General features: G+C 34.2%; 11 protein-coding genes, 1 long non-coding RNA gene and 1 other non-coding gene across 18 annotated transcripts; 6 read left to right on the top strand and 7 right to left on the bottom strand.

Annotated features, from left to right (window-relative positions):
- The first annotated feature begins 4382 nt into the window (after nt 1-4382).
- On the top strand, nt 4383-8337 carry LOC115718746 (protein GRAVITROPIC IN THE LIGHT 1). The gene is made up of 4 exons (XM_030647570.2): nt 4383-4820; nt 5900-6064; nt 6237-7000; nt 7250-8337. The coding sequence occupies exons 1-4, from the start codon at nt 4780-4782 to the stop codon at nt 8026-8028; spliced, it is 1749 nt and encodes a 582-aa protein (XP_030503430.2). The 5' UTR covers nt 4383-4779; the 3' UTR covers nt 8029-8337.
- A 34-nt stretch (nt 8338-8371) lies between these two features.
- LOC115718747 (mitochondrial uncoupling protein 2) lies at nt 8372-12398 on the bottom strand. 2 transcript variants are annotated; one of them, XM_030647572.2, is made up of 9 exons: nt 12060-12398; nt 11291-11533; nt 11123-11201; nt 10815-10948; nt 10609-10707; nt 10382-10486; nt 9440-9514; nt 8756-8842; nt 8372-8622 (listed from the first exon to the last, which is right to left on the bottom strand). In XM_030647572.2, exons 1-9 carry the CDS (start codon nt 12138-12140, stop codon nt 8593-8595), a joined length of 933 nt encoding a protein of 310 aa, XP_030503432.1. In that variant the 5' UTR covers nt 12141-12398; the 3' UTR covers nt 8372-8592. The 2 variants fall into 2 exon arrangements, with proteins under 2 accessions (XP_030503432.1, XP_060966673.1); XM_061110690.1 differs by lacking the exons at nt 8372-8622; nt 8756-8842 and adding an exon at nt 8849-9315.
- Nucleotides 12399-13674: 1276 nt separating this feature from the next.
- On the bottom strand, nt 13675-15884 carry LOC133035044 (protein disulfide isomerase-like 1-1). Its single transcript, XM_061110683.1, has 2 exons — nt 15622-15884; nt 13675-14395 (listed from the first exon to the last, which is right to left on the bottom strand). The coding sequence occupies exons 1-2, from the start codon at nt 15763-15765 to the stop codon at nt 14285-14287; spliced, it is 255 nt and encodes an 84-aa protein (XP_060966666.1). The 5' UTR covers nt 15766-15884; the 3' UTR covers nt 13675-14284.
- A 391-nt stretch (nt 15885-16275) lies between these two features.
- On the bottom strand, nt 16276-34082 carry LOC133028997 (exocyst complex component SEC6-like). Its single transcript, XM_061110682.1, has 3 exons — nt 32959-34082; nt 32720-32805; nt 16276-16524 (listed from the first exon to the last, which is right to left on the bottom strand). The coding sequence occupies exons 1-3, from the start codon at nt 33082-33084 to the stop codon at nt 16326-16328; spliced, it is 411 nt and encodes a 136-aa protein (XP_060966665.1). The 5' UTR covers nt 33085-34082; the 3' UTR covers nt 16276-16325.
- LOC133035229 (small nucleolar RNA R71) lies at nt 29606-29712 on the top strand. Its single transcript, XR_009686507.1, has one exon. It is a non-coding gene; the product is annotated as a small nucleolar RNA R71 (small nucleolar RNA).
- A 6125-nt stretch (nt 34083-40207) lies between the features above and the next one.
- LOC115719066 (proliferating cell nuclear antigen) lies at nt 40208-41939 on the top strand. The gene is made up of 4 exons (XM_030647968.2): nt 40208-40675; nt 41014-41166; nt 41306-41403; nt 41514-41939. Exons 1-4 carry the CDS (start codon nt 40357-40359, stop codon nt 41736-41738), a joined length of 795 nt encoding a protein of 264 aa, XP_030503828.1. The 5' UTR covers nt 40208-40356; the 3' UTR covers nt 41739-41939.
- Nucleotides 41940-42375: 436 nt separating this feature from the next.
- On the bottom strand, nt 42376-47810 carry LOC115719065 (cytosolic enolase 3). Its single transcript, XM_030647967.2, has 13 exons — nt 47480-47810; nt 47139-47293; nt 46663-46837; nt 46178-46249; nt 45924-46040; nt 45567-45647; nt 45060-45136; nt 44667-44770; nt 44424-44522; nt 44253-44338; nt 43794-43880; nt 43290-43487; nt 42376-42649 (listed from the first exon to the last, which is right to left on the bottom strand). Exons 1-13 carry the CDS (start codon nt 47582-47584, stop codon nt 42584-42586), a joined length of 1422 nt encoding a protein of 473 aa, XP_030503827.2. The 5' UTR covers nt 47585-47810; the 3' UTR covers nt 42376-42583.
- A 1859-nt stretch (nt 47811-49669) lies between these two features.
- Nucleotides 49670-54777, bottom strand: LOC115719287 (neutral ceramidase 1). The gene is made up of 10 exons (XM_030648266.2): nt 54554-54777; nt 53847-54237; nt 53355-53563; nt 52936-53265; nt 52480-52744; nt 52120-52387; nt 51888-52013; nt 51208-51271; nt 50831-50988; nt 49670-50533 (listed from the first exon to the last, which is right to left on the bottom strand). The coding sequence occupies exons 2-10, from the start codon at nt 54182-54184 to the stop codon at nt 49985-49987; spliced, it is 2307 nt and encodes a 768-aa protein (XP_030504126.2). The 5' UTR covers nt 54185-54237; nt 54554-54777; the 3' UTR covers nt 49670-49984.
- An 808-nt stretch (nt 54778-55585) lies between these two features.
- LOC133034409 (uncharacterized) lies at nt 55586-57874 on the bottom strand. Its single transcript, XM_061109491.1, has one exon. It carries the CDS (start codon nt 57872-57874, stop codon nt 55586-55588), a length of 2289 nt encoding a protein of 762 aa, XP_060965474.1.
- A 13985-nt stretch (nt 57875-71859) lies between these two features.
- Nucleotides 71860-73555, top strand: LOC133035045 (uncharacterized). The gene is made up of 2 exons (XR_009686325.1): nt 71860-72634; nt 73358-73555. It is a non-coding gene; the product is annotated as an uncharacterized LOC133035045 (long non-coding RNA).
- Nucleotides 73556-74315: 760 nt separating this feature from the next.
- Nucleotides 74316-80500, top strand: LOC133035046 (uncharacterized). Of its 2 annotated transcripts, none has more exons than XM_061110684.1 (2): nt 74316-75250; nt 80303-80500. In XM_061110684.1, the coding sequence occupies exons 1-2, from the start codon at nt 74362-74364 to the stop codon at nt 80326-80328; spliced, it is 915 nt and encodes a 304-aa protein (XP_060966667.1). In that variant the 5' UTR covers nt 74316-74361; the 3' UTR covers nt 80329-80500. The 2 variants fall into 2 exon arrangements, 1 of the variants encoding a protein (XP_060966667.1); XR_009686326.1 differs by lacking the exon at nt 74316-75250 and adding an exon at nt 79563-79579.
- A 274-nt stretch (nt 80501-80774) lies between these two features.
- LOC115719563 (protein FAR1-RELATED SEQUENCE 7) lies at nt 80775-99906 on the top strand. 4 transcript variants are annotated; one of them, XM_061110688.1, is made up of 5 exons: nt 83784-83901; nt 84793-84849; nt 84980-86182; nt 98479-99239; nt 99444-99906. In XM_061110688.1, exons 3-4 carry the CDS (start codon nt 86001-86003, stop codon nt 99218-99220), a joined length of 924 nt encoding a protein of 307 aa, XP_060966671.1. In that variant the 5' UTR covers nt 83784-83901; nt 84793-84849; nt 84980-86000; the 3' UTR covers nt 99221-99239; nt 99444-99906. The 4 variants fall into 4 exon arrangements, with proteins under 4 accessions (XP_060966669.1, XP_060966671.1, XP_060966668.1 ...); XM_061110686.1 differs by lacking the exon at nt 83784-83901 and adding an exon at nt 80775-80814 and having other exon boundaries at nt 84793-86182; XM_061110685.1 differs by having other exon boundaries at nt 84793-86182.
- LOC133034410 (cysteine protease XCP1-like) lies at nt 81042-81410 on the bottom strand. The gene has a single exon (XM_061109492.1). It carries the CDS (start codon nt 81408-81410, stop codon nt 81042-81044), a length of 369 nt encoding a protein of 122 aa, XP_060965475.1.
- Nucleotides 99907-144179: the final 44273 nt, after the last annotated feature.

Here is a 144179-nt window from a genome sequence, read left to right on the forward strand (position 1 = left end):
TGTGATGAGTTTTCTTCGAACATTGTTTTTGTAGATACATGATGATTGTGTAGTACGCCATCTCCTCCATTTCTACTTTTTCCTCTGGTTTCTTCTCGGCCAAAAATTTCTCATCTCCAAGAACCTTTGAAACCTTCTAGTGCACTAGGATTCCTTTCAAACTTTCTCTCCACATCGTAAAGTCTCTTGTTCCATCGAATTTCTCCAATTTGAATCTCACCATTGATGACATTTAAAGTTTCTTTGAGAATTACAGCAGAATGAATCTTGATTCTGCGTTCTTGGTCGATTACTGAGCTATTTTGCGTTCTTGATCGATTACCGAGCTATTTTGTGTTCTTGATCGATTACCGAGCTCTGATTTATGAGAAAATTATAACTAAAGGTGCATAATCAAATCAACTAAACTTTAAACAATCAAATAATTAATAATGACAAAATTTACAAATCACGAACAAGAATTAGAGAAAATAGGGATGAACAGAGTAAGGGAAAACCAGAAAACAAATAAGGTAGAAAATAAAGAAATCAACACCGAGATATACAATAGTTCAAGTCTGATAGATCGATGTGATCTATGGCTCTACTCCAGTTTTTTGGAACACCACTAAATTTTCTTTATTGATTGAGCAAGAATAGGTACAATACAGTCAAGATCGATTCTCTGATGAGTTCTATCGAAGTGTTTTAACTTTCACACTCTTTGTTGGGTTTTATGCCCTAAATAAAACTCATTTCAATATAATCAGATTTACTAATTACTAAAAGTTAAACAATCATTTTATGTTGCATGGTTCACATGATTTATCTCATGATTATATGTTTTAATGTATAAATTCTATTAAATCCAGATCATATAGTTATTCATGATTATAGTGTTGTCAACACAGTGGAATATAGTCATGATTATATGTTCAAAAGTTTAAGTCCCATGATTTGTCAGTACACTAGATTTAGACTAACATGATAATTAGCGATAAGGTATACTTACACCTTGGATAAGTGTTATGTCCTTTCTAGGACATTGGCAAAGTATGCCAGTATCGGATGTATGGAGTATATATCGAATTGGACCGATATTGAACTTAGATAAGATATCATAAACTTACCGTTATATCTTTCTAAGTCAATATCACTGGTTGATCTCTATAGATCTTAATCCTGAGATGGTTAGGTTCGATCTCAATTGTATTATTTATGCTCTTAGAGTTGTTCGTTAGAGTATAGTCGGTTGAACACATACATCTTGGGAACATGATAGTATGATTGAGTGGGAGCGTTAATCATAGATATGGAATCTATAGCTTCTATAAGTATTTAGAAGTGAAACAATAATTTTTTTCGAGCTTGGCTTAATAGAGATAAATGATTGAGATCTCATTTCAGTAATAATATTAGTTTACTGAAATATCATTTATAGGTAGCTAAGTGTTTTAAGGATAAAATACATTGAAGGGTAGAACGGTAAATTTATCCCTATTCGATGTAGATCATCTATAGATGATCTTTGACTATTTGGATTGTAACAATGGATAATTCATAATGTATCTATATCTTGGTATACATATAGAGTGTTCTATATAATTAAGAGTGCAATTTCAAATCTATAGCGGCGCAAGGAGGAATTAATAAGTTAGAGAATTTACTTTGTAAATTCTAGATCTACTTATTGGAAGCTTGATTATATAAGCTCATGGTCCCCACACTAGTTGAGATAATACTGCTTGCAGACTTCGTTAATTGGTTTTAATTAATCAATTATAATTCTAAAATTAGACTATGTCTTATTTATGAATTTTCACTAAGCAATGACTTAATTTGTGAAGAAAAGAAGTTTTGGATTTTATTTATTAATTAAGAGACTTTATATGGTCTAATTAATAAATAATATAAATATGGTAATTTTATTTAATAATTATTAAATATATAGTGTTGACATTTATAGGATTGAAATTGAAAAATATGGTATTATTGAAAGAAGAGTAAATAGTTAAAATAAAGTAGCAAAATTGTAACTTGTAAAGCCCATTAAGTGGTCGGCCACTATGTGTAATTTTTGCCCATTATTTTATTCTTTTTTAATCCATATAATTCAATCCTAAACCCTAGTTGAAATACTATAAAAGGAACACGATGCTCTTATTCTCAGACAATACTTTAAACTTACCAAATCTAGTTTCTAACTCTGCCAGACAACTAGTAGATGAGAGACTCCTTCTATAGTGATTTCGGCCCTCATTCATTTTTCTTCATACTCGAGTCATAGTGATAGAGTGTCATGCCCACACATAGCAAGTCAAGTACTCAATCATAGTGCAAAAGATGGTGGTAACCAACCCGAAGGAGAGAATGTGATCTAGGCTCAGATCTTGTCATTATTCTTCTACAGAAAGGAACAAGAGTTAGAGATCTGAGCAGAAGGAGTCATATTATTCCGCTGCCATCAATGTAAGGTTTTCTAAACTCTTATGTGTTTAATTTTATTATTTTAGAGAATTCGTATTTAGAGTGTTAATAAAACATACATGTTAGTAAATCTAGATCCTGGTAAAATAAATCTGAACACTCTTACCCAAGAATCTTCTTCATTTACAGAAGATTCTTCTTACAAAACCCAAACCCAATCTCTCTCTTTTCTCTGTACCTCTCAATCTTTTCTCTCTTTATTTCCCAATCTCAAACTGAACGACGCACCCCTGAAATGACTAGTGTAGGCAGTATTTATAGGCCTTAGGATCAATATCCTAAAGGAGTGCATCCGGGAGTGAGTATGAGGGCTTCCGGAGTCACGGTTCAAGGCACTTCTTGAAGAACCTTCCCGGATAGAAAAGAGCCAATTAGAGTTGGCTATCCGGGACTGCCTTCTAGGAGGAACAGGTAGCCATCCAGAACTCTTTTCCGGAGGAGGACTAACATTCCTGAAGACCCTTCCCAGAAGAACAAGAAAGCCTTCCAAATCCAACTTCTGCGAGTCAATTGCTTTCTAAGAATGATAAAAGCTCCAAGAAACTTTTTTATTTAGAGAAACTATACCACAAGCACATAAAGTAAGGTACTCATTAAACCTAGAAAATTAATGGTCAAACGTCCAAATCGACACTTTAAATTACACGTATGTACTTATGTAGTAGTATAGTACTAGCACACAGAGATACATGTCGGCCAAATTCAAATGAACCTTGGGCATGCACGTTACGCTACTTGTCTAATTCTCCATCGTTACACAATTTTGATAGCGGCATATCATAATTAATAATTCACGCCCAGATAGAGAACGTACTTAATCATTATATATATTCCATCCTTTTGCAGTTTTGCTAGGTAGCTAACCTTTTCAATAATGAACATAGATAAATAATTTGATCTGCTATATATATAAAGTTAATGACGCAATGAAAGATATTTCGATTCATCATATCTATCGCTGACATATTAGCTCTATCTTTCTTCTACGTACATTACGTACATATATAATCACGCATTATTATGTTACATATTATTATATAATATATATGTATGATATTATCAACTAGCCAGTCTCATATATATATAGTTACTCTATGGAAAATATCTACACTACACATATACATATACATAATACATATATTGTGGTTGTGGTAAGGACGAATGGGCAGTATATATAACTATATGGTGATGGTGATTGCTGTGGCTGTGGGAATTATATAGCACTAACAAGGGCTGTAAATAAGCCACTATACTATAAATATAATATAATCTCTTCTACTTCTTCCATTTGTACTCATATACCTTCCCACGTGATCCATGTCGGAAAAAGATCACACCCTCCAAACGCCACCGCCAAAATTTTGAAATAAAACCCCCCCTATATAATAACCCTACAAATTAGTTACTAAAAATTTTTTATAATTTATTTCGACTTTATTGATATTATTATTCTATGTGCAGTTAATATACGGTATAAATATAAATACGTATACATATATCCAAAACATTGTTAGAACGTAGTCTACAGACTCAAGAGTTGCCCATAATTTCATATATATGAGCTTAATCCGACCTGTCTTTTTCATTGAACAAATTCAAAGTATAATAAAAATCCAATAATATTAATAGTATTAGTATTTCTTTGTTACTATTATTCTGTTTTATTCTAAACAAAACGATAGATTAGCCGAATGGTAGTACTAGTATTACTAATTGGGTTACGAAATTGTACAAAATTCTTTCCCTTATACACATAAAAGCGTCAATATGTTAGGCTTGTGAGCCCGATAATTACTATTATTTTCTTGCTGGCTTGCTAAGCTATAATTATATAATTACAAGAGAAAAAGAACAAGTCAGGCTACCTTTTACAATTTTCATTGTTTATATATTTTGGCTGAGCCTAATTCGATATTAGCTAGTATTAGTACGTACAAGAGCTCTGTGTATTAATTTCCACTGCACTGATCCCACGTGACAAACCATGGATTTCCTCAGGGTCAGGGGGGCCTGGGGCCCATGGCTTTCTTTACATTTCTTCTTATTTGATCCTGAATCTCTATATTTTTTCAACCTGTAATTGGTGGAATATTTGTGAAATTAAGGACAGCGTGATCTCTTTTTGCTACAGTACTTGTCAAAAGTGATCTCTATAAATAATAGTAGTATTTGCACTTCCTTCTTCAAACAAGTTCTTTCTCATTCAGCAATAAAAACAAAGGAAAAACAAATTCTCTCTCTCTTTCCCTCTGTGTCTCTTTCTTTTTCCTTTTCTCTTTATCAATTGGCCTAGCTAGAAGAAAAGCCCAAAATATGTTTACTAATATCTTCTTTTGTTCTTCGAATGTTGAAAGGTATTAATTCTCAACTAAACCAATTCTCTATAGCTACTTATATCAGCACCTATATATGCTATTATTTTTGTGAGTTTCTTTCGCTTTCGTACCAATTGAAATATAAGTAGTGAAAATCATGAAAACATTCTTTACCTCATTACTTTATATTTTATATATGATACATATACCACACCTAATTGGTTACGTCAATATGATCAGCTGCTTGTGATGTACTAATTATAATTAGGTATGGTATATATAATATAGAGATGTCATACTATCATATATATAAAATGCAATTTATATGTATATTTTGATTTTGCCAAAAGCATCATGTGCATTATTACAAGTGGCAATGAAATTAATTAAAGAAACATCTTAACTGAAAAGAGAGTTACTCTGTAACACTACTAGCTGCATGTGTACCAGTACATCATCAAGTATCAGGATATTGTACAATTACTTTCTGCTAGATTTTTTAGTTTAGATTTAGACCCCACGTGATGTAAAACTCAACTTGTCATTAATTTAAACAAAACTCAATCTCACTAAACAAATTAAAAAAACTAGAGGTCGCAACATGCTGATGCAAAATCAATCTTACTTATGTTTTAACTAACAATTTATTTATTTTTTCCTTAAACAACTAACAAATACATCCAATTTATATACAAATTATATATAATCTTTCTTAACTAAAAGGTTTTTCGTAAGGTCCAGTGTAGTGGACCAGATTGATGAGTGAGACAAAAACGGTAGAGAAATTATTGTTTTATATTGTTTTTTGAATTGGATTATATCAGTTGTTATTTGGGTAATTTAATATTAAATCTCAATATTAAAAAAGCTGAGGACCCTTAATAATAATAATAATAATTCGTATATTATCATTTTATGTAGAAAATCATCTAGCTAGTTTATCGTACTTACACGTGTACGGTCGAGATGACATATGCGCTGTCATCCAAAACGTACCACACTTTCCGATGATCTAATTAATAAAATACATTATTATTCAGAAAAAAAATTAATAAAATACATTATAGTAGAGACTACTGGGAGAGAATACCTTATTAACAATTTTTCCCGGTGCCCAGGCAAAAGAAGAAGAAGAAAAACGCCAGCTGGAGCGTGAGGGACCAGTTGGAAACGGTACCCGACGACTCAGTACAGTACTTGCCCCAAACGGTTCCATTCTACGGGCTACCATTGGAAACCCGACCCAGATTATCACTCCGATCCGACTACAATAACACAAAAAGGTATGCTACTTAAGTAACATTATTCTCGATTTGTTTTTTTTTTTAATTTAATAAATAGAGTAATAAAAACATTACGGCCTCTACTTGAGAGATAGCAACTCAGTCTCATATTCTACTTGTCTTAACTTGGCTCGGCTGAATCTGATCTTATTCTCTTTTTCTTATCGCTCAGTGGTGGTGGAATCGTCAAGGCGAATAAGAAATTTGGGGGGAAAATGAGCAAGGTTGGGAACCTGTCGGATCTGATTCAACGAGTTACGGCGTCTTGCTTGCTTCATCCGCTCACCGGCATCGAACGCCGTGAAAATTCAAGCGACGGGGAAGGAAAAGACGATGCGGAGGAAGTGTACGAGTACGAGACGGATGAGCATGAAAAGGAGGAAGAAACCGATGAAGATGATGATCAACAAATTGAAGGAGTGTTGGAAAGGAGAAGCGGCGGTAGCAGTAGTAGTAGCGGAAGGAAGCAGAAGCAGGTTTGGCAGCCAAGAACGAGGGAGGTCGTGGTGGAGATGGAGATGACGATGGGGCAAGTGTTTGATGCGGTTTCGGCAATGAAGAAAGCGTACCTGAAATTACAGGAGGCGCATTGTCCGTGGGACCCGGAGAAGATGAGGGTGGCTGATGCGGCCGTGTTGGCAGAGATTAGGAGGCTGAGTGTGCTTAGAGAGAGGTTCAGAAGGAATGTTGTTGTCGGCGGTAACGGAGGAGGGAGATCTGGCTCCGGGAGGATGTTAATGGCTGCTACGACGATTAAAGAGGTGGTGGCGCCGTATGAAGCGGCGGTCGATGAGCTGAAAAGAGAGGTTAAGGCTAGAGAAGTTGAAGTTGAGAACCTGAAGGAGAAGCTCAAGAGCTTCACCGTCAATGGCGGTGGGAACGGGAAGAAAGGAAGGTCTTTCTCTAGGAAGAAGGTCAGCTGTAGTCTTGCTCAAGGTACTTGCCCTGTTCCTCACAGTAATCTTTGTCTTTTACCGATGAAATGATTTTTATACCCTTTGAATTTTGATTTGTTGACTTTTGTATCTGATGTGGCACGTAATCATTGGTTTAGAATCATTGACCTAAAAAGAAAAAAGTCTATTGTCTTTTGTACGAAAAGAATGATCTTTTTATTTCTGATCAGCCAAACAGACTTTTTAGCTCTGAACAAGGATTTTAATTATGTTCTTTTCCGACTTACAGTGCCGCTATCTACATCACCGGAATTATTCGAGGTGACAACGAGTAGAGTAACCGATGCATTAAGGACATTTACGTCTCTACTCCTCTCATTGATGCGCTCCGCCCATTGGGACATAGCAGCCGCAGTTCGTTCCATAGAATTGGCCTCCGCCGCTGAAAGCGCCACCGGAGACGCATCCACTATATCCTCCTCCGTCACAACCCAACACGCCAAGTACGCTCTAGAATCCTACGTAGCCCACAAGATGTTCCAAGGGTTTGATCACGAGACGTTTTACATGGACGGAAGCCTCGCGTCGCTCATCAACCCGGACCAGTTCCGCCGAGACTGCTTTACTCAGTACCGTGACATGAAGGCTATGGACCCCACGGAGCTTCTTGGAGTACTGCCCACTTGTCACTTCGGCAAGTTCTGCTTCAAGAAGTACCTTGCCATTGTTCACCCCAAAATGGAGGAGTCTTTGTTTGGAGATTTGGAGCAGCACCGCCAGGTCGTGGCTGGGAACCACCCCCGCAGTCAGTTTTACAGCGAGTTCTTGGAACTTGCCAAGACTGTGTGGCTTCTTCACTTGTTGGCTTTCTCGCTTGACCCGGTTCCTAGTCAGTTCGAGGCTAGCAGAGGAGCCGAGTTTCATCCTCAGTACATGGAGAGCGTCGTTAAGTTTCCCGGTGGGAGGGTTACGCCGGGTCAGGTTGTGGCTTTGCCTGTTAGTCCCGGGTTTAAGCTCTGGAACGGGTCAGTTATCAAAGCCAGGGTGTACTTGGTACCAAGGAGTTGAAGATGAAGACTACAGTGTTTGGATTTTGTTGTAAGTGTTGTAAGTGATATAATTAGGGTTAAGCTAATGGATTGTCCTACGACATAGTATGTCTTGTAATTTTCAAGTACTGTTTTTTTTTTATGTAATAGGTGTAGTGTTCATGGGTATTGAAAGCCAAAGGAATGTTGCGTGTTATTAAAAGTTTCTAGCAAAGTGCTTGATTAGGTGAGAATCGTTATTGCAGGGATATCAATTGTGACAATATGTGTAATCATGGCTCATCCAAATAAAGTAATTAAAATACAAATCAATGCCTGCTGTTCAAAAGGGTGTTAAGCAACATGTGACGTGCTCCTCTATATATAGTCGGGTATTAAATAGTGTTATAATGACTAATGAGTTTTGACAAATCTACATTTTGGAACTATCATCAATTCAACCAATGATACAAAGTAATAAAGAGTTGGCATGTTATAAATATGATTCACCAAGTTGAAAAGAAAGAAGGTAAGGTTCAATATAACAAAGCCCAGAAGGGAAAAAAAAAATGGGAAGTTAATCTGCGGATCCCATTACCAGTCCTTATGGAGCCCCAGTCAAAAATCTCTTCGTCTGTCATGTAAAGTAATAAATAAAAAATTAGATATTAATTTAAGTAGTTCAAGCAAAGCAAATAGTTAAGCATATAAAAAAAAAAAAAAAAGACATAATAATTACAGAGCAAACTATAAATTGCTTATCTTACTTGCTCAAGGGTGAGAAACATAATAACATTCCAAGATCCAAACCGACTTAAGTTTGGAAGGAAACCTTTGTAAAAGGCCAAAATTCCCTGCAGTACAATTGCAACAGACAAAAATTACAGGATGGTAACTTATGAAACACGATGAATTACAGTAATAAAAAAAAACACCAGTACAAAACAAGAAGACTCAGCTGCAAAGGCATGGTACATTCTCAGTTTTCAATCTTCCATCTCTTACTCTTACAGCTGATAGGGTTTGTCATTGAGTTAAATCCAATAGCTAATAGGGTTTCTTTTAGATTACCTTGCAAGATCATCATGCGGGCATACCAAAATATATTCTTTTATACTTATAGTACATATTTGAGTTTTTAAGTTAACAGATAGTATGATAGTAAAATTCCAAGTTTCTTTTAATTAATCTGTATTAACTAGGATAGTGAGTAGCCACAATGTGACGAAATTTCTTCAGTCACAGAGGTCGAAAGAAAGCAAACTTATATATATTCATTCGAACGAAGGTCAAATATGATGGTCCAATTCCCCGTTATGAATCCCATCTGTGTCATTGTTTACAGATTGATTCACACAAAATGCATATGTATATATACTTATATATTATAAAATAGTGTGCAATCACATTGACAACGCAAATTTAGATTAACGTTAAATTAATTCACATACCTCACTTTTCAAAGTCTTAAAGAAGCAATCAAGGGTGTTTTTATAATTTGAATCTCCCATCATCCTAGACTTCACCTGAAAACATATACAGCGTTAAACCAATATTGCAAGACTAGCTCATTCCTCAAAGAGTATAGAAGATTGCTTCACATAAACAAAACCAGACATCACTACTGTCGACAAAGTCTATCAACTATCATTAATGGCTAGCAATTGTACCAATGTTGCAAGTTGCAACACCAGCATATCTAATTTCTATAAAAATTAAGCATATCAACTCTCAGTATTTCTTGCTTTCAGTTTAGTATACAACATGCCTGAGAGACAGGAAGCTGAAGTCTGATCATTTCATTATTCACTCCAATAATCCAATATAGGTTATTACTATAGTTAATAGTCTATATGACAACGGTGTGGCCTATCTTTGCCAATTTATCATTTAAATGCTTCATGTTAATCCTTTATACTTTCTTGTAGTTCTGAGTGTAGCAAATGTCCCATACAGTTTTAGCAAAACCTTGATTGGCCAAGGTCAACGCAAAAACAAAAGAAAAAGCATCTATATAAAATCATGATTATACATGAGTATGACAAAAGAATCATCCATTCATTGTTTATATAAAGTTTAGAATTTTGTTCTATTTTGATTTTTATTTTTATATGATATATTTACAATAACTTGAACCAGGACTACACCCACCCAACCACTTGAGCTAGCTTTAACGGACTGAAGTTTTAGTAGATTTCAGATATGAGCAGTATTAAAAAGATGTATAACAGTTTCCTTATTTTTCTAAGGGAAAAACTTACTACTTCAGTTTTAATTTAAAGTGAATGCACATTAACAGTTTTGAGTCAGAATCCATATTTATGGGTATTTGTGGTTTTATTTTACGAAAACAAAATCTTAAATCTACAGATGAATAGTAAAAGAATACGTACCACATCAATGGGAGAACCAATACATATGGCAAACAAACCTGCACCTAAACCAGCTAGGATATGAGTGAAAATATTGTCCATGAACCCTGGAATTTTTAAAATTGTCTGCATAAGTATAACAAATCAGGATACCACAGAAGTAACGCCCTAGATATAGCATGTTAGCAATAAGTTAAATATTGAAAAAATAGAACTTCAAAATAAGAGATAAAACACTACACTATTACCTGCTTGATGTGGTCATAACTAGCCAGCTCAGCAGCATTTATTGTCGCATTCCGGGCTACATTTGGTCCTAGTCCAGTCCATAGAGCCCCTAATCCTTCCTACAAATGTACAAAATGAATAAAAAAATATTGAAAAAATTATGTTCATGGGTTGAGAAAACAAAATGATGAGAGCAAAAGTAAAGTACTATATAAATAAAACCAACCTGTCTAACTATAGTATAATATGCATCAAGAGCTCCAGAATAGCGTCTGGGAACCCCGGGAGGTAACTTCCCTTCAGCTTGAAGTCTAACTTTCACAAGGTCAGTTGGGTTTGCCAATGCAATAGCCAGAGCTCCTGTTATCCATTAAAAAAATGCCTTATTGTTAAAAACATCTAAAACTTTCAATTCCAAAGGTCAAGGAACATATGAAAAAAGGTCAGGGTCAGGGACCTATATAGGCGTAATATGAGATTGTAGTGCAAGTTGTGTGATACCCAAAGAAGTGGTAACGCCACCAGTATACTAACCAGTTATCAGAGCAGCAAGTATTTTATAATACAAAGGAACATCTCCAACAAAAGCACTGCCAACAAAGAAAGTCTTGACCTGCTCAAATAAAATTTACAATTGCATACATATTGTTAAACAAAAACTCTCTTAGCTACTATCAAGGAAGGAAAGTAAATTTAACTCACAGGATCATATAACCCAATCCTTAATCCACCATAAAGGCATTGGCGTTGTAATCCTGGAACAATGCCTTTCCAAAGTGAAGCTAAACCTTCTTCCCTGGCAATGGTGGCAATAGTGTCCAACAAGCCCCTGTATTTTGGTGAAGCTCCTCCATTCACTGACTCTGATTTCTCTCCATCCACTGTAGCTGCTTTCCTTTGGAGTTGTAACCTTACTTTAGCAGTATCCAAAGGAATGGTACAGAACTGCAAAATAACAATGCTAGAATGATCATTCTAGAACAAAGAATGCAGCTATTTTCAACATGAATTATCATTCATAATTTTTTTCATTATTTAAGAAAAGAAAAAAAAAAAAGAACCCAAATGAATTTAAAATTATATCCTGACTCGGAATGAGTCCAAAATGCACCCAAGTTGATAGCTCAGACCCATTAAAGGCTGTTAGAACTCAGTTTGCATATCAGAAAATGAAATCTGACCAAACTTCCCATATTCCAATCGAAAGAAGTATCTGTATAAATTATGAACGAGCTACAACCAAATTTGCAAATTACGCACGATTTGTTTAACATTTCCATAATCCAAATACATAAGCTAGACTCCAAGAAAACTGGAATCAATTCTACACATTAACACTCTTGAAAATTATCTAACTCAAATTAAAAAAGTAAGGCTGCCAACAACTATTCAACTCAATTTTCACCAAACCGAGCAAAGAGCCTAACTGCGAAACGCAATGAACAACATCAGCAAGAAACCATACACGTACCTCAGCAAAACAGGCAGCGAAAGCACTGCAGATAAAAGTTTGAGCGAATGAAATCTCAGAGCTGGGGCCGAGATCCGCCATGGTGAAAACGCGAAAGGAGAAGTGAGACTCAGAAGAAGCAGTGGTTGAGAAAAATGGGTAGAAGAAAAAGAAGGTAGTTAAATATAGAGGTTGTGAAGTAAAAGAGTGATTAAGAAGGAAAGGTACATGAATTAAAAGTGAGCATTGATCACCATTGAAGAAAACAGAAGATGCTCATTAAGGTCGGGTAATCGGGTAATCGGGTAATTTACACACCTTATAGCTGTCGTCTTTGTCTCCCAGTTTTTTTTGTTGTTTTTTTTATAGGGTAGTTGTGTATATAATTTATTGGCTAATTATTATTTTTCACCTCAATTTTGACTTTTTTTTTCAATTTTAGAAAAAAAAAATTAATATAAATGAAAATTTAAGGGATAATTTAGTACATGTCAAAATTTAAGAAATATGATTTGGTAGATATAGGGATTATGTTTAGAGATGGAAATTGGGTGGTTAATGTACGGGAAATGCAATCCCCGCCCCCATCCCCACTACCTATTTATACCCCCATCCCCGCCCCATCCCCGTCTAATAACCAACAGATTCGGGATAGGGGAATACCCATCAGTTATGGGGAACCTATCGCCTATCCATTAAGGTAAAATGAAAAAAAAAAATAATAATTTAAAATAATTGAAAAAATAAATTAAACCGATATTCTCACAAATATTTATTATGCATTCATAATTCATAGAAGATAAAAGATAAACCTACCTAAAAAAAGCATAACCTAGTAGAAAATAAAAATTAAATATGTCTCAAAGTTTGAAAAAAAAAAAACAAAAAATGAAAAAATCATAACCCAAGCATAGGATCATAGTCTCATACCTCTCAAGCCTCCCAACAAATTAAAAAGTAAACAAAGATGAAATTAAGAATCGAGAAGAAAATATCTTTACACATGTAATCCACAATGATCATCAGTTAACTATCGTCATTAAATCTTCATAATTTAAGCATATGATATATAATTTTGATTATGGATGATAATCAAAATATAATTTTGATTATCAATCATATATATATACTATACTAGTTGAATGTTACGTGCCGAGGCACGTATTGTTAGTTTTATTTGGGGTTTTGGTCTTGTTTTTTTTTAGATTTTGTCTATATTTTTTGTTTAATGAATATATCTCGTTTGAAAAAAAAAATATTTATACTCTAAATGTTATTTTAATGTAACTAATATTGAAATGTTAGATTGTTCTATTTAATTTTTTTTTTTAGCATAGTATTGTAATGTAAATTTAAATTTATAAAAACTGTGTAAAATGATATTATCATATGAACGATTGTACTTGTAAAGACAAACCGAGTATTTAATAAGTAAAACATAATGTTTTATAAAAGAAATGTTAAGTATATATTTATTAATAAATAAACAGGACATTAATCTCAATATGCATACTCCTAATATACACAACCTCTAACTCATTCTAACACCAATTTAAGCTTGATTGTTGTCCAAAATCAATGCTTGCAATTGTCCATATATATAGGCTATAGGAGAATTACTCTGAGGAAAAGATCACACCATAGAGAATGAACACAATAATTGATGTTCTTCCAAACTACAAAAATCAACCACACTCCTGAGAGGTCTATAGCTACATAGAGAATTTATAGTACAAAAAAATAAGATGAATCAAATGTGTGGATATAATTATATATATATATAAATACATATCGAATTAGAGAAAGAAACACCACAATAAGAAATAGGGAACCTCTTGAGGAGAAAAAAACTTCACAAGAATAATGAAAATGCCATAACAAATGTTGTTGAACTTGCTACCTATAGAAATTAGGACTTGGTTAACTTAGAATCAAAAGTAGTGGTCTTTGTTCTTAGGGGCTAGGTAGGCCGCCTAAGTAGTTAAAATTACAGGCCAAAATGATTTAACACGTGTAATATAAAGTTTATGTACTAAAATGAGAGTTGTGTAATAGATTAGTTTAGTGACAAAGTAGTACATGTGAAATGACGTCAATCTCGAGAAGAACTGGATTATGAAATGAGCCCGACTCGAAGTCCACCAATAGTACCTAGTAAGAGGCAACAAAGAGCATAAAATGCAAGATGAGGTGCACTTCATTCATGGAAGCCTCACAGATTCTCTTCCTGTATTCTTTGTATAATTTCAGTGCTTCATATCCAAACGGTGATAGTTATCATCTCTGTGTGTGTGGTTGTTACCTATAATGTAACAATAAAAGTACCCAATACCATGTTCTGTAGACTTCAAATCATTCTGCAATCAACAAGATTGTGATATAATAAGAATTGTTAGAGAGAATTATGAGTAGTTTGAGTATTGATTTTATCCTAAATTGATAGGACTCATCTAGATGCAATAAATTATGTTTGTCTCTTGTTCACCTAATCAAACATATAACTGCTCTAATAATAATAATAATAATAATAATAATAATAATAATAATAATAATAATAATAATAATAATACAATTTATTAAAAAAACATTGTTCAACAATTTTATTAAAGCATGGAAGAAGACACAGAGAATCCTGAGTCCGTGCTTGTGCCCAATGGTAATGATCTTTATGCATAAGTAATCCCAACCCCAAGTATATTTTGCTTTCTTTTCTTCTACTAAGAGTGTCTAAGTATTTTTCAAGAGTCCACAAAGAAAGCAGAGACATCATAAAAAGTACAATACAATAAATTCTGAAAGACAATAGATCTAAAAACAACAACGGATGAAATATTTGAGAAATGAACTAAAACGACAACAATGGATGCTAAAAGTATTTTTACTCTTTGATGAAATATAGAGTTTAATACTTCATCCAAAAGAACAGAACTACGTGTAAAAATATTACCATCTAGTGGGAATGTGTAAATTAATAAAATGAACTCTATAATTGCTCCCTTAGGTTATCACTCACAAGTAAACATAGTAATCCTATATTATATAAATTTCCTTATTCAACCGGGAAAGCTACATTAGCAACACTCAATAAATGATTTCAAAAACAAAAGGCTAACAATCCGTTTAAAACCCAGTATATTGAATGAATAGCTTGGCACGTTGTATTGAGTCTTAACAATAGCTAGGATGACATATACTGTACATAAGCTCTACCAACAACTAAGCAGTACTTTAACTTGAAACAGAGAGTGCAAGAGGGAAGACCAGATATTGCTAAGTGGAACAGTTCAGTATTCAAATATTATTCTACAAATCTAAAACGATGTTTTAATAAATATACTAAATGTATATTTATTTAATATGAAATAAATCCTAATTCAAATTCAAATTTAAACAAAAAAACAGATTGATCTAAGTGGAACAGTTTAATATTCAAATAATATTCTACAAATCTAAAACGATGTTTAAATATTTAGCATGAGATCCTCCATAGATGATGTAATTGGTAGTCGAGATCGGTCCAACAATACTTGTTTATGGAAACAAAAAATGATTGAACTTTTTCAAAATTTGTAATAAAAAGTACCTTAGAATCAACAAAAAGTTTGTCAAATGGCTTCAAAAGTCTAACCAAAGCCCCAGTGACTAATGATTCACCACGTGGGACAAGCTTGGCGTCTGTAGTATGAGCAAAGTCATAGTCTGCACGCAATTTGTCGGCAACAGCCATGAAATTCTCAAACTCCTCACCGGAAAATTTGGGGAACACTCAAACCTGCAAATGCAAAGACAATTAGTCAAATTCCATGCCATGTAAGGATGATGAGGCAAAAATATAAGGGTATAACATAAGCAGCGAGCACTTACAATGACTATCTTCCTGTCTTCAATGATACCACTGGAATCTTCAACAGTCTTAATTTCAGCAGAAGCGGGGCCACTCTGTTTCTTCAAATATTTAACAATACCAACCTTCACGTGGTCCCTTGTATTCCTGAACATTCTTACCACCATTCCTAAAATTCTTAAGTGTGGGGAAACCCTTGATGTGATCATGTTCTGAAATTTAATGAAAAAATAGACTGTTTTACCAAATTAAGTTAAAATCAACACATAGATTAGTAGGCTTCTAGTTCAAAAGTATCTCATTCCTTTCCTACCATAAGTAAAAAAGTTTCTTGTGCAGGCATCATTGTAGTGACCAGTACTGCACACTTTAAAGAGAACTGTGTACAAAAAAATGAGCATGAAAAAGAAAAATGCGACCTCATCTTAGCAATTAAATTTAATTCACATACAGCTCAAACAAGAAAATATAACATGCTTACAAGCACATGCGCATAAAATTAGATGCGTTATGCATTTACTTAAAACTTCGGCAAGGTCAAGCTCACCTACCTTAAGAGTTGTATTTAAGTTATTCCTTGCATTGCTAAGGAGCTTTATCTGGTCATGATTGTCTATTAAATTCTGACATTCTTGACACAGACTGATACAAATAAATTAATTAAGTCAAAAATAAATATATTACGGAGTGATTTGTATGGGATTTGGGTTTGATTTGCATGGCTGTCAATATATTCTATTTAAGGCATAGCTCTTTAAGACATAATTAATTTCTGGTTTTCTCTTTTTCCATGTATCGTGTATATATGCATATCTTCTATGAAGAAGATACAATGAATAATAACAATTGCCCAAAGTTTGTCATGGTATCAAGAGCCACCACCTAAAAATATCACAATAATGACCACCAAGGATGGACCACCATCCTTTTCGATTACACAAACAGAGGCAAAGATTGATGCTAGTTCGCCGTTTTATTTAGGACCACAGGATCGTCCGGGAGACTTCATCACACCGGTGCGGCTCCGACTTGATAACTTTGATGATTGGTCACATGCTATTCGTGTGGCTTTGTCCTCTCGACGCAAGTACGGTTTTCTCGACGGCACTATCACGGAAATGAAGCCACCTTGCACGAAGGAGGGTTGGGTTTGTATACAGTGTATGCTTGTTTCATGGCTAATGAATACTATTGATCCAGAGGTACGATCTATGCTTTCGAATTACGACAATGCCAAACTATTATGGGATGATTTAACAGAACGGTTTGCGGTTGTCAATGGTCCAAGAATTCAACAATCAAAAACCGATATTGCTCGCTGCGAACAGTCCCAATCGATGTCGGTTGCAATGTATTACAGTAAGTTGAAGATCCTTTGGGATGAACTGAGTAATTATGAGCCTATTTTACGTTGTCATTGTGGTCAGTGCATATGTAATCTCGGCAAGGCTCACGAGAAAAGGCGAGAGGAAGAACAACTTCATCAATTCTTGATGGGATTGAACTCCGAATATTACAGCCAGATTCGGTCGACTTTGCTTTCTCAAGATCCTTTGCCTAGTCTTAATCGTGCATGTCAACAAGTTGTTCAAGATGAAAGGGTGCGTGGAATGACTCGTATCAAGAATGAAAAACAAGATATTGTGGGGTTCGCAGTTCGTACAAATGGTCGGGGACGTGGTCGTGGTAATGAGAAGGTAGACAAGTCAGGCTTGGTTTGTTCTCACTGCCAACGCTCCGGACATGATGTTGATAATTGTTTTTTGGTTATCGGTTACCCAGATTGGTGGGAGGAGCGGTATGGTCCGCCGCCAAAATTAGAAACTAAGAGCGCAATTGGAAAGTTTCCAGCTTCCCGTTCTTCATTTTCTGCTAGTAGGGGTCGAGGGGGGGCTCGCGCACATGCTACGGTTGCACCAACCACTGATGGTCCAATCAATGCATCACCTTCCTCTGCTACAAATGAGGCTCTTCCTGGTTTTAGTGCCGCACAATGGCAAGCGTTGGTTGCGGCTTTTGGTAATTCTCAAACTTCAATAAATTGGCTGAATGGTGAGTTTGATAATACATCTTGGATAATTGATACCGGTGCATCTAATCATGTCACGGGAAATATTTCTTTTTTGACTAGTATACAAGATGTGAGTGCTTGTCCCGTGGGCCTTCCAGATGGACAAAGTGTTTTAGCCACTAAGCAAGGCAATGTGAAATTGACGAACAAAATGTATCTTAATAATGTTCTTTATGTTCCCAAACTACATTGCAATTTAATTTCGGTTTCGCAACTCAATGATGACATGAAATGCTTCCAATTTTCATCTCATATGTGTGCTATGCAGGACCTACATTCGAGGGAGCTGATTGGAACGGGTGAAAGAAGGGATGGACTTTATTATCTTCAACGGGTGTCAAGCGTTCAAGCGGCATTGGTTTCGGGATCATCTTCGATAAATCTATGGCATAAGCGTTTGGGACATCCTTCTGAGAAAATCGTAAAATTACTACCCTTTATTAGTAATTGTAAGGAACATTTGAATAAAGCATGTGAAATTTGTCATCGTGCTAAGCAGTCTAGAGAGTCTTTTTCTTTAAGTACCAACAAAGCATCAAGAATTTTTGAATTAATACATTGTGATTTATGGGGTCCTTATAACACTTCATCATCCTGTGGAGCACACTATTTTTTGACTTTAGTTGATGATTTTTCTCGGGCTGTATGGGTCTATTTATTGGTTGATAAAACAGAAGTTTTTAGATGTTTTATGTCCTATATGTCTATGATTGAGCGCCAATTTTCACAAAATATCAAGATAGTGCGGAGTGATAATGGTACTGAATTTAATTGTATGAAGGACTATTTTTTGGCTAATGGTATTTTATTCCACACATCTTGTGTTGGCACACCTCAACAAAATGGGCGAGTAGAGAGAAAACATCAACATATTTTAAATGTTGCTCGTGCTTTGCGTTTTCAAGGGAATTTACCAATTTCATTTTGGGGGGAGTGTGTCTTAGCTGCAGCGCATCTTATTAATAGAACCCCCTCTAGTGTGCTTCGTAATAAAACTCCCTATGATATTTTGTTTGGTTCTCCACCCTCGTATGATGACTTGCGTGTATTTGGTTGTTTGTGCTTTGCTCATAATCAAAAGGCAAAAGGTGATAAGTTTGCGAGTCGCAGTAGAAAGTGTGTTTTTGTTGGTTATCCTTTTGGGAAAAAGGGTTGGTTGTTATATGATTTGGACAACAAGAGTTTTTTTGCCTCTAGGGATGTTCGTTTTTATGAAGACACTTTCCCATATTTGGATGATGAACCTCCTATGTCTGTCTCTCTTGAAACTTTGAATACCGAACCCTTTCTACCTGATTTTCATTTTGTCGATGAGGGTGGGGTACCGGGAAAAATAACCGATGCTTCTAGTGAGCCCAATTCATCATCGCCATTGCCAACACAGTCACCTTTTATCTCCGTGGATGAAGCTATCCCCTCTACTAATGCTTTGCACGACTCTCCTTCTGCTTCTGCTGACTCTCATGTTTCAACTATGGGTAGAGGTATGAGAACTAAAATTCTTTCCTCCAAATTGAAGGATTTTGTGACACATACAGTGATTAAGAAAGGTCCATCTCCCTCCTCACCTGCTTCCTCTCCTCCCTCAGGTACGCCTTTTCTTATAGCACATTATGTAAATTGTGACAACTTTTCTGCAAAACACCCAAATTTTCTTGCAGCTGTTACTGCCGGGGTGGAACCACAGTCTTTCAAGGAGGCTGTGAAAGATGCAGGCTGGCGTCATGCTATGCAAATGGAGATCCGCGCTTTGGAAGATAACGGTACATGGACTATGACTTCTCTTCCTCCTGGAAAAAAGGCTCTTGGCAGTAAATGGGTTTACAAAATCAAGTACCACTCTGATGGTACCATTGAGAGATTGAAGGCAAGGTTAGTTGTCTTTGGCAATCATCAGATTGAAGGAATTGATTACAATGAAACTTTTGCTCCTGTAGCAAAGATGGTAACTGTCCGAGCTTTCTTGTCCATTGCTGCCTCAAAAAATTGGGAACTGCATCAAATAGATGTTCACAATGCCTTTTTGCATGGTGACCTTCACGAGGAGGTGTATATGAAACTTCCTCCTGGTTTTGAAACTTCTGATCCAGGCACAGTGTGTAGGCTTCAGAAATCTTTGTATGGTTTGCGGCAGGCTCCACGTTGTTGGTTTTCAAAGCTGGTTTCAGCTTTGAAAAGCTATGGTTTTCTCCAATCTTATTCTGATTATTCACTCTTCACTTATACTAAGGGTGTTGTGCAAATTAATGTGCTTGTTTATGTTGATGATTTGATCATCTCTGGTAACGATTTCGCAGCATTTCATGTCTTTAAGGCCTATCTTAGTAATTGTTTTCATATGAAGGATCTCGACATATTGAAATATTTTTTGGGTATTGAGGTTGCTCGCAGTCCTTGTTACGAAAATTCTGTTTATTACGCAAGTGTACGTATCAAGTAGTATCTCACGCAAGTGAGGTCGAACCACAGAGAATTGGATTGAGTACTACTAAATTATAATTATGATTCTATTTGGTAAAATAATAAGTTGCAATTTTAAAAGTAAATAACTCAGAAATTAAAGAGAAAATAAACGAAGATTAATCAAGATGAGAGATTAGGGAGGTGAATCCTGTTGATAAGTTACCTAAGTTATTACCTAATTGCTATCCTTATCTCAATGTGAAAGACAGATTATAAATTAACCTAACTCTTTTCAGATCTTTTAGGTTCTAAATAATATGTTCTCTAATTAACTTCTTAATTAGATCAACACAAAATCAGCATTAAGCAATAATCTATTAGTCACTAGGCTATGTAAATACTGTCGTTTTACATCAAAACCTAGACTATCCAAATTTTAGCATTCCTAATTCTCACTTTTCAGATTTCGAATTAGGATCATAGAGCATGTAAAAGGTGATCAAGCTTACACATGAAATTAAACACAAATAAAGATAGTATTCACACATAAGATGAAGGAATGGCAATTATTTATTAACTAGGCATAAACTTAAACAACATTCATCATCCTCCCTTATGGGAAATTTAGTTCATAATAACTCTAAAAACATCCATGATTAATTCAGAATTAAAAACAAACATAAAGATGAATAAAAAGGGTAAAAGAAGGAAACTAGAAGGTGGTATCGCTCCGGATCTTCAAGATAGCTTCCTCTCCACTTTGCCTCCACTATTAGGTCTGTTTTTGCTTGCCTTTGACCTTCAATGTCGTATTCCTTATATAGGGATAAGTGGTGAGCCTCCAATTGAGTGAAAAATCAAAATTAGGTCAAATCTGCGATTTCCGTACATAGTCGCGACTAGCATTTAAGCTGGTCGCGACTACAGGCAAAACTCGAAAAACCGAGTTTCTGCCAATCTTACGAAGTCGCGACCTGGGTCGCGACCAGGAAAAAGGGTCGCGACCAGGCTCATCAGAGGTCGCGACTACTGATGCTTCAGGAACCAAATTTTCCAATTTTTCCAAGTTTGTCCCAGTTTTTCGCCATTTGACTGAATTCGAACTTTAACACCCCGGAACTCCGAAATAATGAAAATCAAGCGTAAAACTGCTCCAAAAGACACCAATAGACGAAATAATGCTAACTTTAAAGACCCGAAATATAGGTTAATTATAACCTAACAAATTCCCCCAAACTAGATTCTTACTCGCCCCCGAGTAAGATAAAAAAAACTAACTACTCTTTCAGATAATCACTACACTGCTGACTCATGCTCTGTTTCCTTCCTTGCATAAACTAGAATTTTGTTCTTACTAACTCTAACAATTAACTCGGATGCTCAATTAATAACACTATGTACAACTGCAACAATCTACTCAAGTATGAAACATTGTTATAAAAGTTTTACTCTTACCAGTAGTTCCACAACCCGATAACTCATAAGCTTGCATGCTTACCTTTCTCCACTAATGTTGACAGTATTCTTTGGAATCATTAGGTCTTTTCAAGGTCTAGGTAGTATGGCTTAGATATTCAGGGATAGGCAAAAGATAATTTTGGCTCAAGATATCATAAGCACACAAACAGAACCCACAAGCTTCTTACTTTTTTTTTCAATCCCCCATAGCGTTCCCACATCTACCAAGATTGAGAGAAGATATCTCTATTATTTTTCCCAACATCACTGAATTTTTTTTTTTAAACACATTCTTACTTTTTATTGTGTTTTTTTTTCATCATTCATATTTCATCATCATCTCTATTTTTTTCAGTGACATTGAATTACACATTTTTTCTTTTCTCAATCTTACAAGTTCTTCTCCCTCAAACTAATTATTTAGCTTATGATATCATGCATATAATGGTGAAGAAAAATCAATAGTATGATTAAAATTTTTTCGGATCAATGGGTGAAAAACATAACAGGTTTAGGCTCAATAGGGTTAACTAGGGATAAACATTATTATGGTAGGCTTGAAAGGCTCAAACTATCCAACAACTGCCTAAATCATATTCCAATTGAACACTACCAAGGATTTCGCCTCAAAAGAATAAACATGCAAGTTCTAAGCTATCCTGTCAATCTTACCACAAACCATAGTAAAACAGTTATAACAGTTTTCACAACTTGAGTATTTGCAGAAAGACACAGATTCCTAAGCATCCAAACTAATCCAAAGAGTTAACAAAATCAAGCACACAGTTATTTTGCAGTTTCAGATCACATCACACTAATCAGCAGCATACAACTATCATCAAGCTTATTGCCATTCCTTAACTAAAACAAAAAAACTAAAACAGAAAATTAAAATGCAGAATTTAAAGTGCAGAAATTTTAAAATTTTTTTCTTAAGCCTCTCCCCCCAAACTAAATATTACATTGTCCCCAATGTATACAGTAAAATGCAGAGAGAAGAAACTTACCTGAGACCCTTTCAGAAAGGGTTGGGTGGTGGCGGCTGGTCATAGGGATAGAACCGAGGAGGTTGTGCCAAGTAGTTCGGGTCATCAATCCCAATGTTCATTCTGTTGATGAGAGAGTTGAGTTGCTGAACTTGTCCCTCATCATAGATACTCCTTTGCACCATGTATTGTTGCATGTGGTTGTTTTGTTGAATTATGTAACTCAGCTGTGCATGAGTGTATTGTGTTGTAGGATCGATGGGCCCAGGCAATTGAAGTGTATGCTCCTCTTCTTCTTCTTCAACACTAGGCTCACGTTGCCGCCTACGCCCTTGCGGTGCATCAGGTGGTGGCTGCCCATAGGGGTGTGGCTCTTTCAGCCTGTTGACAAAGGCGATGTCCATCTTACGAAGTGGCAACACCGTGTTGTCAAACTCTAACTGGGGAACTTCATATGCCCCGCAGAGTTCTGTGATAACCCCTGCCAAACCGAAACCACCTCCCGTGGCTCCTTGCACGATTTGGTCAATGCTTTGCCGTATGACTTGTCCAATGTTAATGTTGTACCCTTTCATTATGGCGTACACATATTTAAGGCGATCCATTTGGACATCGGAAAAATGCTTGTTGGGCACTAACCGAGCACTCACAAAGTACAGCCATGTTTTTGCCACCGGGTTAATCTCACACCGGTACAGAATATTGGGCGACCCCTCGGTACCATCATTGTCATGGAACCTCAACCCAGGAAATCCCACTGTCTCCGCGACATCCACCATGTCAAATTGCTCTTCTTCCTCAATAATTCGGAGGCGTTGTTCCTCCCTAGTGTAATCTGGGACAGAGAACATCACATTGAATGCGTCAGCAGTGGCGGGAACCTTCTTTCCACGAACCTTCACTTCCCCATTTCGACGGTCGGGCCAATTTGCAAGGAATTCACAAGCCATAGTAACATTAGCCCGACCCCCGAGTATCCACAAAACTTCCCCACTTCATTCTTTCAATTTGCGCTCTGATTGTCTCAAACCGAGGTTGGCGCCTCAATGGATTTTCAGGGAATTCAATACCCCTATCTTCAATATAGGCTCTATTCTTCAACCTTACGAAGCGATTGTGAGCCTCGATACTACCAAAGCGGGTTCTATCAAAACCCGTTGGTGGTGGGTTCGAAGATGAACCTTCTTCAACATTCCTTGTCCTCTTTGGTGCCATTTTTTTCTTCTTTTTTTTCTTTTTTTTCTTTTTTTCTTTTTTTTTCTTTTTTTTCTTTTCTTTTTTCTGAAACTTTTTTTTTTTTTTTCTAAGAAAAATTGGGCAGTACCTCCCCTTAAATTTCCTCTATCCCAAAAATACAAAATTCACTCAATCAATGTTCCTAACCACTTAATACCACAATACAATAATAATAAACCCAATATATCAATTTTTACCCCACACACAATTATATCACTCAAAACTTAAAATAATTAATCAAATTCTTAAAAGCATGAAGAAAGTGATACTTACAACCCGAAAACGCTTAACTCCACCTCCATTGTTGAATGTCTTGAAAGCTTGAGTTTGAGGGTGACAACAATGGTGATTTTTTTGGTTTTGGGTATTCTTTGGTGTAGGTTTTGATGATATGTGTAGATTATTGAGTGAAATTGGGTTTTTGATTGGATTGGGTTTAAGAAATTTGAGAAAAGATGAAAAGATTGAAGTTTGAAGATGAAAAATTGAATTTTTGAGAGGAAAAGAGTGTAGAGTCGGCTGAGAGGATTTGAAATTTGAATTTGGTGTGTGTAGGGTTGAATGAGGGGGAAAGTGTGAATTTATAGAATTTTTCGTCAGCAAGTCGCGACCTGGCCACAGGCTAGTCGCGACTTGCTAATCGAGGAAAATTTGGCGTTTCTGGAAAATCAGCAAGTCGCGACTGAGGTCGCGACTTGAGAAATAGGTCGCGACTAGGCTTAATGCTAGTCGCGACCTCTGGGCTTCAGGTCGAAAAAAATAAATTTTTTTTTTTTTTCACGCTTTTCACGATTCAATTAAAAAGAAATAATGTCTGGTACTAAACTAAAAATTGAAAATACTAACAAAACAATCAAAACAAAATAAAACTTGGGCTGCCTCCCAGAAGCGCTGTGTTTATCGTCATGCAGCTAGACGCTGAGCCTTGGATTTCAAAGTGGCGCCAGGATCATGGCGGACTTGGCTTGGTCAAACTGACCTCCCAAGTAGAGCTTTAACCTTTGTCCATTGACTTTGAAAGTTGTTGGACTTTCACCTTTTAACTCCACCGCTCCATAAGGAAACACCTTGACCACCGTAAATGGTCCCGACCATCTTGATTTCAGCTTTCCAGGAAACAGTTTCAGCCTTGAATTGAAGAGTAGCACTTGCTGTCCTGGTTGAAACTCTTTCCGTATTAGACCTTTATCGTGCCACTTTTTAGTTCTCTCTTTGTATATCTTGGCGTTTTCATAGGCTTCGTTCCGAAACTCATCTAACTCATTCAGCTGTAACAGTTTTTCTTTTCTCGCAGCTTTTAGTTCCATGTTGAGAGTCTTCATGGCCCAAAAAGCTCTATGCTCTAACTCCACCGGTAAATGACAAGCCTTTCCAAACACCAACCGATATGGGGACATGCCAATTGGTGTTTTGAAAGCTGTTCTGTACGCCCACAGTGCGTCATTCAACTTCCTTGACCAATCTTTCCTTGATCTTTGCACTGTTTTCTCCAGAATCACCTTAATCTCTCGGTTAGAGATTTCAGCTTGGTCATTACTTTGGGGATGGTATGGTAAAGCAGTTCGATGTCGAACACCATATCTTGAGAGGAGTGCTTCAAACTGCTTGTTACAGAAATGGCTCCCTTCATCGCTTACTATTGCTCGAGGAGTACCAAACCGAGTAAAAATGTTCTTTTGTAAGAAGCGGAGAACTGTCTTTCCATCATTTTGAGGTGTAGCTGAAGCTTCGACCCATTTAGACACATAATCAACAGCCAAAAGAATGTACTGATTGCTAAAGGATGAAGGAAAAGGACCCATAAAGTCTATTCCCCATACATCAAACAATTCAACTTCTAAAATTCCTGTTAAAGGCATCTCGTTTCTTCTTGAGATATTACCTGTTCGTTGACAACGATCACATGCCTTTACAAAAGTGGTAGCATCCTTGAATAGCGTTGGCCAAAAGAATCCACTTTGCAACACTTTTGCAGCTGTTCTATTCCCACTAAAATGTCCCCCACATGGTAAAGCATGACAGTGATTTAGGATAGAATACATCTCCTCTTCAGGAACACATCTCCTTATGATCTGATCGGCGCAGTGCTTGTAGAGGATTGGTTCTTCCCAATAGTAATGTTTCACCTCAGAAAAGAATTTCTTCAATTGTTGACGCGAAAGCTCGGGTGGAGTTATTTTAGCAGCCAAGAAATTAACATAGTCAGCGTACCAAGGTACCATCAGGTTTTCCCTCACACTAAAGAGTTGTTCATCAGGAAATTGCTCATTTATTTGTACCTCCTTTGTATTCTGACTCTCTTGCAGCTCTAATCTTGACAAATGGTCTGCTACCAGGTTCTCGGTGCCCTTTTTATCTTTTATCTCTAAGTCGAACTCTTGAAGTAAAAGTACCCACCGAATCAGTCTTGGTTTTGCATCCTTCTTGGTCATAAGGTATTTGATTGCTGAATGATCTGTGTAAACAATTACCTTATTTCCAATTAGGTAGGGTCGAAATTTGTCACAAGCAAACACTATTGCCAGCATTTCTTTCTCTGTAGTGGCGTAGTTTAATTGAGCGTCATTCAGAGTTCTACTAGCATAGTAGATTGTGTGGAATACTCTGTCAACTCTTTGACCCAGAACCGCTCCAATGGCATAGTCACTAGCATCACACATCAACTCAAACGGCAGTTCCCAATTTGGTGAAGTTACTATCGGTGCTGTAATCAATTTCTCCTTTAAAATCTTGAAAGCTTTTAAACAATCTTCTCCGAACTCAAATGGAACTCCATTTACAAGTAAGCTCGATAAAGGTTTTGAGATTTTAGAGAAGTCCTTGATAAATCTGCGGTAGAAGCCAGCATGTCCCAGGAAACTCCTCACTCCTTTTACAGAAACTGGAGGTGGCAAATTTTCTATTGTTGAGACCTTTGCCTTATCCACCTCAATTCCTGCTTTTGAAATTTTGTGCCCAAGAACAATTCCTTCTGTTATCATAAAGTGACACTTCTCCCAGTTTAACACCAAGTTAGACTTCTCGCACCTTGTTAGTACTTTTTCCAGATTTTCCAAACAATGATCAAAGGAAGAACCAAACACTGAGAAATCATCCATAAAAATTTCAATACAAGATTCAATCAAATCTGAAAAGATAGCCATCATACACCTTTGAAAAGTGGCAGGGGCGTTGCACAAGCCGAAGGGCATTCTTCTGAAGGCAAAGGTACCATAAGGACATGTGAAAGTAGTCTTCTCCTGATCTTCAGGCGCTATAGCTATCTGGTGGTACCCAGAATATCCATCAAGAAAACAGTAATACTCTTGCCCCGCTAATCTGTCTAGCATTTGATCGATGAAGGGCAAAGGGAAGTGATCTTTTCTTGTTGCCTTGTTGAGTTTCCTATAATCGATTGAGATCCTCCAACCGGTGACTGTTCTTGTAGGAATCAACTCATTCTTTTCATTCTTTATCACTGTCATTCCACCTTTCGTCGGGACCACTTGCACCGGGCTAACCCACTTACTATCTGAAATAGGATAAGCAACTCCAGCATCCAACCACTTAACTACTTCTTTTCTGACTACTTCTTTCATGGGTGGATTGAGTCTTCTTTGAGCATCAATAGTTGGTTTGGCGTTGTCTTCCATGAGAATTCGATGCATCACTGTTGAAGGACTGATTCCTTTAACATCTCCTAGTGTCCAAGCGATTGCCTTGTTGTGAGCCCGAAGTACCCTCAAAAGTCTATCAGTTTCCACATCAGAGAGAGAAGCTGAAACAATAACTGGCAGCTTTTTATCTTGACCCAAAAACTCATACCTCAAGTGACTAGGAAGCACCTTCAATTCAAGTTCTGGGGGCTTTTCAGTAGATGGCTTCAGCTCTTTTGGAACCGCTCCCAATTCCTCAAAGTATCTTCTGTTCAAAGGCCCATAGGAGTCGAGCCACTTCACATACCCCATGACCTCTTGTCCTTCTTGCTCCGTCAATTCATCTTCAGTTAGACTTAGTTCAAGAGGATCATCTAGCAGCTTTTTCTCACTCACCATTTCATCAATCAAATCAATAAAGAAGCAGTTATCACTTGCCTTTGGGTACGTCATAGCCTTTAGCACATTAAAGACCACTTCTTCTCCTTGGACTCTCAGCTTTAATTCACCTTTCTGAACATCGATTAAGGCTTGGCCAGTTGCCAAGAATGGTCTCCCAAGAATAATTGGGACATTGCTATCTTCTTCCATATCCAAGACGATGAAATCAGCTGGAAAGATGAACTTATCAACCTTAACTAACACATCCTCAATGACTCCTCTAGGATGGGCTAGTGATCGGTCCGCCAATTGGAGAGTTACTGTTGTTGGCTTTGCTTCACCCAACTGCAGTCTTTTAAACACCGATAGAGGCATCAAGTTAATGCTAGCTCCCAAGTCACAAAGTGCATTTATTCCCTCAATTTTTCCTATAGTACAAGGAATAGTGAAACTCCCTGGATCTCTGAGTTTAGGAGGGAGTTTCTTCTGTAGGATGGCACTGCACTCTTCAGTTAGAGCCACTGTCTCATAGTCCTCCATCTTTCTCTTCTTTGACAGGATTTCCTTCATAAACTTCACATAACTTGGCATCTGCTCTAAAGCTTCAGCAAAGGGAATGTTAATGTGAAGTCTTTTGAACACTTCCAGGAATTTGGTGAACTGCTTGTCCAGACTTGACTTTCTGAGCCTCTGAGGATAGGGTATTTTCACATGGTGATCTATATTAATTGGTGGAGACTGCTGTGGCTGTGGTTGACTATCAGTAGCCTTCGTTGGAGTGGGTGTTGGGGTCGACATCGGTTGCTCTTTATTCTCCTTTTCTCCATTCACTAGTTGTGGCAATTCAGGACCATCATAATTTTTACCGCTTCTCAGGGTAATTGCCTTGCAGTTTTCCTTGGGGTTTACTTCAGTTGTGCTAGGCAAATTCCCTTGAGGACGGGTTGCTACTTGAGTTGCTAGTTGGCCCATCTGTGTCTGCAGGTCTTTGATTGAAGATCTAGTTTCAGTCATGAATTGAAGCAGTAAATCTGTCTGCAAACTAGAATTTCCACCAGAGGTTTGTTGCTGATTAAACTGTTGATTCGATTACGGTTCGATTTCGTTGCTGATAGAACCCACTGTTTCTTCGGTTGTTACCCTGGTTGAACCCATAATTGTTGTTGTTGTTCTGTGAATAGTTTCCAATGGCTTTAGCTTCATCCATTGGCAAATCATCCACATCAGCTTGGCATTCTGAAAAGTGATGGCTTCCCCCACATAATTCACACACAACTTGGGCTTGTTTAGCTTGCCCTGCAATTATCTTTGTCAATGCCTCAACCTGTGCTGTCAACTTGGTGATGGCATCGACCTCTAACACACCAGCTACTTTCTTTGATTGACTCCTCTCAGTTGGCCACTGTTGATTGTTTAGAGCCATCTCCTCTAATAGATCATATGCCTCATTAGCACTCTTCCTCATAAAGGCTCCTCCAGCTGCAGCATCTATTAAAGTTCTTGTATTTCCTACCAACCCATTGTAGAAGTTGTGGACCAGCATCCACTTCTCTATACCATGGTGAGGGCACTTTCTGATCAGATCTTTAAACCTCTCCCAAGCCTCATGGAGAGATTCATTATCTTGTTGGCAGAAGTTATTAATTTCTCCTCTCAGCTTTGCAGACTTGGCTGGAGGAAAGAACTTTGACAAGAATTTCGTTGCCAGATCATTCCAGGTGGCAATAGAGTTGGGTGGCAAGGAGTTTAGCCAACTCTTGGCTCGCTCTCTAAGAGAGAATGGGAACAGTCTCAGTCGAATAGCATCATCACTAACTCCATTAACTTTAAAGGTTTCACAAAGTTCCATGAAATTAGAGAGATGCAGATTAGGATCTTCAGAAGGGAGGCCACCAAACTGAACTGAAGATTGCACCATCTGCAGTATGGCAGGTTTGATCTCAAAGTTGTTTGCTTCCACTGCCGGTGGCCTGATACATGACTGCACTCCCGTCAGAGTAGGGAGAATGTAATCTCTCAAGCTGCGGCCATTAGCTTGATCTTCTACTGCGCCACCATTGTTACCGTTATTGCCTCCATTGTTTGCAGCATTGGCAGCCATGATGTCTGAAGTTTCGGCGATTCTTTGAAACTCCCTCTTGCCTCTTGTTCTTTCGGTTTCTCCTACAAGTTTTCTCGATTTCGGGATCAACTGGCAATATCACTGCTTGTCCTTGACGGCGCATACACTTATGATTCCTGAAATAAATCAAGAAAATATTGCAAGAAAAAGGTTAGAAAAATCAGCAAGAGAAAATATACCAAAGTAGAAGTTAGTATAATTTTGTGTAATATCAATCTTTAAACAATTCCCCGGCAACGGCGCCAAAAACTTGTTACGAAAATTCTGTTTATTACGCAAGTGTACGTATCAAGTAGTATCTCACGCAAGTGAGGTCGAACCACAGAGAATTGGATTGAGTACTACTAAATTATAATTATGATTCTATTTGGTAAAATAATAAGTTGCAATTTTAAAAGTAAATAACTCAGAAATTAAAGAGAAAATAAACGAAGATTAATCAAGATGAGAGATTAGGGAGGTGAATCCTGTTGATAAGTTACCTAAGTTATTACCTAATTGCTATCCTTATCTCAATGTGAAAGACAGATTATAAATTAACCTAACTCTTTTCAGATCTTTTAGGTTCTAAATAATATGTTCTCTAATTAACTTCTTAATTAGATCAACACAAAATCAGCATTAAGCAATAATCTATTAGTCACTAGGCTATGTAAATACTGTCGTTTTACATCAAAACCTAGACTATCCAAATTTTAGCATTCCTAATTCTCACTTTTCAGATTTCGAATTAGGATCATAGAGCATGTAAAAGGTGATCAAGCTTACACATGAAATTAAACACAAATAAAGATAGTATTCACACATAAGATGAAGGAATGGCAATTATTTATTAACTAGGCATAAACTTAAACAAATTCATCATCCTCCCTTATGGGAAATTTAGTTCATAATAACTCTAAAAACATCCATGATTAATTCAGAATTAAAAACAAACATAAAGATGAATAAAAAGGGTAAAAGAAGGAAACTAGAAGGTGGTATCGCTCCAGGTCTTCAAGATAGCTTCCTCTCCACTTTGCCTCCACTATTAGGTCTGTTTTTGCTTGCCTTTGACCTTCAATGTCGTATTCCTTATATAGGGATAAGTGGTGAGCCTCCAATTGAGTGAAAAATCAAAATTAGGTCAAATCTGCGATTTCCGTACATAGTCGCGACTAGCATTTAAGCTGGTCGCGACTACAGGCAAAACTCGAAAAACCGAGTTTCTGCCAATCTTACGAAGTCGCGACCAGGAAAAAGGGTCGCGACCAGGCTCATCAGAGGTCGCGACTACTGATGCTTCAGGAACCAAATTTTCCAATTTTTCCAAGTTTGTCCCAGTTTTTCGCCATTTGACTGAATTCGAACTTTAACACCCCGGGAACCTGAAATAATGAAAATCAAGCGTAAAACTGCTCCAAAAGACACCAATAGACGAAATAATGCTAACTTTAAAGACCCGAAATATAGGTTAATTATAACCTAACAGTCCTCACGGTTTGTTCTTATGTCAACGCAAGTATGCTCTTGACATTATATCTGAGGTCGGCTTACTGGGAGCCAAGCCAGTTGGTTTTGCAATCGAACAAAATCATAGACTTGCGCATGCTAAGGGAGACTTGCTTATGGAGCCTGAATCCTACAGGCGATTGATGGGTCGTCTCATTTATTTGGTTGTCACGCGTCCAGACTTATCTTACTCTATTCATGTTTTGTCACAATTTATGCAACATCCAAAGCAGGAGCATTGGGACGCAGCCATTCGAGTTGTTCGTTATTTGAAAAGTGCCCCAGGCCAGGATATTTTACTTCGTTCAGATAGTGACTTGTCTTTACAAGGTTGGTGTGATTCTGATTGGGCGGCATGTCCTCTTACTCGCCGATCTCTCACTGGTTGGATAGTCTTTCTTGGTCAATCTCCTATTTCTTGGAAAACTAAGAAGCAACCCACCGTTTCTCGCTCCTCCACCGAAGTTGAGTATCGTTCTATGGCCTCTATTACTTGTGAGTTGAAATGGTTAAAAGGTTTGTTGTTGAGTTTAGGGGTGCATCATCCAAAAGCCATTCCTGTGTTTTGTGATAGCCAATCTGCTCTTCATATTTCTTATAATCCAATTCATCATGAACGTACGAAGCATATTGACGTGGATTGTCATTTCATCCGTGACGCAATTCAAGAAGGTCTTATTTCTCCTTCATATGTCTCTACTACCGAACAATTGGCAGATATATTTACCAAAGCCTTGGGGCAGAAACAGTTTGATTATCTACTTCACAAGTTGGGCATCTCGAATCTTCATGCTCCAACTTGAGGGGGGGTATTACGGAGTGATTTGTATGGGATATGGGTTTGATTTGCATGGCTGTCAATATATTCTATTTAAGGCATAGCTCTTTAAGACATAGTTAATTTCTAGTTTTCTCTTTTTCCATGTATCGTGTATATATGCATATCTTCTATGAAGAAGATACAATGAATAATAACAATTGCCCAAAGTTTGTCAAAATAACAATTGAATGGTGCTAAACATAGACCCTCAGACATGTTTAACTGAACACATACTTATCAATAGAAACAAAATTTTCACGAAGCTGATTTATTGTCTTCACAGATAAAGCTAATGATTCAAGCCCAGCTGCTTGCTCAACCTGTTGTCGAAAAAGGATTATGTTACTAAATTTATGGGCTTGCCATTATTCAATTACCAAAGTTCTCAACTCAAATTATAAGAGATCATATAATCTTAATCAAATATTTAATTGGAGTTCTTTTAAGCTTCGAGTTTAAGTTTGAATACTCACCTGCTCAGCAACCATTGTACTAAGTTGAGCATCATTTGCCTGACAATAAGCACAATCAATAACAATTTTTTCTTTATTAGAATATGCATAAATTTGATCATTTAAACTATATTCCACATATGCCATGACTCATGAATATTGATCAAAATTCCAAAAAAAAAAAAATCCCCATAAAATCAAAAATTCAGAATAGTTTATAACCAATGTACAATGTAAATAGCTTGAATGTCATAACAGTAACATGAGTCTTAACATATTCTCATCAAGTATATATAAACATATATACACTATAATTCACACGCAATTCTTGTACAAACAAACACACCTAAATTCATTACCTATTAAGTTCCAAACAAACATAATAATTATTCTCTTGCAATCAAAACCACGAGCAATTACATTGATCAGTCAACAACAACGGAAGCCACATAATACCCGAATTATCTTTCAGACTCGAAAATTCTAATAGTATCGGAGAAGATAGACTGATCCAAAGTGAGAATGAACTCCTTTTTTGATTCTTTCGATTCAGTCTCCTCAGCTGAAATCACATTCAACGATGAAACAAAGAGAATGCAAATGAGAAAGGAAATACAAACCCTAGACACCATTGTCGATCGAAGCTCTCTCTCTCTACTCTGTTGATTTTGTTTCTCTCTCTAGCTTCTGAGAAAAGCTTCTCTCACTAAGTGGGGTTTTAAAGGAGACTCGGGCAGAGAATAAGATGAGTCGATTTCAAAATGCCACAGTTTTTGGATTCTTTCGATTAGAAAGTAGCGATTAAGAATGAGACTGAGACAGAGAGCGCGAGAGGGAAGACCATCAGACCGGAGTGTGGTAAAGAGATTGGGCAGAGGCCAGTGGTGATGCAATTTCTCATTTGAGTGTTAAAAAATTAAAAATTGAAAATCCATTCTAAATGAGAAATTCATTTATCAATTTCAATTTCTATTTCAGGAGATGGAGAAAAAGAGCAATTTTAGGAGGCGATTTCAAAGAGAAGGTTAACGTCCTGGATAAAATATTGTGTGCGGCCGATCAATTTACAGAACTGATTGAGCTATTCTTCAGGAGGTTTCAATTGAGACGCTCACGTTACCCTTCCGTTGATGTTCCGTCTATTTTCAAAATAAAAAAAAAATCGTTAAACCAAGAATCGTTAAACTAAGAATTGCCGTTAGATAGGTACTTTTAATATATAAAGATATATGTTAAGAATAAAAAAGAAATTATATATATCTATATCGGGGTCGGATATGGTGCGGATAGTATTATCCCCACCCCCGCCCCATCCCCGCTTCGGGTATTGACATTGTCCCCCACCACCGCCCCATTAACCACCAAGACAGGGAATTCCCACCCCGCGGTATAAATTTCCATCTCTAATTATGTTGTAGTACATAAACAATCACACTAATAGTAAAATTGAATAAAATTAGACAAAAATCCTTAAATTCAACAATCTCAATAGTTTAGGAAACATTTTAAACAACCTTAAGGTGGAGTTTGGTTGGAGATAATAAAATAAAATGGAATGGAAATGAAAGAGTTTTTATTCCATTCTTTTATTTGATTGCATTTAAAATCTAATAGAATGAGCTTTCCATCATTTTGGTGGAATAACTATTTCATTTTGAAATAGAAGGAAAGACCATTCCAATGTAAGATTTAAAAAAATTTAATAATTTTTTTTATCAATTTTTTTATGCATTCTATTCTTATTTTAATTGTCATTCTCATTCTTATTCCTATATTTTTATTCCTCCCAACTAAACGACACCTAAAAAGTAAGTTAAGGAGCATAATTTGCTTAGGAAAAAGATAAATTATTTTTCTTTCCGAGATTCTTGCAATACCTTTTCATTATTTTTTTTTTTAATACTCTATTTAATTATTTTTTTAATATTATATAATTACTATTTTCGGATGATCTGTCAATTTTTTTCTGCTAATTGCTTTCAAATTTTGTATGATGTCGGTCGTATTTAATGCACAAAAATGACATGTCCTATTGGTTGGGATTTATTTTTTTCGAGTTCTATCGTATATCAATAAAAGGACAGTGCTTAATGATATAACTCATCTCTAAATATAATTTCAAAGCATATTATCTTTTTTAGGAAAAAATCTGAAACCACCAACACTAAGAATAATGAAACTTAAATGGCCCGTTTGGTACGCTGGATTGGACTGGACTCGACAAGATTGGATTATGCTGAAAGTAATCCTGTGTTTGGTTTAAGAATAGACTGGACTATTTTATTTATTTCCTTTTAGAAAAAAAATAACTTAAATTAAATAAAAATATATAATAATAAATTAAAATTAAAATATATAATAATAAATAAATATAAATAAATAATTCGTAGCAAAAAAAATAATATATCATATATAATTAAGAATATATCATAAATATATAATAAAATATTTTATCATATTTTTTATTTAATAAATAATTAAAATAGTAAAATAAAAATATTTGAATAATATAAAATTGTTTATCTTAAACACTAATTTAATCATTAATTTAATATAAATATTAATTTTTTAAAATATTTATATAAATTTTTTAGTAATTTAAAAATAATATATAATTTTATTGTCATATTTTTTTTTTCTTAGAATCAATTTAAGTAACTATTATTTAATTAATAATATTCTAAATTTTAAAAACTTATGTATAATAATTCAAAATTATACATTTTCACTAATTTTAATGAATAAGTTTTTGATAAAAAAATGTATAAATAAATGTGAGATAATTATTTCCTTTAAATTCTTATTAAATTTAAAATATATTAATAAAATTTAAATTAAAAAAACGATAAAAAAAAAAAACTCTCACCTGCATGGGATTATTTATCCCACCCTGCTGGATGGGATAAATAATCCCAGACAAATGAGGTTAACTGGATTAGTTATCCAGACTTCTAACATGCCCAAACACTGGATTGGACAAATTAGCCTGTCTAATCCAATCCAGTCCTGCGTACCAAACGAGGCCAAAAAAGATAAGAGCAGGAATACATTATTGAGTAGGATGTACTATTAATAAATTTTTAAAACAATTTAAATAATTTAGCTACCCAACAGTGTTAGAAGACATTGTAAGAGGACTTTAGTTAAGGGTGTTAGCTATAACATTAAAATCTCTATGCAAAAAATAAATTTTTTTAAAACCATTACAAAGATTACTAATTTTATCTAACACAAGATTCAAAGAAAAAATTAGAGAATCTTTGTTCACCACTTTTTGCAAAACATTCAAGCATTTCAAAGATGATATTATCATACACAAAGCAATGATATTGTACTATGATATTCTAAAGCGCCAAAGCCTCGACCACTTCAGGATCAAGACAACCTTCCAGGAGCCATACAACAGAAGCAAGAACGGTACCCAAGTGAGCACGCACCACCATATCAAGGCTACTACAAGTACCAATTTTATAATAGCAGCATTACTATTAACTTTACAACTTTGTCGCACAACGACTGCACAAAAGTCCAAGTCGTCCCGAGACCAAACTCTCCAAGTCGTACCATCTTAACATGTACAATCATCCTCGAGCTACGGGCTCATTACTGTCCAGCCTTAGCCTTTCCTTTACCTACACATGCAAGCAATAACTGTGAGTCGACAGACTTAGTAAGAAAAACATAAAGCATACAATATATCACCAACTTGTATCTAGACACTCATACACATATTCACAAGGCTTAACAGATAATTTAGAACGTTCTTAACAAAGGTACAACCTCTATACCACATTCACTACGTACCGCTACTGTACTAGTATTGGTAGAGTTTGAATCCTACCCCAAGTACCACTAAGTGTTGTACCACATGCACCACATACCTAATTGTATTAGTGTTGGTAACACCAAATTGTACCCTTAAACATAATATGTTGTATCAATGCACTGCTACCATACTAGTGTTGATAGCATATGAATCTTATAAACAACATGCATATAATACACATACACATATACATATACATTCTATGCTAGTCTTACCTTGTTTCCTGATTCAAGTGTGTCGGTCAATCTAAATAGAAATTCACATGTGACCCTTTGTCACAATATAAAATAGATAAGTGTTTACTCTAGAACACTTCTCTATGCCTGAATAGAACCTTGAGTTTTTCTACCAAACTATAAAGTGAAAACACCCTTAAAAAATACGTAGTTTGGCTCTAACTTATATTCCATATGGTAGAGCTTGTCACAAGCTTTAAAATAGTATGCATAACGTCCAAAACGGACATCCAAGTGAAAAATTATGGCCAAAATACAAAAACTAATTTCCTCGGTAAAGTCCCATTCTAGAAGCTCCTCCGATCATGGAAGCTTCTCCAATCATGGAAGCTCCTTCGATCATGGAGGCTCCTTCGATCATGGAAGCTTCTCCGATCATGGAAGCTCTCCGATCATGAAAGCTCCTCCGATCATGGAAGCTCCTCCAATCATGTAAGCTCCTCGATTATGGAAGCTCCTCTGATCATGGAACCTCCTCCGATCATGGAAGCTTCTCTGATCATGGAAGCTCCTCTGATCATGGAAGCTCTCCCATCACGGAAGCTCTCCCATCCCAGAAGCTCTCCCATCTCGAAAGCTCTCCCATCATGGAAGCTCTTCCATCCCAGAAGCTCTCCCATCCCGAAAGCTTTTTCCTACGCAGCAAGGGCTCACAAATTTCCAACTTTTAGGCCCCCAAAACTAGCTCCCACCTAACCAAAAGCTACCAAAATTTTCAAAATAGCAATTTGGGGTAATCTAAACATAACACATAACTCAAAAGCATCTAAAACAACATGCAATGAAATTCACCATGGATGAGCAAAACTTGAGTTCTCAAAATCCAAAGTTCCTCAAATCCGCTACAGCTGCTATTACTTCCAAAAACAAGCTTTAAAATAGTCTCTAACACAAATTCAACCTCAAATAAAACTAAACCCCCGAATTCCAAAAAATCACAAAAGAGAACCAAGCTTAAAACTTAAAAAACAACAAGGAATAAAGTATATAGGGCTTACCTTGCTCTTGGCTTAAGGTTCTCATCAATCCTTGCTAAAAATGGCTAGAAAATGGAAGTCTAACCTTGGTTTTTCGTTGGTTCTTCTAGGGACGAAGGTGAATGTGAGTGAGAGAGAGAGAGAGAGAGAGAGAGAGAGAGAGAGAGAGAGAGAGAGAGAGAGAGAGAGAGAGAGAGAGAGAGAGAGAGAGAGAGAGAATGAGATAACTTTGGTTTTTCTCTTAATTTCCATAATTCTATTTTCTTAATAAACTAGATCATACCAACAGCATAAAACAAAATTTGGAAGTTTCTACTAACTCCACTACAAGATAAAATCTCAATAAAAGGGCAAATTCTAATTTTGCCCCTTACTTCATACTTAAGCAACTTATAGGTCTAGGGGTAAAGTGGACCAAAACTATAACCCCGCCTAACCTCGATACTCCAAATATTAATATATGAATACCCCACTAAATAAAAGTTTCTAAACTCACTCATGTGACTCTACCGACCATCTGTCGCATTTTTCACTGTTACCGAGCAAAAATCATAAAAATTATAAATTTCACATATAAAATAAATAATACACTTAGAGTTTAATAAAATCTTCAGAATTGGAAAATTATAACTCTAATGCCCATTTCCTAAAAATGGGACCCACAACAAATAAAATCATGCATAGTCATAAAATATTAATAATTAATGCTAATCGCATTACTAAACCATATTCTAATCGTGCCGTCATTACACATCCTCTGGATCTTCATTGATAGGATTCTGATCAACATATTTTACAGTATGTTGAGTTTTCTTGGCAGGATGACTGGTTGCTTCTGTCGGGTCTCCATCGACTCTTGTTTTTGCCTGAGTGGTAGGATCTACATTGTCTATAGGAGTGTCTCCATTGCGACCACCAGTATTCTCTCGAATGAGTACCATGGTTGCAGTATACAATCTTTTATGGTATCACTACTTTCTTTAGCTCTCAATGAAAGCACCAAAATATTTACCAAGATTTTCATAAACCAATAAAATATAATAAAGCTAAAGAAAAATAATCAATGATGAATGAAACCAAAGTTTTTATGTGATTAGAGCATTAATGAGCCTTAATCCACGAGTCAATATTATTGTTATAAGACAGGAAAAACCTTATGATTTACACAAGTGTTTGAGTCCTAGATTTTGCATGAGCACTCCAAGATTGAGATTCTAACCCTTTACGCAAATAAATTTTCTTATATTTATAGTGGTAGGGTTCTTGCCCACTGATAGGGTACATACAAACAATATATTGACTTTGAGCTTATCTAGTGAAGTCCAACCCATGGGGCACTGATTGTATGCTGACGTGGAGGCTATATCTTGTTGATAGTTGTCAAATCATGTCCTACCTTTATGGATAATAAAGACACATTAACGTTTGATCGTCAATTACTATCTTTCTATATATACGCTATGCTGGAGGGTTATATTGCTTGGATGAGTCATCTGTCCAACATCCGGGAGACATGATTTTGTTAATGGATGTCATCCATTATCGTGATTAGGCCTGTTGTTGGGCTTGAAGTAACTGAGTTATACCACTTTTGGAATTACATGTGTCACCATCCAAAAACACAGATAACACTACCCGCAAAAAATAATAAGATAATAGGGTAGGATATGGGTAGAAATTTTTTCATACGGTAGGGTATGTGTAGAAATTTTTTCATAGAGTCGTAGAATAAACGTACCCAACCCATGCTTTACTGGTTGCTATCCCAATTCAATTTTATATTTAAGAATTTAAAATCTATGAATATTTAATTTTGCTGCTTAATTCTCAACTCAACAAGTATGGCAAAAATTTTCTTATTCAATAAAACTCGATGCTTCTCCATAGTGCTTGCCATGAAATATAAAATTACGAAAAGATTTTAGAAGTGTTGTTTTTTTGGCCAAAGAGATATGATTGGATGACATATAAAAAATATACTTATAAAAGAAAAAAATGTTATAAAATGTGAGAGAAACGATGATGTGGTGAGACATTTTTGTCGTCTCGACAAACGACATGTCGTATTCTTAGTCTAAATGAATGTGGTCACATGCAACACACGTCGCACGTGCAACCCATGGCATGAACAGTGAAGGTGCAGGATAGATGAGCAGTAGGAAATCATATCCCATTCCCAAACGCATGGCGGGAATTAAATCGCGCCAAATCCCGCCAATATTTTCCAAGACCCTTTTTCGAAACCGCACTTAAAAATCACTATAAAAACCGATCCAGACCTTAACCGAACCGATCACACTTTCCCCCCAATTTTTTTCATTTCGAAACCCCTCAAACTTGAGAAATACTTTGAAATCGGATAAATCAGTGAGATCTGAAGATGTTGGAGTTGCGGTTGGTTCAGGGTTCGCTACTGAAGAAGGTGATGGAGGCTCTCAAGGACCTCGTTACTGATGCCAACTTCGATTGTTCGGCGACTGGGTTCTCTCTCCAGGCTATGGATTCGAGCCATGTGGCCTTGGTAGCGCTGTTGCTTAGATCGGAGGGCTTCGAGCACTACCGATGCGATAGGAATCTTTCCATGGGTATGAACCTTAACAACATGTCCAAGATGCTAAAGTGTGCTGGAAATGATGACATCATCACTATTAAGGCCGACGATGGAAGTGATACTGTCACCTTTATGTTCGAAAGTCCCAGTATGTTAACTCTTCCTCTAATTCTACATCTTGTTTAGTTCTTGATGATGTTGTTTTGGTCGGCTTACAGTTTTTGATTTCGTTAGTTTATGATTCTTTTTTGTAATTAAAATATTAAATCACTGAAAGCACTTGTTATTGGAGAAATATGTATTCTGTGATTATGTTCATTTACTTTGTTGTATTAAGCTTTTTGGTTGAAAAAAATGTTTTTCAATTTTATAATTTTTGATAGTTAATCTGCTGTAGAGGAAATTGCTGCAGAGTTATGCATGTTTCTTTTATTTTGCTTATTTGTTTATTGTCTTGTTTCTTATTGTGTGGATACTGGATTGCAGCTCAAGACAAAATTGCTGACTTTGAGATGAAGTTAATGGACATTGATAGTGAACATCTTGGAATTCCAGAAGCTGAATACCATGCTATTGTTAGGATGCCTTCATCTGAGTTTGCTAGAATTTGTAAAGATCTCAGCAGCATTGGTGATACTGGTATGGTCTAAATTTTTTTGAAACAATAAAATGCATTCTTTACCCAAGTTTTTCTGGTTATTTCATTACTGGGTTTTGTTTTGCTGGATATTTCATTTGTGGGTTTTTCTTAAACTTCATTTTTTTTTTGCCCTTGCAGTTGTTATCTCTGTGACCAAGGAGGGTGTCAAGTTCTCAACAAGAGGAGATATTGGGACTGCTAACATAGTTTGCAGGCAAAATTCAACAGTTGATAAGGTATAGATGATGCAGTTGAATGGTTTTGTCGCATTTTATTTTTAATATGATGGTCTTAAATTATGCTTCCAGCAACTCATGTAAATTTATGTAATTTGATGAAATTGCAGCCAGAGGAAGCAACAGTTATAGAGATGAATGAACCAGTTTCTTTAACGTTTGCTCTGAGGTATATGAATTCCTTTACTAAGGCAACTCCATTGTCTAACACTGTAACAATCAGCTTGTCCTCTGAATTGCCTGTTGTGGTTGAGTACAAGATCGCAGAGATGGGTTATGTTAGGTTCTACTTGGCTCCTAAGATAGAAGAGGACGAAGAAGAGACGAATCCTTGAGTTTAGGGCAAGTTTTGCTATATTAACCCTGGTTGCACTGTTTAAAGTTAATTAGAAGTTTTTCTTGCACAATTCGTCCAGGGTGGTTGTTCACTTTTTTAACTAGTTAAATATGTAGTTTAGATGATTTCTCAAATTTATCGGTTTTTTCTTTTGTTGTGTAAAGCAAACAATGTTACTTTAATGTTTGTTGTTTGTTTATATGCCTCTATAAATTGACACCCTGTCCTGATGACTAAAAAGGATTTAAAACCAACAAACCTTTTTGGGCCTAGGCGATCATATTTTCACTTGTCGGAAAATTTAGTCTCAAACACAATTGGCCTTCCGGGCTTCCGGAAAACAGGAAATGTTTTTTAGCTTTTAAACGATAGATTTATCATATTTGCTTTATAATTTATAAAGCGGAGTTCACAACCTCTAAAGAGTTAGATACCTAGAGATGCTAAAAAAAAGCAAACTAATTTTACATTATATATATTGCGCTGATGTTCTCTTGTTACAAGCTTTTTAGGCTCAAAGGTACGATAATAAGCGTGCGTCCTGTTTGGTTTGGAGATTCCATTGCATTATAATTACATGTAATAATGAAACAAAAACACCTTTTCAATGTCTTTAAGACAAATTAGTCTGGAACTATGAGAACAAAAAGTTCAATATTATTTCATATTTTAAAGAACACGTTTTACAAATTCCAATATTTGATTACACTCCGCAAATGCTTTAATCAACCAAAATGAAAACACCCAGCAGCAGAAATGCAAAACTGTGAAGATTTATGATTTTGTCAATATCATGTACTTCTAAAGACTTGTGGTGATGGAACCTGATGATACCAATTGGGATCATTGCCTCCAATCTTCACCAGCATAAATTGCATGATCTCCAAGCTCTTCTTCAATACGAAGCAACTGCAAGAAATTTTGGCTTGGTCAATATTTTGTTTAATATACAAGCTGATCCATGGTTTCTCAAGGCTAATGACGGATACATGACCATTGATAGATAAACAAGTACATGGTTTCTCAAACTAGCTGCCTACGAAATATAGTTAGTTTGCTATTAATAGAATCAACAGAACAAAAACAATCAAGTAGTAACTTGGCTAAAGGAGAGCTAGAAGTCCATAAACAGAAAACCTCTAAATTGGTGTATGCAAAATAAAACTCAAAAACAGCCACAACTATTAAGGAAACTAGCAAACATTGTTTCAAAACCAAGGCACATTATTCTGATTGCAAAAAGAGACTGCTAAATGATTCTTTGAGTAATGCACGATCATAATAAATGTAAACAAGTAACTGTTGTGATAGAAAGTATGGTGACAAACCAACTTATCATGTTTTAAAATTGCATACGTAGCTGAAATTTTTTCATTGTTTTTCTTTTTTTTTTGACAAAACCATTTTTTCAATGTTGAGACCAAAATGTAAAGCATAAAAGTTGGTAGTGGATGAAAATAATTGTTTTTCCTTTATAAAGTGAAAGATAGAGTTGCTGAAAATTAATACAGAAGGCTAGATAACATGATGAATGAAGATGGATGAGGACCTGATTGTACTTTGCTAGCTGCTCTCCTCTGCAAGGAGCACCTGATTTGATCTGACCAGTGGCAAGGCCGACAGATAAATCAGCAATGAAAGAGTCTTCAGTTTCACCACATCTATGAGACGTAACAACTCCCCATTGGGCATCCTTTGCGAGCTTTACCACTTCAATAGTTTCTGTAACAGTCCCAATCTGATTTATCTGATTGAACAAAAGATTCTCAGAATTAAAAGTAATACACGTTTATACCAACTATAAACCTTAGATTTAAAAGAACTATCCAACAGAACAAGGTTCACCACTGACGTTAGATAGATAAGGTTTTAATTCATATCATGTTTGGGTCTGTATAAAATGTTTTCACTTGTACAAGTAATGTCATAGAACTATGCAAAGAGGTAAGCGGCATAATATCAGAATTAGTAGTAAAAGTACACTGATTCAGTAAAAAGAAAAATAGTAAAAGTACACTTTTCTCACACTTCCATAATTAGCTAGATTAGATACCTTGAGAAGAAGAGCGTTGCAAGTGGATTCATTTACTGCCCGCTCAATACGTTTTGAATTTGACATCAACAAGTCATCCCCTACAACCTGCAAAACCATCACACCCTCAATGAAATCGAGCTCCGTATTGGGTCAGAACCAAAAACACATCAAGTATTTCAACATGCCAACACATAAAGTTGTACTGACACACCTCTTTTAATTGCTTAGCCACAACTAAGTATCCAAAGGAAATGTTAAATGTTATGCTCCACATAAGCACCAATAAGTGATACAATCACACATGCATGAAACAATTCTTTTTTTTTTAAAAAAAATCTTTCAAAATTGTGTTGCAAATTTCTGTATCACATTTTGTATTATAGTCTAAACCATGCTACGCATTACAAGTTGATGTGAAAAGAGACTGTAAACAAAGACCACATATGTGATATTCACCAGCAAGGAAACCAAAGATACCTGACAAAGTTGAAGGCTTGAAAATTGCTTGATGTTTTCCCAATCCTCCTTGTCAAACGGATCCTCAATTGAGACAATTGGGTACTCTAATAAGATCCCAAAGAAGGAATTAAGCTAGAAAGATGTCTTGGTAAAAGAGAAAACAATGAAATTAAGAAATAAATCATGTACCAATACAGAGTTCTTTGTACATGTCAATCATATGTTCCCCCGACTTAAAATTTTGTCCCGACTTATTTGGAGATTTGAAGTCCAGGTCATACTTTGTTCCTATATAAGAGAATATGAAACAAAACTTTAGCATTTAGGAAACAAGAAAAAAGGACTTTAATGCATGGAAAGACAACCTATTGAACAACAGTTTGTATACCAATTCATGACTGAGTAAAACAATTTCAGTGAAGAATACTTCACCTATGCAAAAATCAGTAGCAGCAACATCAATTGCTATCTTTATTTTCTCATTATACCCTGTTCTGTTGATAGCCTCCTTTACAAGATCCAAGCCTTCTTTAATACTGCAAATATGTGTAATAAAACAAAGACATGACATTTTCTGAACAAGTTTCTAACCTTTCTGTAGATTATCACAACACTGAGTGTAACAGTAAACCTCTGATTTATAGAGTACAGTACTTGTATCTAAGATTTTATAGTCATATAGTTAAATAAATCTTCTCCTCTCTCTCTCTGTTTCTTAAGGAAGTATTGAAAAAAGAATTACCATAACACATAGAAGACAATGATTTCTGGTAAACACCACCCCCCCCCCCCCCCCCCCCCCCCCCCCAAAAAAAAAAACCTTACCTGGAGAAGTCTGGAGCAAAACCACCATTTTCACCAATGTTACATCCATGTGCACCATATTTTTCTGTAATAACAACCTGCTCTTTTTTAATAACAATACAGTCAATGATTAAGTGAATAATAGTAATGTCCCCTCATCTATATTTTTATATCTCTTTTTTTGTCAAAACTCCTGTAACAAAATTATCATATTAATCAAGAAAGTTGTCTAGGAAATGCAAACAATTAAAGCTGAATAATGTCTCATTTAAAGTACTAATCATGTCAGTTTCTTGGCCTAAAGTCATCCATTATTGATGTCGTGATCATTCAGAGATTACCATTACAGTTTTCTTATAGATTCTCAAACAATGTTAAAATGAAGAAAATTTGAAAATTTTCCACTTAGAAATAAACTAAAACAGCACACAAATGATAAAACTACCAAAATATAACTCTCTCTTATATTGTAATGTAAGCAAAAGCACTGAGAGTACTTGTTATGAGAGTTAAGGTAAACAAAATCACCTTCAAATGCTGATAAGTCTCAGAGCCCATTTGCAATGCCTCTTCAAACCTGATTGCTCCGATGGGGAGAATCATGATTTCCTACAGTGCAGTTTAATTAAAATGTAAGTCTCATAGTAAAATAGAATTTAACATTACAAAATAAATAGAGAAAACTGCTGCAGCAAGAATAAAACGTACTCATTGTCATAGAAGGATGAAAAAAAAAATCTGAAACTCATGCAGATACAAATTAAGACAAAGACTATAATTCAGAGGCAGCAAAGCATTCACAATCTTTGAATTCATAAAAGTTGAAAATAAAAATCACAAGTTTTGTAGAGAACACACTAACTTTTAAGGCTTAAAACAGCATACCTGAATTGCTAAACTGTTCCCAGCATGTTTCCCTCCACTAATAACAGTGAAAGCAGGGACAGGAAGAGTCAAATTGGTTTTTCCAGAAAGATCAGCAATGTGTTTGTAGAGTGGAACCTGAAATTTGTCATTTCTTAGAATGTCTTATGCAAAGTATACAGCTTGTAGACAACAAACTCTGATATGATTTTGCAGGGAGAGAGAGAGAGTGAGAGAGCAAAAAGAGAATGTAAAGCTAATAAAAAAGGGCATGCCTCCTTTTCTGCTGCCCCGGCTTTGCATGCAGCAATTGACACAGCTAGTATGGCATTTGCTCCAAGTTCACCCTAAAACATGACATGAAGTAAGAAACATCACCCCATTCAAAAGAAAAGCAAAGTTAACTCTGTGCTCAATGAAGTAAAGATATTTTCTGTTAAATCAGATGCAAGTAATGTACATTTGACAAAACCCAAGCGGTTATGCATCTTAAAACGATACCCTATTCATATAATCTGTCCAGATCATATAGCAATCAGTACTAAGTCTCCTTTCTTTCAAGTACCACAAGCTATAATAATCTTGAAGCTTTGTTATTAGACGTAGATAAAAGCACAATAGAGAGCATTGATACCCTACATAACTAGACCTCGAAGTGTGAGACTTATTTATCTTCTAAAAGTACTAAAACTTTTGGGAACATGTTATCCAAAAGTTTGAATTGGATAAAATCCAACTATAAAGAAATACAATACAATACCTTTTTTTCTGTCTTATCAAGGTCTATCATGGCTTGATCAATCTGGGATTGAAGTGTTGGGTCCATGCCAATTAGTGCTTCAGATATTTTTTCATTGACATTCTTAACAGCTCTATTCACACTATTTCCCAAATACAATCCCTTGTCACCATCACGCAATTCAACAGCCTCATACCTGAGATAAGTAATCTATTAAGGATTTCAACTTTCGAAGCTCAATGAAATTCGTATTTGAATGATAACCAGTCTAAACGGCATAGTCAGGTTATACATAAATTGCGGTTAGTATTTTGGTAATATAGTTATGCACCGAAAACATCACTAACAGTCAGTATATTCAATACATACACAATGATAAAACTAAAGATTCAATTCATGATTGTTTTTTTTTTCCCCCTTTTTTCTCTGGTAATTAAACTAAGAACATAGAGAATACGGGGAAATATATAACAGATAAAGATTGAAATATCTCATACATTCCAGAAGAATCTCCACTAGGAGCTGAAGCACGAAACATTCCTTTGTTAGTGGTAAGGTCCACTTCAACAGTCGGAATTCCTCGGCTATCGAGGATCTGTCTAGCTTTTACCTTCGTGATCACTGAAGGAACCGCTTTCTTCATATGGTTCGACTGTAAATACATCATGACTCCAAGATCAAAACCAAATCAAAAGAAGAACCTTGCAAAACTTAGCTAGAGTACGTTAAAAGGGGCTTAATTATGCAGGAAATTCAAAGTTGTAGCTCGTTCGACAAAATTTTCTCCCACTTCCTAGGGAAACAAACATAAAGAGGTGAAAGAAAAGAGGAACATTACGATGAAGAGGACCGGATCAGAAGTCTTGGCCCTAACGGCGGCATTGACGGCGTCCTCAATTTTCCTAGAAAGCATGTGCTTGTCCAGATACTCTTGTACCGACATTTCGTCGCTGCCTTTATCGTTTCTCTTCTTCTGGATTTGAAATCGAGGAAGAAGCGATTTCTCGAGCTGTGTATCGTCTTCTTCGCGACGGTAAAAGAGTTCTCCGGTACAGGCTCAGGTGCCGGGTTTTCCTCTCTTTCGAGTGACCTGAGCTAAGCTGAGCCGAACGTGTTGGATCGTCCCAAATCGTGTGATTATTTGAAATTTGTTGTCGTTTGAGATTAAAATGATGCTACTCTTTCTTTTATATAGTTGTACGTTGAGAATAAATCAACGACATGCCGTTGAGTTTCGCCAGTATTCATTTTGTATTTATTTTTTCTTTTGCTCAATAGTATTTTTTTTTTTTTCAAATGAAACGTTTCGTTTTGGCTGTATGATGTATCACACTTTTTTTTTTTCTTTCTCTTAATACCAAACATTTTATAAAGCATGTGATTAATTGTTATGGTGCTTGGAAAAATTGAGTAGTTGGATAGATCAGTGTATATCTATCACCACTCTGAATGTTTGTTTTAATGGAGGGTAAGTTGGTAAGATTAGGCCCTCGTGTAGCGTAACTCGCTTTCTTCTTATCTGTTTGTTTATTCGGACAGCAGAAATTCTATCAAGGTTGTTGGAAGAAACCTGGGGAAAGGAGATTATTAAAGGTATTAGACTGTGCCGAGAGGGTCCGATTCTGTCACATATTCTTTACGGGCGATTTAATTTTAGTTGGTTGGGCTAACTTGGAAGAGGCTAGAGGTTATTGGTAGTGTTTAGAAGATTTCTGCTCTAGTCAGGTCAATGGGTCAAGAAACTTAAAACTTCAATCTTCTTCAGTAAGAACACTCCTGATGGGGTGAAGAGAGGGATCAAAGAAGCTCTGAGAGTTGGAGACCTAGTGGGGAATACTAAATACCTGGGGCTCCCTGTAGTAAGATCTAGACAGAAGGATGCGTACTATAACTTTATTTGGATGATTTGACCACTACGCTACAGGGGTGGAAAGCTGGGCTACTCTTATTAAGTATGTGGGACTATCCATACCTAATTATGCCATGCAAACTAAACTACAAAACTCTCGAATAGTCTTGTTAATAAGATTGATGGCATGGTCCGCGAATTCTGGTGGAGTTTTGAGAAAGGAAACCATGGAATTCACTAAAGACTTGGGATAAACCGTGTCTTCCTAAATCCAGCGGTTGACTAGGATTCCAAAAAACTAAAGAAATGAACCAGACTTACCTAGCCAAGTGGGGGTGGAACCTATTAACTGGTAGTCAATCCCTTTGCTGCCGGGTTTCGAAAGCGAAGTACCTAAAAGGGAAAGATTTCCTTACTCGCAAGTACAAAGACTTAGATTTATGTTTTTAGAAAAATGTGGTGAAAGCCAAATCTATTTTAAAGAAAGGTGCTTGTAGAATGATTATGGATGGAAGGGATACTAAAATCTGGAATGATCCTTGGGTTTTTCATGGTTTGGAGTTTTATCCTAAGTATAATGGATCTGTAGATGCTGTTGGTAGCAGAGTGGCTGATCTTATGACGGATTACGGTGATTGGAACATTCAAAAATTGAATCACCTATTTGACAAAGAAACTGTTTCAGCCATTTTGAAAAGGGATAACTTTTTGGTCAAGGTAAGGATAGGTGAATTTGAACCAAGGATTAGATTGGATCCATCCAATCCAAGAAAAATAGAGTAAAATTTTAACGTTAATTTTTATATATACATATTATATATTTTACGTATAACAATATAAAATTTAATTATTCATCCAAACTAAATAAAAATACTAATTAGTTTGATTAGATGTTGGATGTATTAGATTTTCGGACACCCTATCCAACATCCGATTCGATCCAATTAGATATTCAAAAATAACATCAAACCGATCCGATTACAATTCGATATTCAATGTTTGACAGTCAGTTGTAATTAAATCGGTCAGTTGTCATTGAATTGGATGATTTATGCACACCCTTACATACTGTATTTTTGTAACCATTTTGTTGTTTTTGTATTTTTTTTTTTCTAAATTATCCCATCAAAAAAAAAAAAAATGCAGAACATCCATAATCTCAATTCTTACCGGCCCACATTTATATGAACAAAAAGCTACATAAACTGAGAATGAACTGATTCATATACATAAAAAGCATTACAGTAATCTCCAAAAAAAAAAAAATGAAAAAGAAAAAGAAAAGCATTACAGGACAGAGTCCATTTCGTGAAAGAGTGAGGTTTTTTTTTTCATGAAAGGGTTAGGTTGATGGTCTTCATTCTGGGCTAGCCATGATAAAGAATTAGACTAGTCATATAGATATGCGCAATCCACCACCAGTGACAACCGCTACTTCATATGTTGAGCATCAAATATTAGCTGAAATCTTTCATACATACACGAATACATTTCTTATGCTACTACAAAGGCGCTAGATGCACCCTTGAAATGGCGAATTGATCCGAAAAGGCTTTTTGAAGCACCAAAGTGTTTAATTCTGTACACACCAGGAGTTGCAGACTTGGGAATTCTCCATTCCATTGTTGCATGACTTCGGGTACTAAGCTTGGATGGTCTGGACCACTTGAACCTCAGGCAGAAATCATCATCATCATAAGCAGGGACCCAAGTATCCTTTCCTCGAAGAAACTCTACAAGTGCAAATGTGCCTTCCGTCATAAGGTCATTCCGAGGGCAAGCTGACCAGAAGACCACTTTCACCAGGTCACCTCTCTTGAAGGTAGCATTCTGAGGAACATCAGTACTGACATCCCCAAAATTAACTCCAGGAGGCGTGGCGTCCATCACAACTGGTGTCAGTAAGCTAATTTGCTTATTGAGAAGATCTGGAGGCTGTGGCCCTGGTTCCACTTCTTTATTGGCGACGAGTGCACTTGCCAGCTTCTTGAATTCCTGAATGTAGGCGCTTAACGTGTGTGGTCCATACAGAGTGGAGGCACCCTGGAGAGTAACAAAAATCAATAGAAGTAGAATGAGAACAGTACTATGTAGTATGTAGTTTCCAAAACATAAGGTTACTATGATCAGTTAACACCTCTTTATCTATTTTGTAATTGTATCATGTGTATTTGCATGTTCTTTATCAAGAGAAAACAAGAAAAATATTGAAACCAGAGTCATCAAAAGTAGCAAGATGTATATTGTTTTACTAAACATGCTTAGTGATCTGCCAGATATTCATCCATTTTCCTATTTCTCACTCCCAAAAAATTTAGACATCCATTAGCAAGAACTGACCTCGTATCTCTGCACCTCGTACTCTTCAAAAGTAGTGACATACTGAGAATATGTATTTGTCAATCCTGCTATAACAACATGAATCTCCCCATTATTACCAGCACTGAGAACAGTCTTCACAGCATCACGAAGGCGCCTACCAGCCATGGTTGTAAATTCTGTGTGAAATTGGAGGAGAAAAATAAATATCAGAAAAGTGTACAGCCTAAAGAAACAGATCCAGATAGAGAGATTTATATGTTTCTAAAAGCAAAGTTTAACTTTTTACCAGCCAAATAATACAAATGACTCCATTTGGTCCTACTAGTGAAAGTGAAGCTAGGACCAAATTTAAAACATTATAAAAAAAGACCAGGAAAAGCAAAACAAGCAACAACCTCCAGGTACACTGAGAATGGCTAGCTGCCCTATGCGCAGGATCTGGATTGGAAGTATAGAAGGCTGAAAAAGAAAAAGAGCAAACATGATTTTCTTGAGTAGGAGCATCAATCCGTTAGGAAAAAATAATAGCAATCCTCATTATAACATATATGCATTAATACAAATAACAGATATAATATGTAATTTGAGAATATAATCAATTCAAAGTAGCTTTAGTCTTGAATTATTTTTTGTTGCAGTCTATCTTCAAAGGCCTCGATACATTCTAAGCAGACTATGCCTTAAAAATGCAGCTAGTATGCCTTAAAAGCCCTGTTGTCATTGAAGGACAGATGGAGCTACCAGGCGCTATGGGGATAATTAAGATATCTATTAACAAAATAACTAGAGAGTACGTACAGTTTCCTACTGTATATCTTAGCTCCAATGAATCTGTCACTTGTGTGTATCTTCTCTAGATAAAACTTACAGAATAATGGAGTTAGAAACTAAAATAATTATTATCTTCAATAACGGTTAACCATGATTTACAGCTATGCTATTGACTCGCAATTAACTACAGCAAGTTCTAAATAGTTTGATCGTGGAATTAAAATCATCAAACCAACCATCTTAAAGATTCTTTCCTCTTGACATCATTTTAACAGAAATATATCCAAACAAGTCTAAAACCTACCGCCCAGTCATATGGTTCTTTCATTTCACCAGTATCAAGCAAGATTGGCTTTGGATGTTGACAATCAACTTGTTCTTTGCCTGGTGTTTTTAGTAAATTCCGCACCAACTTCCAAAATGGATTTCCCTGATATAAGATCATTAAGAATTATACCAGCACAGAACAGTCAGGAATACATAGTATGACAGCGTAGGGAAATGTATAGCTTAAAATGTCTTCATTCACAAATTACCTGATCGTCACCTTGCTTAAAGTCGAAAGCACCAGGTCCATCAGTTGTTCCGGCAGCAAAGCCGAACCCCATTGCAGCTGGGCATGTTTTAACCACCTCATAACCTCCTTGTTTGGGGATCTTTACTTCTAATTGGGAGAAGTCTATGTAAGCGTGGCGATAATCAATCTTGCTTTTCAGTGTTTCAGATGCTTTGTTGAATAGATCTACAGCGGTTTTGAACTGCCTCTCACCAATAATACGTGTACTCTCAAATTCGTCTGGGTAACTGACAACATCAAGAATGAGGGGCAATTATTGAGGTATAAGATATGAAAGTGCTACATACCAAAAATTCATCGCATGGAGATAAATAAATACCCTGGTCCTCTTCCATAGCATAATTCATTCTTCCCACCACAGGTACTATGATTGAAGTCACAAGGTAAGCCACTGTCTATACAGAAGGCCCCATGAACATTTGGACTAACATCACCACAGTTGGATTGGCAAAAGGCAGATACAAATGCAGGCTTGTTAGCCTGCCTGAGAACACCCCTGACTCGTCTTGCAACACTTAAAGTCCTGGTAGCTGGTTTACCAGAAGGAGACTGGAAGGATGCAGCAAGCTCCAGTAACTCATGGTCTGCATCAGACAGATCTCAAATAATTATCCAAAGATATGTCATATTTGGATAAAATCTTGCCCCACTTTTCCAATAATTAAAAACTGAGAACTAAAAAATTAAAAAAATAAATAAATAAAATGAACAGGACCATACATCATAAACCCTTTAAGATAATAAACTCCAAGTAAATGAGAAATGCAAGACTCACGTTCAGAATGTCCTGAAACTATGTTAGAGACTCTTCGAGGAATTCCTTCGGAAGCAAATTCATCAGAAACTCCACGTTGCTCAAACCAATCTTCCATAAATCGTGCAGCAGCACCCTTGTTATCCCCACTGATTAATGGATTTGTACGACTCATAGAAGTCCCATGAGTGGCAAACCAATTGAAGCTACCCACTGGACCCCACTGATCATCAACAAACTTTAAAAGGGTCATCTCTTTGTCAACATCATACTTGTATTTACTGCGTTCTGCTGCAGGATTATTAAGATAGGCACTAGGACTGCGATTTACACCAGCATCTAGGATCTCTCCTGCAAGTTAAGGTTAAAATTAATATAAGAATATTTATTGTCATAAATTTATCTTATTAAGTAAAAGCTTTAGAATCTTCTCTCCTTACCCTTGTTTACAAAAATTGATCCTGGACTGAGATTGTCATGAGCCTCTATAATGCTTTTCTCAATACCATTGACAAGGACATCAAATGATTGACGCACAAATCCAAGGGAAGTTACAATATATACAACGTATTGGAGATAGCCCCCAGGCCCAGCATGGGTGTGTATTCCACTGATAGCTACATTTTTTTCGTTGTATAAATCACCATATCTGCCAAGTAACATATAAGAATTTAGTTTGTTTATTTTTAAAACAAAAGAATCTAGTTGAACCTCTTGTTCCCTTTAAACAAGTCCTTAATACAAAAATGCTACAGAGCTTATGGGGCATTGGAAAATTTTCCCTTTTTATGCATACTAAAGTTATAAGAATTTCGGTCCATCAAATCATATTAGTCTCAAAATTTTGCAAAACTTTATTCTTTTTTGAAAAAAAAAAACATTGTGTACCTACGGATGCAGAGTAATATCTAAAGAATTATTATAATGATTACCTTGCTTTCAGCCTCTCAAGCACTTTTATTGTCACAAGCTGTGAGGCCATACAAGCATCAAGATTAACAAACACCACCCGTTTCCCTTGAGGCTCTGCAACAATAAATGTGCGAGCTCGAAGCCTTAGGTGAACACCAGCTGCAATCTGGCCTGTGTTAGCATAACCCATCATATTGACATCGGCAGCTGGTCCCGTAATGTCATAGCTTCCAAGACCAATCAAATATTTGGAATTCCCCCCTTTACCGCTATGTAACAACAAGAAAATTGCAATCCAAAACCAGCTACCAACGCATGCTCTCAAAATATTGAAATGAACACGAGAAAACAACTCCATCGTAGCACCACCAAATTCAGAGTCTTAGAGCATAATCAATCACTCAACACTCCCTGAAAACTCACACAGACACCAAATCAACATAGCTAAAGCAAAATCAGCACTGAAATTCAAATAATCTATTCTGCCATAATTCCACACACAAATACACAAAAATAACTTCGTACTGTTTGAATTTGTAAACACAATGATTCTAGCAATGATACTTATTTTGGTGAGGGATTGAGCTTTCAACTTAAAACCAATTGATACATTCTTGGGACTATTTCCAAACATCCAAGAAAACAGTTAAAAGTCGCTGAACGAGAGAAAAAAACCCCTAAAAATGATGAAGCAGGCCAAACAATTATTGGTGAGAAGTTTTAGTACCTTGTATTTCAGAATCGACGGAGCTGCGGTTCCATTAAAGAGCCATTGATCGAAGAAGTCCTTGTAGTTTAAAGCATTTTCAGCCTTAGTGAGCAGAGGTATAGAGAGAGAAAGATGATTATTGTTGATTTTATAAAGGAGAGCACCTACGCTTCAAAAATGGAGTCAAAGGAAAGACAAGTATACCCGATAGCTGAGAAGGAAAGACACTGTGGCGGTTTATGGTTTTATTTGATTTTCTTTTTTACAAATAAATAAAGAGAAATGTTAGGAGGTAACAGTAGTGTCTAGCATGCTTCTATGTGTTTTTATTAGTCCTAAGTATTGTTTCCATATAATTTAGGGAGTATCGCTAACTAATTGCAATATAAAATATGGAGGAAGTGCTAATAATACTGGTACGTTACTCATAAATAAATAAATAAAGAGGTGTTTAATTTTGTATGGCGGTGTTTATTTATGATGTACTATGTATCTGATTTACCCGAATCTAAATAATAATGAATCGGTCAGATCAGATTACTTCGAATTAACCTTTGATTGAGACTTTTATTAATCAATGAAAAGACAATTATTGCTCAAATTCTATTTGATTACTGATATGTCTTACAATTTCGAATCAATAGTTGAATATTGAAACATTGTGTAACACCACAAGTGACAACCTATAAGTTTCTCTCGTAATTCTTTTTTTCCCAAGTCAAGTGCTTCATCGATTTACCTGTTTATGTACATTTGTACAAACTCCATTTGCCTTCAGTAGCTGAGTTGAAGTGCACGAATTTTTCGTGAGTTGAAATAGTTGTTTACAAACGTTTGGCTTTCCGTTTTATGAGCAAGTGGGCGTAAGCGTAGCTAAGTTAATAAAACGACAGAGCCCAAATGTGGCCTAATTTATGCTTGTCACTGGGAAACATTTCTAAGCATCGGTGGACCCATTTATGCGATCCTCACGTTACTTCCTACTACGGATTTTTGTGGTGTTTTAATTTTTTTTTTTTTTTTTTTTTTTTGAAAGAACCTCAGTTCATATTAAATTGAAAAAACTAGAGAGCTGGGATTCACAGGGGGAAATCCCTCCCCAGTTGAAAACTGGCAATCAGCCAAACAAACTCTAGCCGACTTGGCTAAGTCATCTACTACAGTAAAATGTTCTCTTCTAACAAAAACAACAAAACAAGCAGAAAAAACAGAAAGTTTTCCTAAAATTAAAGAAAAAAGAGCAGAACATTTCCAATCCGGGGTGTTCTTTGATCGGATGGCCTCCACCAGCACCTTCGAATCAGAAATAATGGTGAGATTATCCCATTGTTGCATCTCGGCCCATTGCAAACTCAAAAGAACAGCCTGCATCTCAGCCTCTAGAGCGGAATCCCCCACACCAGAAGAGATACCGTGCCACCACTCCATAGAAGACATATCCATGGCCACCATAGCACAACCGTACTTTCCTTCCTTGAAGGAACCATCCACCATAACAGTCTTGGTGGTTGTGATTCTCGACTGGGACTCCCTTTCGGTGTAGGTAGACCGACTATCATTCTCCCCAACAATCAGTTGAATCTCAGCCAACCTGCTGGAGATTTCCCCTCTTAGCAAGTTCACATTCGGCACATAATTCTCAGTGTGGAACACTTTGTTCCTAGTATTCCAAATGCAATCCAGAATCACTCCAATACAGTTGATGAAATTGGGACGATTAGTGTGATCAATCGAACTACAGAGGTTACGCATAACTTCCTTCATATTAGTACCCATCACCCTATCGATTCTGATAGGCCAGGGGCTAGAAAACCATAAAGCCAGGGCAATACTACATTTGGTAAAGAGATGCAAAGATGACTCAGGGGCAGTATGGCATAAAGGGCAGAAATTTACCTCCACAGACGGAAATTTGTCCCCAGTAGGCAAAACATTCGAACAAACTCTCCATAGAAGCAAACTCAACCTAGGGTGTATCTTAGAGTTCCAAATCCATCTCCACAAGTCTTCTTTTTCACCAAACCGCTCTTGTTGTTCAACCCAATAGGCACCCTTTACACTGAACTTTCCCACCAATGAATTCTTCCAAATAAGAGTATCTGTGGAAGCATTCACATTGATTTGTATTCCCCCGATCTTGGTGCCCATATCACTGCCAAACAGATACCGGAGATAGCCCAAATTCCACTTCCTGGTACTTCTATACATCAAATCCGCTACCGATTGCATACTAGGAGCCTTTGACCGAATGCTTTCCATCAATTCTCGGAATTGAACATAGTCCAACCATGGAATCCATGGCTGCCACCAAACATCCACATCTTCGCCCGTAGCAAGAACAGAACACGCCCCCTTGGCTATTGTATTTCTAGCTCTAAGGATACCACGCCATAAAAAACTGTCAGTGGGCTTTTCTTGGACACTCCAAAAGGATTCACGCGGAAAGTATTTTCCTTTCATAATATCACACCAAGGCCGATTGATCCCACAAGCCAACATCCAGGCAAGTTTGGCTAGTAAGGCATGGTTAATATCTTCGAAACGCCGAAACCCGAGTCCCCCCAACATTTTGGGTTGACAAATAGAATTCCACGACTTCGCAGCCCACATATACTGATTGTCAAGAGAGCCATTCCACCAAAATTTTCTAACTATAGCATCCAATTCACGGCAGGAGGAGAGGGGAATTTTGAATGTGGACATGGCATAGTTGGGAAGGGCCAAAGCTACTGAATTTATGTATACCAATCTACCGGCCTTAGACAAGGACTTGAGTTTCCAACCTTCGAGTCTCTCCACCAGTTTAGATTTAAGAAAGTGAAAATCCTTCCTTTTGCTTCGGCCAAAGATAAAGGGATTACCCAGGTGCTTCTCCGAGTCTGATATCACACTCATATCCAGCTTGTTCTCAATGGCTTCCTTGAGCGAATTTGAACAATTGCCCGAGAAAAGAATTCCAGATTTCTGTTTGCTACACTTCTGCCCAGACCACTCTTCAAATTGTTGAATGCAATCATTCAAAGTCTCTATATCCCGGAGATTAGCTCGGGAAAATATAATGGTATCGTCCGCAAACATAAGATGAGATAAAGCTGGAACATTGCGAGCCACCTTGATACCATGTAGCCTACCTCTGTCTTGTTCTAAAGAGAGGAGCCGAGAGAGTACTTCATTGCAAAGAAGGAATAGATACGGGGACATGGGATCTCCTTGTCGAATGCCCCGTTCCGGCTTGAAGCGTTTCAAGGGCTTCCCATTGAGAAGAATGGAATAGGATACTGTTGTCACACAACACATCACCAAATTGATGAAGTGAGTAGAGAAACCGAATCGTTCCATAACAGCCTTCAAAAACCCCTATTCCAAGCGGTCATACGCTTTGTTCATGTCCATTTTAATGGCTAGAAGACCCCCTTTCCCTTTCTTTTTCTTGATAACATTCACGACCTCCTGAGTAAGTAAGGTTGACTCGGCTATCCACCTTCCAGGGAGAAAAGCCGATTGTGTAGGAGCAATAAGATGATCAAGAACCACTTTCAGACGATGCGCCAAAATGCGAGCTATAACCTTGTATACAAAATTACATAAGGCAATAGGCCGATATCGCTCCACACAATCCGGATTGGTACCTTTCGGGATAAGGCAGATGAAAGAATGATTAAGACTCGGATCCAGAGTTCCGGAAGCAAAGAAACGCTGAATGCTCTTGACTACATCATCTCCAACAAAGTGCCAGCATTTGCGGTAGAAACATCCCGAAAGGCCATCCGGGCCAGGCGCCTTGAGGGGATGCATTAGAAAAACATGGGACCTGATTTCCTCCTGATCAGGAATCGCCGTGAGCATGTTATTCTCGTAGTGAGAAATCGAGTTGCTTATCAAGACATCAAGACCATCATAAGAAACCTGACCTTTAGATGAAAAGAGATCAATAAAATACTCATTGAGGATCGTACCAATCTCCTTGACATTCGAACATAACATTCCATTGGAATTTTTCAGATTCCATATTTGATTTCTCTTCCTCCGCACCATGGTGGACGCATGAAAAAAGGAAGAGTTTCTGTCGCCTTTGGACAGCCATAATTCTCTGGAACGTTGCTTCCACATGGACTCCTTACGTCTCCATAACTCGCCCAAATTTTTAAGAATGTCCTCCTCAGCCACCTCATCCGTTTCATGCACCTCTTTGGATTGAAGAGTTTGGAGCTCAAATTCTAATTCCTTAATCTTGTTATCACAGTCCCCAAAAACATTCTTACTCCACCACCGAAGAGCACTTTGAGTTCTATTGATGCTTTTCCCAATACTCCCCCTATCATTCTCTTGGTTATCCCTACACCACGCCTCCTTGATAACTTCCCAGCAAGAAGGGTCCTCAAACCAAGCTTCGAAGAACCTGAAGGGTCTGAATCCTTTAGTCTTACACATGATAGAGTCAAAAACCATCGCCCCATGGTCGGAAGAAGTGATTGGCAGATTACGAACCCCCCCCTCTGGGCACACAGTTAACCAATTGGTATCCACGATCACACGGTCTAATCTTTCCTTTACTAACCCGCCATTCTTACGCTTATTCAACCAAGTGTATTTGCAACCACTATACCCAAGATCAATACTTCCAGTAGAACGAAGGAAATTCTGAAGGATAGCACCATCCCTGTGAGTAAAGGAACGCCCCCCCGATTTATCCTCTCTATTCAAAAGAGTATTGAGATCACCCATGAGGGCCCAAGGACCATCAAACGAATTGGCAAGATTCGAGAGATGTTCCCAAAATTCTCTCTTATGCTCGTCATACGGAGTCCCATAAACTGCTAACATCCCCCAAATACTTGAAATCTCATGATCATTGACAGTACACACAAAACCATACTCAAGACTCTCCAACACCTTAATATCAACATTCCTGTTCCACAGCAGACAAACACCTCCCGCACGTCCCACAGAAGGAACAAAAGCACCATTCTCGAATTGCAGAGAATTACAAATCGACTTCATTTGACTAGTACCAATCTTAGTTTCCATTAGAAATACACAATCCACCTTCCACTTCCAAACCCAAGCCTTTAGAGCTTGGATTGCCGCCGGTCTCGAAAGGCCGCGGCAGTTCCAAGAGAGGAACCTCATTGGGGAAGGGGGGGCTTGATAAGGGCCGCCTCCTCGCCCACTTGAAAATTTTGATCGATCTGAACTTCCACAAGTAAATTACCAAACTCAGAATTAGGAGAAGAAATCTTAGTACCTGACGCACCATTGTTGCTGAGGGACTTTTTCCTTCCTCTCAATGTTCTTGAACTCGAAGACCCCTTCTTGGTAGAATCTTTGCCAAGTGAAAAAGGAATCAAACCACCATTCTCAGAATTTAACCCCTGCCCCAAGGGTGAGGGAGTCTTCGAAACTGATTGGATCGCCAAATTAATAACTGGGGATACATTCCCTGCCGCCTTCCTTTTCTTAGATTGTGACCCAGAGATAGGAGATAGAATCGGATCATGAAACCATTTAGTTCCACTTTCATTTGGGCTTTTCCTTTCATCCAAAATGGGCCCAGAGATTTTATCAGTAATCTCTTCCAACGTTTCTGTAGGTCCATTAATGAAGATGGGCTCTGGATGATGATGGGGTGTGCGTGACTTACATACTTCGTGATGAGGCTTTTCAATAACTTGGGCAGCATCAGGCCCATTATGGGCCATCATACAAACTATAACATTTGCATCTTCAGGATTTGGGCCCAGTTTATTCATAGGATGCTCCTTGACTTCAAAATTGGGTGTGCCAGATGTCATTCCAGCTGTCCCACCTTCAGAAGAATTATTCGAATTGTTTTTGCCCACCTCCTTCGTACCTTTCGTACAATTGTCTGTATCAATCGTGGTAGTGGCCTCAACACCAATTCTCGTACCATTTCTGGTACTGGGCCCTTCATTCGACACCTGGACTCTTCGAATGGCTTGGATATTCGCCGTCCGATCTTCCCCATCCCGGAGAAGCACCGGCCTCTTCGTATCAAAACAATTACGGATGGGAACATTTGCCTTAATCCACGGCCCATACAGAGGGACTGCATTTCCAATGGGAGGAAAGGCAAACGCCCGCTCCCTGGTACAAACACTAAAATCATGGGCCAAATATCCACAGTTAAAACAGATTTTGGGCAATTTACGATATTTAAACTGTATCCACTCTTTCCTTCCTCGGGATATACTCAGGTAGAACCCCGCCGGAAGACGTTGGTCTAAATGAATATCCACCTTGAGTTTGAGAAAACCCCGCCTTGCAATAGTCCGGTTGTCAACCCCATCTGAAGCCAAGAACTCGCCAACCTTGGCTCCAATCACGCTGGAATTTTGAAACGCAAGGTAGGGTGTTGGAAGGCCATGTATCTCCACCCAAAAGACAGCTTTATTCATCGGAACCCCATACCAGTTGCCATCAAGAGGCCACTCCCTAATATTTAGCAATTGCCCAGCTAAAATCCAAGGTCGCCGTTTCAGAACCTCTTCCTTATCCTCCAGCTTGTCGAAGAAAATGCCCCAAGTGCCTTGTTCCATAGTTTTCATTCTCCATTTTCCTTTCAGATTCCACACCCCCGAAAGAATTTGTTTAATCCTTCCTTTGGTCAGTGGACGGGAGCCAAGGATTTTGGCCAGTACCCCAGTCTTCGCAATCTCGGTATTGATCTCAAAGTCGGCCTCCAACTCCAGAGATGCTTCTTCTATGAACTGTAGCCGGAGCTCCTCCATATCACCTTCAATATTCTGTTCAGAACTAGAATCACCCATACTTGGAAACCACACAAGATAGCCGTATTGAATCACGCTTCAAGAACGTAGCTAAGAGAAAACATGATGATAATACAATAAGAAAGATAAGATATGAAGCAATTTTTGCTTAATGATAGTGAAAGAGGGATGATTTACTAGTATTGGTTTTGGGTCATCATTGCCTTATTAACTAAGGCATGCAATTGACAGCCTATTATATTGTAAGGGCTTTATCATCATGTATGTTAATTAACGTTGCCTTTGGTCTTGATTTCCATCAAAGCACAAAACTTGGGGATGTACTAAGTGAAAACAAATACCTAACTTTTTTTTTTTTTTTTTTTTTAAATATTTGGAAACCTAACTTCAACTAAATCAGTGATAAAAAGCTAAAACTTAACAAAAAAATATGTTCTAATAATTTGTGAAAAAGTAATATTAATTTGACACAATATTTACTGTAAAATTTAACTCACATAAATGTTTATTTTTTAAGCAAAATAAAATAAATAAAAGTATAACTTTATTATTTATTTTTATGTTTTTCTTTTATTAATTCCTTTGACTATAATATTAATTATGAATTATTTACAATATCTTTCTTTATTATTTAAATAATAAAATTAATGATAAAATTATTATTTTTTTTATACTTAATAAAAATATTAAATTTTGTACCAAGTTTTTTAATTGTGCAATAAAACATAATGCTAAAAATTGATAAAAATATATTACAAATTTTTTTTGCACTAAATATAACACAATTTTTACATTCACAAAAATAGTCTAAGCACATTAAGTATTCTTTTTTTTTTCTTTATTTCTTACATCCCGGGATAGGTAATTGTCTTTTATCATATTTTTAATTTAGTATCTTGGAAAAAATAGTTTTACTAATATTTTTTCAAAATGATACTTTTATGCAGGTATTTCTTGTGTGGGGCTTTGATCAAAGATTGTGAGTACTTATTTTCTGTTGCTGTAATAGTTCTTTGCTTTTGTTGTGTTTTGCCTTTTTGTTTAGTTTGCTTTGTCAAGGGTTTGGATCTAATTTTTTGGTTCATCGATGTGGTGGTTTCTATTGGGTTTGATCCTTACCTGTTTAAGGGTCATTTGTTATGACGTTTTGCTGTCAAAGTCCTTGCTCGATAAAAATTGAAGCTCTTATGAATTACTCTATTAGGAGGCTACTTAATTATAGTTAGAATTTAATTAGAATTTTAGCAGAAGAGTTAAGTAATTTTCTATTGGAGCTTCTTGTAAAGTTTAGACATGCCTGTATTGATCATCTTCTTGTAAAGAGATTTGTATTGGGATTATCTTTTTTTTGTCATTTACCTTGTCCATAATATGTCAAAAATTACACTATAAACAAGTTATATGCAGAGGAATTATTGAACAAAAACATTACTGAAAATTATTGTAGGAATTTTAAATTGCATTTTACAATTTTGCCCTACACCAAACAAAACAAACAAATCAATTTCCAAGGACAATTTCGACCTTTCCCTGTTTCCCTGACTTTTCAAAGTCAACACAACAAAACGACTCCATTTTGTGTTTGAACAAAACCAAAAGATCGAGACTCTTCTCGATCACTTTCTCTCTCACTAGGTTTAGGTTTAGAAACCCTAGCAGAGAGTTTCTCTCTGAGAAACTCGAACCCAAACCCTAGCAAACCCAGAAATCCAAGCACAAACACAACACCAAGATCAGATCTAAAATGATCTGATCTATACACAACCACACACACAAAACCAGAAAGATTAGAGTTAGAATACACCAGATTTTCCCGAAGTTCACCAATAAATTGGCTACGTCTCCGTTTGAGCTGCTCCTCAAAGTTGAGAGCTCGATTCCACTATTTCGTTGATCAAAAGTACAAAGATGGAGATTCCAAGTCACAGGTATGGTTTTTCGACTGGTAATCTCTTTAGTTATTACATATACTGTGTTTTATCCCTCTTTCTCTAACTATACTAACTTTCTCTTTGTTCTTGTGCATGTACGAGCTTTGATTCTTCCTTCTTCAAGTTCACTAACTCTGGATCTTGAAGAAAGCCCTCAACCGTGTAGATCTGGGCTTTGAAGCAGATATATATAGCACTAGGGCTTCTGGTTTTCTTCTGTATTTGATAGTTAGGGTAGTTATAGAAATTAGTTAGGTGTGGATTTATCCAAATCCATTCTAACTAATTTTTGTTAGGGATTATAGAGGCCGAAGGCCAACTTAGGGTTTTTACTCGTAATTACTTTTCTATCCTTTGTATTTAGTTTAAGTATTAGTGTAAGTGGAGGTTTATATCAACAATTATAACAAATTCAAAAGGAAACATGAATCAGAAAATCACAGCCACCTCAAGAAATGGGAAAGCTCAGAGACAACCGCTAAAACTTTTTCATGAAGGTGTTGGTAAGAGCATTTTCAGAGACAAATAAACACAGTAAAAGTGGCAAAGCCTACAATATAGAAGAATAGTGGGAAAATTTGTAAAATTATACTACAGTTACTAAAATTGTATAGCTAGGTAAAGATATCATTATTACCTTCTCTTTATTGATGTGCACAACTTTTTCTTCAATGTCAGAGAAAGGAACTTTCAATTGTTTGAGAATTGAAAAGTAAGAGGTACTATCAGTCACCAAGAAAGTGATTGTAGATCCTTGTGGAGTTCTTTCAAAATCCTTTATATTGTTAACTTCGTTCTTAAAACGGAGTGCTACTTTGGCTTCCATGTGACTTATAGGATTTAATTTTTTACCAAAATGAAACGTACACTTAGCATGTTGGACAGATTCTGTTAGAGATTTTAGACACTTAATAGGTAACTAACTTAATTGTTTTAATAGTTAGTTAGTTAGTTAGTTAGGTAGCTCAGTTTCTCATTCTTTTTGGAGCCCAAATATTTGTCTATGTGTGTGATCACAACACCCTTAAGTGAGTTTTTTGTAGGTGCAAGACACTATTTTGATTTTGATTATTTGTGATCATCTTTGTAACCAGAGCAACATTCTCATTGAATAAAGATTGGTCTCAAGGCAGTTCCTCCCTGGGATTAGGTCCAAGCTATCATGGCTTGTGATTGAATCTCGTCAATTCTTATCTCATTTTTACAGTGCTACAACTTTCCTTCATAACATTGTTCTATTATTTACTAGTTGAGTTATTATCATTATTTAGTTGGCCTTAGTTTACTCTTTGAATTTAATGCTCTTAGTTAGGTGATTATTCACAACTAATAATATTAGAGCTTTACCATTAGATCTAAAGATTCAAGAACCTAGTTTAAAATTTCAAGAGCTCAGCATCAATGGCTTCGACTAGATTTAAGGTTGACATGTTTACTGGGATGAATGACTTCGATTTATGTAGGATGAAGATGAAGGCTATCCTAGTTCATCAAGGCATTTTTGAAGAACTTGATGCCACTACTCTCAAAGAGCTTGAAGATAAGAGGAAACTTCATGAAATTGAATCAGAGGCTCATAATGCAATCTTGTTGAGTCTCAGTGATAAAGTTCTTTGAGAAGTATCAGATGAAAGTACGATTGGGGTCTCTAGAGAAAGCTTTCAGCCATTTTCATGAAGAAGTCTTTGACCAATACACTCTACCTGAAGAAAAAGCTCTACGCAATGAGAATGGATGATTCCAAAGAGCTTAGGAAGCACTTGGGCGAATTCAATAAAATTGTTCTTGATTTAAAAAATATAGGGGTAAAGGTAGATGTTAACTTGGAAACTTTCTATGGTGACGTGGACATCAATATTTGACATGTGGCATGAAGGATGACGTTACAGAGTTGAGTAAACCCAAGTCATAGCAGTTGGCCTGCGAGGGGACCCTAGTCCAGTGCCCAGGTTGACTTCGAGATCTCTCAAATGGAAGTTTAAACTTTAATAACTTGAATCTAACCCACTATATTTCAGTATTCTAAACCATTAAAACATGGAGCAACTAATCCAAGCCCCGAGAGCTAAAATTACACAAACTTGCAGCCTAGAAGCCAACATGGGCACCTAGGTTTCTCCCAGTGCCTAGGTTGACATTCCCAACTACGGTTTCAATTTTTGGGTCTGTCTTAGTAGAAATGGGTCAAAACTTGCATTAGGACATCAACTAAACATACCACATACATATTTGAGGTATTAGCATTAGAATCAGAACAAGTTCATTTTTTAGCACCTAGGGACCCGAGCACACAACGCCTAGGTTGAAAATCTATCAATCTAGGTGCCTTTTAAGTATCAGATCAAAGATTTGACTTTGAATCTTCTTTGTATTCATCAAACATGGGGAAATAGGTCCTTTCATGGAAAAATAGCACTTTCTAGGTGCCAAAAGCAAGGCCCAACACCCAAGTTGACACCTAGGGTTGTCCCTACACCCAGGCTGATATTTTGTCAACCTGGCCCATCTTCAATGGAGTTTTTCAAGAACACTTCAAGTGTCTTCTTTGTTTTAAGAAAATATTAAGATTCAACTATTCTTGGGGACCAAATATAATTTTCAGAGGGCCAGAACTGGGACCCAGCGCACAGGTTGACACTTGGAGATAGGCCCAGCGTTTAGGTTGACATATTGTCAACCTGGGTTGTTTCTGATCAAGTTCACCAAAAATTGTTTTGGATATTTTTTTCGTCATAAAAAATAATGAAGATTCAAGCAAACTCGGGGAGAAAACCACAAAATTGAGCCCTTGGAAACGAGGCCCAGTGCCTAGTTTGACTTAGTGTTAGGCCTAGCACCCAGGTTAACAATCAACCTGGGGCACTGCGTTCAATTGCTCAAATGTCAAATCTGATGTGACCATTAAATCTGTAATGATCAAAAATAGGGCAGGAGACCTCGTCCTCAAGTCCAAAAACCTTAGAAGTATCAAAATGAGATCCTAGGAGCACGGGAATAGGGTACCCAGCGCCCAAATTGACAAATGGCCTGGTGCAGTAGGTTCTGCTTATCCGACTCTAATTTTGTTTCGACCGTCCATCTAGTTGTTTACAATAACTAAAATATATGAAGTTAGAGAAGTTAAATTCACAACTTTGCATTTCTCATTTTGGACATGGGGAATTCACTAAAAAATGAAGAGTTTTGAGTCTCTCATTTCTGTAGAACAGCAACATCTCCGAGAACTGATGATCAGCTTTGCCAGAGCACGAAAACTGGCTAAAGTGATGTCAAAATATTACTTAGGCATCTCAAAGTACATCCCTTGGAAGTTTTCACACTTACTCAACATCTAGGCTGACGTCATATGTGAACTTGGGCCCTAGGATGTCAACCTAGGCGCTGGATGTCAACCTGCGCGCTGGGTCATGAACTGCTTTTAGTTAAACAGTCATAACTCACTCAATATTAATCTGATTGATGTGATTCAACTTGCATTTAGAAGATAATTCAATTCTTTATCACCGTCAAAACTTAACCCCAAGGGAGTTAAAAAAAAAGCTCCAGGTGACCCACATCAAGACCTGTTGGGCTCTAAAAAATGACCATCACCACTAAGAGCTAATTTTCAATGTTAGATCATTGTCAACGGTCAAAAATATCTTATTTTTATGTTTGGAAGACCAGCCGGGCTCTAAACTTAACCCAAGAGGGCATGCGAACATTTAGAGAAAACAATAATTACTAACCTTTTGTGTAATTATTTCAAAGATCACTCTTGAAAATCCTCAAGATTTTGAAATCGTCTCCGGCAAACAAGAATTCAAAACTTTAGAGAATTTCTTAAGTTTGAATTTCTAGATGAGAAAGTGAAGTTAGAAAATGATAGGGAAAAACAATGAGAATCGATTTATATTTTAGGGGGTTAAATACTAACACTCTTTATTCATTGGGTTGCAGACACGTGGCAAGGGAATGCCTAAGGCCTCCCAATCTAATGGTCTCCAAAGAGAGCGCCTGCACATACCCTGAAAGGTCTTGACGACGTGGCATATCAAAGAAATAAAAATAATAATTACATCCGTCTTTTTAAAACCCTCAACAAGACAACAAAAAGTCACCATCTCGTGACAATAACTCGTCTGCCTCTCTCTGATAGTTTCCTTAATGACACAGCTGTCAATCGCAAAACTAGGAGCATGCGTTATAGTGCAAATTTTTTGCCTAGAAACTCAAGATCAGTCTCTTATAAAATCAACACGTGGATCCAATCCTCAAGGGATGGATGAGCTGTTAATTAATGACTCTCCCAGAGTTGACCTCGCTTGAACCAAACTCACAAGATGATGCGGCCTTGACAGAGTCTAGTCGCATACTATGCCTTACATAGTGTAGTATAAAATGGACCGAGAGGATTTATATAAGTTGCACATACATTGAAATATATGCAATGACTAAGTATTATTCTCTTGTGACTAGGTAAAGATCGCTTCTTTACATAACGATTAGTTCGAATGACAAAAGATGTTTGACGACTCGATAGGGACTCGCATGTCCCATGCTGTCAACGCGAGATGTCCGACAAAGTGACGTAGATAGAACACAGACATTCTAGTGGTAGGTTCATTAGCCCTTTTATGAATATATAACACACCTAAAGCCTGTGAGCTTGTGCGAGAATATGAACGGGCAACTCACACCTGATAAGTCGCATACGTTGTTGCATTTATTATTAGAACAAATTAAACTGTTTTTTATTTATCCTTTTACGTTTATTTTAATTTAATATTGTTATTTATTGTAAAACAGTTATATAACCGATCAATTATGTAAAACTAAAAAGACACTTGCTTTCTATATAAAGAAGTGATCCAAGTTGAATAAACTAAGCAGAAATTATTTGTAATAGTAAACTAAGCAGACTGTGATCTGACTGAACTACTATATTCCCTTGTGTTCTTTGTATATTCCGGTTGTTCTGTTATTTTGGTAGCTTAATGTTGAATACTCGCTACTCTAAGTGAGTGTTCATAGTTTCTTGTTCATTTTCTTTACTGTTTACACGTTTTATGGTATTGTCTGAATTCCTCCGAAGTTTGCTAAGAAAAAAGATAATTAAATGTAAAAAAATCAAAACATAAATAGTTTTACCACAAATAACATATATTATATATATATATCTATTCTATATAAAATGTGGCCATGTAACAGAATTCTTGGTATAACAGTATTTTTAAGTTTTCTACGTTAACTTTAACAGAATATTCCAATTACTTGACAAAATATTCTTTATTGTTTTATAATATTATTATATATATTTAAAAATAAAAATTATATAGATATTTTATATAAAAATCATTAATTTTATTATATATTTAATTATAAAAATTATATCTATATATAATCACATCTATATATAAAATATATATTTAAATCTTAATTTCACGATAAATCTTTTATTTAAATATGATTAATGATATTGTCAAAAAAATAATTAATGATATATGTTTTTAATAATTTGTACACTTTATTATAACCATACTCTCCTAATTACAAATTATAAAAATGTATCTATCACTATCATTATTTTTTTAAAATATATGTCTGCACATAATATATAAAATATATTTTAAAAGTAATTAATTTTCTAATCAAACTCAAATTTTGTCAAAATATTTTCTAATATAATCTTTATATATAGAGTTTAATATAAAATAAGTTTTTTTTTTTTTTTTTTTTTTTTTTTTCAGTTTTAACCAAAAAAATAACAATATTACAAAAATACTTTCAGCTGCCCAAAGAAACAAATATACAACCCAAATAAAAAAAGTTACGCAAATACCACTTACACACACTTTCAACCCAGGATCCATGCTTCCTGGGCAACCATTGTGCAACCACACAGCAACCCAACACAAATTCAACCAGAAAGAGAATCGCCATTAATTTCGGCGACTTCACCTAAAAAGATGACCATAATCAATCAAAACATGGACTGTTTCGAATTCATGAAAAAAAAAAGTATAAAAAAACTACTACGAAACTAAAATTCAATCGGGAATCCAGTTTAATTTGCATAATACTAATGTCCTGACTTCCAATTTCAGATCCATGAAATATATATCTCAAAAAATTGAACTGGAGTTCCTAAACAATCCAACTCAAGTATAATATAAAAAAAATTACATCAATACTATAGTAAAATATTTATCCTGGTGTATTTTTATTGTTTTTCAAATTTCTAATAGTGAATTTGTTCATATTAAATCATGAAGAGACATGTAGATAGAGTTACGTATGTGGAAACACTTTTTTGATTTTTTAATATTTCATAACAGTTGCATAAATATTTTTCCAACAGTTATTTCGTCTGATGCAACCACTCAGCAACCACCCAACAACCTTTGTTTGATTGAAACTTTCGTCTTATACAACATTCAACCAACCGCCCATCAATTATCGTCTGATTGAAATGCAACCATTGCGCAACTAGACAACAACTACCATGTAACTATCGTATAATTGTGTAAGTGATAATATAAGAATGAGAAATTCTACAATGCACCCCCTTAAAATAGATACATTGATGAACTTTTATCTGTTTTAGCACCTGAAATAATTTTTTAGTCAAATTTTTTCTCATAGTCATGTACGTTATAGTTATTTAAGACATCCTGTAAAATTTTAAGAATTTTGGAAAAGTTTCACACCGAAAAATACGTTCAAACAATGTGTTGCATGTGTGACTATTTTATTTTATACGCATGTAAAATAGACTGTTTGAACATTTTTTTCTATATTGTAAATTATTCTGAATTTCTCAAAATTTTGTAGGTTATCTTATATAGCTATAATGTACATGAATATGAAAAAAATTAGACTAAAAAAATCTTCAGGATACCAAAACAAGTTAAAGGTGCATTAGTACATCCCTTTTAAGGGGGTGCATTGTAGAATCACCCTATGTGCCCGTTTGGTACGCAGGATTGGATTGGATTAGACAGGCTAATTTGTCCAATCCAGTGTTTGGGCATGTTAGAAGTCTGGATAAGTAATCCAACTAACCTCATCTGTCTAGGATTATTTATCTCATCCAGCAGGGTGGGATAAATAATCTCATGCTGGTGAGATTTAATTTTAATTTTATTAATATATTTTAAATTTAATAAGAATTTAAAGGAAATAATTATCACACACTTATTTATACATTTTTTTTATCAAAAACTTATTCATTAAAATTAGTAAAAATGTATAATTTTGAATTATTATACATAAGTTTTCAAAATTTATAATATTATTAATTAAATAATAATTACTTAATTAAATTGATTCGAAGAAAGAAAATGAGACAATAAAATTATATATTATTTTTAAATTACTAGAAAATTTATATAAATATTTTAAAAAATTAATATTTATATTAAATTAGTGATTAAATTAGTGTTTAAGATAAATAATTTTATATTATTCAAGTATTTTTATTTTATTATTTTAATTATTTATTAAATAAAAAATATGATAAAATATTTTATTATATGCTTATGATATATACTTAATTATATAGGATATATTATTTTATTTTATTTTATTTTTATTTTATTTATTTTTATTTTTTTGCTGCAAATTATTCATTTTATTTATTTATTATTATATATTTTAATTTAATTTATTATTATATATTTTTATTTTAATTTAAGTTTTTCTTTTTTCTAAAAAGAAATTAAAAAAAAATAGTTCAGTCTATTCTTAATAATCCAATCTTGTCAGTCCAATCCTTTTCAGTCTAATCCAATCCAATCCTAAATAACAAACGGACCTTATAAGAATTGTTTTAAGTGAAAATTACATGAAATATGTGATTTTATAAAAAAAATTACAAAAATATGGCATTTATAGGTATGCCACTCTTCTATGGTATTTTTTCACATTTAAGACTTTTTATGGTATTTGATATGCCATATTTTTGTAAAGGGTTGAGATGTAAAATGGCCCTAAATTTAGAAATTAAGTTAGTAAATGTATTTTTTTTATAAACATTTAGCAAAATAGCCATTTTGATAAAAATTTGATAATAAAATTACAATTATAACCTTAAATAAAAAAAGACATTTACTTTATTATTTTTTAAAAAAAGACATTAACTTTTACTAGAGAGAGAAACAAGGCCATATGCTAGCATTTCTCTTTGGGGGAAGTTGAAATATGCCTTTTTTTTTTATCAATTAACTAAAAATAACCTTATATCAAATTTAATTGAAATGTACCCCTTTTTAAAAGTACATTACCCATTATACCCTTTAACTAAAAATAACCTTATATCAAATTTAATTGAAATGTACCCTTTTTTTTTTTTTTTATCAATTAACTAAAAATAACCTTATATCAAATTTAATTGAAATGCTACACAAGTCTTCCCATTCAATCAACTCCCTTCTCCCGATTCAATCAACTCCCTCACAGTTACCATCGCCTCTTGACGAAGATGCGATCCACCATCGGTTGCGCCACTCTTCTGCCACCACCATCAACACCACACAGTTAGATTGAAAAGACTCGGTTTGACCGAGTCAACTGTACTTTTATATATATATAAAATAATTATAAAATAATATATATATGTACGTAAAAAAAAAAATATATCTATATATATATAAATTATTTTGAATATTACTGAACCCCTTCGTCCCCCTCTCTCATTCTATCTATCTTTCTCTCTTTCTCTCTCTTTAAAATACCAAAAATAAAACCCATAAACCTCCATAACCACCACACTCCGGCGACCCACCTCCGGCCACCGTCCGACCCAACGCGCCGGACAAATTGAAAGCCCAAGTGCCGGCGACCTCACCCCCCAAGCGGCGCCGCTCCTCTCGCCGCCATTGACTCGGGATCGCAAGTCAAAGTTTGGGATTTCAAACTTTGAACGGGTTTTCCGGTCACCTCCGGCGTCCGTTTGACGAGAGGTTTTCACCACTACACTCAGCTCGTCGAGGAGAACAACCTACACTAAACCATTTTTCCCGGTTCGCAACTTTTTCCGGTGACATTTTTGTAGCTCCGCCCCTTTCCGGCGACTTTCCGGTGACCTCGTGTACCGTTTTGACAAACGGTTGGCATGAGTGTGATCTACTCGTCGAGGTGGTCGTTTTGATATATACTACTCCTATTTTCGGCGATATTTCCGGTACACCAATTTTTACCGCCACCGATTGTTAATGTGCACCGCTTAGGTGAGGTTTCGGAATCCCAAATTTTAAATATAGTCATATTATATGTCGTTGGACTCGGTTTTGAATGTAGAATGCGATGATGATAATTATTTAATCATTTGATGGTATAGGTGAGAGTAATATGTAAGTTTGGACTAAACAATTGGAGCTCGGGACTTGAGAGCTTAAGATCGTCTTTTGGAAAAAAAAAAGATTAACGACTCGGGAGAGGTAGGGACTCAACTTGATTTTTGGACTTGATTTTTATATGCGTTGTATACATTAGACATATTCCAATTTTTATGATTTACAAAATTGTTTGAAAAATTGAAAACTTAATCTGCATATTTTCTGGACTGTTCTGGGGCACCGAGTGCCAAATATATTTTTGTGTGCAAATATTTATGCAGGTTATGATTTTTGGGTTTATTCAAAATACAGCTGTTATGCTGCCGAATTTTCTAGAAAATAAAAAGGAATATGTTCTTTTGTTATGCTTATTATTTGCCTGCTTTGGTTGTATTGATGAGAGCCATGTTAATCATGTTCGATGCATATTGTTGTTTCACGACCTAGACTCTGTGTCATCATAGGTAGATCAGGTGTGCACTCACCTGTAGGTGAAAGACCTAGAATCTGTACAGGGAGTGAATTAAATCTGAGCCCCGTTATTTATGGTGGATATCAGATGCGACTACCCGGTTTTGGATGTCGTTTTCTATGATTTGGTATTGAGAGCTAGGGGTCTAGTGGACGGTGTGATATGCATTTGACGTTTGATTTGTGATTATTTGTGGTCTCTCTATTTTATTTGTACATATTCATACTGTTGATGAGACATTTTATTTTTATAAAGCTAACCATGCAGGAATTTTATTAAACCAAGGGTCCTTTGATATTAGTTGTTTTCCTACTGGGCTTTATAAGCTCACCCCCTATTTTCTCCTATTCCAGGAACTCAGTTTGATGCTAGTGGATGAGGATGGTACTGTTGGGAAAGGAATGTCGTTATTAGTTTAGTCATATTTTACTCTTTCACCTTCTAATGAGACTGATTTTGTATTTAAGAACCAATGGATGGTCTGGATGACTTAAATTAGCTATGTACTAGTTAGAAATGAGAAATGATGGATGCTAGGTATTATTTTGGTATTTTATGGACTTATTAAATCTATCTATTTGGTGATTACATAACTGTGGGGATATTACTGTTCTCTTATATTGATGAGTGGTCCTGATTTTTTATTACTAATATATTTTTATTAATATAGGAGTTAATCCATTCTTTTAAATTAGTATTTTGTAATATAAATAAAAGGATCATTTATAAGCTTTATTTTCCTACAAGAGTCAAAGTGTGACCTTTGACCACCCAAGTTATGGATATTACACATCTGCCACAGCCTAGGGCTCGGGTCGTGACAGAAAAATGGTATCAGAGCGCCGGGTTTAATTACCTCGGAGTGTGTCACCAAATAGTTTAGATTTATTTTAAATAATAATAGTAATAAATATCTTGGTATTTATATGTATAAGGCATATTTATATTATTAGCATCCAATCCTCACTAACTGATTAGCTTTTGGTTCTCAGACCTAAGAAAAATGCCTCCAAAAGGAAAGAAGACAAGGAGAACGATTGGAGAAGACGCCCCTCAAGCTAATGTCCAACCTCCACAAGCTGAATTCCCTATGAACGCCCTTCTCGAAGCCTTAAGAGCTATTCCCGCTCAACAAATGGATCCTGCCGCTCGACAAAGTCATCATTTTTAAATCTTTCATCGAATCTAAGTGCCTGACTATGAGGGTGGACAAGACCCCATGGTAGTTGAAATGTGGTTGAGGCTAATAAAGAAAAACTTCAACACAATAGGAACACCCGAAGGGTACCAAGTTACTTTCGCCGTGTCCAAGTTAGAGGGTGGTGCAGCAGATTGGTGGGAGACCTTGTCCAGGACAATGGAAACTGATGGGATGACTTGGCGAGAATTTGAGGAAGTTTTCAGGGAACAATATTTTAGTCCATCTCACAGGAGGGCTCTTATTGGAGTATTTGATGGTCTAAGACAAGGGGATATGACTGTGAATGAATTTTACATGAAGTTTGTAGAGCTATCCTCTTATGCATATCCTGGTGTTGTTGATCAACCCTTGGTGATTGAACAGTTCATGCGTCGTTTGAGGCCTGCGATACGTGGTCCAATAGCCCCTTTGACCTTTAACAACTTGACTGAGTGTGTGACAGCAGCCTTGCGAACTGAGGCTCATGTAGAAGGGAATGAGAAGAAGAACACAAGCAGAGGAAGAGGAAATGACCGAAAGATGACCAAGAAGAATCAAGGACAGTGGTCCCAAGGACAACAATTTAGTGGGGGTAGCACTAGTAGTGGTTCATCTGGAAAGACTCGTAGTGGACCATACGGGTGTTTCAGTTGTGGTCAACAAGGTCACAAGAAGAAAGATTGCCCGCAACGACAACAAAGATTTCAAGCATCTCATGGGGGACCCATAGGGAGCTATGTAGAGTCTACTCCTTTTCATGGACAGCCCAGGACAAACCAGTCTCAGTCTTCATCCTATGGTTTCACACCCCAATCGGGCCAGCAGTCTCAGTATCAACATCAGTTCAGGCCACAAGGTTCAGGGTTCAACATGGGGTACTCACAAGGTTTCCAAACTCCTGCTCCTAGTGGGAGTCAAAGAGGGTACAATCAAGGTGGAGGGTCTGGTGCAAGTACAAGCTACCCTAGTCAGGGAAGGGGCAAGGCAAAAGCAAAGTCATCCGCTCAAGCCTACGCTCTTGGGGTTGATGATGTGCAGGGCGATGCTGACCAGGGAGTTGTCGATGGTATGGTTCTTATCTCACACTCTTGGGCTCATGTGTTATTTGATACGGGTGCATCGCATTCCTTTATATCTTTGATGTTTGCTAGTATGTTGGGTTTGAGTTGGGAAACTTTTAATCCTGCATTGCATTTGAGTGTACCTATGGGGGGAAATGGTGAGGTATCCACCATATGTAGGTCAATTTGTATTGTGTTCGAGGGACACAAGTTGTCTGGAAACTTATTAGTGTTGCCTATGGGGCAATTTGATGTAATTCTTGGTATGGATTGGTTGTCTAAATACCAAGCTATTGTGGATTGTTCACGTAAAAGAGTGACTCTTTTAACCCCTAGTGGTGATTTCATTGTTTATCGAGCCAACATGAGTGCAGTGAGACAAAATCCTATCTTAAGGGCATGTTTAGGTGGAAAGAGAAACTTAGAGTGTTATGGGAATCTGTTTGCGATCGATGATGAGTCTAGGAATTTAGACCAGTTCCCTTGGATATCAGTGGTTAGTGGTTTTCCGGATGTGTTTCCAGAGGATTTACCAGGGTTACCACCTGATAGGGAGATCGAGTTTTGCATTGATTTGATTCCCGAAGCTCAACCAGTTTCTATTGCACCTTATCGCATGGCACCTGCAGAGTTGGTTGAATTGAAAAAACAATTAGGGGAGTTAATGGATAAGGGCTACATCAGACATAGTACTTCCCCATGGGGAGCTCCAGTCTTGTTTGCCAAGAAAGCTGATGGGACTTTGCGACTTTGTGTCGACTATAGAAAGCTGAATCAGATGACAATTAAAAACAAATATCCTCTACCGAGGATTGATGAATTATTTGATCAACTTGGTGGTTCAAAGTTCTTTTCAAAGATTGATTTGAGGTCAGGCTACCATCAATTGAGGATTAGGGAAGAAGATATCCCTAAGACTGCTTTCAGGACACGGTATGGACACTTTGAGTTTTTGGTAATGCCATTTGGGTTAACGAATGCACCTGCTGCATTTATGGATCTTATGAATAGAGTCTTTAGACCTTTCTTGGATAAGTTTGTGGTGGTATTTATTGATGATATCTTGGTGTATTCTAAGACACGTGAGGATCATGCTGAACACTTGACAACAGTATTACAGACATTGAGAGATCATCAATTATACGCTAAGAAAGAGAAGTGTGAATTTTGGATGACTGAAGTCAAGTTCTTGGGCCATGTAATTTCTCAAGATGGTATCACCGTTGATCCTGCAAAGATAGACTCTATTCTAAAGTGGGAAAGACCAAAGAATGTCACTGAAGTGCGAAGTTTTCTTGGGTTGGCAGGCTACTACCGTCGCTTTGTAGAGAATTTCTCATGAATTGCTATGCCTTTGACGAAGTTAACAAGAAAAGAAGTAAAGTTTATGTGGGATGATAGTTGCGAAGAAGCTTTTAGAGAATTGAAGGAAAGATTAACTTCGGCGCCTGTTCTCACTGTTCCTAATAGTGAGGAACCATATGTGGTATTCACTGATGCTTCAGGTACTGGATTAGGAGGTGTCCTCATGCAAAACGGCAAGGTGGTTGCCTATGCTTCTCGACAATTGAAACCACATGAGAAGAATTACCCTACACATGACCTAGAACTTGCTGCGGTAATCTTTGTCTTGAAAATTTGGAGATGTTATTTATATGGCGTAAAATTTGAGTTATACTCAGATCATAAGAGCTTGAAGTATCTTTTTACTCAAAGGGACTTGAACTTGAGGCAAAGAAGATGGGTTGAGTATATGGAAGACTATGATTTCACTTTGCAGTATCACCCCGGGAAAGCTAATGTAGTAGCTGATGCACTAAGTAGAAAGCCTCATAGTACTTTGGCATGTTTGGCTTTTGAGGACTGGAAAAGGACAATCACAATGGGTGATTATAACTTGCAATACTATGAAGGGGAAGAAGTAGCTTGTATCTCTAACTTAGTGGCTACACCAGTACTACTTCAACAAGTTAAGCAACGTCAGTGGCAAGATGAGAAATTAAGACTTATTTGGAACCGAATCCAGGATGGTGAGCAACTAGATGGGTGGACAGTTAATGGTGAAGGGTACCTATACCATATGGGAAGACTAGTTGTTGCGTATATCCCCGAACTTAGGGAGACCATTTTGATTGAGGCCCATAGATCCAAATTCGCCGTACATCCCGGAAGTACAAAGATGTACCAAGATTTAAAGAGACAATATTGGTGGGAAGGAATGAAAAGAGATGTGGCCACTTTGTAGCTAAGTGTATAGTATGTCGGCAAGTAAAGGCCGAGCATCGTAGACCCTCGGGTTTACTTCGGCCTTTGCCTATACCGGAATGGAAGTGGGACAAGATTACCATGGACTTTGTTACCGGGTTGCCATTGACACCTTTGAAGCATGACGCCGTTTGGGTTATTGTTGATCGTTTGACTAAGTCTCGCTCATTTTATTCCAATCGGGAAGGATTACAAGCTTACCAATCTAGCTCGACTTTATGTAGACAATATATTTCGACTACATGGAGTGCCTTCAAGCATTGTTTCGATAGAGATCCTCGATTTACATCAAGGTTTTGGAAGGCCTTGCGGCAAGCCTTAGGGACCGAACTTCACTTGAGTACGCCCATCATCCACGGACAGATGGACGCCCGAGAGGACCATACAGACTTTGGAAGACATGCTTCGCTCTTGTGTTTTGGATTTTGGAGGTAGTTGGGGAGAACACTTGTCACTGGTGGAATTCACATACAACAACAGCTACCAAGCTAGTATAGGCATGGCTCCTTATGAGGCCTTATATGGGAGACCATGCAGATCGCCATTGTGTTGGGCAGAACCAGATGAGCATGTCACCATTGGACCCCAAATTATCACTAGTACCACTGAAAAGATTAAGGGAATCCAAGAAAGACTTAAGGTTGTTCAGAGTCGTCAAAAAAGCTATGCCGATCTCCATCGACGGGAAGTTGAGTTTAATGTTGGTGATTATGTCTTCTTGAAAGTTACTCCTATGCGTGGCGTAACGAGATTTGGAGTGAAGGGTAAGCTAGCCCCGAGGTATATTGGACCTTTTGAGGTTATCGAGAGGATTGGGGAGGTCGCTTATCAATTAAACTTACCAGGACAGTTGGGACATGTTCATAATGTGTTCCATGTGTCTATGTTGAGGAAGTATACTCCAGATCCGTCACATGTTATTGAGTATGAGGCTATCCCTCTTCAGGAAGATGTGACTTATGAAGAGCAACCTGTCAAAATCTTGGCAAGAGAGCTAAAAGTGTTAAGGAACAGAGAGATTCCAGTAGTCAAGGTCTTATGGAGGAACCACAGAGAAGACGAGGCTACTTGGGAGATAGAGTCCGAGATGTATATGAAGTATCCTCATTTGTTTAATTTTCAACTTGAGGTTGTACTTTAAAATTTCGGGACGAAATTTCTTTAAGGAGGGGAGAATGAAAAGACTCGGTTTGACCGAGTCAACTGTACTTTTATATATATATAAAATAATTATAAAATAATATATATATATGTATGTAAAAAAAAAAAAAAATATATATATATATTATTTTGAATATTACTGAACCCCTTCGTCCCCCTCTCTCATTCTATCTATCTTTCTCTCTTTCTCTCTCTTTAAAATACCAAAAATAAAACCCATAAACCTCCATAACCACCACACTCCGGCGACCCACCTCCGGCCACCGTCCGACCCAACGCGCCGGACAAATTGAAAGCCCAAGTGCCGGCGACCTCACCCCCCAAGCGGCGCCGCTCCTCTCGCCGCCATTGACTCGGGATCGCAAGTCAAAGTTTGGGATTTCAAACTTTGAACGGGTTTCCCGGTCACCTCCGGCGTCCGTTTGACGAGAGGTTTTCACCACTACACTCAGCTCGTCGAGGAGAACAACCTACACTAAACCATTTTTCCCGGTTCGCAACTTTTTCCGGTGACATTTTTGTAGCTCCGCCCCTTTCCGGCGACTTTCCGGTGATCTCGTGTACCGTTTTGACAAACGGTTGGCATGAGTGTGATCTACTCGTCGAGGTGGTCGTTTTGATATATACTACTCCTATTTTTGGCGACATTTCCGGTACACCAATTTTTACCGCCACCGATTGTTAATGTGCACCGCTTAGGTGAGGTTTCGGAATCCCAAATTTTAAATATAGTCATATTATATGTCGTTGGACTCGGTTTTGAATGTAGAATGAGATGATGATAATTATTTAATCATTTGATGGTATAGGTGAGAGTAATATGTAAGTTTGGACTAAACAATTGGAGCTCAGGACTTGAGAGCTTAAGATCGTCTTTTGGAAAAAAAAAGATTAACGACTCGGGAGAGGTAGGGACTCAACTTGATTTTTGGACTTGATTTTTATATGCGTTGTATACATTAGACATATTCCAATTTTTATGATTTACAAAATTGTTTGAAAAATTGAAAACTTAATCTGCATATTTTCTGGACTGTTCTGGGGCACCGAGTGCCAAATATATTTTTGTGTGCAAATATTTATGCAGGTTATGATTTTTGGGTTTATTCAAAATACAATTGTTATGCTGCCGAATTTTCTAGAAAATAAAAAGGAATATGTTCTTTTGTTATGCTTATTATTTGCCTGCTTTGGTTGTATTGATGAGAGCCATGTTAATCATGTTCGATGCATATTGTTGTTTCACGACCTAGACTCTGTGTCATCATAGGTAGATCAGGTGTGCACTCACCTGTAGGTGAAAGACCTAGAATCTGTACAGGGAGTGAATTAAATCTGAGCCCCGTTATTTATGGTGGATATCAGATGCGACTACCCGGTTTTGGATGTCGTTTTCTATGATTTGGTATTGAGAGCTAGGGGTCTAGTGGACGGTGTGATATGCATTTGACGTTTGATTTGTGATTATTTGTGGTCTCTCTATTTTATTTGTACATATTCATACTGTTGATGAGACATTTTATTTTTATAAAGCTAACCATGCAGGAATTTTATTAAACCAAGGGTCCTTTGATATTAGTTGTTTTCCTACTGGGCTTTATAAGCTCACCCCCTATTTTCTCCTATTCCAGGAACTCAGTTTGATGCTAGTGGATGAGGATGGTACTGTTGGGAAAGGAATGTCGTTATTAGTTTAGTCATATTTTACTCTTTCACCTTCTAATGAGACTGATTTTGTATTTAAGAACCAATGGATGGTCTGGATGACTTAAATTAGCTATGTACTAGTTAGAAATGAGAAATGATGGATGCTAGGTATTATTTTGGTATTTTATGGACTTATTAAATCTATCTATTTGGTGATTACATAACTGTGGGGATATTACTGTTCTCTTATATTGATGAGTGGTCCTGATTTTTTATTACTAATATATTTTTATTAATATAGGAGTTAATCCATTCTTTTAAATTAGTATTTTGTAATATAAATAAAAGGATCATTTATAAGCTTTATTTTCCTACAAGGGTCAAAGTGTGACCTTTGACCACCCAAGTTATGGATATTACACATCTGCCACAGCCTAGGGCTCGGGTCGTGACATAGATAATTGCATTCACAACCGCCACAACCTTGATATTGAATGTACGTTAACTTTGTCTTTCTAAATTTGTATTAGTTTCTCCTTATTCTCATTTTTCTTTTTTCCAATCTTTTATTTCCTTCTGGTTTGTTTGTATATAAACTACCTTGTGTTTGTTAGGATCATGAAAATATAATACCTTCTAAGTGTTTGTTTAAATTACTCAATTAAAATTCTCTTGTTTCTTTCTAACAAGATGCAATATATTATTACATTATAACTGATTTCATTACATGTGCTGAAACCCAATATTGTGTTTGAGTCCCAAATACTTGCTCTTAAACTCTTCATGGCTCAAATCAGCAAACTCATTAAGCCCCAACCAGTAATCACTGATTTTCTTATTTGTTTCATCAATGTGTTTTAAGTTATCTCTGAATATCTCAAACCTCTGAAACTTCTCTTCTATACTTTCATAAATTTTGCCATGTTTTGAGATCCACTTGTAGAAAAGATAGACAAGTTTGTCAATGCTAGTGAGGTGTTCAGAAGAATACCCCACTATTGAAAAATCATCATGAGCTAATGAAGAACAGGCAAAGAGAGACAAAGATAACAAAGGCAAAATTGAAAGTTTAGAAAGCAAAGAGAAAGCCATTTGGGTACTATTCAAGAAAGAAAAAAGCAGGGTTAGATTTTGATATTGAATGATTTAGAGAGAATGATATATATAGTAGTGTCTTTAATTTCTGCATTTGTGGAGACTTTATTTTGTGCATTTGTCATTAGGTTAGGATTATGGTTTCTGTTTTTTGTTTTTAAGATTTTTGGGTATTTTCTTGTTTATTTCTTTGACCGTATAATTTGTTTGATACCTAAAGTGAAGTTTTTACTTCTTAGTGTCAAATTATTGGGAGTGGGAGTGTGATTGAATTGTCACTAGAATGGTTCTTTTTCTTCTTTTTTTCCCCCTTTACACTTGAATTTTGATTTTTTATTGTTTGAATAAAGATCGATGAAAAAAAAAAGATGCGAGAACTAAGTACATATAATTTGGTTTAATCTGGTCTCTTGGTCAACTGATGCATTACCAGCTAAAGTAGAAAATGTAGCTAAATATGTTCACTGATGTAAATTGAGTTAAATACTATTTCAAGATCTACAGATTTGAAAAGAAAGAGAATTAAGGTTGATGATCAATTAAAAAAAGAAAAAGGAAAAAAAAGAAAAAAGAATGATAATAATAATAATAATAATGAAGATGGTGATTATGGTGATCTTCTTGTTCTGTCCTTAGGAACAGGAGCTGAAAAGGAAGAAGGGAAATACAATACTGAGATTACCCAACTCATCCGGTAAAGGACCTGATATTTCATTTCCACTTAAGAGTCTGCATTTAAGAAAACAATATTTAGCCACACTCCTCAAAATTAATATATAATTTTTCATGATAAATACTAGAAACATTTAATGCCTCTATTTACCCTGTTTAATCTCAGCATCTCATTTGAATTAATTAAAAACATGCAATATATGATCGTGTTTAAATTAGGGATATTGGCGGCTAAACCACTTGAACTTTACAGTTTGTAACACTTAACCACAAAAAGTGAATTTTGTGAATTTTTGGCGGCTAAACTACCTAAACCTTGGTTCCGTTTTGCTCTGCACACCTCCGTCAAAAAATTACAGTTAAGTGCCACGGTGGACTGTCCACGTGTACACACTTGTACACGTGGCAAATTTGTAGTGGTCCACGTAATATTAATTTTAAAAAATAATTATAAATATTAAAAAAATTTAAAAAATAAGAAAAAAAAATTTAAATATTTTTTTTACTTTTTTTTTTTTCTTTTCTTCTTCTTCTTCTTTCTTCTTCGTTTTTCTACAGAACTCGCAGCCCTCTCTTTCTCTCTCCCGAGTCCCCCACCGTCTGCGATTTCCAACTAGTATCAATGCCTTTGTTTAATTATTTATTTATTCTAGTTTCTTTGAAACATAGCTAGAGAGTTAATGGCTGTAAGGTTTATGGTATTAGTTCCATTTTTTATATGGGTAAATTTTGATCGCACGGTCCCTTAAAATTACAAAAAACAAAACAAAAATAAGTCAAAACTAGTATCTTATCTCCCAAAATAACTCAATTGACCTATGTCATCACTCGTCATGTTTATAGTGATCTAATTTTTAGAGTTCCAATCTCACAAAACACACCCAACATAAAAAATTAGTATTATTTCAACTTAAAAATCAGCCAAACATGCGATTTTTTTTTTCCAATAAACTTCATCACAATACACCCAATTAATACAACAATGGTTCAGAATAATTAAAAAAAAAATAGAAATGAAATTTAAGAGGTTAAAGATTTTGGGATGTAGAACTCTTAAGCTGAAAATAGAAAAATGAGATGGGAGAACTTACCAACGTCGTTGCTGCCGTCACCTGAGGAAAGGAGTCGGAGTTGGCGTTTTGAAGGAACCACCAACCTGACAGAGCTCACGTCTCGTAGTGCCAGAGGACCTCTGGCCTTCACGGAGTTGGCGTGACGGAGGTTTCTGCAGTCGTCGCCTCAGGCCCTGAGTGCCTCGCCGTGGTAAAACTGCGTTGCCTGGAGCCGTCGTCGGAGGAAATCGCAGAGGGTGGGGGACTCGGGAGAGAGAGAAAGCGACGGCTGGGGGTTCTGTAGAAAAACAAAGAAGAAAGAAGAAGGAAAAAAAGAAAAGAAAAAGAAAAAGAAAAAGAAAAGTAAAAATTAATTTTTTTTAATCTGATTTTTTACTATTTTTTTATATTTATAATTATTTTTTAAAATTAATATTACGTGGACCACTAAAAACTTGCTAAGTGTACAAGTGTGTACACATAGACAGTCCACTGTGGCACTTAACTGTAATTTTTAAACGGAGGTGTACAGAGCAAAACAGAATCAGGGTTTAGGTAGTTTAGCCGCCAAAAATTCAGTTTTTGTGGTTAAGTGTTACAAACCGTAAAGTTCAGGTGGTTTAGCCGCCAATATCCCTTTAAATTACCAGTTTGATCTGGTTTATGTTTATATTGTTTGAAATGGCTCCATATTTCTGTACTACAAGAGTGTTGTTGTCCATGCCACTCCCAATGGTCCGAATGCTGTTGGTTCAACCTTTTTGGTTAGTAGATTTGATCTACCTCATGGTTGTCGTTAGTTGAATTGTTTTTAAACTTTTCTATTATTTTTTTGGTTAAAATTAGGTGGGTATAAGTTTTGATTTAATAATTGTCATGTTCTATGTTTCTTATGACTCAATTAGTTTAGTTTTTGGATGTTATTAATTTGGCATATAATACAAGCTCAATAAGCACAATAGACTTCTTCATACTGAATTGTTGGCGCTCATTCATATTTACTACAACTATATGTAGTTATTGAAGTGTAAATTAAGTACACATTTTAATGATTTGATACTGAAAAAAAGTGTGCTTTTGGGTACATGTGTTTAGATTTTCATCAGAGACTAGTAAAATAATAGTTAGTAGGTCGTTGACGCATGAACTCTCTCTCTCTCTCTCTCTCTCTCTCCTCATTTCTCTAGTGGGATGAAAGATTAGTCGACTTGAATTGGGTCTCTGTTGCTTAGTACACTAACTTTCTTTCTTGCAACTTAGATTCTACCTTATATGTCTCTACAAATAAAAGCTTGCTTCCTTATATACAAGGATATGTATATATTAATCAACATATTTTTTATATGTAGCATAGTGAAATTTGTGCATTACAATAATACTATACAAAAGTTGGTACTAGTTACTATTTTAGAGACAAGAATAGATTTCAATTTAAATTTCCCATTTAGTATGTATCACAAAGCAAAAAAAAATTACAATCATCTTCATTATTTTTGGTTTACTAACCAGTAACCATATGCTGTAAATCATACTCTATCTTGTTAATTTTCCCTTTTCTATTTGTCTTCATGGTTTTCATGATGAAACTTCTCTGTGCAACTTGAAATCTTTTAATTGCCTCAATTCTAAAGTCGCACGCGTTCTTTATGTTGTAGGTGGCTTTGCGGAATATGCAAAGGGATGCTCTAAAGGCCTATGAAAAACTTGAAAAGGTTTGAAGCGTTAGATTCTACCTTTGTTTCAGTTCGCCTTCCAGCATCTTGTTATTGCTTTGTCTACCTTCTTCTTTTTTTCACCTTTGACTAGGATCCTCTATTGTCTTGATTTCACACATTTATGCAGGAGAAAAAACTCTCTGAAGATAATGTGAAGGACTTGTCGAGTGATTTGCAGGTAACATGACATTTTTGTTGTTCATTATTTTTGGTTGGAATGGATGGAGCCTTCTCCAATTATTTTTGATGTAAAGGGAAAGACTAATTGAATTTATAATTCCAATATTGCAGAAATAGAATCAAGGATGTTGTACATAGTATTTAATGGAAGGTGGAATGCATACAATAAATATGTTGATCATGAAATCAAACTCTTAATGGTGCATAAAGATATGAAATTTTTGGATTTGGTAGATAAGATACACAACTTGCTCAATTTGAATTGAAATTTGGTTTCGATCAACATTCTATTTGATGTGAATATGGGTACAAGCAAAGGAATGAAGATAGAAAACGACATGGATTTAGAGGCTTACTTGATCGAGAATAACACAAAGGAAGATCTGAGAAATTGTCCTCTTATTGTTGAAGTAATTGAGAAGAACCAAACAATGGCCTTGTCAAGAACAACTAGCATTGCTGCAACTACTTCAGCAAGTAACGCAACAAGCAGAAAAAAGACAGCAGCAAGCAGTAGCGCTTACAGCGACACAAACAGCACATCATCACGAGCTTCTGGTATGGCTACTAAAGGAGGACAAGAAGTTCAATCACCTCTAACTGTCTTGCCAAGTATGGGCATTGAAGACCTAAGAGTGAATCATATGTTCAAGAACAAAGAAGAGTTGAAATCTTCTCTTTCGAGGATTGCTATCAAGAAGAACTTCCAATACAAGGTTAATAGATCATGTTCGCTGACATTTTGGGCAAAATGCATAGATGAAAATGATGAGTGGTACCTCCGCGCTAGAAGCTCTAAAACATCAAGCTAGTTCAGAGTTATCAAGTACAAAAATTTTCACTCATGCTCCTTAAATCACAAAAGTACTGATAATAGACAGGCTAGTGCAAAAGTAATCAGTGATTGCATCAAAGAAAAGATTCGTGACCCGAAAACAAACTACAAAACAAGAAAAATAATAAATGACATGCGAGATGAGTACGAAGTGCAGGTAAAATATAACAAAGCATGGAGGGCAAAGGAACTAGCAAAGAATAATGTCAGAGGATCAAATGAAGAGAGTTATGCTGAGTTACCTGCGTACTTACATATGCTGAAATTGTCCAACCCAGGAACCATCACAAGAATTGAGAAAGATGATGACAATAGGTACAAAATTCTGTTCCAACTCATGTCTTTTCCTTTGAGTCTATGTTGTTTATTTTCTACAATAAGTGTTGTACATTTTGCTCATTTTTTTTTCTTTTATGATTATTCATCTGGAAGATTGATTACAAGATTTTTGAAATAATTTTTTTTTGGCATTGATATACAATGCATCTTTCATAAATTACATAATTTATATAAACTACAACAAAGCCATAAGAAGTAGGATTATTTTTTTTTTAATTTAATTGACTGTACAGTTCATGTTCTTGTTAATAAAATTAAGGATGAAATTTTTATTGCTAGTTTAAGATTGGAAGTTTAAGATCTTATATGAATAGGTCTTCAATATATTTTTTTTCTTCAGCTGCTTTCCTTCCATGTTAAAACAGCTTGATCATTACACTAAAAGAAACATTTCATGTTGGAAATAATTTTACCAGGATCTTAGATCTACTCACAAGTATGTTTATTAACATCCTAAATAAGAACTTTCTAAAACGATGAAATAAACACATATAAAGTTTAAGAAACCTTACATTGGTTGCAGCGGAATAATATGACTCCTTCCGTTCAGATATCTAGCCCTTGATTCCTTTCTGTAGCAGAGCATTATCAATATCTAAACCTGGATCTCTTTCTCTGAATCTTTGATGCTGAAACTCCTTCTTGCTGAAAGTCTTTCTTCACGATCTTCCTCACTATGATTGATGTATCACTTGCTGTGTGTGGGCACTACTCATACACTAAGGATTTCGAAATCTCAAGAGGGAAGAGAAAGAAGAAGTGGCAGCTAAAGATAGGGAGAGAGAAAGGCTCAGGTTTTTCTCTGAAGGAAAAATAGAAAATTTAAGTGTGAATTTCCTGAAGCCTTCACTATCTATTTATATCATTCCACTAGGGTTAGGTTTGAATTATTTGGCATTAAAATAATGAAAATATCAGTTTAAATTTCCTACAAAAGTGGCTGGCCATATACTAGTGGATTTGGGCCTCACTTTTTGCAATTTTGCAGTTTTACCTTTTCTGCATCTGATTTTCTCAAAAACGCCAATTTTCTAATTCAACCATTTAAATGCCAATTCTAACTATTTAATAACTATAAATAATTATTAAATAATATTGTCATTTATCATATTTATTAATTGAACCATACAAAGTATCATAATTAACAAATATGCCCCTATAAACTCTTTCTTTACAATTTCGCCCTTACTTAGTGAAAAATTCACAAATAGACATAGTCTAATTTGAGAATTATAATTGATTAATCAAAACCAATTACATGAGTCTTACAAGCAATATTATCTCAACTAGTGGGGGGACCATGGGTCTATATAACCGAGCTTCCAATAAGTAGATCAAGAATTTAACACTAAAATTCACTAACTTATTAATTCTTCGTTGAATCCACGCATAGAACTTAGAATTGCACTCTCAGTATATAGAATGCTCTATATGTTCCACCATATAGACACATCATTAGTTATCCATTGTTATAATCCTAATTTGATCAATGATCCTCTATATGAATGATCTACACAGTAAGGGAATTAAATTACCGTAACACCCTACTATGTATTTTATCCTTAAAACACTTGACCCCGTATAAATGATATTTCAGCTTATGTGAAATGAGATCTCCACCATTTATTTTCGTTTGGTCAAGCTCGAAGGAGATCATCCTTTGCTTACTATTCGTCAGATAGAAGCTATAGATTCCATGTTTATGCTAGCGCTCCCACTCAATTGCACTACCGTGTTCCCAAAATGTACGTATCACCCTGACCTAAAAGTAGGCTTAACTAACAAATCAAAGAACACGAATAGCCTTTCAAGATTGAGCCTAATCATAACAGGATTAAGATCATTTGATCTAGGATCAACTAGGCGATATTGACTTGAATAGATTTTACGGTAAGTTTAATTAAATCTAAGTCAAAGTTCAATATCGGTCCCTTCCGATGCATACTCCATGCATCCAACCTGAGCTTTACTTTAACCAATGTTCTGGAAAGAACATAGTATTTCTCAAAATACAAGTAAACTCTGTTGTAGATTATCATATCAGTAAAACCCTGTTACTATAATTTATAAACGCTACGCAAGTATACGCAATCAAGTAGTAAATCTCACACAGGTGAGGTCGATCCCACAGGGAATTGGATTAAATACCACTAAACTATACTTATAATTCTATCTGGCAGATCAAAAGTAATTATGATTTAAAAATAGTAAAGTATGAAAGTAATTCAGAAAACTTAATAACACAATTGAAAGTTGAGCAAGATGAGATAATAGGGAGGAGAATCCTGTTGTTGTTTACCCAAATCGTTAATGATTAATTACTATCCTATTCTTGGAGTGAATGACAGATTATGAAATAACCTAGCTCCTTTCAGATCTTCTAGATTCTAAATCACATGTTATCTAATTAATTCCTTAATTAAACTAACATGTAATCAGCATTAAGTAATAATCTACTCGTCACATAAGTCATGCAAATACTTTCGTTTCACATAGAACATCGATTATCTTAATTTTAGCATTCTCAATTCTCACTTTTCAGATTTTGAATTGAGATCATAGAACATGCACAAGGTGATCAATCTTAAACATGAATTAAGAACAAATTAAGATAATTTCACACACAAGAATTGAGGAATGGTAATTAAACATTAACTAGGCAAAACATTAAACAACAATCATCATCCTCCCTAAATGGGAAATTTAGTTCAGAAACAAATCCATAACCATTCCTATAGCAATATTCAACATAAATAAATTAAAGAGGAATAAAGAAAAGAACTGTTGGTGGATGAATTCTGGATCTTCACTTCAATCTCTGTGCTCTTCCTGCCGCTCTCAGCTGTATTTTAGGGTTTCTGATCGCTCTCCCAGACTTCCAATCGCAGTTTTCTATTTATAACTAAAATTTAGGGTTCGATGGACGAAAATACCCCTGGTCCGTACGGGATCTCGCCGCGGCTAAGCTTCCTCTCGCCGCGGCGAGATAATTGAAAATAAGGGGTCTCTCTGTATCTTTTAAATGGCCGCGGCGAGCCTCTTCATCGCCGCGGCGACTGAAGCCTCCTAGATTTTCGAAATCTAGCCGCGGCCAGGTTGTGTTTAGCCGCGGCCAGATGTGCACAATTACTCAGAAATTGTGTTTTCTTCGGCTCAGCACATCTTTTAACGAATTTCTGCACCCGAGACCTCTTTTATTCCAAAGAACCTGAAAACATAGAAAACAAGCGTAATTCCGTCCCAACACAGCTAAAAACGCACATAAATTAGATCCAAAACATAGGCTAAAAATAGCCTAACAAACTCCCCCAAACTGACTCTTTACTCGTCCCCGAGTAAACTAGGACTAAACTAAAAACAAACTGACAATGATAGCTAAACTTTCCAACAATTTAATTGTTACCACCACCTGCACAACTTCAATCCATCAATAACCAGAATTTCAACTTGCCAACTCTAAGAACTAAGTTGAATGTGCAATTTACAAGTAAGTAATTCATACAATCATAAAACATCGCAATTGCCATCAATATCACAACTGTTCTAAACTTTCCAACATCCCACTAACACATGATCAATAAGTTTGAATGACATACCTCTCTCCACTAATGTTGACAAATTTCTATTTGGAATCAATAGGTCTTTTTCGGTTAACATCGCATGGCTTAGGTACATGGGTAGGTGAGAAGTCATTTAAGCTATACTATACCATAAGCACTTTTAACCAAGCAAGCCTAGACATTTCTTTTGCTTTCTTCCCATATATACCAAAAACAGAAATAAGAGATTGCAGTTTTTCTTATGTGTGTACCTCATAATTTTCTTAATTTTTTTTTCCTCAAGAAGACATTTTTTTTCTTTCTTTCTTCTTTTTTTTTTCCGGAGGCACAACACACAATATTATTCTTTTTTCTCAATCTCTCACCCCTACACTTTATTTTTCCACTTACAACACTTATTCCCCCCCCAAACTTGCTTCAAGGCTCATGGCATAATAAGGTATGTTCAGGGTGAAAAGAGTTTAAGATAACGGATTCAGCTCAGTTAAGTGGTGAAAAATTTAAGTGGTGAAAATTTTTTTAAAACAGACTAAGGCTCAACTTTGGGTATACTATGGTGAAAATTTCTAGGTAGGCTTGAAAGGCTCAATCGTTCCAAAGAAAACTTGCCTAAATCACTTTCCAAACAAAAAAAATCATCAAGAATTTCGCTTCAAGAGAGTATGTCAAACAAATTCTATTTCATGTACAATCAATCATTCCACAAACCAAATAGAACAGAGGTGATATGTGAGAATAACAAATGTTTTAAATCTACATGAATCACTTCCTAGCACACATCCATCTTAATTCAAACAGTTGCAAGTCAAGCACACAGTTAAGATTCCAATCCATTGTACAAGTAAACAACAGTAGTTCAATCAATCTTCCAGCTCAAATATCAACACATGACACTAACAATAACAAAGACTAACTAAAAAAAACGAAAAAAACTAAACAAAAAAAACTAAAAATTTTAAATCTCTCCCCCCAAACTAAAGATGCACATTGTCCCCAATGTTCTTCTCCTGGATTAATCTGATACCTACTCATTACTCCCACTCAACAGCGGGTGTCTGGTCTAAGGCATACAAAAGCATATCTAAGACCTCTCACTGTTGATATAAGAAATTCTTTCATGGCTTTATCTTTTCTAGAATAGTTAAGACTTTTCCTTAGATAAATAAAATCTATACCTAAGAAGTTGTGAAACTTCTATAGATTGCCATTAGAAAGAAAATGCTTCAGCATCTTACTAAAGTAAGTTGCTTGCATTAGAGTAAGTAATTACCAGGTATACCACAAGCCATAGGTTTAGATAAACTCAAACCTATAATACTAGGAACAGGAAGTTTGTTAAGTCCATAGAATAGACTTATTAACTAAAATTTCCTTTTATGTCCTTGTAATAGAAAACTTTAGGTTATTCCACGTGAATGGATTAAACCATAGTTCTATTGGCTTTCTTCTTAGTTTTTTATCTTGACAATCCATTACTTGTTTAAACTCACAATGGATTTTAATCACTAGTGTCTCCCAAGTCATAAGAAGGTGAGTTCCTAGAAACTCTCCCACTACGACAAGGCACCGTGAATTATGTCTAAGAAAACTAAATGGTATTGATCTCTTCGGTTGTGACAAGACAACAGAGGCAGTGGGATCATCATATGTTATATAAGATGATAGAACACTTTTGGAATCAAGAATTAAATATCTCCTTTATTTGCTACTTGTTTTTCAGACTTAGTCATTTTCTTAGAAAAGTAGTATTTGTTTGAACAAACACTTTCTTATCTATTCACAATGGGATGGTCCACCCCTAATCACTTAGAATAGCTAACAAACCATGGTTAACAGTTCTAGCTTTTCTTAAGATTTTGATTAGGTCATCCATGAATCTAGTAATGATTTACATTAAGTACCCAACCATTACATCATTCTGAAATTGTATTACCATAGAAGGAATTAGGCAACGACTAGTAACTAATCATCAATATGCAACTCGAAATTTCTGGGGAGGTAAGTTTGGATATAATTCAAAAATCAATTTAATGATCTTTGAACTGCATATCTACTAACTATTTCTCCACCCCTATCAGTTCGCAAGATCTTTAACCACTTACCTTAATGGTTTTAACCATTGCTAGAAATTAATGAAATTTTTCAAACATTTCAAATTTCTTGGCATAAGGTATAATCTAGAGTGATCATTTTAAGAATACAACGAAAAACTCATATCCATCCCTGAATGTACATCCATCTGCGAATGAGATGAACTACTTTCAGTGGATATAGGCATATTAACTCTTTGCAGAGATCGATCTTGTCAAATCCACTATGAACAAGATACAAATGCCATAGATTAAAAAAATGTGGTAGTGTGTATTGATGACATAGGTTTAGTTACATTAAAGAGTTCTTAGAATACTGCAAGTGGATCCTGGTCACAGAATACCTAACTCATATTCCATACAGTTTGAATCCATTAATAGAAGATGGATATTAAACACTTGAGAAAGTGTAACTGTATTGTATTGTGGAATTAGAAATATAAGAAAATTTCTGTTTGGATTCTAAAATTAAAGTCAAAGACTTAAATTCAACCAAATATAATGAGTAATTCTATCTTGGACCAGCACTACTAATACAAACTCTAAGTCAGATTTGCCCATACAAGTAGGAGATTTCTAAGATTGAGGATTTATATCAATTGGGAATAGAATTTCGGGATTATAATCATATGCGTCATCTAATTTCTTAAGAGAAAATATAATGACATGAAATGATTTATAGACCATTCATCCAATGATATATTATGGAGCTAATTCGAAATGAATAAGCTAAGAGGAATTAGGATAATTTTGTTTAAAATAAGAATCCAACGATGCTTCGATTAGCAAAAGTCAAAGTAATCTTATTTATACAATCTTCTTGTTTCATATCGTAAAAATACTAGTCTAAGGTTTCATCAATTAATGAACAGCTAGATGTTGCATATACAATATTTATCTTTCGAGATCTTACACTATTATGTATGTCTAATGGTGAAAATTCATTAGGGATTTATCTCATTAGAAAAACAAACATGTTAGACCAACAATGAAGATTCGAAATTAAGCTACAACTTAATAACAGAAAATAACATGGGTCAATATAAATTCATACACAATTCAGAAATTATAAACATATAGCAAGTAGGAATGACTAGTGAAAATACTAAAACATACAATCCTAATAATTTCCAAGGTTTTCAACAAACTGATACAGTGTCCCGGTAGGCGAGAGTCAAAGCATCATTTATTGAATAGAGTTGTCAGCTCTTCTAAAATAGAAACAATTCTAGCAACCTTTTATTCGATCAAAATAAGAATCCAACGTTGTCCCGGTAGGCGAGAGTCAAGGTTATTCTCATTTTATGAGCTTCCACCATTGTTTCATGTTTCATAAGTTTATCTCTAAGTAGTCACCGTAGGGGAGAGTCTAATAGAGACGAAAACTTACAAAACACTTATCAAATGAAATCTTACGGTGTTAAATGCGTTCAACGAATAACCATCCATAGGGGGACGAAGTCTAGCGTCTCGAGGTTATATTGAAAACATTTAACTTTCGTAAGACCAACAATGTAGATCGAATATCTTAATAATAATCAAGCTCATTATTTAAAGTGAGTTGTATTTTCTTTGATTCTCTTTATTTAATTTATTTATTTTAAATATATATTTATTTAAAATTTCCAATTTAGAATGAAAAATTCTAAATATAAATTTTAATTTAATATTTATAAATTTTTACTTAGATGGATATAAAAATAACATGAATTATTTCCATCTTAGTAATAATTTCCAATAAATATTTAGAAAATATTCAATTTAAGTTGTTACAAAATTAATATAAATTAATTTACAACTCAAATTTAATTTTCTATAAATATATATTGCATTTCGAAAAATTAAAGTATTTAAGAATACAATTTTCGAAAATGCATGTTAAAATAAAAAATTAATCCTGGAAAAATTATTCTAAATTAATGTTGGCCCAAAATTAATTAATAAAATTAATTTACAACAAAAAATATAATTTTCCTATTTAATTAAATATATAAGAAAAATTTCAAATATTTAAGTATGATGACGAAAATCAACTTAAATATTAATTTTCTATTTAATTAAATACACTGGAAAAAATACTTCAAGCAAAAATATCATCTATCTAGATTTTCCTTTGACTAATTAATTCAATTTCTAATAATATACTTTAATTCAATTTATTTTAAATTAATCAATAAATGAAAAAATCATTGATTTAAGTTGATCCAAGAATTAATTAAAATAAATAATTAATTTACAACTTAATCTATTTTTCAAGATAAAATTCGAAATCTAGCATTTAAGAAATGCAATTTCGAAAATTGATTAATAAAATAAAGAAAAAATATATTTTGAAAATTATTTAAATTTAGTTGAAAAAATAAATTTCAACTAAAAATAATTTTCTATTTAATTAAATATCATGAAAAAGAAATATTTAAGTATGATGATAAAAATCAACTTAGATATTCAATTTTCAAATTAATTAAATGTATTAAATTCAAGAAATAAATAATTAAGTGTAGAGAAGGCTTAATTATTAGTCTCTAGTTTAATACTAGGAAAAATATACTTAAAATAAATTGTACCAAAATTAATTATATAAATAATTAATTTCACAATGTATAATATTTCCTATTTAATATTAGAAACAATAAGTAGTCTAGAAATAACTATCTAGAAAATATCTTATTTGACTAAGTATCTTTTCCACAAAATTTGAAAAAATAAAAAATATCTAATTTAAGTTGTATTAGAAAAAATCTAGAACTTAAATATTTTTCAAATTTAAATTTAATTAAATATCAAAAATTAAGTTGTAACCACTTAATTTGAAAATATTCCATTTTAAGTTAATATTCGAAAAGATATTAACTTAAAAAATATCTAAAGAATCTTAATAACCAATGCCTAAAATTCCTCAACTTAATTTTGAAATTTGAAATTCAAAAGATATTCAGATTTAAGTTGGTTAGTTGTAGATAACTAAATATCAACTTAAATAAGAATATTTAATGAAAAATTTAAATTAAGTTCCAGAAAGAATCTAGATGGTTATAATTCTATATTTAATTAAATACAAGAAAATACATATAGTTTAGCTTAGAATAAAAAATTCTTTAAACTATAATTTTCTTAAATTAATTTCAAAATAAATGAAATTAATTATGTTGCTAATCAATTTTATTAGGTTAAACTAGTTTAATTAACCTAGTACAGTTATTCAAATCAGGCAAATGGGCCTTCACAATTGGGGTAGTTCATGTGAGGGGGTGCTGGGTTCAGTATGTCGTACCCACTACTATGGCTCCCAACTCTCACACAAGGCCCAAAAGAGAGAAATTTAACCTTAATAAGAACAACTGTTATTAATTGAATAGGCCCAAAAATTAAATGGACCTAAATAAATTCTATCAAGAACTATGATAATTTATTTTAGCAACAACCTATATGTATCTATATTAAAAAAAAATAAACATATAGGCTCACACAGGCACACTTTGGATGGATCCTATCATGTTGCTAGGTCATACACAGATGAAAGAAGATTGTAAAATATACCTGTTACAAATTATTAACTTGACCACGGGAGCCATCAGATCATTAGATCTGGCAAAAGGTAACCATGGCTATTTGCAATCAAGTAATAATAGGTTTTGAAAACTTACACGTAAGCTAAAACCACATACTCCTGCAACAAGGTTAGCTGGATAGTTGGAAGTAGGATTTATTTAATTTTAAATAAATAATTTCGAAAAATAAATAATTAAAAAAAATATTTAATTAATTTCGAAAATAAAGTTTAAAAAAAATTTAATTTCGGAAATAAAAAAAAAATTTAAATTTCGAAATTTTAAAAAAAAATATTTAAAATTAAACCTACTATTTTGAAAAATTAGGTTTCAACCAACCTAAATATCATTTCAAAATTTGCTAACTACTTTTAAAAATTAAATGTTATTTTAAAAATAAAAATTAAATAAAAATTAGAAAAGATAAATAAAATATCTTTTCAGATTTTAAATTTAATTTAAATAAATAAAATAACAAAATTTAAAAGTTAGCAAAATATCGTATATCTATTTAAAATTACATGATTATACATATCTTACTTTAAATTTAAATAAGGTCAAAATATCTAAAAAGATTTAATTTTTAAAAAAATCTTAAAAGATAAGATATAATTAAAAATATCTTAAAAGATAAGATATCTTAAAAATATCTTAAAAGATTTTATAAATATCTTATAAAATCTGACCTTAAATTAAAAAAAAATAAGATATAATCAAATTTAAAAATAAGATAGATTTTTAAGCAAGAAGATAGATCCTAATTCTATTCAAGTTCAAATTACACTAATATATTGAATTAAATTTAAAAATATTAAATTAATTCAAAATGATAATTAGAATTGAATTAGGAATAGTTATAGTATAAATACAAAACTATACAAAAATTGGAAGTTAATTCCATGAAAAAGCATGAAAAATCGAAGAAAAACAAAAAAATTCGAAACTGTACGGACAGATTTGCAATCGCAGGAAAATATCAGCACAACCCCGATTTTTTTTTTAAATCTTCAAAAAATCATAACTAATTCAAATAAAATCCAAATTAAGTTCTGTAAAAGGCTAACTTGCTTAACTTTTTCCATACTATCCAATAAAAATAATTCCAGAGATAAAATCGCAATTATTTTTCACGAAAAATTTCACAAACATCAATCAATCATCAAATAACACTCAATACAACATGATACCATCCAAAGAACATACAAACAATCGTTTTAAAGTCCAAATTTCTTGCAAGTTAATCAATTACCATGGCTCTGAGGCCAGTTGTTGGAAATTATTTTACCAGGATCTTAGATCTACTCACAAGTATGTTTATTAACATCCTAAATAAGAACTTTCTAAAACGATGAAATAAACACATATAAAGTTTAAGAAACCTTACATTGGTTGCAGCGGAATAATATGACTCCTTCCATTCAGATATCTAGCCCTTGATTCCTTTCTGTAGCAGAGCATTATCAATATCTGAACCTGGATCTCGTTCTCTCAATCTTTGATGCTGAAACTCCTTCTTGCTGAAAGTCTTTCTTCACGATCTTCCTCACTATGATTGAGGTATCACTTGCTGTGTGTGGGCACTACTCATACACTAAGGATTTCGAAATCTCAAGAGGGAAGAGAAAGAAGAAGTGGCAGCTAAAGATAGGGAGAGAGAAAGGCTCAGGTTTTTCTCTGAAGGAAAAATAGAAAATTTAAGTGTGAATTTCCTGAAGCCTTCACTATCTATTTATAGCATTCCACTAGGGTTAGGTTTGAATTATTTGGCATTAAAATAATGAAAATATCAGTTTAAATTTCCTACAAAAGTTGCTGGCCCTATACTAGTGGATTTGGGCCTCACTTTTTGCAATTTTGCAGTTTTACCTTTTCTGCATCTGATTTTCTCAAAAACGCCAATTTTCTAATTCAACCATTTAAATGCCAATTCTAACTATTTAATAACTATAAATAATTATTAAATAATATTGTCATTTATCATATTTATTAATTGAACCATACAAAGTATCATAATTAACAAATATGCCCCTATAAACTCTTTCTTTACAATTTCGCCCTTACTTAGTGAAAAATTCACAAATAGACATAGTCTAATTTGAGAATTATAATTGATTAATCAAAACCAATTACATGAGTCTTACAAGCAATATTATCTCAACTAGTGGGGGGACCATGGGTATATATAACCGAGCTTCCAATAAGTAGATCAAGAATTTAACACTAAAATTCACTAACTTATTAATTCTTCGTTGAATCCACGCATAGAACTTAGAATTGCACTCTCAGTATATAGAATGCTCTATATGTTCCACCATATAGACACATCATTAGTTATCCATTGTTATAATCCTAATTTGATCAATGATCCTCTATATGAATGATCTACACAGTAAGGGGATTAAATTACCGTAACACCCTACTATGTATTTTATCCTTAAAACACTTGACCCCGTATAAATGATATTTCAGCTTATGTGAAATGAGATCTCCACCATTTATTTTCGTTTGGTCAAGCTCGAAGGAGATCATACTTTGCTTACTATTCGCCAGATAGAAGCTATAGATTCCATGTTTATGCTAGCGCTCCCACTCAATTGCACTACCGTGTTCCCAAATCTAGGAAACTTTATTCACATAGTAATGTTTACTTTCCAATGTGTTGACGGCACAATAAACAGGATCAAGTATGTGAAAAGGGTTTCAGATGAATTTATACATTATGTACATATAATCATGAAATAAATCATGTGAACCATGCAAAATTAAATGTTATTTCTGATCTATATTAATAAGTAAATCTGATTATATTGAAATGAGTTTTATTTAGGGCATAAAACCCAACAGTTCATAGTTTAACAAAACACCAACACGGATATCCATGCCAAGTTTTATTTTCTCATTGTTTTCATAGATTCATAATCATCATCATCAATATCGATTAATGGTATAGACATTCTATTAAAAAAGGATTTTAAGGGCATTGGAAGTTCAAAATATATGTATACAATAGTGGAATGGTTTTTAGGTGTTTTTAATTTCCATATTTGGTGGTTGGTTTGTATTTTATACAGGTTTAAATATATGTTTCTGGCTTTTGGTTACTCGTTGGATGGATGGAAACATTGCAGACCTGTTGTAGTGGTTGATGGAACTTTTTTAAAAACAAAATGTGGGGGAACGTTATATGCAGCTTGCGCTAAAGATGGAAATAACCAAATCTTTCCTCTTGCCTTTGGAATTGGAGACTCTGAGAATGGCAAAGCGTGGAAATGGTTTTTCAAAAGGCTTAAAGAAGCAATAGGTGAACAAGAAGAGATATGCATAATATCTGATAGGCACATCAGCATAAAGAACGCGATTGCAGAAGTCTTTCCAGGAATATACCATGGGATATGTGCTTACCATTTGAAGCAAAACTTAAGGAGTAAGTTTAGGGGTGTGCACGTGCAAGCGACATTTGAAATTGCTGTGAGAAGTTATTCAGTTCCAGAGTATGATTCTGCTATGGCTGAGTTGCACAACATCAATCCTGAAATTACCACATACTTATTGGAAGCAGATCCAAAAAGGTGGGCTAGATCATTCTTTCCGAAAAGAAGATATAATATTATCACCATCAATATTTTTGAGTCGATAAATTCTACCATTGAACATGCAAGAGACCTACCTATAACTCTATTAGTAGAAGCTCTTAGAGAAATGGTACAAGATTGGTTTTCAAGACGAAAAGAGGTAGCTACAAGCCAATTTTTTGACGTGACAAAATGGGCAAATGACGTAATGGAGAGCAAACTTAATCAAGAGCAAACTTAATCAAGCATTTCGAATGAAAGTATGTATAGAATCTATTTATTTATTTCACAACATATATTTTAACTTGAATATTGCTGAAATGAAATTATTGCATGATTTATATTATTCTATGCTATTGTGGATGACCTTCTTATGGCTAACTCGTTCTATACGACCTGTAACAATTTTTACATTCCAAATAACTATGCTTTTATGTTTACTTAACAATTAATTTGTTTCACAGGTTGATAAAATAGATATGTTCAAATATCAAGTCACCTATGGTGACACAACCTTCATTGTTGACCTGACTGAAAACTCATGCTCTTGCAAGGAATTCCAACTAGAGGGAATTCCATGTGCTCACGCCATTGCAGCAATCGATGCGAATCATTTTGATAAATACAAGTTTTGCTCTGAGTGGTATAGCAAATCTGTTTTGTTGGAAACAGATGTAGGTTCAGTTAACCCTCTTCCAAATAAAGAGGTTTGGAACACCCTAGATGAAATTAAAGAAGACCGCATCAAGCCTCCTGAATTCAAAGTTAAATCAGGACGTCCTAAGAAAAGAAGAGGAGAAGGAATTAGAGATTATGCCAAGCGTGGTCGACGTCGAACGATGACAAGTGGAAATAGTGGAATATTGGACCACAATAAAAAGAGTTGCAACCACACAACCAACCAATTCTAAATTAAGGCTAAAGATATCAAATGACATACTCTGTTGCTTAAACATATATAGCTTTAGGCTTGCATCATACTCTGTTATTTGTTATTCGGTTTGTTAGCCTTTTCCTTCGATTAAGTTTGGTTTGGCAATGTGGAAAATGAGAATTATAATCATTTGATTAAACATAAATGTGAACTACAATGAATCATGAATGAATAACTGTCTTCAGATCTCAACCATTGGAGGAAAGCATGGTTGGAACTGTTGGGTTTTTTGCCCTAAACAAAACTCATTTCAATATAATCAGATTTACTTATTAATATAGATCAGAAATAACATTTAATGTTGCATGGTTCGCATGATTTATTTCGTGATTATATGTACATAATTTATGAATTCCTCTGAAACCCTTTTCGCATACCTGATCCTGTTTATTGTGCTGTCAACACATTGGAAAGTAAACATGACTATGTGAATAAAGTTTCCTAGATTTATCAGACACAGGGTTTTACTGATATGATAATCTACAACAGAGTTTACTTGCATTTGGAGAAGTGCTATGTTCTTTCCAGAGCATTGGTTAAAGTAAAGCTCAGGTTGGATGCATGGAGTATGCATCGGAAGGGACCGATATTGAACTTTGACTTAGATTTATTAAACTTACCGTAAAATCTATTCAAGTCAATATCGCCTAGTTGATCCTAGATCAAATGATCTTAATCCTGTTATGATTAGGCTCGATCTCGAGAGGCTATTCGTGTTCTTTGATTTGTTAGTTAAGCCTACTTTTGGGTCAGGGTGATACATACATTTTGGGAGCACGGTAGTGCAATTGAGTGGGAGCGCTAACATAAACATGGAATCTATAGCTTCTATCTGGCAAATAGTAAGTAAAGGATGATCTCCTTCGAGCTTGACCAAACGAAAATAAATGGTGGAGATCTCATTTCACATAAAATGAAATATTATTTATACGAGGTTAAGTGTTTTAAGGATTAAATACATTGTAGGGTGTAACGGTAATCTAATCCCTTTACAATGTAGATCATTCATATAGAGGATCATTGATCAAATTAGGATTATAACAATGGATAACTAATGATGTGTCTATATGGTGGAACATATAGAGCATTCTATATACTGAGAGTGCAATTCTAAGTTCTATGCGTGGATTCAACGAAGAATTAATAAGTTAGTGAATTTTAGTAATAAATTCTTGATCTACTTATTGGAAGCTCGGTTATATAGACCCATGGTCCCCGCACTAGTTGAGATAATATTGTTTGTAAGACTCATATAATTTGTTTTGATTAGTCAATTATAATTCTCAAATTAGACTATGTCTATTTGTGAATTTTTCACTAAGTAAGGGCGAAATTGTAAAGAAAGAGTTTATAGGGGCATATTTGTTAATTATGATACTTTGTATGGTTCAATTAATAAATATGATAAATGACAATATTATTTAATAATTATTTATAGTTATTAAATAGTTAGAATTGGCATTTAAATGGTTGAATTTGAAAATTGGCGTTTTTGAGAAAATCAGATGCAGAAAAGATAAAACTGCAAAATTGCAAAAAGTGAGGCCCAAATCCACTATGTATGGCCGGCCACTTTTGTAGGGAATTTAAACTGATATTTTTATTATTTTAATGCGAAATAATTCAAACCTAACCCTAGTGGAATGCTATAAATAGATAGTGAAGCCTTCAGGAAAATTACACTTCTGATTCAAAAAAAAAACTGAGCCTCTCTCTCTCCCTATCTTTAGCCGCCACCTTGCTCTCTTCCTTCCCTCTTCAATTTCGAAATTCTTAGTGTTAGAGTAGTGCCCACACACAGCAAGTGATACCTCAATCATAGTCAGGAAGATCGTGAAGAAAGACTTTCAGCAAGAAGGACTTTCAGCACTAAAGAATCAGAGAAAGAGATCCAGGTTCAGATATTGGATAGTATGGAAAAAATTAAGCAAGTTACTTTTTTACAGAACTCAATTTCGATTTAATTTGAATTAGTTATGATTTTTTGAAGTTTCGGAAAAATTGGGGTTGAGCAACAGGGCACGTACGCGCGCAAAGAGGCTGCTAGCAGCCCCCTGCGCCGAGGTTACACACCCATGCAGCCCCTTGCGCGCCCATGGATAGTGCTTGGCATACTGTCCGTACAGCTTGCAATTTTTTTCGTTTTTCTTCGTTTTTTCATGCTTTTTCATGGAATTAACTTCCGATTTTGTGTATAGTTCTATATTTATACATTTACTATTCCTAATTCAATTCTAAATATCATAATTAATTTATTTAATATTTTTTAAATTTAATTCATGATATTAGTGTAATTTGAATTTGAAATAATCAATATCTATTTTTTTTTGCTTAATTATCTATCTTATTTTTAAATTTAATTATATCTTATCTTATTTTTAAATTTAAGGTCAGATTTTAAATTTTTAATTTATTTTTTTTTAAATAATTTGACCTTATTTACATTTAAAATAAGATAACTATAATCATGTAATTTTAAGTAGATGTAAGATATTTTGCTAACTTTTAAATTTTGTTATTTTATTTATTTAAATTACATTTAAAATCTGAAAAAGATATTCATTTATCTTTTTTTTTTTATTTTTTATTTATAAAATAACATTAAATTTTTAAAAGTAGTTACCAAATTTTGAAATGATATTTAGGTTGGTTGAAACCTAATTTTTCAAAATTGTATTTTAAATTTTTTTAATTTCGAAATTTTTTAAATTTTTTAAATTTTCGAAATTAATTTTTTATTTTATTTTATTTATTTAATTAATTAATTTTTCAAAATTATTTATTTAAAATTGAATAAATCCTACATACAACTATCCAGCTAACCTTGTTGCAGGAGTATGTGTTTTAGCTTGTTTGTAAGTTTTTAAAACCTATTATTGCTTGATTGCAAATAGCCATGGTTAACTTGTTGACAGATCTAATGATCTAATTTTAACTCATGGCTCCCTTGGTCAAGTAAATAATTTGTAACAGGTATATTTACAATCTTCTTTCATCTGTGTATGACCTAGCAACATGATAGGACCCATCCAAAGTGTGCATGTGTGAGCCTATGTGTTTAATTTGATTATAGATACATATAGGTTGTTGTTGCTAAATAAAATGTCATAGTTCTTGATAGATTTTATTTAGGCCCATTTAGTTTTTGGGCCTATTCAATAAATAACAGTTGTTCATTTTAAGGTTAAATTCCTCTCTTTTGGGCCTTGTGTGAGAGTTGGGAGCCATAGTAGTGGGTACGACATACTGAACCCAGCACCCCCTCACATGAACTACCCCAATTGTGAAGGCCCGTTTTCCTGATTTGAATAACTGTACTAGGTTAATTAAACTAGTTTAACCTAATAAAATTGATTAGCAACATAATTAATTTCATTTATTTTGAAATTAATTTAAGAAAATCATAGTTTAAAGAATTTTATTCTAAGCTAAACTATGTGTATTTTCTTGTATTTAATTAAATGTAGAATTATAACCATCTAGATTCTTTCTGAAGCTTAATTTAAATTTTTCATTAAATATTCCTATTTAAGTTGATATTTAGTTATCTCTAACTAATCAACTTAAATATGAATATCTTTTGGATTTAAAATTTCAAAATTAAGTTGAGGAATTTTAGGCATTGGTTATTAAGATTCTTTAGATATTTTTTAAGTTAATATCTTTTCGAATATTAACTTAAAATGGAATATTTTAGATATTTTTTAAGTTGATATCTTTTCGAATATTAACTTAAAATGGAATATTTTCAAATTAAGTGGTTACAACTTAATTTTTGATATTTAATTAAATTTAAATTTGAAAATATTTAAGTTCTAGATTTTTTCCAATACAACTTAAATTAGATATTTTTTCAAATTTTGTGGAAAAGATACTTAGTCAAATAAGATATTTTCTAGATAGTTATTTCTAGACTACTTATTATTTCTTATATTAAAATAGGAAAATATTATACATTGTGAAATTAATTATTTAAATAATTAATTTTGGTACAATTTATTTTAAGTATATTTTTTCCTAGTATTAAACTAGAGATTAATAATTAAGCCTTCTCTACACTTAATTATTTATTTCTTGAATTTAATACATTGAATTAATTTGAAAATTAAATATCTAAGTTGATTTTCATCATGATACTTAAATATTTCTTTTTCATGACACTTAATTAAATAGAAAATTATTTTTAGTTGAAATTTATTTTTTCAACTAAATTTAAATAATTTTCAAAATATATTTTTCTTATTAATCAAATTTCGAAATTTTATTTCTTAAATGCTGGAATTTCGAATTTTATTTGAAAAATAGATTAAAGTTGTAAATTATTTATTTTAATTTTGGACCAACTTAAATCAATAATTTTTTCATTTAATGATTAATTAAAATAAATGAAGTAAAATATATTTTATTAGAAATTTATTTAATTAGTCAAAGGAAAATCTAGATAGGTGATATTTTTGCTTGAAGTATTTTTCTAGTGTATTTAATTAAATAGAACAAGTTGATTTTCATCATCATACTTAAATATTTGAAAATTTTCTTATATATTTAATTAATTAGGAAAATTATATTTTTTTTGTTGTAAATTAATTTTATTAATTAATTTTTGGCCAACATTAAATTAGAATAATTTTTCCAGGATTTATTTTTTATTTTAACATGCAATTTCGAAAATTGTATTCTTAAATACTTTAATTTTTTCGAAATGCAATATATATTTATAGAAAATTAAATTTGAGTTGTAAATTAATTTATATTAATTTTGTATCAACTTAAATTGAATATTTTTCTAAATATTTAATGGAAATTATTACTAAGATGGAAGAAATTCATGTTATTTTCATATCCATCTAAGTAAAATTTATAAATATTAAATTGAAATTTATATTTAGAATTTTTCATTCTAAATTTGAAATTTTAATTAAATAAATATATATTTAAAATAAATAGATTAAATAAAGAGAATCAAAGAAAATACAACTCTCTTTAAATAATGAGCTTTATTATTATTAGGACATTCGATCTCCATTGTTGGTCTTACAATAGTTAAATGTTTTCAATATAACCTCGAGACGCTAGACTTCGTCCCCCTATGGACGGTTATTCGTTGAATGCATTTAACACCTTAAGATCTCATTTGATAAGTGTTTTGTAAGTTTTCGTCTCTATTAGACTCTCCCCTACGGTGACTACTTAGAGATAAACTTATAAAACATGAAACAATGGTGGAAGCTCATAAAATAAGAATAACCTTGACTCTCGCCTACCGGGACAACGTTGGATTCTTATTTTGATCGAATAAAAGGTTGCTAGAATGGTTTCTATTTTAGATGAGCTGACAACTCTATTCAATGAATGATACTTTGACTCTCGCCTACCGGGACACTGTATCAGTTTGTTGGAAACCTTAGAAATTATTTAGGATTGTATGTTTTAGTATTTTCACTTGTCATTCCTACTTGCTATATGTTTATAATTTCTGAATTGTGTATGAATTTATATTAAACCATGTTATTTTCTGTTATTAAGTTGTAGTTTAATTTCGAATCTTCATTGTTGGTCTAACTTGGCTTGTTTATCTAATGAGATAAATCCCTAGTGGATTTTCACCATTAGACATACATAATAGTGTTAGATCTCGAAAGATAAATATTGTATATGCAACATCTAGCTGTTCATCAATTGATGACACCTTAGACTAGTATTTTTACGATATGAAACAAGAAGATTATATAAATAAGATTACTTTGACTTTCCCTAATCGAAGCATCGTTGGATTCTTATTTAAACAACGAAATTATCCTAATTCCTCTTAGCTTATTCATTGCGAATTAGCTCAATAACATATCATTGGATGAATGGTCTATAAATCATTTCATTGTTGGAAATTATTTTATCAGGATCTAGATTTACTAACAAGTATGTTGGATTAACAACCTAATATGAATTCTAAAACAATGAAAATAAACACATATAAAGTTAGAAAACCTTACAGTGGGTGCAGCGGAAATATATGACTCCTTCCGTTCAGATCTCTAGCCCTTGATTCCTTTCTGTAGCAGAGCATCACCAAGATCTGAACCTGGATCTTCTTTTCTCCTTCTTTGATGTAGAATTTTCATAGTCTTCCATACTATGATTGAGATACCACTTGATGTGTGTGGGCACTACTCATTCACTCAAAGTTTCGAAATTTAGAGAGAAGAAAAGAGAGAGAGGTGTGTGAGGCTTTTTCTGAGAGAAACAAAGTGATCAAAGATGTGTGTCTTAGTTTCCTCAAGCCAACACTTTCTATTTATAGAAAACCCTCTAGGTTTAGGTTAGAATTGTATGGCATTAAAATAATGGAAACTACAAATGATATTTCTCATGCATAGGGCCGGCCATACAAAGGGTATTGGGCCTCACTTTGCAACTTTCCCATTTTGTTATTTTCCATTCCCATTTTCTTGAAAATGCCAATTTTCCAATTTAACCTTTTAAATGCCAATTCTAAGTATTTAATAACTTGGAAATAATTATCAAATAATATTGCCATTTAATATATTTATTAATTTAGACATATAAAGTCTCTTAATCAATAAATAAACCTAAAATCTCTTTTCTTTACAATTTCTCCCTTGCTTAGTGAAAATTCATAAAGTAGACATAGTCTAACTTTTAGAATTTTAATTGATTAATTAAAATCAATTAACTGAGTCTTACAAGCAGTATGGTCTCAACTAGTATGGGGACCATGGGTCTATATAACCAAGCTTCCAATAAGTCGAACCGAATTTACCAAGTAAATTCCCTAACTTATTAATTCCTCATTGAATCCACACTTAGAACTTGGAATTGCACTCTCAGTCATATAGAACGCTCTATATGTTCCACGATATAGACACGTCATTAGTTATCCATTGTTATAACCCTAATGTGATCAATGATCCTCTATATAGATGATTTACACTGTAAAAGGATTAAATTACCGTAACACCCTACAATGTATTTTATCCTTAAAACACTTAACCCTGTATAAATGATATTTCACCTAAGTGAAATGAGATCTCCACCATTTATCTTCGTTTGGTTAAGCTCGAAGGAAATCATCCTTTACTTCTATTTGCCAAATAGAAGCTATAGATTCCATATTTATGTTAGCGCTCCCACTCAATTGCATTACCGTGTTCCCAAAATGTACGTATCACCCTGATACAAAACTAGGCTTAACTAACAAATCAAAGAACACGAGTAACACTCTTGAAATTGAGCCTAACCATATCAGGATTTTGATCATGTGATCTAGGATCAACATGTGATATTGAATTGAATAGATATTACGGTAAATTTTAACATATCTAATCAAAGTTCAATATCGGTCCCTTCCGATGTATACTCCATACATCTGATACTGGTAAACTTTGCCAATGTCTTGGAAAGGACATAACACTTTTCCAAGGTGTAAGAATACCTATCGCTGGTTATACCATGTCAGTCTAAATCCAATGTTTTGACAAATCAGGGAATCAACTTTTGAACATATAATTTAAGATTATATTCCACTGTGCTGACAACACTATAATCTTTAACCAACTCATATGTTCTGGACTTAAAAACAATTCATACATTATATACATATAATCATGAAATAAATCATGTGAACCATGCAACATAAAATGTTATTTCTGATCTTTATTAATAAGTAAATCTGATTATATGAAATGAGTTTTATTTAGGGCATAAAACCCAACATTCATGTCATTCTATATTTTCTCTTAAGAAATTAAATGACGCATATGATTATATTCCCGAAATTCTATTCCCAATTGATATAAAACCTCAATCTTAGAAATCTCCTACTTGTATGGGCAAATCAGACTTAGAGTTAAATTAGTAGTGGTGGTCCAAGATAGAATTACTCATTATATTTGGTTGAATTTAAGTCTTTGACTTTAATTTTAGAATCCAAACAGAAATTTTCTTATATTTCTATTTCCAGGAAGCAATACAGTTACACTTTCCAAGTGTTCAATATCTATCTTCTATTAATGGATTCAAACTGTATGGAATATGAGTTTGGTATTCTGTGACCAGAATCCACTTGCACTATTCTAAGAACTCTTTGATGTAACTAAACCTAAGTCATCAAAACGACACAACCACATTTTTATTAATCTATGGCATTTGTATCTTGTTCATAGTGGATTACACAAGATCAATCTCTGCAAAGAGTTAATATGCCTATATCCACTGAAAGTAGTTCTTCTCATTCGCAGATGGATGTACATTCAGGGGTGGATATGAGTTTTTCGTTGTATTCTTAAAACGATCACTCTAGATTATACCTTATGCAAAGAAATTTGAAATGTTTAAAAATTTCATTAATTTCTAGCAATGGTTAATACCATTAAGGTAAGTGGTTAAAGATCTTGCGAACTCATAGGGGTGGAGAAATAGTTAGTAGATATGCAGTTCAAAGATCATTAAATTGATTTTTGAATTATATCCAAACTTACCTCCCCAGAAATTTCAAGTTGCATATTGATGATTAGTTACTAGTCGTTGCCTAATTCCTTCTATGGTAATACAATTTCAGAATGATGTAATGGTTGTATACTTAATGTAAATCATTACCAGATTCATGGATGACCTAATCAAAATCTTAAGAAAAGCTAGAACTGTTAACCATGGTTTGTTAGCTATTCTAAATGATTAGGGGTGGACCATCCCATAGTCAATAGATAAGAAAGTGTTTGTTCAAACAAATACTATTTTTCTAAGATAATGACTAAGTCTGAAAATAAAGTAGCAAATAAAGGAGATATTTATTTCTTGATTCCAAAAGTGTTCTATCATCTTATATGACATATGATGATCTCAGTGCCTCTGTTTTCTTGTCAAAACCAAAGAGGTTAATACCATTTAGTTTTCTTCGACATAATTCACGGTACCTTGTCGTAGTGGGAGAGTTTTTAGGAACTCACCTTCTTATGACTTGGGAGACACTAGTGATTAAAATCCATTGTAAGTTTAAACAAGTAATGGATTGTCAAGATAAGAAACTAAGAAGAAAAGCCAATAGAACTATGGTTTAATCCATTCACATGGAGCAACCTAGACTTTCTATTACAAGGACATAAAAGGAAATTTTAGTTAATAAGTCTATTCTATGGACTTAACAAACTTTTGGTTCCTAGTATTATAGGTTTGAGTTTATCTAAACCTATGGCTTGTGGTATACCTGGTAATTACTTACTCTAATGCAAGCAACTTACTTTAGTAAGATGCTGAAGCATTTTCTTTCTAATGGCAATCTATAGAAGCTTCTCGACTTCTTAGGCATAGATTTTATTTATCTAAGGAAAAGTCTCAACTATTCCAGAAAAGATAAAGCCATGAAAGAATTTCTTAAATCAACAGTGAGAGGTCTCAGATATGATTTTGTATGCCTTAGACCAGACATCTGCTGTTGAGTGGGAGTAATGAGTAGGTATCAGATTAATCCAGGAGAAGAACATTGGAAGACAATCAAGTAAATCTTAAGATTAAAAAGAGGAACTATATGTTAGTCTATAAGGGTGTGTTTAAAACTCTAAGACTACACCACATCAGATTTCAAGATTTGCCTTTGTGCTAGAAAATCTTTCTGATAAGATGGTGATTACTCTGGGGGTGGAATAGTGATTTTGGAGAAGTGTAAAAACCTATCTGAAGTCTCTAGGTCTACCAGAAAGGGACTGAATGTTAAAGTTGCAGGAAAGGTACTTATTCAGTCTAAGGAAAGTTCTATACATCTTTGGCACACTTCCAAATTGCCTTAACTACTAGTGTTACTTCCTGAATAACCAAGAAGTAGTTGCCAAAGGTATAGAATCTCATATCCCAAGAGAGTAGACATATAGAGAGGAATTTCACATTATCAATGATTTTGTGATTAAGGAAGAGTAATGGTGGAGAAAAGGTTGTGTTTAATTGAACCTTTCAGATCCTATTACGAGGAGTTTACTACTACTACACTTGATTTGTATATCGAGGTGTTGAGATTATTTGAAATGCACATTTTGTTTTATATTAGTGCAAGTGGGAGTTTGTTGGGTTTTATGCCCTAAATAAAACTCATTTCAATATAATCAGATTTACTTATTAATATAGATCAGAAATAACATTTAATGTTGCATGGTTCACATCATTTATTTCATGATTATATGTACATAATTTATGAATTCGTCTGAAATCCTTTTCACATACCTGATCCTGTTTATTGTGCTGTCAACACATTGGAAAGTAAACATGACTATGTTAATAAAGTTTCCTAGATTTATCAGACACAGGGTTTTACTGATATGATAATCTACAAGAGAGTTTACTTGCATTTGGAGAAGTGCTATGTTCTTTCCAAAGCATTTGTTAAAGTAAAGCTCAGGTTGGATGCATGGAGTATGCATCGGAAGGGACCGATATTGAACTTTGACTTAGATTTATTAAACTTACCGTAAAATCTATTCAAGTCAATATCGCCTAGTTGATCCTAGATCTAATGATCTTAATCCTGTTATGATTAGGCTCGATCTCGAGAGGCTATTCGTGTTCTTTGATTTGTTAGTTTAGCCTACTTTTGGGTCAGGGTGATACGTACATTTTGGGAACACGGTAGTGCAATTGAGTGGGAGCGCTAACATAAACATGGAATCTATAGCTTCTATCTGGCGAATAGTAAGTAAAGGATGATCTCCTTCGAGCTTGACCAAATGAAAATAAATGGTGGAGATCTCATTTCACATAAGCTGAAATATCATTTATACGGGGTTAAGTGTTTTAAGGATTAAATACATTGTAGGGTGTAACGGTAATCTAATCCCTTTACAATGTAGATCATTCATATAGAGGATCACTGATCAAATTAGGATTATAACAATAGATAACTAATGATGTGTCTATATGGTGGAACATATAGAGCATTCTATATACTGAGAGTGCAATTCTAAGTTCTATGCGTGGATTCAACGAAGAATTAATAAGTTAGTGAATTTTAGTAATAAATTCTTGATCTACTTATTGGAAGCTCGGTTATATAGACCCATGGTCCCCGCACTAGTTGAGATAATATTGCTTGTAAGACTCATATAATTGGTTTTGATTAGTCAATTATAATTCTCAAATTAGACTATGTCTATTTGTGAAATTTTCACTAAGTAAGGGCGAAATTATAAAGAAAGAGTTTATAGGGGCATATTTGTTAATTATGATACTTTGTATGGTTCAATTAATAAATATGATAAATGACAATATTATTTAATAATTATTTATAATTATTAAATAGTTAGAATTGGCATTTAAATGGTTGAATTTGAAAATTAGCGTTTTTGAGAAAATCAGATGCAGAAAAGATAAAACTGCAAAATTGCAAAAAGTGAGGCCCAAATCCACTATGTATGGCCGACCACTTTTGTAGGGAATTTAAACTGATATTTTCATTATTTTAAGGCCAAATAATTCAAACCTAACCCTAGTAGAACGCTATAAATAGATAGTGAAGGCTTTAGGAAAATTACACTTCTGATTCAAAAAAAAAACTGAGCCTCTCTCTCTCTCTCTCTCTCTCTCTCTCTCTCTCTCTCCCTATCTTTAGCCGCCACCTTGCTCTCTTCCTTCCCTCTTCAATTTCGAAATTCTTAGTGTTAGAGTAGTGCCCACACAGCAAGTGATATCTCAATCATAGTGAGGAAGATCGTGAAGAAAGACTTTCAGCAAGAAGGAGTTTCAGCACTAAAGAATCAGAGAAAGAGATCCAGGTTCAGATATTGATAATGCTCTGCTACAGAAAGGAATCAAGGGCTAGATATCTGAACGGAAGGAGTCATATTATTCCGCTGCACCCAATGTAAGGTTTACTAAACTTTATATGTGTTTATTTCATCGTTTTAGAAAGTTCATATTTAGGGTGTTAATCAACATACTTGTGAGTAGATCTAAGATCTTGGTAAAATAATTTCCAACAGGAACTTCCTTTGTTCTTTTGTATCTCAAGTATTGATCAACTTTGCAGGCAAGGATTCTAGCATTGAATGCTAATTACTTTTTAAAAGCTGGGGCCAATTGCATAGACTCAAAAATTCCCGCTGAGGCTGTGTTCCAACAAGAAGTTAAGAAGCTTCAAGCTGAGCAATTCAAGCCATTTGAACAAGTGACTATTGAGCCCTTTGAGCGTGACCATGCTTGTGTTGTTGGTGGCTACCGTATGCCAAAGAAACAAAAGCCTATTGCTTAAACATATATACCTTTAGGTTTTAGACTTGAAATTAATCATAATATGTATCAGTTGAAGAAGCAAAGATAGCAGAGCTTTATTGATTTGTTTTTTATTTTCTTGTTGGATTGTAATTGCTGAACATTTTTAATGTATGAGTTGAGATCATTATATAATCAAATCAAATATTTGACAACACTTTTTAAGACTGTAGACATACATTTTCATTTTAATTTTTACACATTTGGTTTGTATTTCTGTTTTTGATGATATAAATATATTATGATGCTTACTTTGTAGGAGCTAATATTGACATTTTTATACTTTATGGTTTCAGAATTGTAAGAACATAAATTTTTTCATATGCGATGTTTAGAGAAATGCTTATATTTCAACAATTGTTTCATGTCTTCCTTTTACTTTATTAAAACAACATTGTCATCAATTATGTATGTAATCATTTATAAAAATTAGACAAATTATAATATAATATATGTTTTAGGGTAGTAATCATAGTTTACGTTATTTAAGGTATATTGTTTACCTTATTTTAAGCATGCTGTTTATTTTATTTTAGACACGTTATTTACTTAAATTAACACATGTTGTTTACCTAAAAAATATCATGCTTTTTTTTTACCTTATTTTAAGGCAATTTATTTATCTAATATTGGATGACTTTTTAGGTAAACATCATTCTTTAAAAAAGGTAAACAAAATGCCTTGTATGCTTTGGTTCTTTGGTACTTTTGTATATAAAAGGTGAAGATATTGTATGCTTTAGTTCTTTTGTTTTATTCTTAAGGCGTAGAAAATGTGCATAAGAACTCATTAAAGTGATGCAAACCTAAATTATTTTCATTCATTAATTTATACATAAATTCTTTATTAATTTAATGGATAATAAAGTTTGTAGTACTACTTAAGGGTACATATATAATAATCTCATCATCATTGTTTAAATAATTACAATGTAGGTAATTGGTGTGCATATTCTGCAAGAGCCCATATTGGGTAAGTGTTTCTATACATCGCATAATGTATCATTCATGTAATATCCTGAAACTAGGAAATGGACTAGCAAAACCCTAACTAGTAATTATAAATAAATGAGGAATTATATTATTATATAGTTTAATTTATGTGAATTAATATGAATTTTAACATGTTAAGACCCTGTTGGTGAGCCAGGGGCATTTTAGTAATTACGACCCGAGAAGGGTAAAATGATGAAATTAATTTAATTACGTGCTTAATGGAACTATATTATTATATAGTATGCCTATGTTGTCTTTTCAGGTGTGTTCTGACAGGTTGGCGCGGTATAGTCACAACCGGGTATTTCGAGCCGAACCAGGTTCGGGCCCGAAATGCAAATGGAATTTATTTAGTTGGCATTTTATTTGTTAAGTGATAATCTGAAATTTATTTGGAATTATTTGGGTATGAAATGACAATATTGTCCTTGGAAGTGAGTATGTATGTTAAGTGGCCATAGGGGCATTTTGGTCATTTGACCTCTAATTTCTATGTGTGAAAAGTTGAATTTTGAAGAAAACAAAAAAGGAAAATTCTGGTTTCACTCTCTCTTGGCCGACCCTCTCCCTCTCTCAAACCCTCTCAATTTTTTCAACTTGAATTTGGTGAAAAGCTAGCTTGAATTAAAGAGGTGTTGATTGAAAAATTGTGTTGAGGACTTGGGATAGCTTGTGCAAGGAATTGAGGTAGTTTCTTGCTGAAATTATTTGAAATTGCTTGTTGAATTCTTGCTGAATTTATTGGGGTTAAGCATGTTTTAAGTTATGGTGTTGTGTTGTTGCATGTTCATGGTTTTGGTGTTGATTTTGGTGAATTGGATGAGAGATTGTGTGATTCATGTTTGTGGAGCTTGGATTGTGATTTTTAGGGTATTTTCTAGCTTGAATTCATACTATTTTGATTTATAGCTTCTGGAAAATATTTGTGAGTATTGGGTTTTTAGCTCAAAGTTCTTGAGCTTGAGTATTGCTAGTTCGAAGCATGAGTTTTGTGTGTCATGCAATCTGAATATTGGTTTTGTTATGGGATTTTGATGAATGAGATATGTGTTTTAGACCCTATAATATTTGCTAGCTGCTGTAAGTGGTAAATTGAGAATTTGGTTGTGAAAAGCAAGCTTGAGTTCATGGAACTCAAGCTTGGAGCTTTAATGGCACTTTTTGATTGTTAGTGAAATTATTGTGTTTAAGTTGTGGAATATGTTTATTATGACATATAATGATGCTTTGGAAAGTTTGGTGATGTTTGGGGAAGATTTGAGTAAGTTTTGGGGGCTTAAAGATTGAAAATTTTCGTGTTCTCTCCCCAGACAACTGGAATTCCGGTTGGTTCAGGGCTGCTCCAACCGGAATTCCGGTTGGAGTACATCGGGAAATGCTGAATTTTGTTTTGGCCATAACTTTTGACTCGGGACTCCGTTTTGGGAGTTCTTTATATCGTTGGAAAGCTCGTTTCGAGCTCTATGTGATTATCTGTATTTGAAATGCCATGAATTTATTTTATGAATGTGAAATCAGGGGTTAACCCTATTTGTGAAAATTCCGGATTGTGTGTGACTACGATTACCGGCACTTGGTCAGGAGCACCTGGAGATTTGGAATCTCTGCCTTTGCGGGACAACAGGTAAGACAGTAGTTAGCATGTAGAGTATGCGCGGTGGCGCTTATATTGAGATTAATATATGTGAGTAATTATAACCGGGATTAGGGTTATTACCCTAATATGAGCACTTAATAGCCTAGGGTTATTACCCTAGTGATATAAATTGAATAAATGCTATGCCATGCTAAGTGTATGATTATATCGAGATTTAAGAATTATGCGATCAAGGCATAATCAGGTTGGACTCGGTAATCAGAACCGAGAAGAACCATTCTAAGGCCTTATTGTAAATAGACGTGTGAGAGCAACACGTAGGTTTACGCCACGTAAACATAAATAGGCATGTGAGCGCAACATGCAGGTCTGTGTCATACAGACAGATTTGAATGGCATTGTTGTTTGTATTATATGATGAGCATATTGTTGATATGTTTTATATTGTCTTGCTGGGCTTGGCTCACGGGTGCTCTACTGTGCAGGAAAGGGTAAGTCTGTTGCTGATCAACCATGAGTGCAGGAGCTGGACGAAGAATGTACATGTTCGAGCCATATCAGACCAAGTGGGTTAAGGGTCTACCAGTGATGAACTTTTGAAAATTCTATTTTGCCGCTTAGGTCGGCTAGAAAGAAAAGACTTGTAATAAAGTTTGTAAATATTTTTGGGATCCCAACTGTTTAAAAGTTTAAATGTATTGCAAGTTTATTTTAATTCCGTTTATAATTAATGTTTAAATTCTGCGCTATTTTGATTAGTAATCCCTATTAATGGATTAGGGTTTCATAAGTATTTTGGGGTAACGTGCCTAATTATTTAAGGCGTTATAATTCAATTCTTTATAGAAATATCTGTTATTTGTTGTAGTTGAAAATCACCATCATCAATTGAGAATTGATTATCAATTTTGCTGCTTTGTGAAGAGATGTTGGATGTTTGTCCTGCATGAATCAGACCCATCATATGTTGGGTTTTATGCCCTAAATAAAACTCATTTCAATATAATCAGATTTACTTATTAATATAGATCAGAAATAACATTTAATGTTGCATGGTTCACATGATTTATTTCATGATTATATGTACATAATGTATAAATTCATCTGAAACCCTTTTCACATACTTGATCCTGTTTATTGTGTCGTCAACACATTGGAAAGTAAACATGACTATGTGAATAAAGTTTCCTAGATTTATCAGACATAGGGTTTTACTGATATGATAATCTACAACAAGAGTTTACTTGTATTTGGAGAAATACTATGTTCTTTCCAGAGCATTGGTTAAAGTAAAGCTCAGGTTGGATGCATGGAGTATGCATCGGAAGGGACCGATATTGAACTTTGACTTAGATTTATTAAACTTACCGTAATATCTATTCAAGTCAATATCGCCTAGTTGATCCTAGATCAAATGATCTTAATCCTGATATGATTAGGCTCAATCTTGAAAGGCTATTCGTGTTCTTTGATTTGTTAGTTAAGCCTACTTTTAGGTCAGGGTGATACGTACATTTTGGGAACACGGTAGTGCAATTGAGTGGGAGCGCTATCATAAACATGGAATCTATAGCTTCTATCTGGCGAATAGTAAGCAAAGGATGATCTCCTTCGAGCTTGACCAAACGAACATAAATGGTGGAGTACTCATTTCACATTAGCTGAAATATCATTTATACGGGGTCAAGTGTTTTAAGGAATAAATACATTGTAGGGTGTAACGGTAATTTAATCCCTTTACAGTGTAGATCATTCATATAGAGGATCATTGATCACATTAGGATTATAACAATGGATAACTAATGATGTGTCTATATGGTGGAACATATAGAGCATTCTATATAACTGAGAGTGCAATTCTAAGTTCTATGCGTGGATTCAACGAAGAATTAATAAGTTAGTGAATTTTAGTGCTAAATTCTTGATCTACTTATTGGAAGCTCGGTTATATAGACCCATGGTCCCCCCACTAGTTGAGATAATATTGCTTGTAAGACTCATGTAATTGGTTTTGATTAATCAATTATAATTCACAAGTTAGACTATGTCTATTTGTGAAATTTTCACTAAGTAAGGGCGAAATTGTAAAGAAAGAGTTTATAGGGGCATATTTGTTAATTATGATACTTTGTATGGTTCAATTAATAAATATGATAAATGACAATATTATTTAATAATTATTTATAGTTATTAAATAGTTAGAATTGGCATTTAAATGGTTGAATTAGAAAATTGGCGTTTTTGAGAAAATCAGATGCAGAAAAGATAAAACTGCAAAATTGCAAAAAGTGAGGCCCAAATCCACTAGTATAGGGCCAGCCACTTTTGTAGGAAATTTAAACTGATTTTTTCATTATTTTAATGCCATATAATTCAAATCTAACCCTAGTGGAATGCTATAAATAGATAGTGAAGGCTTCAGAAAAATAACACACTTTTCTTCTGACTTTTTCTATTCAGAAAAACTGAGCCTTCTCTCTCCCTATCTTTAGCTGACCACTCTCTCTCTTCTTCCTTGATAATTTCGAAATCCTTAGTGTATGAGTAGTGCCCACACACATCAAGTGATACCTCAATCATAGTGAGGAAGATCGTGAAGAAAGATCATCTGCAAAGGAGATTCAGCATCAAAGATTCAGAGAAAGAGATCCAGGTTCAGATATTGATAATGCTCTGCTACAGAAAGGAATCAAGGGCTAGATATCTGAACGGAAGGAGTCATATTATTCCGCTGCACCCAATGTAAGGTTTCTTTAACTTTATATGTGTTTAATTTATCGTTTTAGAAAGTTCATATTTAGGGTGTTAATAAACATACTTGTGAGTAGATCTAAGATCCTGGTAAAATAATTTCCAACAACTGGCCTCAGAGCCATGGTAATTGATTTACTTACATGTAATTTGGACTTTAAAACGATTGTTTGTATGTTCTTTGGATGGTATCATGTTGTATTGAGTGTTATTTGATGATTGATTGATGACTGTGAAATTTTCGTGAAAAATAATTGTTATTTCGGTTCTGGCATTATTTTTATTGGATAGTATGGAAAAAATTAAGCAAGTTAGCCTTTTACAGAACTCAATTTGGATTTTATTTGAATTAGTTATGATTTTTTGAAGATTTGACAAAATTGGGGCTGTGCTGATAGTTTCCTGCGATCGCAGAACTGTCCGTACAGTTTCGAATTTTTTCAATTTTCTTCAATTTTTCATACTTTTTCATGGAATTAACTTCCAATTTTTTGTATGGTTTTGTATATATACTATTACTATTCCTAATTCAATTCTAATTATCATTTTGAATTAATTTAAATTTTTTTTAATTTAATTCAAGATATTAGTGTAATTTGAATTTGAATAGAATTAGTATTTATCTTTTTGCTTAAAAATCTATCTTATTTTTAAATTTGATTATATTTTTTTTAAATTTAAGGTCAGATCTTTTAAGATATTTATAATATCTTTTAAGATATTTAAAAATATCTTATCTTTTAAGATATTTATAATATCTTTTAAAGATATTTATGATATCTTTTAAGATATTTTAAAAATATCTTATCTTTTAAGATTTTTTTTAATTAAATCTTTTTAGATATTTTGACCATATTTAAATTTAAAATAAGATATTTATAATCATGTAATTTTTAAATGATATAAGATATTTTGCTAATTTTTTAAATTTTGTTATTTTATTTATTTAAATTACATTTAAAATTTGAAAAAGATATTTATTTATCTTTTCTAATTTTTTATTTAATTTTTATTTATAAAATAACATTTAAAATTTAAAAGTAGTTAGCAAATTTTTGAAATGATATTTAGGTTGGTTGAAACCTAATTTTTCAAAAATTGTAGGTTTAATTTTAAATTTAAATTTTTTTTAAAAAAATTTCGAATTTTTTTTTAAATTTTTCGAAAAATTATTTTTTTATTTAATTAATTATTTTCGAAATTAAATATTTAATTTAAAATTAAATAAATCCTACATCCAACTATCCAGCTAACCCTGTTGCAGGAGTATGTGTTTTAGCTTGTGTGTAAGTTTTTAAAACCTATTATTACTTGATTGCAAATAGCCATGGTTACTTTTTGCCAGATCTAATGATCTGATGGCTCCCTTGGTCAAGATAATAATTTGTAACAGGTATATTTACAATCTTCTTTCATCTGTGTATGACCTAGCAACATGATAGGACTCATCCAAAGTGTGCCTGTGTGAGCCTATGTGTTTAATTTTATTATAGATGCATATAGGTTAATGTTGCTAAAATTGATAGATTTTATTTAGGCCCATTTAGTTTTGGGCTTATTCAATTAATAACAGTTGTTCTTATTAAGGTTAAATTCCTCTCTTTTGGGCCTTGTGTGAGAGTTGGGAGCCATAGAAGTGGGTACGACATACTGAACCCAGCACCCCCTCACACAAACCACCCCAATTGTGAAGGCCCATTTGCCTGATTTGAATGACTGTACTAGGTTAATTACACTAGTTTAACCTAATAAAATTGATTAGCAACATAATTAATTTCATTTATTTTGAAATTAATTTAAGAAAAATATAGTTTAAAGAATTTTTTTTATTCTAAGCTAAACTATATGTATTTTCTTGTATTTAATTAAATATAGAATTATAACCATCTAGATTCTTTCTGGAGCTTAATTTAAATTTTTCATTAAATATTCCTATTTAAGTTGATATTTAGTTATCTACAACTAACCAACTCAAATCTGAATATCTTTTGAATTTCAAATTTCAAAAATTAAGTTGAGGAATTTTAGGCATTGGTTATTAAGATTCTTTAGATATTTTTTTTAAGTTAATATCTTTTCGAATATTAACTTAAAATGGAATATTTTCAAATTAAGTGGTTACAACTTAATTTTTGATATTTAATTAAATTTAAATTTGAAAATATTTAAGTTCTAGATTTTTCTAGTACAACTTAAATTAGATATTTTTTCAAATTTTGTGGAAAAGATACTTAGTCAAATAAGATATTTTCTAGATAGTTATTTCTAGACTACTTATTATTTCTAATATTAAATAGGAAAATATTATAAATTGTGAAATTAATTATTTATATAATTAATTTTGGTACAATTTATTTTAAGTATATTTTTCCTAGTATTAAACTAGAGATTAATAATTAAGCCTTCTCTACACTTAATTATTTATTTCTTGAATTTAATACATTTAATTAATTTGAAAATTAAATATCTAAGTTGATTTTCATCATGATACTTAAATATTTCTTTTTCATGACATTTAATTAAATAGAAAATTATTTTTAGTTGAAATTTATTTTTTCAACTAAATTTAAATAATTTTCAAAATATATTTTTTTTATTTTTTTTGTTAATCAATTTTCGAAATTGCATTTCTTAAATGCTAGAATTTCGAATTTTATCTTGAAAAATAGATTAAGTTGTAAATTAATTATTTATTTTAATTAATTCTTGGATCAACTTAAATCAATGATTTTTTCATTTATTGATTAATTTAAAATAAATTTAATTAAAGTATATTATTAGAAATTGAATTAATTAGTCGAAGGAAAATCTAGATAGATGATATTTTTGCTTGAAGTATTTTTCTAGTGTATTTAATTAAATAGAAAATTAATATTTAAGTTGATTTTCATCATCTACTTAAATATTTGAAATTTTTCTTATATATTTAATTAAATAGGAAAATTATATTTTTTGTTGTAAATTAATTTTATTAATTAATTTTGGGCCAACATTAAATTAGAATAATTTTTCCAGGATTTATTTTTATTTTAATATGCATTTTTCGAAAATTGTATTCTTATATACTTTAATTTTTCGAAATGCAATATATATGTATAGAAAATTAAATTTGAGTTGTAAATTAATTTAAATTAATTTTGTAACAACTTAAATATTTTTTCTAAATATTTATTGGAAATTATTACTAAGATGGAAATAATTCATATTATTTTCATATCAATCTAAGTAAAATTTATAAATATTAAATTAAAATTTATATTTAGAATTTTTCATTCTAAATTGGAAATTTTAATTAAATAAATATATATTTAAAATAAATAGAATAAATAAAGAGAATAAAAGAAAATACAACTCTTTTCAAATAATGAGCTTTATTATAGAGACATTCGATCTCCATTGTGGGTTTTACACCGCGTTTGTTTTAGTGAGTAATCCTCCCTAATGGAGGAACGTTCATTAGCAATTTCGCACCGTTTAACCTCGCATGATAAGTAGTTTGTAAGTGTTTTGTATGGTATGGATCACCCTAATGGTGGCGACCATACTTGACTTGCAAATTATGAAACAATGGTGGAAGCTCATAAGATAGAATTGCCTTGACTCTCGCCTAAACGGGACAACGCTGAATTCCAATCTTGATCGAATAAAAGGTTGCTAGAATGTTTAACATTTTAGACGAGCTGACAACTCTATTCAATGAATGGTAGCTTTGACTCTCGCCTAAACGGGACACTGATATCAGTTTGTTGAAAACCTTGGAAATTATTTAGGATTGTAAGTTTTAGTATTTTCACTTGTCATTCCTACTTGCTATATGCTTATAATTTCTGAATTGTGTATGAATTTATATTGAACCATGTTATTTTCTGTTATTAAGTTGTAGTTTAATTTCGAATCTTCATTGTTGGTCTAACTTGGCTTGTTTATCTAATGAGATAAATCCCTAGTGGATTTTCACCATTAGACATACATAATAGTGTTAGATTTCGAAAGATAAATATTGTACATGCGACATCTAGCTGTTCATCAATTGATGACACCTTAGACTAGTATTTTTACGATATGAAACAAGAAGATTATATAAATAAGATTACTTTGACTTTCGCTAATCGAAGCATCGTTGGATTCTTATTTTAAACGAAATTATCCTAATTCCTCTTAGCTTATTCATTTCGAATTAGCTTTCAAAACATATCATTGGATGAATGGTCTATAAATCATTTCATGTCATTTTATATGACGCATATGATTATAATCCCGAAATTCTATTCCCAATTGATATAAATCCTCAATCTTAGAAATTTCCTACTTATATGGGCAAATCTGACTTAGAGTTTGTATTAGTAGTGCTGGTCCAAGATAGAATTACTCATTATATTTGGTATAAATTTAAGTCTTTGACTTTAATTTTAGATTCCAAATAGAAATTTTCTTAAATTTCTAATTCCAGAATACAATACGATTACACTTTCTCAAGTGTTTAATATCCATCTTTTATTAATGGATTAAAACCGTATGGAATGTGAGTTAGGTATTCTGTGACCAGGATCCACTTGAAGTATTCTAAGAACTCTTTGATGTAACTAAACCTATGTCATCATAGACACTACCACATTTTCTTAATCTATGGCATTTGTATCTTGTTCATAGTGGATTTGACAAGATCAATCTCTGCAAAGAGTTAATATGCCTATATCCAGTGAAAGTAGTTCATCTCATTCGCAGATGAATGTACATTCAGGGGTGGATATGAGTTTTTCGTTGTATTCTTAAAACGATAACTCTAGATTATACCTTATGCAAAGAAATTTGAAATGTTTGAAAAATTTCATTAATTTCTAGCAATGGTTAAACACCATTAAGGTAAGTGGTTAAAGATCTTGCGAACTGATAGGGGTGGAGAAATAGTTAGTAGATATGCAGTTCAAAGATCATTAAATTGATTTTTGAATTATATCCAAACTTACCTCCCGTAAATTTCGATTTGCATATTGATGATTAGTTACTAGTCGTTGCCTAAATCCTTCTATGGTAATACAATTTCAGAATGATGTAATGGTTGTATACTTAATGTAAATCATTACTAGATTCATGGATGACCTAATCAAAATCTTAAGAAAAGCTAGAACTGTTAACCATGGTTTCTTAGCTATTCTAAGTGATTAGGGGTGGACCATCCCATTGTCAATAGATAAGAAAGTGTTTGTTCAAACAAATACTACTTTTCTAAGAAAATGACTAAGTCTGAAAAACAAGTAGCAAATAAAGGAGATATTTAATTCTTGATTCCAAAAGTGTTCTATCATCTTATATGACATATGATGATCCCACTGCCTCTGTTGTCTTGTCACAACCAAAGAGGTTAATACCATTTAGTTTTCTTCGACATAATTCGCGGTACCTTGTCGTAGTGGGAGAGTTTCTAGGAACTCACCTTCTTATGACTCGGGAGACACTAGTGATTAAAATCCATTGTGAGTTTAAACAAGTAATGGATTGTCAAGATAAGAAACTAAGAAGAAAGCCTATAGAACTATGGTTTAATCCATTCACATGGAATAACCTAAAGTTTTCTATTACAAGGACATAAAAGGAAATTTTCGTTTATAAGTCTATTCAATGGACTTAACAAAACTTCCTGTTCCTAGTATTACAGGTTTGAGTTTATCTAAACCTATGGCTTGTGGTATACACAGTAATTACTTACTCTAATGCAAGCAACTTACTTTAGTAAAATGCTGAAGCATTTTCTTTCTAATGGCAATCTATAGAAGCTTCACAACTTCTTAGGTATAGATTTTATTTATCTAAGGAAAAGTCTTAACTATTCCAGAAAAGATAAAGCCAAGAAAGAATTTCTTATATCAACAGTGAGAGGTCTTAGATATGCTTTTGTATGCCTTAGACCAGACATCTGCTGTTGAGTGGGAGTAATGAGTAGGTATCAGATTAATCCAGGAGAAGAACATTGGAAGACAATCAAGTAAATCTTAAGATAAAGAAGAGGAACTATATGTTAGTCTATAAGGGTGTGTTTAAAACTCTTAGACTACACCATATCAGATTTCGAAATTTGCCTATGTGCTAGTAAATCTTTCTGATAAGATGGTGGTTACTACGGGGGTGGAATAGTGATTTTGGAGAAGTGTAAAAACCTATGCGAATTCTCTAAGTCTACCAGAGAGAGACCGAATGTTAAAGGCACAACGGGAAAGTTACTTATTCAGTCTAAGGAAAGTTCTATACATCTTTGTCACCATTCCAAATTGCCTTAAACTACTAGTGTTAATTTCCTGATTAACCAAAAGTAGTTGCCAAAGGTATAGAATCCAGTATCCCAAGAGAGTAGACATATAGAGAGGAATTTCACATTATCAATGATTTTGTGATTAAAGGAAGAGTAATGGTGGAGAAAAGGTTGTGGTTAATTCAACCTTTCAGATCCTATTACGAGGAGTTTACTACTACTACACTTGATTTGTATATCAAGGTGTTGAGATTATTTGAAACGCACTTTTTGTTTTATATTAGTGCAAGTGGGAGTTTGTTGGGTTTTATGCCCTAAATAAAACTCATTTCAATATAATCGATTTACTTATTAATATAGATCAGAAATAACATTTAATGTTGCATGGTTCACATGATTTATTTCATGATTATATGTACATAATGTATAAATTCATCTGAAACCCTTTTCACATACTTGATCCTGTTTATTGTGTCGTCAACACATTGGAAAGTAAACATGACTATGTGAATAAAGTTTCCTAGATTTATCAGACATAGGGTTTTACTGATATGATAATCTACAACAAGAGTTTACTTGTATTTGGAGAAATACTATGTTCTTTCCAGAGCATTGGTTAAAGTAAAGCTCAGGTTGGATGCATGGAGTATGCATCGGAAGGGACCGATATTGAACTTTGACTTAGATTTATTAAACTTACCGTAATATCTATTCAAGTCAATATCGCCTAGTTGATCCTAGATCAAATGATCTTAATTCTGATATGATTAGGCTCAATCTTGAAAGGCTATTCGTGTTCTTTGATTTGTTAGTTAAGCCTACTTTTAGGTCAGGGTGATACGTACATTTTGGGAACACGGTAGTGCAATTGAGTGGGAGCGCTATCATAAACATGGAATCTATAGCTTCTATCTGGCGAATAGTAAGCAAAGGATGATCTCCTTCGAGCTTGACCAAACGAACATAAATGGTGGAGTACTCATTTCACATTAGCTGAAATATCATTTATACGGGGTCAAGTGTTTTAAGGAATAAATACATTGTAGGGTGTAACGGTAATTTAATCCCTTTACAGTGTAGATCATTCATATAGAGGATCATTGATCACATTAGGATTATAACAATGGATAACTAATGATGTGTCTATATGGTGGAACATATAGAGCATTCTATATAACTGAGAGTGCAATTCTAAGTTCTATGCGTGGATTCAACGAAGAATTAATAAGTTAGTGAATTTTAGTGCTAAATTCTTGATCTACTTATTGGAAGCTCGGTTATATAGACCCATGGTCCCCCCACTAGTTGAGATAATATTGCTTGTAAGACTCATGTAATTGGTTTTGATTAATCAATTATAATTCACAAGTTAGACTATGTCTATTTGTGAAATTTTCACTAAGTAAGGGCGAAATTGTAAAGAAAGAGTTTATAGGGGCATATTTGTTAATTATGATACTTTGTATGGTTCAATTAATAAATATGATAAATGACAATATTATTTAATAATTATTTATAGTTATTAAATAGTTAGAATTGGCATTTAAATGGTTGAATTAGAAAATTGGCGTTTTTGAGAAAATCAGATGCAGAAAAGATAAAACTGCAAAATTGCAAAAAGTGAGGCCCAAATCCACTAGTATAGGGCCAGCCACTTTTGTAGGAAATTTAAACTGATTTTTTCATTATTTTAATGCCATATAATTCAAATCTAACCCTAGTGGAATGCTATAAATAGATAGTGAAGGCTTCAGAAAAATAACACACTTTTCTTCTGACTTTTTCTATTCAGAAAAACTGAGCCTTCTCTCTCCCTATCTTTAGCTGACCACTCTCTCTCTTCTTCCTTGATAATTTCGAAATCCTTAGTGTATGAGTAGTGCCCACACACATCAAGTGATACCTCAATCATAGTGAGGAAGATCGTGAAGAAAGATCATCTGCAAAGGAGATTCAGCATCAAAGATTCAGAGAAAGAGATCCAGGTTCAGATATTGATAATGCTCTGCTACAGAAAGGAATCAAGGGCTAGATATCTGAACGGAAGGAGTCATATTATTCCGCTGCACCCAATGTAAGGTTTCTTTAACTTTATATGTGTTTAATTTATCGTTTTAGAAAGTTCATATTTAGGGTGTTAATAAACATACTTGTGAGTAGATCTAAGATCCTGGTAAAATAATTTCCAACATCATAGCCCATGCAATTTGTACCAAATTTGATCCACATTCTTCATCAAGAGATACATATTCCTACAACAACAACGTTATCAAGTTATTATATAATATTCTATTAATTAATTTTATTTTACTTGATTAATATTTTTATTACCTTACTTAGGCATGAAATATAACTTTCACCCCAACCACCATCCTCTCTTTGTGTTCCAAGTAAAAAATCAACAGCTCTACAAATAGTTTCACTAGTATTGAATGTCTTCCCAACAATTGCCAAGCTTTTAAGTCCAAACCATATCCCATATGTAAAACAAATTCTCCAATTTCAAAACCTCTATATACATGCTTCTTTTACCTTATATATTATTATTATTTTAATTATTATATATTATTATTATTTTAGGCATGCTGTTTATTTTATATCCTCTATATACATGCTTCTTTTACCTTATTTTAAAGCACTTTGTTTACCTAATATTGCATGACTGAGCGTGGTGTTATTATTGTCAAAATATGGACTTAAGAAGAGTTTTCTGTGGTATATGCTTCACATCCCATGTCATGGACAAAGTGCTCTTCCTGTTAATAAATGAAACTCTTGCAATGGAAAATTTTATTATTTTTATTATTCAAGAGCATTTATTAACTATCACTCTTAATGACATTATTTCTAAAAGGCACCATTGTGCCTACTGTTTAACACTCTTCTCGATATCATATAAGAAAAACTTTTAACAAATAATTTTTTTAGAAAATATTGCTAACCAATTGTGGGACGACACCTATAAAAGTAACTGGGCAAAAGTGGTGCCCAATAGCAATGTTGTTTCTACAATATGTCTATAGACGTTCTCTTTCCCTCACTTCTCATGCAAAATAGAAGTCCAATAAATCATCAATTGTTTTTCCTTAATTTAGGTAAATAGAAGAAATTTTAATATTTTTATCCAATATTCAAATTATAAAAAGGTAAACATCATGCCTTAATTTAGGTAAACAACGTGTGTAAATAAGGCATGTTGTTCACCTTATTTTAAAGCACGTTGTTTACCTAAATTAACACATATTGTTTATCTAATGAAATATTGTTTACCTTATTATAAGGCACGTTGTTTAAAATTTTGAATAAATTATTATTTGTTTTTTTAAATGACATTGCAAATTGTTGATAATGTAATGATTATGAACATCAAAGTGCCAAGAAACAAAGATTTTCTTTTTTAAAAAAATAGTGTTTAAAACTTATTATTATACTTTTCTTTCTCAAACAAAATAAATGATATTTGGAAAATTATTAGTATTTTTTCTTATCCATTTCTTTCTAATGGGTTTATTAAGCTTTGTTTTTTTTTTTTTTAACATTATGCATATATTTTGGCTTTATCTTCTGAATATTCACTAATTGTCCTAAAATTTTTATAAAATACCATGACTTTTTTTAGTGACAACTCATATACATATACTTATTTTAATCTTTATATAATTTATTGATTTTTTAATAAAAATTTAGCTAATTATAATTAAATAATAAAAAATTTAAAGTTTATTGTCTTTTACTCTCCTCGGTATCACACAAGAAATTTTTTAAAAAAATATTGCTAACCGATCGTGGGACGCCACCTATAAAAAGTACTGGGCAAAAGTGGTGCCCAATAGCAATGTTGTTTCTACAATATGCTTATAGTTGTTCTCTTTCCTTCACTTCTCACACGAAATAGAAGTCCAATAAATCATCAATTGTTTTTCCTTAATTTAGGTAAATAGAAGAAATTTTAATTTTTTTGTGCAATATTCCAATAATAAAAAGGTAAACAACATGCCTTAATTTAGGTAAACAGCGTGTCTAAATAAGGCATGTTGTTTACCGTACTTTAAGCACGTTGTTGTTTACATTATTTTAAGGCACGTTGTTTACCTTATTTTAAGGCACGTTGTTTACTTAAATTAACACATGTTGTTTATCTAATAAAATATTGTTTACCTTATTTTAAGGCATGTTGTTTACCTAAATTAACACATGTTGTTTATCTAATGAAATATTGTTTACCTTATTTTAAGGCACGTTGTTTAAAATTTTGAATAAATTATTATTTGTTATTTTAAATGACATTGCAAATTGTTGATAATGTAATGATTATGAACATCAAAGTGCCAAGAAACAAAGATTTTTTTTTTCAAAAAAAATAGTGTTTAAAACTTATTATTATACTTTTCTTTCTCAAACAAAATAAATGATATTTGGAAAGTTATTTGTATTTTTTTTTATCCATTTCTTTCTAATGGTTTTATTATGCCTTTTTTTTTTAACATTATGCATATATTTTGGCTTTATCTTCTGAATATTAACTAATTGTCCTAAAATCTTTATAACTATCATGACTTTTGTTAGTGACAACTCATATACATATACTTATTTTAATCTTTATATATTTATTAATTTTTTAATAAAATTTTAGCTTATTATAATTAAATAATAAAAAATTTAAAGTTTTATTGTCTTGCACTCTCCTCGGTATCACACAAGAAATTTTTCAAAAAAATGTTGCTAACTAATCGTGGGACGCCACCTATAAAAAGTACTGGACAAAAGTGGTGTCCAATAGCAATGTTGTTTCTACAATATGCCTATAGTCGTTCTCTTTCTTTCACTTCTCACACGAAATAGAAGTCCAATAAATCATCAATTGTTTTTCCTTAATTTAGGTAAATAGAAGAAATTTTATTTTTTTTGTGCAATATTCAAATAATAAAAAGGTAAACAACATGCCTTAATTTAGGTAAACAACGTGTCTAAAGAAGGCATGTTGTTTACCGTACTTTAAGCACGTTGTTGTTTACTTTATTTTAAGGCACGTTGTTTATCTAATGAAATATTGTTTACTTTATTTTAATGCACGTAATTTAAAATTTTGAATAAATTATTATTTGTTATTTTAAATGACATTCAAGTTGTTAAAAATGTAATGATTATGAACATCAAAGTGCCAAGAAACAAAGTTTTTTTTTTTAAAAAAAAAAATAATGTTTAAAACTTATTATTATACTTTCTTTCTCAAACAAAATAAATGATATATGGAAAGTTATTTGTATTTTTTCTTATCCATTTCTTTCTAATGGGTTTATTATGTTTTTCCTTTTAACATTATGCATATATATTGGCTTTATCTTCTGCAATATTCACTAATTGTTCTAAATTTTTTATAAAATATCATGAATTTTTTTATTGACAACTCATATACATATACTTATTTTAATCTTTATATATTTATTAATTTCTTAATAAAAGTTTAGCTAATTATAATTAAATAATAAAAAAATTTAAAGTTTATTGTCTTGCACTCTCCTCGGTATCACACAAGAAATTTTTTTAAAAAATATTGCTAACCAATCGTGGAACGCCACCTATAAAAAGTACTGGACAAAAGTGGTGCCCAATAGCAATGTTGTTTCTACAATATGCCTATACTCGTTTGTTGAAAATTATTTTACCAAGATCTTAGATCTACTCACAAGTATGTTGATTAACACCCTAAATATGAACTTTCTAAAACGATGAAATAAACACATATAAAGTTTAGTAAACCTTACATTGGGTGCAACGGAATATAATGACTCCTTCCGTTCAGATATCTAGCCCTTGATTCCTTTTTGTAGCAGAGCATTATCAATATCTGAACCTGCATCTCTTTCTCTCCTTCTTTAGTGCTGAAACTCCTTCTTGCTGAAAGTCTTTCTTCACGATCTTCCTCACTATGATTGAGGTATCACTTGCTGTGTGTGGGCACTACTCTAATCACTAAGTATTTCAAAATTGAAGAGGAAGAAGAGAGAGAGGGCGTGGTCGGCCAAGGTAGAGAGAGAGAGAGAGGCTCAGTTTTTTCTGAATGAAAGTGTAATTTTCCTGAAGCCTTCACTATCTATTTATAGCATTCCACTAGGGTTAGGTTTGAATTATTTGGCATTAAAATAATGAACATATCAGTTTAAAAAATCATTCCAAGTGGCCGGCCATGTAGTGTAATGGGCCTTACTTGGATTTTGCAGTTTTCTCAATTCTGCATCTCATTTTCTCAAAAACGGCAATTTTCTAATTAAACCATTTAAATGCCAATTCTAATTATTTAATAACTATAAATAATATTGTCATTTATCATATTTATTAATTGAACCATACAAAATATCATAATTAACAAATATGCCCCTAAAACTCTTTCTTTACAATTTCGCCCTTACTTAGTGAAAAATTCACAAATAGACATAGTCTAATTTGAGAATTATAATTGATTAATCAAAACCAATTATATGAGTCTTACAAGCAATATTATCTCAACTAGTGCGGGGACTATGGGTCTATATAACCGAGCTTCCAATAAGCAGATCAAGAATTTATAACCTAAATTCACTGACTTATTAATTCTTCATTGAATCCACGCATAGAACTTAGAATAGCACTCTCAGTATATAGAATGCTCTATATGTTCCACCATATAGACACATCATTAGTTATCCATTGTTATAATCCTAATTTGATTAATGATCCTCTATATGAATGATCTACACTGTAAAGGGATTAGATTACCGTTACACCCTACAATGTATTTAATCCTTAAAACACTTAACCCCGTATAAATGATATTTCAGCTTTGTGAAATGAGATCTACACCATTTATTTTTGTTTGGTCAAGCTCGAAGGAGATCATCCTTTACTTACTATTCGCCAGATAGAAGCTATAGATTTCATGTTTATGTTAGCGCTCCCACTCAATTGCACTACCGTGTTCCCAAAATGTACGTATCATCCTGACCCAAAAGTAGGCTTAACTAACAAATCAAAGAACACAAATAGCCTCTTGAGATTGAGCCTAATCATAATAGGATTAAGATCATTTGATCTAATATCAACTAGGCGATATTGACTTGAATAGATATTACGGCAAGTTTAATAAACCTAAGTCAAAGTTCAATATCGGTCCCTTCCAATGCATACTCCATGCATCCAACCTGAGCTTTACTTTAACCAATGCTCTGGAAAGAACATAGCATTTCTCCAAATGCAAGTAAACTCTTGTTGTAGATTATCATATCAGTAAAACCCTGTGTCTGATAAATCTAGGAAACTTTATTCACATAGTCATGTTTACTTTCCAATGTGTTGACAGCACAATAAACAGGATCAAGTATGTGAAAAGGGTTTCAGATGAATTCATACATTATGTACATATAATCATAAAATAAATCATGTGAACCATGCAACATTAAATGTTATTTTTGATCTATATTAATAAGTAAATCTGATTATATTGAAATGAGTTTTATTTAGGGCATAAAATCCAACAAACTCCCACTTGCACTAATATAAAACAAAAAGTGCATTTCAAATAATCTCAACACCTTGATATACAAATCAAGTGTAGTAGTAGTAAACTCCTCGTAATAGGATCTGAAAGGTTGAATTAAACACAACTTCAAAAATATGTGTCAGACCCATCACATGTTTTGAGCTATGAAACACTGGGTTTGCAGAAAGATTTGTCCTACAATGAACGTCCGTTAAAGATTCTTGATCAAAAGGATAGGATTTTGAGAAATAAGACTATTACCTTGGTGAAAGTCCTATGGAGAAACAGTGTGGTTGAGGAAGCTACTTGGGAGCTAGAATCTGATATGCGAGAACAATATCCAGAATTATTTGAGTAAAATTTCGGGACAAAATTTTCTTCTAGAGGGGGATAATTGTAATATCCGCTAACTCCGAAAGGATATTTTTGTAATTTTATTTAGCTGAGAGTATTTTTTTTATTTTACATATTTATGGATTTAAATATGTATGGGATTATTTTTATGATGATATAATATTTGATTTTATTGGCATGTGCATAATGCCTGATGGATATATATATCTGGATATTATTATATGGGTATCTTATTATATTATTATAAATATTATTAACGTATTATTATTATTATTATTATTAACGTATTATTATTATTATTATCATCATCATTATTATTATTATTATTATTATTATTGTTGTTATTATTATTATTATTATTATTATTATTATTATTATTATGTTCTGTTATGTATATACGAACGTATATACGCACGAACTGAACGGCTGTTTTTGTGGAGTAAGAATCGCTCCACTTCGGTTCAAAGCCATCTCTTTGCTTGGGTTTAAACACGATAGAAATTAGGTTTAGAGCTCTATTTTCGCACACCCAAAATAGAGAACCAACGAGAGAGAGAGAGAGCACGTATACGACGTATACGATACCGAAAAATTTCGTTTCTTCAAGCGGAGCGCAACCTGGGTGAACGTGGGGGTTTGGGATCACTTATATACGACCTAAGGAAGCTTTTTAACGTGGTATAAGGGGCGGAGGTCGTCGTTTTGAGATTCACCATTTTTGGAGCTTCGAAGGTGCAGCTTAGAAACGGACTCGAATTCGAACGTGTTTAAGCTTGTTCTTGGGTCAGGGGAGGTTATATATGAGTGCATGGGACCCTAAGGATCGTTTCTAACGTAAGAAAACGAAGCTTTAACGTCCAAAACGAAAAACCAATATTTTGATTCTATTAAAGACGGTACACCGCCAACGAAGAAGACGACCCCGATCTGCCTTCTTGGACCACTTTTCTTGATCGTTTAGAGGTCCTGAGCACTGTGGAGAGCTTCCCCAATCGAAAGGACGCTTCAAGAGCAATCGGAGACAAAGTTACACTTTACCGGCGACGAAACCGACGAGAACGCCGACGACCACGTTCTGACCGTTTTTGAGGTGGTTTTCTTAGATATTTTTGTATATTTTGATTCCTTATTTTATTCTAAGGTGCTTGGTGAAGTTTCATAATTTTCTGAATTTATTTGAAATTATTGTGAATTATTTAGTATATTTAATAGATTAATTATGAAAAATACTTAGGGTGCTCAGAAAAATCTAGATTTATTTTATATGATGGGCTATGATATATAAACTGTTATAAAATTGGTAGATTAAATTTTCAGGCGATTATGTATTTTTCATGAATTATTGATGTTATTTCTTATTTTAATTATGAAAAATGCCTAGGTTGCTTAGAAAATTCAAAGAAAATTATTTATGACTTAGTACAGATTATAAACTGTGTTAGAAGAGTTAGATTCGGTTTTTCATCAATTTTAGTATTTTTCATAAATTTAATTAATGCTTAAGTTAATTATGAAAAATGGATAAGTGTTGTTAAAATAGTAAAGTGTATTTTTGTAATACCATTTACTGTCTATGATATAAAATGGAATATGTTTTATTATTTATTGGTTGTTGTAGGTATTTATTATAATTATTGGTGATTAATCAACTATTTAATTGAGTTTTAATGAGAATAAATAGTATTTTAGTAAATTTTACGTAAAAATGTGTTGTATGAATTCATGTTTTACGTTAGAAATGTTTGTTTGAGTGCATGCAATATGTTTGTGTGAATCAAAATAATAAATTCTTATGTATGGTGTGTCATGCAAGTGAAATGGACCTATGTGTTACGTATTTTTTTACGTAAGTTCTGTATGAGTTTAGAGATTCATACTTGAATGTATTTTGAGTGTATTGTTGTGTTAATGAATGTTTAGGATCTTGTTCTCAACAAGGAAATTCGTTGAGGTGCTCGAGGTAGCAAGTGTGGTCTTAGCAACTGAGGTAAGAAGAGTGGACATCTGTGCACAGGGTGTATGTTATGCATACAACTTGGGTTGGTTTGCTATTTAATTTGATTGTGCTGTGATTTCCTTATATTTTGTAAGCATCGTTAGCATGAGAATAATATTAGGGTCTTGCTGCTTGTGTGAGCATAACACTTGCAGGTTATAACTGTTGGAATTATTTTACCAGGATCTAGATTTACTAACAAGTATGTTGGATTAACAACCTAATATGAATTCTAAAACAATGAAAATAAACACATATAAAGTTAGAAAACCTTACAGTGGGTGCAGCGGAATAATATGACTCCTTCCGTTCAGATCTCTAGCCCTTGATTCCTTTCTGTAGCAGAGCATCACCAAGATCTGAACCTGGATCTTCTTTTCTCCTTCTTTGATGCAGAAATTCCATAGTCTTACATACTATGATTAAGATACCATTTGATGTGTGTGGACACTACTCATCTCACAAGGATTTCGAAATTTTCTCTCTTTTTTTCTCTTGAATTTCGTGGTCTTATGATGCTTACAAAGACATGCAAGAGAAGAGAACAAAGGTTGCTTTATATAGGGAAAACGGAGAGCACAACTTTCCAAATAAACAGTTTCCTCTTTTACTGTGTAATTGATTAACTGCCTTATTTAGTGTGATCCACCACTTTCCTATTTTTGCTAGGCTTGGATTAGCAATTACATGGCAATTAAAATTGAAAATAATAATTGGGAAAATCAAACCATGTGGCCAGCCATAGGGTGAAATGGGCCTCACTTGGATTTTGCAGTTTCCTCAATTTTATTTCTATTTCTCCAAAAATGTCATTTTTCCAATTCTAATCATTTAAATGCCAAAACTAATTATTTAATAACTAAAATAGATTATTAAATAATATTGTCATTTAAAATAATTATTAATTAGACATACAAAGTCTCTTAATTAATAGTTAAACCTAGAAACCCTTTTCTTTACGATTTCATCCTTAAACTATGAGAATTCATAAAGTAGACATATTCTACCTTTTAGAATTATAATTGATTAATTAAAATCAATTAACTGAGTCTTACAAGCAGTATGGTCTCAACTAGTATGGGGACCATAGGTCTATATAACCGAGCTTCCAATAAGTCGAACCGAATTTACCAAGTAAATTCCCTAACTTATTAATTCCTCATTGAATCCACACTTAGAACTTGGAATTGCACTCTCAGTCATATAGAACGCTCTATATGTTCCACGATATAGACACGTCATTAGTTATCCATTGTTATAACCCTAATGTGATCAATGATCCTCTATATAGATGATTTACACTGTAAAAGGATTAAATTACCGTAACACCCTACAATGTATTTTATCCTTAAAACACTTAACCCTGTATAAATGATATTTCACCTAAGTGAAATGAGATCTCCACCATTTATCTTCGTTTGGTTAAGCTCGAAGGAAATCATCCTTTACTTCTATTTTCCAAATTGAAGCTATAGATTCCATATTTATGTTAGCGCTCCCACTCAATTGCACTACCGTGTTCCCAAAATGTAAGTATCACCCTGACACAAAAGTAGGCTTAACTAACAAATCAAAGAACACGAATAACACTCTTGAGATTGAACCTAACCATATCAGGATTGAGATCATTTGATCTAGGATCAACAGGTGATATTGAATTGGATAGATATTACGGTAAGTTTTAATATATCTAATCAAAGTTCAATATCGGTTCCTTCCGATGTATCCTCCATACATCCGATACTGGTAAACTTTGCCAATGTCCTGGAAAGGACATAACACTTTTCCAAGGTGTAAGAATACCTATCGCTGATTAGACCATGTCAGTCTAAATCCAGTGTTCTGACAAATCAGGGAATAAACTTTTGAACATATGATTAAGATTATATTTCATTGTGCTGACAACACTATAATCTTTAACCAACTCATATGTTCTGGACTTAAAAAGAATTCATACATTATATACATATAATCATGAAATAAATCATGTGAACCATGCAACATAAAATGTTATTTCTGATCTTTATTAATAAGTAAATCTAATTATATGAAATGAGTTTTATTTAGGGCATAAAACCCAACAATAACTTTATCATGGGCTGCAGGGGGCTGCTAGCAGCCTCTCCGCGCGCGCACGTGCCCTGTTGCTCAACCCCGATTTTTCGAAACTTCAAAAAATCATAACTAATTCAAATTAAATCGAAATTGAGTTCTGTAAAAAAGTAAATTGCTTAATTTTTTCCATAGAATCCAATAAAAATAATTCCAGAAACAGATATTCATTTATTTTTTACGAAAATTTACAAATATCAATCAATCATCAAATAACACTCAATACAACATGATACCATCCAAAACATCAAACAATCGTTTTAAAGTCCAAATTTCTTGCAAGCAAATCAATTACCGTGGCTCTGAGGCCAGTTATTGGAAATTATTTTACCAGGATCTTAGATCTACTCACAAGTATGTTGATTAACACCCTAAATATGAACTTTCTAAAACGATGAAATAAACACGTATAAAGTTTAGGAAACCTTACATTGGGTGCAGCGGAATATAGTGACTCCTCCCGTTCAGATATCTAGCCCTTGATTCCTTTCTATAGCAGAGCATTATCAATATCTGAACCTAGATCTCTTTCTCTGAATCTTTGATGTTGAAACTCCTTCTTGCTGAAAGTCTTTCTTCACGATCTTCCTCACTATGATTGAGGTATCACTTGCTGTGTGTGGGCACTACTCTCACACTAAGTATTTCGAAATTTAAGAGGGAAGAAAGAGAGAGGGAGTGGTCGGCCAGATAGGGAGAGAGAAGGCTCAGGTTTTTCTCTGAAGGAAAAATAGAAAATTTAAGTGTAATTTTCCTGAAGCCTTCACTATCTATTTATAGCATTCCACTAGGGTTAGGTTTGAATTATTTGGCATTAAAATAATGAAAATATCAGTTTAAATTCCCTACAAAAGTGACCGGCCCTATACAAGTGGATTTGGGCCTAACTTTTTGCAATTTTGCAGTTTTATCTTTTCTGCATATGATTTTCTCAAAAACGCCAATTTTCTAATTCAACCATTTAAATGCCAATTCTAACTATTTAATAACTATAAATAATTATTAAATAATATTGTCATTTATCATATTTATTAATTCAACCATACAAAGTATCATAATTAACAAACATGCCCCTAAAACTCTTTCTTTACAATTTCGCCCTTACTTAGTGAAAAATTCAGAAATAGACATAGTCTAAATTGAGAATTATAATTGATTAATCAAAACCAATTAGATGAGTCTTACAAGCAATATTATCTCAACTAGTGCGGGGACCATGGGTCTATATAACCGAGCTTCCAATAAGTAGATCAAGAATTTATTACTAAAATTCACTAACTTATTAATTCTTCGTTGAATCCACGCATAGAACTTAGAATTGCACTCTCAGTATATAGAATGCTCTATATGTTCCACCATATAGACACATCATTAGTTATCCATTGTTATAATCCTAATTTGATCAATGATCCTCTATATGAATGATCTACACTGTAAAGGGATTAGATTACCGTTACACCCTACAATGTATTTAATCCTTAAAACACTTAACCCCGTATAAATGATATTTCAGCTTATGTGAAATGAGATCTCCACCATTTATTTTTCGTTTGGTCAAGCTCGAAGGAGATCATCCTTTACTTACTATTCGCCAGATAGAAACTATAGATTCCATGTTTATGTTAGCGCTCCCACTCAATTGCACTACCGTGTTCCCAAAATGTACGTATCACCCTGACCTAAAAGTAGGCTTAACTAACAAATCAAAGAACACGAATAGCCTCTTGAGATTGAGCCTAATCATAACAGGATTAAGAACATTTGATCTAGGATCAATTAGGCGATATTGACTTGAATAGATATTACGGTAAGTTTAATAAATCTAAGTCAAAGTTCAATATCGGTCCCTTCCGATGCATACTCCATGCATCCAACCTGAGCTTTACTTTAACCAATGCTCTGGAAAGAACATACACTTCTCCAAATGCAAGTAAACTCTGTTGTAGATTATCATATCAGTAAAACCCTGTGTCTGATAAATCTAGGAAACGTTATTCTCATAGTCATGTTTACTTTCCAATGTGTTGACAGCACAATAAACAGGATCAAGTATGTGAAAAGGGTTTCAGATGAATTCATACATTATGTACATATAATCATGAAATAAATCATGTGAACCATGCAACATTAAATGTTATTTCTGATCTATATTAATAAGTAAATCTGATTATGTTGAAATGAGTTTTATTTAGGGCATAAAACCCAACAAGTACAACTTATGGTAATTAATTGGCCTGTTGGATGCCAAGTGTGAGAATAACACAAGGGAGGGCAGGTTACCTCATGTCTGATCAACATGAGCGTATAGTTGATTATCGTATGTGAGTATAATGTGCGATATGAGACTTGATTTGTGCATGTGAGAACAACATGCGTTGTGGATATATTTATGGAATGTGAATTACTGTTGATTAATGTTAAAGAGTAACTTATGTCAAGTAACTAGTTAGGAGGGTTATGTCCTACATAGCTCTTCTTACTGGGCGTTAGCTCACGGGTACTCTGTGTGCAGGTAAGCGTAAGGCTAAGCAGTGAGAATGAAGAGCTCGAGGCGTGGACCGCATGTTAGGGGCTGGCACAGTATTTTGCTTTTAATGTTTTTAATTGCTAAACATTTTGGAACTATTATTTTGACTTAACTAGTTCTTATTTAAGTTTACAGTACTAAAAGTATTTTGTTTTAAACAATGAGATCTCATGCTTGGATATTTTTCAATAAAGAAGTATTTGATTGTCTTTATCTTATTAAATTGTTTTATACGGACTATCCTATGTGACATCTCAGAAAATCGGGGCGTTACAATATTGTATCAGAGCAATACGGTCCTAAAGAATGTGGTTAGCCCTAACATGTAAAGTTCACCGCCATGAGACGAGCTCGACTCACTGTACCATAATTGGTTATTACTTATAATTAAGGTGCCTTTAATTTCTGCACCAGGGAGTGTAATATTCTTTTCATGTAAAATTGATGATCAAAATGATCTTGATGTGTTTTGGTTTGTTTGGTTCAGGAGTTTAGAAATGCCTCCTAGAAGGTCAGTTAGAGTGGGTCGAGGTCGAGGTCGAGGCCAAGGCCAAGGCCGAGATGATGGAGGGATCAATGAACCACCTCAAGCACCACAGGGATGGGAAGAGCGCCTTGTCGCACTGGAAGGAATCATTCATAGGCAGGATGAAGAACTTCGTCAGCTGAGACGTCAACCGGAGCCGCCAGTCCAAATAAGGCAGGATGTAGAAAATAGAGACCCACCAGCTGCAGTGGTATATCCTGCTACAGAGGCTAGACATGAGTTGTTAGCAGAGAGATTTCGAAGAAAACACCCACCTAAGTTTGAGGGAGGCATAGACCCGGTAGTGGGTGAGGAGTGGATAAGTCGCATAGAAAGCATTTTGTAGATGCTAAGGGTCGATGGGAATGACCGAGTGAAGTGTGCATCTTACATGCTGAGGAAAGATGCTCGTATCTGGTGGGAGGTGGTGGAACAAACAAAGGATGTAGATACCATGAACTGGGATGATTTCGAAAGGGTCTTTAATGGGAAGTATTATAACTCAGCAGTTCTAGCAGCAAAGGTCGATGAATTTACTGGATTGGTCCAAGGGAGTCTTACTGTGACTGAGTATGCACAAAAATTTGATAGATTGGCAAAATTCGCTCCAGATCTGGTACCTACTGATAGAGTGCGAGCGCATCGATTTGTGGAAGACCTGAAACCAATGGTTGCTCGAGATGTGGAAATTGTGTCAAGGGGTCAATTCAGTTATGCTCAAGTTGTCGAAATGGCTCTTACGGCTGAGCGGGGTGAAAAAAAAATTTGGAAGGAAAATGCTGCCAGGAGAGAATCTAAGAAAGCTGGAGCCAATTCTAATTACCACAAGAAACGGGGACAGCACCAGTCCGGGCAGCCAAGTCAAGACAAGAGGTACAAAACTGATAACGACCAACGATTTAATGGCAGCAGTGGGCAAAACATTCCAGAATGCCCTAAATGTACCAAACGTCATCTCGGCGAGTGTCGCGCAAAAGCATGCTACAAATGTGGAAAAGAAGGACACATCAAACACAATTGCCCACTGTGGGGACAGACTGGGAACAGAGTAGAACCCAAGAAAGATGACAAGTATGTTCCAGCCAGAGTTTTTGCCATCACTCAAGCAGAAGGTGAGGCCAGTCCTTCGGTTGTATCAGGTTAGATTCCTATGGCCAACACCACTTGTAAAGTTTTGTTTGATTCTGGTGCAACGCATTCCTTTATTGCTAGCACAATTGTTAATCATATAAATGCACCGAGTGAATTATTTACTATGGGGTTTGGGACCATGTTACCATCTGGGGAGGTTGTAATCTCTAGAAATTGGCTTAGGGATATACCTGTCAGGATAGATGGTAGAAAATTATTTGTAGACCTGATTGTATTAGATTTATTTGATTTTGATGTAATCTTGGGCATGGATTTTCTTACAAAATATGGAGCATCAATTGACTGCAAGCAAAAGAAAGTTGTTTTCACACCAGAAGATGGAGAGACATTCAAGTTCAGGGGGTAGGAAAGAAACCCCGCACCCCTATTATTTCGGCAATGAAGGCTGGGCAACTATTGCAGCGTGGGTGCTTAGGGTATCTAGTTAATGTGGTTGATGACACCAAGAAAATTGAAAGAAAGCCGGAGGAAACACGGGTAGTTGCTGAGTTTCTTGATGTATTTCCAGAGGAGTTACCCGGGTTACCACCACACAGAGAAATCGAATTTGTGATAGAATTAGTGCCCGGGACGGCACCAGTTTCCCGCGCACCATATAGAATGGCACCATCTTAATTGAAAGAACTCAAAATACAATTGGAAGAATTGCTTAAGTTAGGGTTTATCAGACCTAGCTACTCTCCGTGTGGCGCACCAGTTCTATTTGTTAAAAAGAAAGACGGTACTATGAGAATGTGCATAGATTACCGAGAACTGAACAAGGTGACTATAAAGAATCAGTACCCATTACCGAGGATTGACGATCTGTTTGACCAACTTCAAGGGAAAAAGGTGTTTTCTAAGATTGATCTTCGTTCAGGATATCATCAGCTAAGAATCAAAAATGAAGACATACCGAAGACGGCCTTCAGAACGAGATACGGGCATTATGAGTTCATGGTGATGTCATTTGGACTTACAAACGCCCCAGCAGCTTTTATGGACATCATGAACCGAGTCTTCAAGGAATATCTGGATCAGTTTGTCATTGTATTCATAGATGATATATTGATTTATTCTAAGACAGAGGAGGAACATGAGGAGCACTTACGCTTGACCTTGCAGCAACTGAGAGAACATCAATTGTATGCCAAGTACAAAAAATGTGAGTTCTGGTTGTCTGAGGTTGCATTTTTGGGCCACATTGTCACTAACGGGGGAATAAAAGTAGATCCTGCCAAGGTTGCTGCAGTGAAAGAATGGCCTAGACCAAAGACCGCCTCAGAGGTTCCAAGCTTTTTGGGTTTAGCAGGCTATTATAGAAGGTTTGTTGAGGGGTTCTCAAAAATAGCAACACCCTTAACAGAATTAACTAGGAAGAATCTAAAATTTTCCTAGTCAGACAAGTGTGAGCAAAGCTTCCAAGAGTTGAAGAATAGACTTATTTCGGCACCAATCCTCAGTTTACCAACAGAAGAGGGACAATTTGCGGTTGGGTTGGGTTGTGTTCTAATGCAAGAAGGGAAGGTAATTTCTTTCGCTTCAAGGCAATTAAAAGAATACGAACAGAGATACCTGACACATGACCTCCGCAGTGGTTTTTGCACTAAAAATTTGGCGTCATTATCTCTATGGAGTGAAATGTGAAATCTACACCGATCATAAGAGTTTAAAGTACTTTTTCACCCAGAGGGAGTTAAACATGAGGCAGAGGAGATGGTTGGAGTTGGTCAAAGACTACGACTGCGAGGTAATGTACCATCCTAGTAAAGCCAATGTGGTAGCGGATGCACTCAGCCGTAGAGGTCCAGGACTAGTTTCCACTTTACAAAGAGTATCAAGGGAATTAGTGGAAGACATGGAACGAGCTGGTATAGAGTTTATTACAGGGCAGCTTGCAAAGGTCACACTTCAATCAATTTTGTTAGAAAGAATTAAGGAGGGGCAGACGACAGATCAAAAGCTCAGTGAACTAAAGCAAGAAATTTTGAATAGTAACGCCAAAGATTATGGAATATCAGACACAGGATTAATTCGGTTCAAGGGACGAATTTATGTGCCCGATAATGATGAGCTCAAGAAGGGGATATTGGAAGAAGCTCATACTACACCTTATTCAGTTCACCCCGGGACCACTAAAATGTACCATGACCTGAAAGCATTGTATTGGTGGCCTGGTATGAAAAAGGATGTAGTTGAATTTGTGGCGAAATGTTTAACATGTGAACAAGTCAAAGTAGAGCATCAAAGACCAGCAGGATTACTACAACCACTGAAACTCCCTGAATGGAAGTGGGAAGAGATTTCCATGGATTTTGTGACTGAGTTACCTAAGACTACAAAGCAGCATGACGCCATTTGGGTAGTTGTCGATAGGTATACAAAATCTGCCCATTTTCTACCAGTACGCATGACTTACTCCATGGACCATTTTGCTGAACTTTATGTGAATGAGATTGTGAGATTACATGGGGCACCATATTTTATTGTTTGTGATCGAGATGCTCGGTTTACTTCATCTTTTTGGGAAAGCTTACAGAGAGCAATGGGAACTCGATTGAAGTTCAGTACTGCATATCATCCAGAGACAGATGGTCAGACTGAGAGAAAAAATCAGATCTTGGAAGATATGTTGAGTGCATGTGTGATAGATTTCCAAGGATCATGGAGCAAATACTTGCCTTTGATTGAATTTTCTTACAACAACAGCTATCAGTCTACTATCGGGGTAGCACCCTATGAGATGTTGTATGGAAGAAAATGCAGGTCTCCACTACATTGGGATGAGTTGGGAGAGAACAAACTCCTAGGGCCAGATGCGGTTCAGCACACCAACGAAGCTATTCAGAAGATCAGGGCTAGAATGATCACAACTCAGAGCAGACAGAAATCTTATGCAGACCTGAAGCGGAGGGCCATTGAGTTCGAAGTGGGTGATCATGTGTTTCTTCGAGTGACACCACGAAAAGGACTCTCGGTGAAGAGATTTCGCAAGAGAGGGAAACTAAGTCCCAGATATGTTGGTCCATTTCAGATATTGGACAGAGTAGGCAGTGTAGCTTACAGAATATCTTTACCGCCATCATTATCTGGGGTGCACAACGTATTTCATGTATCCCAACTTCAAAAATATGTGTCAGACCCATCACATGTTTTGAGCTATGAAACACTGGGTTTGCAAGAAGATTTGTCCTACAATGAACGTCTGGTAAAGATTCTTGATCAAAAGGATAGGATTTTGAGAAATAAGACTATTACCTTGGTGAAAGTCCTATGGAGAAACAGTGTGGTTGAGGAAGCTACTTGGGAGCTAGAGTCTGATATGCGAGAACAATATCCAGAATTATTTGAGTAAAATTTCGGGACAAAATTTTCTTTTAGAGGGGGGTAATTGTAATATCCGCTAACTCTGAAAGAGTATTTTTGTAATTTTATTTAGCTGAGAGTATTTTTTTTATTTTACATATTTATGGATTTAAATATGTATGGGATTATTTTTATGATGATATAATATTTGATTTTATTAGCATGTGCATAATGCCTAATGGATATATATATCTCGATATTATTATATGGGTATATTATTATATTATTATAAATATTATTATTATTATTATTATTATTATTATTATTATTATTATTAACGTATTATTATTATTATTATTATACGAACGTATATACGCACGAACTGAACGGCTGTTTTTGTGGAGTAAGAATCGCTCCACTTCGGTTCAAAGCCATCTCTTTGCTTGGGTTTAAACACGATAGAAATTAGGTTTTGAGCTCTATTTTTGCACACCCAAAACAGAGAACCAACGAGAGAGAGAGCACGTATACGGCGTATACGATACCGAAAAATTTCGTTTCTTCAAGCGGAGCACAACCTGGGTGAACGTGGGGGTTTGGGATCACTTATATACGACCTAAGGAAGCTTTTTAACGTGGTATAAGGGGCGGAGGTCGTCGTTTTGAGATTCGCCATTTTTGGAGCTTCGAAGGTGCGGCTTAAAAACGGACTCGAATTCAAACGTGTTTAAGCTTGTTCTTGGGTCAAGAGAGGTTATATATGAGTGCATGGAACCCTAAGGATCGTTTTTAACGTAAGAAAACGAAGCTTTAACGTCCAAAACGAAAAACCAATATTTTGACTCCATTAAAGACGATACACCGCCAACGAAGAAGACGACACCGATCTGCCTTCTCGGACCACTTCTCTTGATCGTTTTGAGGTCCTGAGCACTGTGGA

The sequence above is a fragment of the Cannabis sativa genome, chromosome 2 (genome assembly GCF_029168945.1).
Source record: "Cannabis sativa cultivar Pink pepper isolate KNU-18-1 chromosome 2, ASM2916894v1, whole genome shotgun sequence".
Taxonomy (NCBI): Eukaryota; Viridiplantae; Streptophyta; class Magnoliopsida; order Rosales; family Cannabaceae; genus Cannabis; species Cannabis sativa.

Bases quoted from the DNA above. Each gene is read 5' to 3' on its own strand.
- LOC133034410 (XM_061109492.1), bottom strand. From the start codon at position 81,410: ATGGCTTTCTCTTTGCTTTCTAAACTTTCAATTTTGCCTTTGTTATCT.
- LOC115719065 (XM_030647967.2), bottom strand. From the start codon at position 47,584: ATGTCGGTACAAGAGTATCTGGACAAGCACATGCTTTCTAGGAAAATT. The intron at 45,648-45,923 runs GTATGCTGTTTT...ACTGCACTGTAG, and splicing joins GGAACAGTTTAGCAATTCAG to GAAATCATGATTCTCCCCAT. The intron at 44,771-45,059 runs GTAAGGTTTTTT...ACATATTTGCAG, and splicing joins TTTGCTCCAGACTTCTCCAG to TATTAAAGAAGGCTTGGATC.
- LOC115719287 (XM_030648266.2), bottom strand. From the start codon at position 54,184: ATGGAGTTGTTTTCTCGTGTTCATTTCAATATTTTGAGAGCATGCGTT. The intron at 53,564-53,846 runs GTAATCATTATA...GTTACTTGGCAG, and splicing joins CTTGAGAGGCTGAAAGCAAG to ATATGGTGATTTATACAACG. The intron at 50,534-50,830 runs GTCAGTTCTTGC...GTTACTCTCCAG, and splicing joins ACGAGGTGCAGAGATACGAG to GGTGCCTCCACTCTGTATGG.
- LOC115719066 (XM_030647968.2), top strand. From the start codon at position 40,357: ATGTTGGAGTTGCGGTTGGTTCAGGGTTCGCTACTGAAGAAGGTGATG. The intron at 41,167-41,305 runs GTATGGTCTAAA...TTGCCCTTGCAG, and splicing joins CAGCAGCATTGGTGATACTG to TTGTTATCTCTGTGACCAAG. The intron at 41,404-41,513 runs GTATAGATGATG...ATGAAATTGCAG, and splicing joins AAAATTCAACAGTTGATAAG to CCAGAGGAAGCAACAGTTAT.
- LOC115719563 (XM_061110686.1), top strand. From the start codon at position 86,001: ATGCGAGATGAGTACGAAGTGCAGGTAAAATATAACAAAGCATGGAGG. The intron at 86,183-98,478 runs GTACAAAATTCT...TATTTTATACAG, and splicing joins GAGAAAGATGATGACAATAG to GTTTAAATATATGTTTCTGG.
- LOC133035046 (XM_061110684.1), top strand. From the start codon at position 74,362: ATGGAAACTGATGGGATGACTTGGCGAGAATTTGAGGAAGTTTTCAGG. The intron at 75,251-80,302 runs GTATGGTTCTTA...CTCCTATTCCAG, and splicing joins TGACCAGGGAGTTGTCGATG to GAACTCAGTTTGATGCTAGT.
- LOC115718747 (XM_030647572.2), bottom strand. From the start codon at position 12,140: ATGGCGGATCTCGGCCCCAGCTCTGAGATTTCATTCGCTCAAACTTTT. The intron at 11,202-11,290 runs GTGAGTTAAATT...TTATTTGAGCAG, and splicing joins GGATTGGGTTATATGATCCT to GTCAAGACTTTCTTTGTTGG. The intron at 10,949-11,122 runs GTTAGTATACTG...AATGGATAACAG, and splicing joins ACTTGCTGCTCTGATAACTG to GAGCTCTGGCTATTGCATTG.
- LOC133035044 (XM_061110683.1), bottom strand. From the start codon at position 15,765: ATGGCTGTTGCCGACAAATTGCGTGCAGACTATGACTTTGCTCATACT. The intron at 14,396-15,621 runs GTACTTTTTATT...TGTTGATTGCAG, and splicing joins AACTTTTTGTTGATTCTAAG to AATGATTTGAAGTCTACAGA.
- LOC133034409 (XM_061109491.1), bottom strand. From the start codon at position 57,874: ATGGAACGATTCGGTTTCTCTACTCACTTCATCAATTTGGTGATGTGT.
- LOC115718746 (XM_030647570.2), top strand. From the start codon at position 4,780: ATGTTTACTAATATCTTCTTTTGTTCTTCGAATGTTGAAAG. The intron at 6,065-6,236 runs GTATGCTACTTA...CTTATCGCTCAG, and splicing joins GACTACAATAACACAAAAAG to TGGTGGTGGAATCGTCAAGG. The intron at 7,001-7,249 runs GTACTTGCCCTG...TCCGACTTACAG, and splicing joins CAGCTGTAGTCTTGCTCAAG to TGCCGCTATCTACATCACCG.
- LOC133028997 (XM_061110682.1), bottom strand. From the start codon at position 33,084: ATGGCATATGTGGAATATAGTTTAAATGATCAAATTTATGCATATTCT. The intron at 32,806-32,958 runs GTGAGTATTCAA...TTTCGACAACAG, and splicing joins GTACAATGGTTGCTGAGCAG to GTTGAGCAAGCAGCTGGGCT. The intron at 16,525-32,719 runs GTATGTGTTCAG...TATTTGTATCAG, and splicing joins AATTTTGTTTCTATTGATAA to TCTGTGTCAAGAATGTCAGA.